General features: G+C 42.4%; 1 protein-coding gene across 1 annotated transcript; it reads right to left on the reverse strand.

Annotated features, from left to right (window-relative positions):
• Positions 1–8,495: 8,495 nt before the first annotated feature.
• Positions 8,496–88,637, reverse strand: RNF217 (ring finger protein 217). Its single transcript, XM_029911054.1, has 6 exons — positions 88,029–88,637; positions 53,326–53,559; positions 45,076–45,240; positions 29,679–29,880; positions 12,878–12,949; positions 8,496–9,696 (listed from the first exon to the last, which is right to left on the reverse strand). Exons 1-6 carry the CDS (start codon positions 88,635–88,637, stop codon positions 9,623–9,625), a joined length of 1,356 nt encoding a protein of 451 aa, XP_029766914.1. The 3' UTR covers positions 8,496–9,622.
• Between the last annotated feature and the right edge of the window lie 55,542 nt (positions 88,638–144,179).

The following is a 144,179-nucleotide window of genomic DNA, read 5'->3' on the forward strand; positions in this document are numbered from 1 at the left end:
ATTTCAGGAGTTGCAACATGGCGCACAGGTTCAAGTGGTATAGCAACCCCGTGAGCCACATCACAATGCCACTCATTCAAATTTGGCCTGGCTGCCCGTCTGTCGTGATGAAAAGGTGACCAGGCCAAACCTAAATAGTGCTCTGATGACCTGTGTGCTAGGTTGTAATACCCAGAGTAGAGAGCTAGGCCCAGCCCTGTGGGTCAGGAGCCACCACTGCCACGTGAGTGCGAGGCAGGCTTGCTTTCCAGCCCGCCCCCATCCCCAAGGCCTCCTTCCTGCACTGCACCAGGATTAGGGTTGTGGTGCCGGGATGGAGGGTGCAGCTGCAGGAGGTAGGTACTCCCTCGGCAGGGCAAAGAGGATGCAGCTGCAGAGAAGGAGTACACCCATCGAACAGGGAATCTCCACAAACGATCCAGTGCCCTCCAAGGTTGTAAAACCTGGCTCCACCACTCTCTCTCTCTCTCTCATCTAAAATTTGGCCTGAAAGGTTGTGTCAAAACCCACAGGTACTTTTATTAGAAGACAAAATGAACACTGACAACACATATTTAGATGCATTTCTGGAAAAGGAGGGGGCGTGAATAGTAGTTTAAAAAACAGAAAGGATTAAGATCAACCAAAATTAAACAGATGATATTACCTTTCTTGTTCCTAAAATGTATTATGTTGAAATATCCCTGTTTCAGAATAAGAGACTTTTGGCCTAAAGATGTCTATATATAGCAATCAACTTGTCAATATTTCCTATATGGCTTTTTTATAAAGGAAAACTCAACTGATTCAAGCAATAAGGCACTAACATAGGTTAATAAAAACATGCTGTCAATACATAATATACTAAATCAAAACTGAAAAGCAAGTGTTAATATTATACCCACTTTTCCAATTTGTAATGGCCTTTACATTTCTCTCTCTTTGTTCACTAGCTAAGAGACGTACTAGAGTCCTATTCATGAGTGCAACTTTTCATTTTAAAATAAATTTGGAGAAACTATTTGATGAATCCAAATTCCCTCTTGCCCCAGCATTCCTATCTACTTCATATAAGGGGAGAAAGATTTGTCACTGATTTTGCTGGAAGTAGGATCAGCACCTATGTTCTGAACCATGTTAGGAGCAGGAGTAATGTTTTTATTTTCTCACCATATAGTGTACTTATCTAGATCACATACAAAAAATAACCTATTTTATTTCAATGATTTAATTGCCACTAAAGATAAGAAATTTGGCCCTGAACATTTCAAGATTGGACAAAAAAAGATTTTGGGCTGTCTAATTTTGGAATTTTTTTAGAAAAATCCCAAAGGAGACATTAGGAGTTTGTTTGTAAATTTTCCCATAGAAAATATAATAGGTCAGATCCTCAGCTTTTATAGATCTGCCTAGCTTCACTAAAGTCTATTGAGTTACATCCATTTATACTAGCCTAAGATCATTCTCTTTTTAGGAGCCATTGCTATTAAACTGAACAATATTATGTAATGATAAAATTCTTATCATACTGTAACCCCAAATGTACCTCCTTGTACTTGCAATTTCTGGGTATGAAGCAGGAGAATGTAGACTGACATGAAAAATTCTTAACTGCAATTTCCATGTTAAAAAAAAAAAAAAAAAAAAGGGACATGGCTCAAGATTGAACCTGCTTGGCTTCCCCTGGAACTTGAATCAGATATGAGCACATTTCTTGACTGCATCAGCAATTTACAAGCAGCAGTGTTCGTATTTAACAGCTTGTTTTGACTGTATGTTTTTCATTTCACCTTTTTTCCTTTGTAAAATGAGGCAGTCGAGGGATCACAGTAACTTTATGCTGACCTTAGCAACAATAAATAAAAAAAAAACAACCTGCTAACAAAGTATCATTTTTCTCTCACTGTTTTCCACGAATTTCCTAATTGCTCATGCCAGGTCTTCTGTAACATTATAGCTGGAAATGCATGGGGCTGGCATGCACTGATGTTTAAAAGGATCTTGCACGTACTTTTTGTTCAATTTTTTTTGTAGTGTAAAGTGGGTATTTCTCTAATAATTTAGAAAGAAACCTCTGCCATTTTGACTTTGATCCTCACAATAATTTCAGATTTACTGTTCAGTTTTTCATATGAGCCAAACAGAAAATGAAAGGTTTTCTGCTGCACTGTATGCAGTATTTTTTTTCCTAATGACCATTGAGAACAGGGCCTTTTAATTTTATATAATAAGACTTGCAATAATTTTTAAGGGGAAAGATGAGACGTATTTAGACATTCAATTTTACTTTTCTAGGAAATAAGTAACTGTACCTTACTTACACACACTCATATCTCAAATACATCATGCATTCTATGATCAAGTTCCTAATCTACCGTAGGTATTGGCAAGTATTTTACTGCCATATTAAAAAGAGCATTAATGATTAAATGCCTTTCACTGCTAATGTTTCCACTTTTTATAGGAAGAGAATATAGATAGCTCTAAATCCTTTACTATCACTTGGAATGACATGGAAGAAGCTAGACCAGGAAAATTACAGTCCTGCGAACAGAAAGTAATTTTGTTGTAGGTGCTGTTTTTAAGGAATCACAATGTGTTATGGGGACAATTTTGCTAAGATCAACTCAATGTATGAAAACTTACAAATACAGTCACATTTTAAACTCACATTCATTCTTTTTATGTATTTTGATTTTTCTTGCCTCTTAACAAGCCAATTACTCCTATGTAAGTGTAGTCAAAATGTTGAATCATGACATCACTGTTTTCCATGTCAGGCTGATTTCTGAATCACAAGACTACTTCACTGCAAAAATATAACAAATGATGAAGCTGGGTTCTGAAAGCGTTTCCTTGATGTAAATATCTCTACTAACAATAGGTAAAATGCCAAAAAATATTAGCAACTCAAACTGCTAATTGTATAGGAGTACTCTTTTTCAAGTTTGTCCCAGTGTGAAAGTCCCTCTTTAAAAACTCTGGATGTTGGCTGATGGCAGTTCCTAAAACTTACTGATGTGGGTCTGCTGAATAAGGCAGGCTTTAAAAAAATGCCTAAATTAACACTATAAACTAAGTGGTTTACTAGTATCCCAAAGAGGAAAAATGGCTAGGTACTATTACAAGTCAACATTCCCTTAGCATGGGACCTTCCAGAGAAAGCAATTTGAGACCAGATCAACTGTTCTTCTACCAGAAAAAAGTCTAGCCTCACTTCCCCGCAAAAAAACCCAACCAAACAAAAACTGGTGCTGTGAAGAAACTGCTAAGAGGTTTTGATAGAAAAAAGATGGGATGCCTTACAAGGGTGGAGAGGAGAGCACCTTTCTGAAAAATTCTGCTCTTACAGAAGATGTAAAATCCTTAAACATAACTTCATGTAACTTGGTCAAAACATTGTGGGCCAAATTTACCATTGGCATAAAAATGGATGCAACTTCAGTGACTCCAATGGAGTTGTGCCTGCAGCAAACACCACGAGCAAATTTGGCCCACTGCAACTAAACGGCTACTGATGAAGAAATCATGAAATTCTCTTTCAAAGTGCTCCTTTAGGATGCTTCCCATCAGCAACATTCAAAGTGATCTAATATAGATTTAAGTTATAATGGCCCATGGTTCACATCCACAACTTAGAACTATACAGCCATAACCATGACCAAGAATTATAAATGGTATAAGATCCACTCCAGAAAGAAATGCCACAAGATTTAAAAGTTCAAAGTCTGTAAAAGTAATCCGTTTGGCCACTGAATTTGAACCAATTTCCCCAGATACACTTGGCAAGAGAAACTATTAAACTCTCTAAGAATCATTTCATCACTACAGATGTAAGCAGAGAATTATCAGTCCTCTACAATAGACAGATATACTGTCCTGCACTTTTTTTTTAATGTCACACCGACTGCTGTGACTCTTTGGAAAAACAGACAGCTCACTGACTAAACAAAATTCATAGTGGCAATGCAAATACTTTCAAGTATTATTGGCAATATTCACCTCACATTAATATTATAGAAAAATTAAAACGTCATGTTGTCCAACCTTCCAAAGGCAAGGTGAACAGATGCAATCAAAAAAACCATCATGTCATCAAGAGCTGTGAAATAAACACCTATTTATATAGTATCTCAAAAAATGAACTATGGGTAGATCCTCAGCCCCTGCTGTCCTAAAGGGAGATCACAGAGGTGATTTGAAAGTGCCTTTTTAATTATTTTAAAGATATGACTATACTGTGCTATAAATAAGTGATAAAAATTGGAAACATTGTAAATATAATTTGTGATACTGAAAAGGAAGTGTTATAGTCAACTGGAGGACAGGATTGCTGTACAGTTATTGACTCATAACTGTAGTCCCACCTGTCAGTTGTGTAATTCATTGCACTCTTATTGGGTAAGGTAATAGGATTTGCACAATAACTAGTTATTTTCCAATCTTACAATATGCAATTCCCTGCATAATCACTGCAGTTACACAAATACCTCCACTGTGAAAGGCTACCACACCTAGAACTCCATAACATGCCTGCCATAAATATGGTTGTCTCCGCTTCTGGTCCCCTTCCCACCCTGTAACCTCACCTAGTTGTATTAAACACAATTTAATTACACTTAGTGAAAGAAGGGAGGGGACTAAGCCTTCCTCAAGGGGCAAAGAGCAGCATGGGAGAGAGAAATATTGGGAAAACTAGAGTTAGATAGATTGGCAGATGGCAGTGTTTGTTGTGAACATATGGATGGAGAGTTCTAGGGCACTAGCCATTCAGAACAGATATATTCAGAATAGCCAGTCAGAGTGCAAGATTAAGAGGATACTTTTCAATATAATATTAATAATTTCAGGGGGCTCTGATAACTCTGTAATAACTATATACTGGGCTAACAACTCCTGAGTTTTTGCCCTCAAATGTTATTTCACACAGGAGGGCTACTACCTTGAAGATAAGTACCTTAAAGTTACAATTTAAGTACACAGGGCCAGATTTCCTCCTCTGATAGGACAATCTGCGAGGGGACAAAGAATGAGGAAGTCTTTGAGATGTCTTGTGGGTGGTAGGTTGTTCCTCTCCATGGAAAAGCAACAAAACTGGCATCCAAAAATCACAGATTCAAGAAGATCAACAGGAGGCCAGAGCCCTCTACACTGAAGTCCTAGACCTCTGCCCAACTTGGTTTTACCAGGTTACACAGTTGGAGCCACTATTATAGGGCTTATACAGATGGCAGCAGATGTTGGGGCCTACTTTTAAGGGAGGCTTCCAATTGCAGAGAGGTGGCTGTAGAAAAGTAATTCAGACTAAGGCTGTATTATCTTTGTACAGGAATCTCTACAGTGGGCAGCAATCATGTCCTCAACTGGCCTGCCCCTCCCCAATTACCCTATAGAATCTCAATCTGAATGTGTCTTTTGGTGTGAAAGAGCTCCTCAAATGAAAAACAACCTTTTACTGTCTACTGTAGCTACTTCCTAGTGCCTACTGAATCCGTGGGTCCAGCATACAGTAACGTGAAACCTGTCTTAAGAATCATTCAAATGGCAAACAACTTAGTGTTTTAATGGAAGTGGTTTACTGATAAAGGTGGAGCAGAACTGTTGTCTAGTAAAGAGTGGTGTAATGTAGGTTTTATTCTATATAAATTTACAAATAGAAATATTTTGTAAGAGGATGAATGAAAAACCATTGATCAATTTCCAAATCATAGTAGCTAAATAAATTCTATTCCAGAAATTTTGGTGTAGTTTGTGTGTATCAGAAATAATTTAGAAAATACTGACTTTTACTTTCAAATCAAATATTAAATTTATTTCCCAGGAAATTAAAAGACTGTTTAGAAGTCAAAATTTTATCAACAAAAATAGTTAAACTTAAGTATTCACATTTGAATAGGTGTCAATTTATGTGTTTACATATTTAAACAACTGGAATATAAAATAGTCTTTTTTAATATAGTGTTCAAATTTTTAAGGTATTTTTATTTAAGAAAAGTGAAGAAAAGAACTACAAAGTAAGCAAGCAATCCAGGACTGAATCTCTCTCCTTTCATACAAGAAAGCACAATCAATTGTTCCTATCATTCTTTTGGAGAGAGAGCATACAAAAGATAAGCATACTCTCATCTTTATAAATTCATTAGGTCAAACTTGCCTAATTTTGTTATATGTACAAACAAAATGGAAAATAATTTCCATTTGATTTTGTCTACCTTGATTAAATTAACGCCCCAGATGACACAGTATTGTAGGAATTGAGAGATGCTATTTTGTATTTTTTTAACCTTAATGGCATGCTTTTTGTGTTTACAAATATTTTTTGGATTATAATAAAAAGTGACTGGATCTATTACCCTACCCACACTGATGGCACTAATGTGGAAATGCATCCTATTCATTCCATTCTCTTATCTTAAGATCTTACTTGCATTCCCATAAGAAAATCTGAGGTTATTACCTCAAACCTCCCATACTGAAAAAGCTACAAAAATAGGTTACACATTGTAAGACTATTTCAAACATTTATAAAGAACCAGGAAGAATAATTGAATCATTCCACTGTGTAACCAACTACAGAAAATCTCAAGTACTAAGATATTCTTAAATGAAATAGTTGATTTGACACTGTTTTATAGACTGCACTGCAAACACCAAAACTCTCTATACATCTCTAAGGTCTGAAACTTTTCTAAATAATACAAATGTATCCCCAGAAAGTTATTTGACTTTCAAAAAAAAAAAAAAAAAAAAAAAAAAAAAAAAAAAAAAAAAAAAAAAGGAATAAAAATCCCTGAGTAATCCAAAAACAACTGATATGTATGACCTCAAAAAACGGACTGTCTTAAAACAGACTAGTTTCAAGGCAGCTGACAACTTTCAGGTACAACCAAAATAAGGGACAGATGTATCATAGCAGATACGGTTTTAAAGCTATATAATATATGTATTTTAATTGGAAATACTATACTTTGAAATTAGGTAATTGCCTCAGTTTTTAATATGAAACTCTTAGAAAAGGTCCTATTTCCACAATTGCAGGGTCAGCATACCTTTAAACTGAAATGGAAGATGAACTGAGAGGTGCTGTTGTAACTATCTTGGCTACTATTATATACTTGTACACAGTGTTTTGGTAAGAAAAAAAGCAAGCTGGCTAATGCCTGTAATAAGCAAACACTAGCCAACTATTGTAAGCTGACATTTGTATTGCCAGGTAAACAAAATCCACTACAATTTCTTCCACTGAGGCTTTGAAGTTGAAGTACACTCTACTGCTACTGTTATATTTATGTTTCAGGTTTTGTTTTGATTTTTTTTAGGATATCAGTGCAAAATATATACTCACAATTGTATGCTGTATTTGGGTGCAATTTACAATACCTTACAGGCTTTCAAGGAGACTAAATAAAATCACAGCATATATAAATACCTGGTTAGATGTGATCAGTTAATATGGCCATTTTAAGCAAACTTATTCCTTTTGTTTCTTAAAGGCCAACTGACACTTTATGGAAAAAAACTGATCTTTTAATTTCCTCCTCCTCCTTTAATGTTTCGATATTCTAGTTACATATACATTTTCATTTCTTCTTCTTCTTCCTAACATTTTTAAAATAAAAACTTTAGTGATATTTGCATGATAGCAAGATAGTGGGATTTTTTTCTTTTTTATTTCTAGTAACTTATTCCTAACTTTTAATTACATTGTTCTGATTGCAATGGACTGTGAAAAAGAAGTCAGTCAGAATAATATGATTTTAAGTTAGGAATAAACAGCAGGACTAGCCGAGCTCTTAAAACAGGGGCGGGCAAACTTTTTGGCCTGAGGGCCGCATCAGGTTTCCAAAATTGTATGGAGGGCCAGTTAGTGGAGGCTGTGCCTCCCCAAACAGCCAGGCATGGCCTGGCCCCACCCCCTATCCGACCCCTCCTGCTTCTTGCCCCCTGATGCCTCCCCCCCGGGACGCTGCCCCTATTCCCTGTCCCCTGACAGCACCCAGAACCCCTGCCCCGACTGCCCCCCGCCACCTCATCCAACCCCCCCTCATTCCTGACTGCCCCCCGGTACCCTTGCCCCCATTCCCCGCCCTCTGACTGCCCCGACTCCTATCCACACCCCTGCCCCCTGACCACCACTCCGAACTCCCCTGCCCTCTATCCAACCCCCCTCCGGCTCCCTGCCCCCTTACCACGCTGCCTGGAGCACCAGTGGCTGGCGGCACTACAACTGCACTGCCCAGAATGCCAGGACAGGAGAGTCGCGCCACCTGGCTGGAGCCAGCTACGCAACCACGCAGCACAGAGCACTGGGTCAGGCCGGGCTTTGCAGCTGTGCTGCGCTGCCCCAGGAGCTCGCAGCGCCGCCTAGAGCATTGCGCCAGAGCAAGCTGAGGCTGCGGGTGAGGGGGAACCGCAGGGGAGGGGCCGGGAGGCTAGCCTCCCGGGGCAGGAGCTGAGGGGCCAGGCAGGTGGGGCCCGCGGGCCGTAGTTTGCCCACCTCTGTCTTAAAATAAAAATACTGTTGTCACCGTACATCACCAAAACCAAGGAAGAGAAAACAAAGTATGGAATACTTGTAGGATTGTTTCTAACTCCTTGCCTCCACTCTGTGCCTGCCCCCACCCATGAGACATTGAGTCTTTTAGGAATTGAGCAGTCTACTTAACAACATAAACGTGTGCTGTTTGGGTAAATAATATTTCATAGATTGAATCTTCATACTGTAGGTAGTTTGTAGTGTATGTGCCAAAATACAACTGAAGATACAAGTTAGTTCTAGCTCCACCATGAAAACAGACTCTCCTACCCATTTCCCCATCTCACTTTCAGTGAGTGCCTGAAGACAGAAAGGGCCAGTAATATTTGTTTCATTAGCTAAGACAAATATTTCTTTTTTGCTGGGAGGGACTGAAATGCTCTACTGTCCTACAGAATTAGTCTCCCCAAAATCATTGCTTATATTCCTAACAATTTAAATACTACAACAAATATCGACTTGGTTCCAATAATTTTACTCCTTACTTCCCTTTGAGGCACTGATATTTTGGCAGTGGCAACCTCTGCCACATAGGTGATTAAACTCCCTAATCCGCTGGTAAAATCGGCAGACAATATAACCAGCCATCATCTTCCAGCATCTGATTTTAGATATTGGTATGTTAGACAGAACACTGTGTGATGAAAAATATTTACAGAATTAGACTCTAAAACCAGACTAGGCTATTCAGTGTACAGTAAAAGTTCAAACACCTTTAGGCATTTCCTCTGAAAGGCCTATACAGAAGCTAAATGGAAAACATGTTACCAATTAAATGCTTTCTTCACAGGACAATCAGTAGAGTTGTGGCTACAATACAGACTTTGATTGTCTACGAAAGAAACTTAGACCTAAACCGTTAAAATTAAAATAAAAAACACATTTAAAAAGCAGCAGTTAGGGGGCCCATCTTGTTTGGAGTGCACCAGAGTAGGAGGCATTCTGGTCAGCAGTAGTGTACTGTGTGGAGGGAATATGGCAGAAAGTTCCCATTCTTTTTCCAAGACTGTGGCTTCAAAGCTGTTAACCAGTACTATATTGCTCTGTCGCACAATTTTTGTGTAGCCCTTACATGACCAGCTCAGTTCAGATGAGTAAGGTCCATTCTTACCAGGGCATACCTGTCCGTGACCTTTTCCTCTGCTTTTTACAAAGGCAATAGATAGGAAACACAAATAAACCTGTCAAAAAACAACACACAAAATTAAAAGAAAATAGTATATCGTTATAAATAGTAAATTGTAATTCCTCAATGTGTGCGCATCTACTGACACACACACACACACACACACACAACCCAGTATCCAAATATTGCTCCACAAATTCCTGTGAAACTTTAAATGGTTAAGACATTTAGACTAGCACGGCAAATACTGAACTGAAATAGTCTCTTTTTGGTAACTACACTAACCTTTCTCTATCTTTCATTAATTTTGGGTTTAAAACTTATATTATACTTCAGAAATTGCATAGTTTAAACTTTCACAATACCTCAAAGGACACAAATAGTACAGAACTGTTGAGCCCTGGCAATCTTAACTCCACATTAATTTTTTTTGCTGTGAAATTATAAATTATCAGGAAGGTTTCTAAAATACTTTCAGATTTATTCAAAGAAACCTTAACCCTCTGATTTTATCTGGCATAAAGATCCTGTGGGTATAAAAGAAGGATGCCATTCAATTTATGGTTTACTTTTAATTTACTTGCATAACTACTGGCTTTATGATAAAACACAGTGTTTATTTTGTAATTTACATGATACAATTCCTGCTAATGCCCCTGTCTCTCAGGAACAAAAATAAATGTCTATTCCGTAGTGTCGATTATACAAGACATGAGAATTCCATCAGAGATTTAAAGAGAATATTTTAAACTTACACACTTTTAAATTCACAACTAAGTTAATAAATCAGTTTTCATACAAATGTAAATCTAAAACCCCCGACACTAAGTTACACTCGTTACTTACTTTCAGTTCAATTTTCTTTTCTATTTGCTCACTTTCCAGAATCCCAATTTCTGACTATAGAAAACCTTGCATGGGTGATATAACCTGAACTACCATGTAACATGAAAGTAATGTCTTGGGCCACAAGGATATTGTGATTTATGTTATACTAAGTGGTTGTATGCAGTGTTCCTATAGCCGTGTTGGTCCTAGGATATTAGAGAGACAAGTTGTGTGAGGTAATATCTTATTGGGCCAACTTCTGTTGGTGAGAGAGAGATTTTCAAGCTCCACAGAGCTCTTCTTCAGGTCTAGGAAAGGTACTCCAAGCGTCACAGCTAAATACAAGGTGCTTTGCACAGATATTAGACTGTTTGTATTGGCTTAGTAAAAAAATCAATTAGTTTTTACCCTCTGCCTACAGCTGTTTTTTCCCCCCGGTCCCTGCCTTTTTTTGATGGAATGTAGATTTCAAGTATTACATGTCTTCCTCTATTAGTAACTTCACTTTCCTGAACATTAGGTGGAGGGATATTTTAACAGAAAACTTATTGATTTGCTTCCTGGTTAATTAAGTTTAATTAAGTTTAAAATATAATGTTTTCATTTTCCCTAGTGAAAAAGTATGGTCTCTAGATCACCAGCTGTCTGCATCAAGACACAATGAGTGTACGAAACATCTGCAGTTCACTGGCTTTCCAGTGACACCATTAATTTGAAAAGTGGAGGAGAAACAGCAACACCTTTCAGCAGAATGAGGGAAATAGTCCTTTCTGTCTTCAAAGGGATGTAGTTCATCAATATTTATAAAGCACTTTGGGTTGGTCAGAGAGAAGGTGCTACGGAAATACAAATATTACTTGGAGTGATTTTCATTCATGCCTTGTCTAGACTAGGATTTAAAAGTGTAGTGTTTGCCTGTGTTATCCAACATGTTCTAACACACTGATATTTTGCCTTAAAACATGCTAAATTGGTCAAGTTAAAGACCAGGTTCCTCTCTCGGATTTAATTCAACCAGTTTAGTATGTGCTGAAGGCAGCATGTCTTATCTTCACATCAGCAAATGTGTGCTAATATGACACCTTTGATCCTAGCCTAAGCAAGATTTGAGTTTATCTTAAAGCCTTTCTGTAAAAAGCAAGCTGTTTAATAAACCTGATTGTGTTTTTTAAGTGAAAAAGAACAGTTTGTTAAAAGAGGTACTTTTCAATCCAAACTGAAAGATTAGTCCATATGGGCCGGTTAGAGAAGATGTGCTTTTCAGAGACTGCAGCTCTATCATACCATAAAGAAAACCTACTGAAGTCATTACTCCTAGCTCAGTATTTAATAATGAACTATCAAAATACAGATGGTGAAATTACTGGTGTAGAGTGGTTTACAACTACCCTATTAAGATTACTTTTACAGCAGTGTTGGTACCAGACGTTGCTATAATTACTTCAATTTCAGAGTTTAACTATATATAATCAACATGTCTTTTCTAAACCGCATACACATTACTCTGCAGGATCATCTCAGTGATCTGATTATAGCTAAGGCCTAGTTTTACACTTAGAAGTTTTGCCATTATACCTATACCAGTATATTGCTATACAAACCCCTCTTAGTGCAGAAAAAGAGCTTTCACCGGTATAGCTTGGTGAGCAAAATAAGCTTTACAGGCAAAAGCATTTTTATGTCAGTATTAATGCACTAGGGCTTTTGCAAGCATAGAAAGGTCACAAAAAAAGTCAAAACAAAAACACCAAGCACCAAAGCACCTCTAGTGTAGGCATGGCCACAGTTATACCAGAATAAAGGTGCCTTACATCAGTACATAGCTTATTTTGCTTTCTGACCCAGGATTAAGATGTATTGATATACGCACTTTCATACTGGCATAGCTACATCCACACTAACAGAGGTTTTGTTAATGTAACTATACTCATATAGTTCAGGTGGCAAAATGTTATAGTGTAGACAAGCCCGAAGTATTGACTCACTGAAAATAATTTGTTCTTTTTAAATAGCTGGTAGGCATCAATCCTGTACAGGAAAAAATATTTATAATGCATTGAGATTCTTATATAGAAAGCATTATTAAGATGCAAAGTGCTTTACAAACATCAGTCACAAAAAACACCCCTGTGAGGTATGTATGTATTTTGCCTCCATTTATCCATCTCTAAAAATGGCATTACTGTGAGACTGAATGAATTGCTCAAGGTCACGTGTCATGTCAGTGGCAAAATCAGGATTAGAACCCAGATCTGCAGCTTCGATTCCCAGTTTTGTGTTAACCCTTCGGTATGATCACTAAGCTTCAACTGAATTATACTATCAGATTCAAGATATACTGACTACTTAGACTTAGAAATTCCTTTTTTTTAGCAGAATAGTCATTATTATACTGCATGAGTTCTTACCTATTACAACAGCTATAGCTCCCAATGCCAGTCCCAATACCAGTATTAAGGGTGCAATGAGTAATTTTCCAGCTGAAAAACAAAAATCATTACAAAATTAAAATTATTTATTTTACTTCATCATCCTGGCTATCCCAAAACACCTTGAAATAATCTAACCTCATAGGTACTTCTGAAATAAAATTGATTTCTGGAAGTTTTACTGGAGTTCCCCTTTGTAATGATATCCTTCAACTCCAGTGAGAAGCCATTAGTGATAAGCCAATCTTCTGCTCTTCCTGCACTCTAACCACTTTCACACGCCACAATCTACCTTCGTGTATCTCAGCTTTCACAGTGAGCTTGCATCTATTACCAGTTCTAATTTTAAGACATTTCAGGATTAGAGCAGAACGATGGGCATATATGCTCAGTACTTTTGGTATCCCCTGGGGAGGCTCTAGGAGTCCTACTACATCCACCCCACTACCATCCCTAGGAAGATGCCCCACCAAAGCATCCATCATTCTGGAGATCTATGGAGTTAGGCCCAGCTCCAAAAACGGGATCTCAGTTAACTGTCAGTAGCAGCAGCTCAAAGAGACATTACCAACTGATAGCTAGCTAATTTAGGGTCTGATCCTTTGCCCTTTGAAGGCAATGATAGTGCTCCCATTGACTTTCATGATGCAAGGCCAATCCCTAAGAGCATCTAAGCCTGTTTCCAATCAATACCTAAAGAAATGCTGTGGCTCTCACAAGACTGGGTGAGAAGAGTTATGCTGAGCAGAAGCCATAGGAGTATAGAAGTTACCCTCTATGGGTTGTTCTTTTTAGGTTTGTATTTTTTAGTTTACAGCAGGGGTAGGCCACCTGTGGCACACAAGCTGATTTTCAATGGCACTCACACTGCCCGGGTCCCGGCCACCAGTCCGGGGGGCTCTACAGTTTAATTTAATTTTAAATGAAGCTTCTTAAACATTTTAAAAACCTTATTTACTTTACATACAACAATAGTTTAGTTATATATTATAGACTTATAGAAAGAGACTTTCTAAAAATGTTAAAATGTATTATGGGCACGCGAAACTTAAATCAGAGTGAATAAATGAAGACTCGGCACACCACTTCTGAAAGGTTGCCGACCCCTGGTTTACAGCTTGTTGAACTGCATGGAAGGATTGAGCAGCCAAAATCTTGCCAAACTGATACCAATTTGGATTAAACTAGAATCCATGCAATACAACTACTTTGTCTTGCTGACACAGACTGAACTCTTGAAACAGGGATAGTTTCTCTCCATGTGTTTGTATAGCATGTAGCACAAAGGGGCTCTGGTCTCATCTGTTTGAAAATGCAAAACGGGAAGTAAATGCCAAGATTTTGTTGTTATTAATGGTCCAGTAGTTCAAATGGAGGAAAATTAAAAATAGATACCCCAGAAATACAGACGGACTTAGATTAGGTTTTAGGGAATGATTTCATCATTCAAGAGAACAATGATGTAAGCTTCTCCAGAACCAGAGCCACTAATTTGAGCAGTTTGAAGGGAAAACAAGATGTTTCACAAACATTTACAACAGTAACTGAACTGGTCCTTTTTACATTTCTGTGTAATTCAAAAAGCCTTAAAAACAGAGTGTGTTGAGTGGGAGAGAAGGGTTCTCAAATTATGATTCATTATTAAAAGAAAAGACTTGGAAAAGTTTATTTGTATTACCATAAAACCTAGACGCCTATCCGTGGACCAGGATGCCACTGTGCTAAGTGCTGTACAAAGAACAAGACAACAGTCTCTGCCCCAAATAGCTTACAATCTAACACAAGAGACAGCCGATGGATGCAAATAGACAGGTGGGGACCACAAGGAAACAAGGCAATCAAGGATAAGCATATAGATAAAAACCATCAATTTTTGTTATTTAAGTACATTTTTTAAAAGTAAAAATATTTAAAATATTTGAAGTTATGACAAGCTATTCTCAGGCTTAAGCTTATGAAATCTATTAAAATAATTACATTTAAAAATACGCAAGCAGTGCATGTTTGCTACTGAAGTTTCAAAGAACGTCAAACCACTGAACTGGTAGAACTTGGAAATCACTGGCTAAGCACCTGGAATCAGAGTTTGTTGTAGTGCTAAAGCACAAGTGGCCACTGCTGCAGGTGCAGAGAGAATATTTTCTTCATTTTAGTTCAATCAACTAGTTCGTTCAAAGGTGAGAAACCAGTTGGGAGTTGAAAAAAAAAAGTAGGAAAGCTTTTTTCCCCTCTTCTAATCTATGAATAAAAACTAGCTGTGAGAGGATGAGATCTAATAGTTCTAAAATCTTGAAGGACGGTGACCAGAAACAATCAGTTCAATTCAGTAACTACATGTAATAATTCCTTTAATACATATTTTGATAAATTTTCTTATTCTGTAACCAGCATAGTTATGGTAGTTTATTAAATAAAAATATTAAAATGCTGTCTGTGCATTTATAATTGAATTCCAATTACCATGCAAATATAGTTTAACACAAGTCACAAGTAAAAAAAAATCAATTTAGTAAAGAAATGTGTCATTCACCATTTTATAATAAAAAATGTAAAAATTAAGAATCTGAATAAATGTACGTTAATCTTTTGTGACAGACTGTACCCTTATGTTCACCACTTTTACAAGACTATGATAAATTTTGTATTAACTGTGCATTGTGAGGTACTGTTTGAAAACTCAAAATGTACTAAATATTATTGTCCTGGTAAAATGTGTGCAGCAACATTGTATGTAAAGTTATAAGATTTTACTGTAGGACATTGCTGAGACATGCTCCAAGTTAGGAAAACAGCCCAAACCAGTTCCTCAGAGACAAAACGTTAGCCGGAACCTCAGCCAGGTGTCAACATAATCAAGTGAACTATTACCAGGTTGAGTAGCCATTCTTTAACAGGAAGAAGGATGTGAGTAAGAAATTTACATTTTGGCAGTGGAACAGCTGGGGGTTTCCACGTAAGCAGACTGGCTGTCACCTGAACCCCAGCTGGAGAGGATTCTCAAAGAGTAAAAGATATAAAAATGAGAAACAGAGGACACAAATCACCTCTTTCCCCTCATCTCCACTCACAGCATCAACAATGTTTGAAAGATAAAGGACGCATCAGTGAACTAAGGGAGTGGTCCTGACTAAAGGAGTTCAGCCAGTGAAAGCATATGGTGAAAAAAAACCTTTGCTTTGAATTCATTTAGCTTCATAAATTAGGGATTAGTTTGCGTTTGCCTTTTATTTCTTTGTAACCATTTTATGCCTCATTACCTGTAATCACTTAAAATCTGTCTTTCTGTAGTTAATAAACTAGTTTTATCTAAACCAGTGTGTGTTTGGATTGAAGGGTCTGGAACCTGAGATAACAGGGTTTGTGCATATCATTTTCTATTAATGAAATGATGGACTTCCTATGAGCTTGTACTGCACGGAAAGAAAAAGAGTTGGGCAGTACAAGACGCACATTTCTGGGGACAAGTCTAGGACTGAGAATGTGCTGGTTTCACTCTGCAATGTAATTCAGGAGTGGCTGGCTAGAAGAACTCAGATAATTCAGCTGGGAGTGATTTTGCATGCTAGAGGCTGTATGTGAACAGGCAAGGAGTGGTTGTTCTCACAGCAAAGCAGTGTGTTGAGAGGACACAGCTGTTCAACTATCCAGATTGTCACATCTATATAGGTACTTTAAATGTGCATAGATGGAGTGTATTCTCCTGGTTAACAAAAAGTAGCAAAGGCTATATTTAGTTGCAAATTAAGATTTCACTGGTTACCAACCTACCAGTATCAACCATTCTTTAGGAAATAACTCAAAGGTACAAATGCAAAACAAGATTAAAATCAGTTATTTAAAATCAGCAAGCAGAAAAATCTTGATTTAAATCAATTTTAATCAAGGTTTCCCATTTGCTGATTTAAATTATAATTAAAATCAGTGATTTAAATCAATCCACTCCAGATGATATTGGTTAGCATGCTTGGCAGCAGTAAAAAAATAACAGTTACTGCTTAACACATCACCATTCATGGGGTTTAACTGAAGAAACTATTTGTATAAAATGTATGAAATATCTAAATTAGAACACTAAAAAAAAGTGAGGGAAAGCAACAGAACACCTGTTTATCAGAATGAATGGAACTCATTAGGGCAAGAAACTTAAGTGATGGGAGGAGGGCAGGAGGAGAATTCTCACCACCAGAGAGAAATACCTAGATTACGGCTTGTAATCAGCCCATCTGTGCCTTCAAATTCAGTTAATAGAGTCACTGAACTTACAGTTGTAAGATTAAGTAGGACAATAAATCCCTTGTCCTGCCAGTGCAGGACTGTCCATTTTCTACTACTAGCTGGTATATTCACCGTCCACTTTAAGCTGAGGAGAAGCAGATACAACATGAGTCTACAACAGAATATTTTTTGATGATGCATAAATTGTAATGAATTCCACTGCTAAAAAGGGGTCTACCATAGCCACCACTAAAGAACTGGTTTATCATTGTAAACAGAATGCACCAATGACACTTTATAGGTATGGCCTCTACATAGAACGCACTGGGCAAGATACACAGCTGGTGTAAACTGGTGTAGATCCATTGCCTTTAGTGGAGCCTCTACCAATTTACACCAGCTGAGAATCTAGTCCAATTAATGCACAAGGATCATGATGCTGTCAGTCGCTATTATAGGAAACATTAAATGCTGAGAAATACTGGAGACTAAGTAAACAACCAAACTTAAAAAGAAAAACTTTTAGAATTCTACACCTTAATTAAGTGGAAGCTAACGGTACGAGATTATCTGACAATAGGAGAATAACTTCAAGCAATTCCAGCTACAGTAGAACCTCAGAGTTAGGAACACCTTGGGAATGGAGGTTGTTCGTAACTCTGAACAAAACATAATGGTTGTTCTTTCAGAAGTTTATAACCAAACATAGACTTAATACAGCTTTAAAACTTTACTATGCAGAAGAAAAATGCTGTTTTTGACCATCTGAATTTAGATGAAACGAGCACAGAAACAGTTTCCTTACCTTGTCAAATCCTTTTTTAAAACATTTTTGTAGTAATTTACATTTAACACAATACTGTACAGCACAGTACTTGTTTGTTTTTTGGGGGAGTTTTTTGATCTCTGCTGCCTGATTGTGTACATCCAGTTTCAAATGAGGTGTGTGGTTGGCTGGCAGTTCGTAACTCTGGTGTTTGTAACACTGAGGTTTTACTGTACCTTTTCATGTTATTTTGGTATATTTCATGATATTTTTCTTCAGGGTGAGAAGTGGTACTCCAAATCCACCTCAAAACACTGCAGATCCTCTGTTTACTCCTTCCAAGAAATCTTTTACTCTACATGTGTTATTAAAATTACACTAAAAAAAACTTTTAAAAAAGCTAGTGTTCTCCTGAGTTATTTGGATATTGAATTCAACCACTAACGTGAAACGGAGTGTTTTGTCCATTTATGCACGAATTTCAATACACACTAACTATGGAGTCACTCCAGTATCTGTATTGAGAATATACATAAACACAAATACCGGCAGATCTAGCTAGTCCGCAAATACTAGTCTCAGTTCCCATCTGGATTTAAAAAAATCAAATACATATATGAGGCCTTATTATCAGGCCAGTAATAAATAAGCCTGGCATCTGCATGCAGATGTCTAACAAAGACTGAACACTGGGGACATATGCCGGTTTCTGCAGAGCATAAATTGTGTATATATCCTGCTGAATCAGGCACTCAGTCTTGAGAAGGAAGGGGGGAGTAGAAGATAGAATAAACAAGCGTAAAAACATACTATTTCTAAATCTTAGAACTAGAGTAAGCTTTTAAACAGTTATTTCTGATATAAAAGCTTCAGTTGTTATAACGGAATCTGTTTTATGGTTGTTGTTTTGCCCTGCTATGTAGCATGTAATCAGTAATGCAGCACATGATTTACCATTTAACGCACTTAATTGGAGTCAGATGATGCTTTTATAAATGTAAACGAGCTGTGTATTTTTCCCCCCTGTTTTCAGTGACCAACGGGATTCACAATCCCTGCCATAATAAACCCAAGTTAGGCTACATCTACGCTACAAGCACTACAGCTGCTGAGACATCACGGTAGCACAGCTGTGTAGACACTTGCTACAGCAATGGAAGGGGGTTTTCCATTGCTGTAGTAAATCCACCTCATTAAGAGGTGGAAGCTAGGTCAATGAAGGAATTCTTCCACTGACCTAGCAACGTCTATACTGAGGCTTAGGGTCAGCTTAACTACACCCCTACATGACATAGCGAGGTCAACCTAAGTTTTAGGTGTAGAGCAGGCCTTAGTCTGATCATCCTGTTTTCTACAACTCAGCCGAACGAAGGCTACACAGGGTAGAGATGAAATTCTGCTAATTTTTTTTTGGACACCAGAGGCTTAGTCTTACTGCTTTCCCTAGAAACAGTGGACAAAATCCCTTTAAAAAAAATCTGCTGGTTGAAGACAGGGTGAAAGATTGTTCCTTTCCTCATTTTGCCTATCACTTCAGCTGTATGTATTCCCCCCCTTTCTCTGATTTCTTTTAATAATTTTTAAATAGACAGTCTGCCTATTATCAGAGACATGTGCAGGTTTTCCTAGCTGAAACATTTGCTTCTAAACAGCAAGTTTGCCAGCCTGCCAAGTCTGCTGCAAAAAACTTTCCCTTTTTATATAAACACTAAAATTGAAATCAGGATTGCATGGTAAAAACCAAATTCAAAACACTTTAAAGCACAGACTTCGTTATTTCTAAAAACAGATTTTTGTTTAAGATAAGCATTTTCCTTCCAAAACAGGAATTAAAATGCTGCTGGAGATATTTCACTTTGATCATATGGCACTCCACTTCCTCACTACATCCCTCCAATTCTTTCATGAGTCCCAGACCTAAATGCCAATTCATTTTGCTATAGGGCTAACAGTCAGGAAATCCCACTTCTCTACACTAAAGGGTTGTTTTAATTTATACTACATATATGCTATTTTCCTACAAGTTACATTATGTTGTCTCCCCTTTATAGCCTTCTTCAATCCTGCTCCAAGTAGTGATTGGCCAAGAACTAGCATTATAAGAATCTCTTCAAAATTTTCTATAGTATAATGAGTTCTGGATTCACAACTACAAGAACCAAACAAACCCTTACAGTTTTAGTTCAAGGCCAGATCCAAAACTGGAATGAAACTATTTTCCAGTTCTGGTTCAGAGATACTTGAAAGTTCCCAAGAACAGACTCTCTGCACAAGATGGTGAAAATCTTACAGGTGTAGCTGATCTCACAAGATTTCCACCATATGGCAGAATTCACAAGCTGAGCTGAAATCTCGTAAATATCAGCTCAATTTCAGCATTGTCCACCTTCCTGAATGAAGGAATTATCAGGAGACAAGCTCCTAAGAAACTGATGCCATTTAATACGTAACATTCCCCTGATTCAGACAACCAAATTATACGCTAAATCTACTCTGCAGCCTAATGTTTTCTCCTCAGCAATCTTGAGTCCTAATTAGATTCAAACCATTCTGGTTTTATTTTTCAATTTTCTGCTCTGAGATTTGTTGGAATTCCATTATATTTTGCTACCCATACATTTTTTGTTTCCACATCTTGTCCTAGAGCAACATAAAAAAAGCCTGTTTCCCTTCTGTAACAGCCTGGAAGACGTTAGGACCATGTATATCAATGCAGAATTCTCTGATTGAGTCATCCTAGGTTCAGGTGCTCAAACCTTACATTAAAATTCCAGGTAATTACTACTGAATTATGCTGGCAGGTGGCTCCAATTAGCTCCATCCATATTTAGGAGCTCAGAGTGTCACAGGGAAGTAGTGAGCTAAAACAGAGGTTGCCCCAGAGAGAAATCCTACAGTAAAATTCAGTGAGTAAACGTAGGCTGAGGTTTTGCATTGTACTACTCCTATAGACTTATCAAGAAAATATAGCCACAAGAGCACGTACAAACGAGGAGATGAAGAGTTAGGGACATCAAATCTTATACAGCCCGAACAGGGAGAAATGTATTGTTATCATAACACAACAAATTTAACTCTGATCCAAGGATTACTGGGGCTGTATGTATTTGTTACCTCCACATCAGTATTTAAACAGTATTTCCTCCAAAAAAAAAAAAATTGTTTTTTTTGTGTGAGTTTTTTTGCTGTAACAATAGAAATAGTTGTTTCTTGCAGATACATAACAATACAATACAAAGTGGTAAAATATTGATTTTATTATAAAATTATGTATATGGACTTGCATTTAGGTCTTACCAATGGGTCTCATTAACACATACATATAAATGTAACCTTTTTCAGTCAGATTTCTGTGTGTGTCGTATATTTAGAGATCACAGATGCATGAGTAGTATTTTAATTTTGGACAGTTGCCTTGTGATAAGCCTGATGAACTATACATGTCTTTGTACTGATAAGAACTAATTATTTGCATTACTGTAGTACTAGTCATGGAATAATAAGTTAATGCTTTAGCATGAAGATAGCATGGAATTTGTAATATCTTTGTGCCACTTAGGTTTTGAAGAGTCAAAACCTGGGTTGGTTCAGATCCAGGTTAAATTTATCCAAACCAAAACCCAGATACAGGGGTTCATTGGGGGGGGAAAAATGTTCTTGTTTTGGCCCATCTCTCCCTTGTAGTTTTAGAAAAAGGCAAAGTCACAGTGTCTGGACACAAACTCGCTTTTTGCAAGTGAAATGATGCAAATCAATTTCCTATTAGAAAGTTTTAAAAAAGAACAAGGATAATTGGAAAATATGCAAAATCATTAATCGCTTTGCTAGGTCCCAAAACTAGCAGGTAAGACTAAGGGTTTAAATTTCTTTGGGAAATGCAAAGATCTCCTCCAGAAGGGCTATATGAACTCCAAATATTCTTACTAATAGTATCCAGGTCAAATGTCATTTGGCAACAAAGGCTAAATTTATACAAACATATTAGGTTATCTATCAAGGAAGACACCATTTCAGATCAATAAGAAAGCTAACAGCTGGAGCTTTCATGATGGATTACCTATATCAGGGGTAGCCAAATTTGCTGACCCTCTGAGCCGCAGACGATAATCTTCAGAAGTTCAAGAGCCACAAGATACACACAATCTGTCCTATGGAGCAGCACCTGCCGCAGCGCGGAGCTAAAGCCCAAAGACCTCCCTCCCGGCAGGGCAGAAACCCCTAGCCCTACCATCCCACCACAGGGCAGAAAGCCCCAAGCTCCCCACTCCCCAATTCTGGTAGGTGGAGAATAGAAAGGAAGTGTGGGGGTCTCCACGAGCCACACTTTAACTGTAAAAGCCACAGTCTGGCCACACCTGGCCTATAGTATCTTTTAATGGAGTCTCTGAATTTGGTTACAATACTTCTGAATATTCCTTCAGATGCAGAGCCCTGAAGAGAGTTGGATGAGAAAGACTTGGAAACATCAAAATCCCCAAAGATGATTGTTCTATGGAGATGTACAAGAGCATGTGCTACCAAGAATATGGTAATGAATGAGGGAACGGGGAGGAAGGACAGAGCGTAGTTGTATCATTTGCTATTGCTTTCCTCTGAAACTGGTCGCCCAAAGATGCCTTTTGGCATTTATGCCATTGGTCAGTCCTAGCTTGCCCGTGATCTGTATTTAACATAGATAATCCAGTAGTTTTCTGGAAGGAATCCAGGTCCTGTACAGCATTTTTCAGAACAGTGAGCTGTCATCTGGAGGAGATCATTTTGAAGCAACAATTGAGCCACTATTTTTATTCAGCTATGGGTAAAGGCTGATATAGAGAAAGCATAATTAAAATAATTGGCAGAACATCGCAAAAGGAAGGAAAGAGCTGAAGGGGAAGAAAGAGATGAGTACCATAAACAGAAACACTTCTCTCCAGCTTCCAGAGAAGTACAGTAGTTTTAAGGTAGGCGATGAGGGAGCAAGCAAGGGAAAGAAAAAAAAAAGGAACGTATACACATTATTCAGTTAAAGTAAAGTTCATTTTCAAACATGAAACCCTGCACTTAGAGGTACGATTTTATTTTATTGTTTTTTTAAGAGAACGTTTTGTAATTTGCTATCTAAGTGTTTGTGTTTACTGGCATTCAACTAACTATTCTTGTTCTACATCCTATAACTTGAATCTTGCAGTACACTAGAAAGCAGTGAACAATATTCTGGATTTATCATCTTTGTCTTGAATCCTCAGTATGAAAGGCTTTCTCCAGTGAAAAACAAGGAGTGCTGTAACATTTAATTTAAAACAAAAGAAAACTAATGTGTCCATACAGCTACTTAAGCCATCACTTGGAAAATGTACTTTTTAGAGTTTAGTTGCCATTAACATGGGTATTGCTATACAGTAACACTGTGTGACATTCTGTACCCCAAAGCAACACCCTGGCACCCCCATATTTACTATGGTGATATGATTACAATATGTTTTGTACAAAGTATGCCTTGTGAGGTATTATTCTAAAATCTTGATCTATTGAATATTAATATCCTGTTGGATTGTATGTGCTGTCATATGTGAAGTTATGAAGTTTTGCTATGTGTGCGAAATATGTTGTGAAGTTGGAAACACACACAACCAGCTTTTCAGGTACCACAATGGAGAAGCCAGACAGCGTTGATAGCCCATTAAGGGGAATACACACACAAAGATTATCCCAGGAACTGTATATAATGGAGGCCTCTCAGAGAGAGCATGTAGACAACGGAGACTGCTTCACTCATAGCAATAGATCTTTCCAGCAAGCTGGAAGAACCTATAAAAGAGGGGAAATGACATCATTTGGCCTCACTCCCCCCACATCTCAACACCTGGAAACACGTCTGGAGAACAAAGACTGAAAAGATTTTACTTTTATATCTTGGGTAACCAACTTTGATCTGTACACTTACTACTTATAATCACTTAAAATCTGTCTTCCTGTAGTTAATAAATCTGTTTCATATCTTACCTCAAATAGTGTGTTTTGCTTGAAGTGCTTGGGGAATCTGCTCAGTGTACAAAAGCTGGTGCACGTCCACTTTCCTTTGTAGAAGTGGTGGACTGGGTAATAAACTTACATTGGTCAGGCTTCTGACCAAAGCAGGATGGTAAAGCCCTGAGATCCTAGACTGGGGAGCAGGGGGAACTGGCTGGAGACTCTCTATTGTTGGTTCATGGGTGGCTGGTAAAAGCAGCTGTGTGTGTCCCTGCCTGTGGATATCTGTTAAGTGCAGGACCTGGAGCATAACAGTGTGAGAGGAGCCCAGGTTGTTGAGACAGAGAGCTCAGCGGTACTCCAGTTCCAGGTTTCACCCCTGGGAACCCATCACACAGTGCCATCAGTTTTTAACAGATGAAAATTAGACAAAAAGGCCAGGTTTCCAGAAATGTGTGAGCAGTCATGCTCGCAAAGTTTGTGCGCACATTTTTGTGAGCCCACATTTCTAAATGTGCCCTCAACAAAATGTTAATTAGAATAGGGCATTTGTCAGAAAAGTTACTTCTGTTTTGTATTACAATTGCTTTGCTGTATTTTAGCACACACAGTATATACCTACACATTTGGAACCTAAAGTCTAGATTTTTCATGACTGCATGTTCTTAGACTGGTTCTTATCAATTGCTTACTTTTAAACCAAAGGACTGCACTTGTAAACCCCCCCCCCCCCCCCAGGTCTTGCTGGGTGTTAAAGATGCTTTTTTGAGTGTAATGAATGAATGGAGTGGAGAGCTGCTGCTACTGTTAGTGATGCTAACACAGAGTACATCTACAAAAGTATATGGACAATTCTTGATTTAGTGCAAAGCGGAACAACAGGATCTGGCCCAAGAGGTAAGTATAGCTGAACCACTTGGTAATAGTAGCCATATGGTAATTAAATTTAACAACCTTGTAGGGGGGTTAAAATACCAAAGAAACCCACCACAGTAGCATTTAACTTCAAAAAGGGGAACTACACAAAAATAAGAAAGCTAATTAAAAGGAACAGTCACAAGGGTGAAATGCCTGCAAAGTACATGGAGAATATTTAAAAACACCATAACAGAGGCTTAAACTAAATATATAGACCACAAAAAAACAGTAAGAGGACCAAAAAATGCCACCATGGCTGAACAGCAGAGTAAAAGAACCAGTTAGAGGTAAAAAAGCATTCTCTAAAAATTGGAAGTCAAATCCTACTGAGGAAAATAGAAAGGAGTATAGAAACTCTAGTAAATCAAGTATAACGAGACAGAACAAGAAAGAATTTGAAAAGTAACTAGTTAAGGACATAAAAACTAACAGCAATTTTTTTTAAGTACATCAGAAGCTTACCAAACAGTCAGTGTGGGCCACTGGACGATCAAGGTGCTAAAGAAACATTTAAAGGAGACCAGGTTGTTGCCGAGTAGCTAAATGAATTCTATGCAGTGGTCTTCACTGCAAAGGATGTTAGGGAGATTCCCACACCTGAGCCATTCTTTTTAGGTGACAAATCTGAGGAATTGTCCCAGATTGAGACGTCAATAGAAGAGGTTTTGGAACAAATTGATAAATTAAACAGTAATAAGTCACCAAGACCAAATGGTATTCACCCAAGAGTTCTAAAGAAACTCAAATATGAAATTGCAGAACTTCTAACTGTGGTATGTAACCCATCAGTTAAATCAACATCTATCAGATGACTGGAGGGTAGTTAAGGTAATGATGATTTTTTTAAAAAGGCTTCAAAGGTGATCCTGGCAATTACAGGCCAGTAAGCCTAACTTCAGTACCAGGCATTTGGTTGAAACTATAGTAAAGAACAAAATTATCACACACATAAATGAACAGGATATATTGGGGAAGAATCAAGATGGCTTCTGTAAAGAGAAATCATGCCTCAATCTATGAGAATTCTTTGAGAGTCAACAAGCATGTGGATAAGGATTATCCTGCTGATAAACTGTACTTGAACTTTCAGAAAACTTTTGACAAGGTCCCTCACCAAAAGCTCTTAAGTAAACTAAGCAGTCATGGGATAAGAGGGAAGGTGTTCTTGTGGATCAGTAACTAGCTAAAAGATAGGAAACAAAGGGTAGGAATAAATGGTCAGTTTTCACAACAGAGAGAAGTAAACAGCAGAGTCCCCTAAGGATCTGTACTGGGACCTGTGCTATTCAACAAATTCATACATGATCTGGGAAAAGGGATGAACAGTGAGGTGGCAAAATTTGCCAACAATACAAAATTACTCAAGATAGTTAAGTCCAAAGCTGACTGAGAAGAGTTACAAAGGGATCTCCCTAAACTGGGTGGCTAGGCCACAAAATGGCAGATGAAATTCAATGCTGGTCAGTATAAGAACATAAGAACGGCCATACTGGGTCAGACCAAAGGTCCATCCAGCCCAGTATCCTGTCTACCGACAATGGCCAATGCCGGGTGCCGCAGAGGAAGTGAACCTAACAGGTAATCATTAAGTGATCTCTCTCCTGCCATCCATCTCCACTCTCTGACAAACAGAGGCTAGGGACACCATTCCTTACCCATCCTGGCTACTAGCCATTAATGGACTTAACCTCCATGAACTTATCTAGTTCTCTTTTAAACCCTGTTATAGTCCTAGCCTTCACAACCTCCTCAGACAAGGAATTCCACAAGTTGACTCTGCTCTGTGTGAAGAACAACTTCCTTTTATTTGTTTTAAACCTGCTGCCCATTAATTTCATTGCCCCTAGTCCTTATATTATGGGAACAAGTAAATAACTTTTCCTTATTCACTTTCTCCACACCACTCATGATTTTATATACCTCTATCATATCCCCCCTTAGTCTCCTCTTTTCCAAGCTGAAAAGTCCTAGCCTCTTTACTCTCTCCTCATATGGGACCCATTCCAAACCCCTATTCATTTTAGTTGCCCTTCTCTGAACCTTTTCTAATGCCAGTATATCTTTTTTGAGATGAGGAGACCACATCTGTACGCAGTATTCAAGATAAAGTATAAAGTAATGCACATTAGAAAACATAATCCCAACTATACATGCAAAATGATGGGGTCTAAATTAGCTGTTACCACTCTGGAGAGAGATCTTGGATTGTGGATAGTTCCCTGAAAACTTCTGCTCATTGTGCAGAGGCAGTCGAAAAAGATCACAGAATGTTAGGAACCATTAGGAAAGGGAGAAGATAACATGGTTTTATATAGTGGCATTATGATATCTAGATCCATGCCTACACCTTGAATACTGAGTGCAGTTCTTCTTGCCTCATCTCCAAAAAGATATATTAGAACTGGAAAAGGTGCAGAGAAGGGCAACAAACAGCTTCTAGAGGAGGAGAGATTAAAAAGACTGACAGTTCATCTTAGAAAAAAGACAACTAAAGAGGGATGTAATAGGAGGTGGAAGTGTTATTTACCCCTTCACATAACACAAGAACTAGGGGTCACCCAAAGAAATTAATAGGCAACAGATTTAAAACAAACAAAAGGAAGCACTTCTTCATACAATGCATAGCTAACCTATGGAACTCAATGCCATGGGATATTGTGAAGGCCAAAATTATAACTGGTTTCTAAAAAGAATTAGATAAATTAATGGAAGATAGGTCCATCAAAGACTATTATCCAAAATGGTAAGGGACACAATCCCATGCTCTGGGTGTCCATAAACTTCCCATTGCCAGAAGCTGGGATTGGAGAACAGGATCACTCAATATTGCCCTGTTCTGTTTATTCCCTCTGAAGCATCTGGCACTGGCCTCTGTCAGAAGACAGGGTACTAGGGTTAGATGGACCACTGGTCTGACCCAGTATGGCCGCTCTTATGGCAAAAGCAAAGAGCACAACAGCTATCAGAAGACCCTAATATGGTTGCAGAGAGAAGGGGACAGGAAGGAAGAAGAGGATAGAGCAAAGGGAAAATAAATGTGTGGCGGGGTAGGGTGGGGGGAGAGAAGGGGCAAAAGGAAGGATGATGAGCTAAACAAAGGGGATCAGAAGCAAGCAGAAAAGAGAAGGGAGGACAACAGTCTTCCCCAAATAAAATGTAGTAACTCTATAAAATATATTTTGAATAGGAGTTAACGATTCACCAGCATCACATGCTAGTTAAACTATGAGTAACAAACGAGAATAATAAGAAAAAAAAATTAGCATTTACAAGAGCATCCTCAAACTGATGCAGAAACACTAAGTAAATAATTTACTCCACCCAACAAACCTACAAGGTAAAGTAATATTATTCCCTTTTTACAGAATTGGCGAAAGAGAGACATTAAAATAACTTGCCCAAGGCCACAAAGAAAGCAGTCAGAAGTCCCCAGATTGTAAGTTAGGAATTCCTCTCACCCAGTCTCATAACTTCCTTCTAGTCCATGTTGACTCTCAAAGGTATTATACTGGTTTTGAAAGTTAAAGTTCAATGAGGTGGCTGGCCATGAATGTGATAGCATTGATGATCAAAAACCAAAATTTTTGTCCTGAGGTACATTTTTGATATTTTAACATTTGCTTTCTACAACTTGTCATCCCAAAGGAGGAAATGTCAGAAATTTACCCAGAACGGGAAGTTTACAAAAATGTAAATCCAGAAGTGTTGAAGTGTTTCATTTTGCTGTTTTCAATTGAAAGTATTTTGATATTCCTGAATCAAAATGTTTCACTGCCGCTTGTTTGAACTGTGTCCACTCAAGCTGCCATGGAATCTCATGTTCCTCATGACCCCATTCTCCTCTCTCGGCCAGACAACATCTTCCATGATGCACCACGGTGGTTCAACGAAAGGGGAGATTGTGATTTAGTCTGGACTGTAGAATAGGACAGGGCAAATGTCAAAACTACAACTCCCATGAAGCCCCATAATAGGCACAGTTCAATGTCAAACTGACATGAAATGAAATGTTTTAATTCAGGATGACCCAACTCAAAAAATTTCATTTAGATAGCAGATCAAAAATAGACTATAACAAATTTTTTGGAGGGGACGGGGGGGGAGAATCAACATTTTTCTGCAGAAAACTGTTTTTTCAATGGAAAAAACATTGGACAGGAAATTCTCAGTCAGCTGTAGATGAGCATTGTTTTGCATTAGTGCTTCAGAGGTCTAAGTCTGGTAGTGAGACAAACAGGAGGGTAACATCACTGGGACAATGCCCTTGCTTACTATATAAGACTACCAATGTGGTTTTCACTGCATTATCCAGAAAGAGCTTTCTGATTCTCCCACTAATCAAAACAGGCAGGGTGTGGGTGTGTGTGGGTGTGTGTGGGGGGTACACAAAAATAATATGGGACCGAATGCAAAAGAGAAATGTAGAATTCCAGTGTTTAAATCTGAGTATTTCATAAAGGATGTTTACCACAGCACCCGTGTTTCTTAGGCTACAACACGGAACAAAGGATTCATTTAAATGCCCTAAGTCACAACAAAAGAATACTTAGAAAATGTAAGCACAGGACAACTAAAAGTTTATCATTCCGGAAGTATATGCTTCAGTTCTCCATTAAAATAGTTTTATGTTGGGATGCAAAGTTTTTTCAATTTGCTTGCTACAGTAACACTCCGATTATGAAAAAGTTCCAATACAAGAGAAGTCCATTAGAAAAGTAAAAGTAAAAAAAAGAGCTTATTCACCCATAACCCATTGATTAAAAATTCCAAATGCTAAATTTGTTTATATTTTTAATGAAGCATCTTGAAACAACCCAACTTCTTTATAAGAAGTCTATGATGCATTTTGGACCAATTGTTAATTAGTTAATACTTTTACCACTCATCACTTCATAATGCAGTTCTCTGCAAGGCACATCATCCACTCACCACAGACAGAGCCTCGCACTAATCTCCTTAAATGCGGTCTCTCAGGGAGGTAGCGATATTTGCATCCAAATATACTGAGGTTTGATGTGTGATCTCCAAAGAAACGGAGCTGGCGGTATCTCTCCCCACAGCGGTAACAGAAATTAGTGTTACATTGTGAACAGGTCATGTGGTCACACCCTTCTGTTCTCTGGATGTGGATCTTTATGAGCACAAGAGGAAGAAAAAGAAAATGTTAATTTAATCAAACAAAAAAAAAAACACCATTAAAGCAGGTTCTACCTAATAATTATCTGGAACAAAGATCAGATGAAGAGTCACAATGAGTTATTCCCAGAGTAACAGTCACCCTGTTACTGTCCCAGCCATTCCATCAGTAATATGATTGACTTCAATAAGTGTACAATGACATTCACACATTTGTTCATAGAGCAGCAAACCTGAATATTTCCCTTAAATTCACTTCTGGAATTCCACTTAAGGATTACCTCCCCAATTATCTCCCCCCCCCCCCCTTTTTTTTTTTTTTTTTTTTTAAAGAGAACAATCTTTTTTGCACCCCAGACAAGATCCCATGGGAGTTCTCCAAATAAACCAAATGTTATTGCAGTTTTAAAAGGATAAGAACTCTGGTGATTATTCAGATACATTATTCAGTACTACAACTATAGTTCAATTAAAAAAGTACTGAAAAACATAACTTAGGAAGGCACCTTTCCCCGCCTGCTGACCTGTCATGACACTCTTCCACCTTGAAAATGGAAGTGAGTTCAAGCCCTCCTTGCCTCAAGCATGTTGGTCCCTACTGCAACAGCTGAACTCCCCTTTTCTCCACCTTGCCATCCTAATGTACAAGTTATGGATGTCTGCATGAGGATTCTGCACACTGTGCTTCATGCACAGGGCCCTGCAAAATGTCAAGCTCAGATCTGGTAAAAGTACTTGTAAATTCTTCATTTTAAAGAGTCAGCTAACTGACTGAGAGACACTCAGAAGCAGCTGGATAGTGCTTTACATGTTCTACCCTTGATACCTTATCTCCTACCACACGTTTATGCCTCTGTCTGTTGCCCCTTATACTTGGAGCCACCTTCTGAAAATGGTCCAGCCTCCACCCTTACATCACTCAAATCACTACTAGAAACCCAACTCTGCACCACTGCCCAGTTCTTGCTTTCCCCACCCTCCGCCCCCAAAGTACAGCAAAAACAAGCAACAAAAACCCACGGAAACAAGATGTGTTCCTATCTTCACTCAAATTTTAAGTTGTATTTTGTCTCTCCCCCACACACATTGCTCTCTTCCAATTATCAGCAGTTTAAGGGAGGGACTGTCTTCCTATGTCTGAGCAGAATCTAGCATACCTTAGACCAGCAGTTCTCAAACTGTGGGTCAGGACCCCAAAGTGGGTCACAACCCCATTTTAATGGTATCGCCAGGGCTGGCATTAGACTGGCTGGGGCCACCCGGGGCTCAGGTTTTGGCTTCAGCCCTGGGCAGCGGGGCTCAGGTTACAGGCCTCCTGTCCAAGGATGAAGCCCTTGGGCTTTGGGCCCCTCTCCCTATGGTGGTGGGGCTCAGGCTTTGGCTCCCCTGCCCAGAGCAGTGGGGCTCGGGCAGGCTCAGGCTTCAGTCCCCCCTCTTGGGGTCGTGTAGTAATTTTTATTGTCAGAAGGGGGTCACAGTGCAATGAAGTATGAGAACCCCCGACGTAGACACTACTATAATATGAACACTAAAAACAACCCCCAACACACTTTTTTAAAATTGAAGAGTAAAGTATTTCTTCTACATCCCCTTCTCTGATATGAGTTCTCCCATATCATCTGTGGCCATTTTACGTCTCTCTTCCTCTACACCTTCAACTTTTTCTTTATCTCAACAAGCAGAGCCATTGGGGCACTTTTCCTCTGAAAAAGACATGGCATCAGCTCAGAGATCCTTGTCAGTGATACTACTACATCAGGGAGCAGAAGATGCTGAAAATCATCATTAGCATCACATTTTCTCTACACCACCACTTTCAACCACCTACACTTCAAAAAAGACCAAAGTATCACTTTTAAAGTGCACCACTTTGCAGAGCCTAGGGTCAAACATGTCTCACACAACAGAATGACGGGTGTTTCTATCACACTACCACCAGATATACCCAATTTGTATATAAAATTGAAAATTGTATAAAAAAATATCTCACAAAAGACAAAACATTTCAAGTTCTGGATCCCAGTTCCTAGTGTCTGCAGTCAGAATAGGCCTCAACCTGAAAACTACTAAAGAGTATCCCAAAAAAATCTTAGCATGCAAGACTAAGGGAATTATCCCTGAAGATTCATTCTCATATCTTTAATATCTTTCTCCAATATTAAACCCACCCTTAAATAAACCACTAAAACACACCCATGCACATACTTAAACTGAGTCACTGCATGATCTTATTACTGTCCTTGTCCGTCTCCATCCTCCTCTTCCATAAATATGCATGGAGCAGCACAGCCCCACAGTCAGGAAGGCAGCTGGTCCGGGGCACCCCCAAAGCTCAGCCCCATCATCCTAGCTGTACTCCCAGTGGTAGTCATGAAGTAGCTGCCAGTATTAGCTAGCAAGTTCTGAAGGTGCATGCATCTTCAAATTGGAAATTTTTGCTACACACCACTGATGTGACTCTTTCCAAAGCAAATATATTTCAACCTTGATTATCCAAAGCACCTTTTATCAGGTATCATGACCCTGCTTTGGATGTCTAAGCTCAGATAAATAGAGGAGCTCTTCGGTGTCATACAGATGCTCAATGCCGAACTTACTATGGCCTCTGCAGATGAGCAACTAGAATATCCTCACTGAGGGGGATCATAGAATTAGAGGGTTAGAAGGGACTGCAAGGGTCATCTAGTCTAACCACCTGCCAAGATGCAGGATTTGGTGCATCTAAATCATCCAAACAGTTGGCTTTCCCACTGCCTCCTTTTGAAAACCTTGAGTGAAGGAGCTTCCACAACCTCCCAAGGCAGTCTGTTCCATTGTCCTACTGTTCTTACAGTTAGGAAATTTTTCCTGAATTTTATTCCAAATCTGCTGTTCTGTAGTTTGAACCCATTGGCTCTTGTCCTGCCCTCTGTGGTAGGAGAGAACAACTTTTCTCCATATATTTTATTGCAGCCTTTCAAGTATTTGAAGACCGCTATCATAATCCCCCCTTAATGCCCTCTTTTCCAGACTAAACATACCCAGTTCCTTCAGCCTTTGTTCATATGGTTGGCATTCCATCCCTCTGATCATCTTTGTCGCTCACCTCTCGATCCTTTCCAGTTTCTCTATATCCTTTCTATACAGTGATGATCAAAATTGGACACAATACTCCAGCTGAGGCCTAACCAACGCCATGTAGAGCAATACTATCACCTCCCATGACTTGCATGCCAGGCCTCTGTTAATGCAACCTAAAATTGCATTTGCTTTTTTTGCAACAGCATCACGTTGCTGACTCACATTGAGGTTGTGATCCACCACCACTCCCTGATCCTTTACAACAGTGCTGCTGCCAAGTGAGTTATCCCCCATTCTGTATTTGTGCATTTGGTTTTTCTTCCCTAAGGGTAGCACCTTACATTTGTCATTGTTGAATTTCATTTTGTTGTCTATAGCCCAGTTCTCCAATTTATTAAGATCCCTCTGAATTTTAGCTCTATCCTCTAAAGCAGAGGTGGGCAAACTATGGCCCACGGGACCGTCCTGCCCAGCCCCTGAACTCCCATCCAGGGAGGCTGCCCCCAGCCCCTCCCCTGCTGTCCCGTCCCCCTGCAGTAACTCCGCAGCGGCGGCGGGGTTGCGAGCTTCTACCGCTCTGAGCAGCATGGTAAGGGGGGGGGGATTGGATAAGGGGCAGGAGGTTACGGGGGGCAGTTAGGGGACAGTTGGATGGGGCGGAGGTTCTGGGGGGGGGCGGTCAGGGGACAAGGAGCAGGAGGGGTTGGATGGGTCGGGGATTCTGAGGGGGGTAGTCAGGGGGCGGGAAGTGGGAGGGAGCAGGGGCCAGGCTGTTTGGGGAGGCACAGCCTTCCCTACCTGGCCCTCCATACAGTTTTGCAACCCCGATGTGGCCCTCAGGCCAAAAAGTTTGCCCACCCATGCTCTAAAGTGTTGGCAACCCCCCACCCCCTTGCTTTGTGGCATCTGCAAATTTGATCAGTATGCTCTCCATTCCTACATCCAAGCCGTTAAATAACACTGGACCCAGAACAGATCCCTGTGGAACCCCACTTGAGACCTCCCTCCAATCTGACATTGTTCAATTAATAGTTACACTCTTTGTTTGTGGTTGTTAAACCAATTATGTATTCACTAAATCGTAGTTCCACTGAGTCCACATTTCTCCAGCTCACTTTTCAGAATGTCATGTGGAGCTGTGTCAAAAGCCTTGCTGAAGTCCAGGTATATTATGTCCACTGCTTTCCCCCTATCCACCAAACCATGTACCCTGTCAAAGAAGAAAATCAAGCTGGTTTGGCATGATTTGTTCTTAGTAAATCTATGCTGGCAGCTAGTGATCACCGATTCAACTTCCAGGTATTTGCAAATTGAATATTTTATACACTGCTCTGATAGTTTCCCAAGTATTGAAGTCAGGCTGACTGGTCTATAGTTCCCTGGCTTCTTCTTATTCCTTTTTAAAAGATAGGCATTACGTTAGCCCTGCTCCAGTGTTTCAGGACCTCTCCTGTCATCCATAAATTTGCAAATATTATTGCCAGTGGTACCAAGATTTCTTCAGCTAATTCCTTCAGTACCTGGGATGAACAGCATCAGGCCCTTCTGACCTGAATTCATTCAAATTGGTCAGAAGATCTCTAACATGTTCTTTATCCCAATCTGCATCCCTTCCCCTTTATTGTCTATAGTAACTTCCGGTCACTTGTTATTTTTTGTAAGAAGACTGAAGCAAAGTAGGCATGTAGCAGCTCTGCCTTCCTAACATCTTCCGTTCCCAGCTCATGTTTTCCATTGAGCAGTGGACCCACACCATTCCTGATCTTCCTTTTTTGTCTGCAGGGATGTTACAACATAAGAAGGAAACTTTCATACTATAACTGTGAGATGTGTTTTCTTATTTCCAGATAAAAGCTAAATATCTCCACATGCAATATATATACTTGTCCCTAATTTCCAAAGAAAACAGTCTGAGAAATGAACTGAGATTCCTCACTGAGGCCAACATGGGATAAACCTGCAGAGGCTAGGGGCAACAATAAAAGAAATTACACAGACCTGAGTGTACATCCCCAAGAATAGGTACACAAATGCCTCTGAAAGCTGTAAATTTGAAGCAACTGGCTTCACTTTTTCTCCAGTGACTGTATTTTCAATTGTAAAATATTTTCTTCAAAATTTACCACTTTACTGTTATTCAGATTAGTTTCAAAAAATTGGCCACACATCTTTAACATTGTTCCTGGAGCTTCATATCACATGCAGAAACTAACAGTGCCAGATGAAGTCTGTATAATTCAGTCAGGATGCTTAGAAAATCAGAAATGACATTTCATTTGATAAACTTCAGCTCTGGTTCAGATGGGTATTTCTCCCTCCCCCCTCTATAATCCTCCTGTGGAGATGGATCATGCAGCTAAAGGTTGGGGAAAAGTGACCGTTAATAGATCAAATGTCATTTGCATGTTTCTACCCTATCGGGCAAAACAGCAGGAGTATGACACGCAATAGACACCACAAGGAATGTGCAGCCCTAGAAATTCACTTTGCTATAATTAGTACATTTCAGTGCTTGATAAACTTCATTTCTTTGATAGAGGAGGACAACACAGAAATGGAGAAAGGAGAATAACCAAACAGAAGACAGTTTGAATCTCTGAAGAATCTATCATTGGCTTAACCGTGCATGGCAACGAGCACCCTTAACTCCCACTGAAGTCAAAGAACATTCTTCATATTACAGGATTAAGCCTACATAGCACTTTTATCCAAGAATCCAACAGTGCTTTACAAAAGGTGGGAAATTATACCCATTTTATAGATGGGCAAATTGCACCATAGAGCTAAATGACTTGGCCAGGATGTCGCATTGAATCAGTGGCAGAGTCTGGAATAGATCTCTAAACATCTACATGGCTATTTTATAACTATGTAATAAACATAAATGACTGCATATTTCTTTACAGTATATATGAGCTGGCTAACAGGGCTGACTCTAGTTGTGGGGAGGAGTTGCCAATCAAAAACGTTTCTGGCACTCCGAACTGCTCTGCTGGCTAAGTGAGAGTTTCTAGTGAACAATATTTTAGAGCAAGTTACTTAATGAGCTATCAGCTGAAAAGTTAAGCTTCTTCCCCCCCATTTGTACCACCATAACTATCTTTCCATCCAATAAACATCCTCTTTAAAGAAAGAAGGGGGGGAGGAATAGCTCAGTGGTTTGAGCATTGGCCTGCTAAACCCAGGGTTGTGAGTTCAATCCTTGAGGGGGCCACTTGGGGATCTGAGGCAAAATCAGTACTTGATCCTGCTAGTGAAGGCAGGGGGCTGGACTTGATGACCTTTCAAGGTCCCTTCCAGTTCTAGGAGATGGGATATCTTTATTAATTATTATATAAAGAGCCCTTAAAAAAAATCCTCCAAACGAACATTTTCAAACAACTTTACTGTATCATAAATGACTAGCTAACCTCTTTGTTAGACTTCTTTCAAAAAGGAAACCCGCTGTACATTTAAATCCTTTCATATATCTGCACTAATTCGCTTCCCTCAATAAAAAGGAGCCCAGAGAGTTCCTTAAAAGATTCAGCTGGAAATACCCAACAATCAACTTTCTGGATTATTTGATGATACTCATGTTAATTTGAATATCTGATCCACAAAAAGAGTAAGTATGTCCTGATTTGCACCAGTTTTCTTGTTCACTTAACTTCCTTCGGCTGTTCAAAGTTCCACAACTGTAACTCACCAGCTTTTTAAAGTTTTCTTCTGTCACCCTAAAATGTGTTTTCTCCTAAAATCCCCGGCAAGTTCACATTTTCTACATACGGCACTTCCTTGTTTTATTGTATAGGAACTACATTTGAGGAAGAAGGGGAATTTTTTGGGGGAGTTTTTAACCATACTATTTCAAGAATTTTCAAAAACTTTTGGTTGAGGAAACGGGTATACTAATTATATTCCTTTTCATCGGATATGTATACAGGAGATTTTATACTGCTCTAGACCTCTCTGACTGAAATAAACCCAGGACTTTTCACCAAGAAGCAGAACTATTCAGAAAGTCACACTGCACTAGGTATCCCAAAACAGAACACACAGGATCAGTTAAAAAAAAAGAGCTAACAAATTATTTAGTCATAAATCATGTAATACAGAATCCAAAGAAACCCCAATCCTGCCATTTTAGTTATCATTTACAAATGTTAAAGGCTAAATATAACATATTGTGTTTTGACAGCACATGTTTTTGCTTGCTTGTGTAAGCATATCCTGTAGGCAGCAGCTACACCTAAATAAATGTTTCAGTCAGACACAGTAAGGTAGTATTCACTTTCAAAAAATATAAGGTGGGATTAAAGTTGTGGCCACCCAATGGTGCCTTCTGCTCTGTTGAAATTCCAAAACACCTACCTCAAAATGTTGGAAAACAAGAAATGCTCTTAGAGATCTCCCCAGATATTCCCCAAGGGAACATTCTTGAAACACTAAAAACACCCACCAACTTAAGAAAATCAGAAAAATGCATAAATAAGGTAACACTTTATTGGTGATATGTTGACTTTACGAAAAGTTGCACCACAACTAACAAATCAGATGTAATGCTCCACAGGGGTACCGAGGGTTGTGAGGTTCCTCACCACCACTTACCCTCAGCATGAGTAAATCTTGTCTGTGCCTGCTGTGGATCAGTTCCCTGAAACCAACAGCCTCTGGCAACACAAGCGCTGCCTTCCAAGCTTCTATGCCTCATTCTCTCTATACAGATAGTGACAGGCACACAGCAACCCCCAAATACTTGGAACATTGCTACAGCATCCAGCCCTTTATCCACTGAACACACTCAGAATGATCAGACCCGCTGGTAAAGGAATGGTACACATCAGCTTGTAAAATTCAACTCAGTACCAGCACTTTGCTTAAAACCACAGCACTCTGATGTATTGAGAATGAAAACAAGAATAAATTTGCTGTCAAAGAACAGAGATTCAAGTAATAGTGAGTAAGAATATTGGAAACAAATGGTTACATATAACCATATAAAGCAAAATCATAACACACTTCCTAAAAATTAAACTTTGACTAACAAGCTACTCACTTGTCTAAAGTTTATCTTACCCAAAGTTCTCCTCAGTGTTTTCAACCAAGGCTGCCTGAAACCCTTTTTTCCTGAAGAAAAATTGCTGTCCTTTTACTTCCTCAGTGAAAGGCGCCCAGCTGTCTTCTCTGCCTCACAAATATAGTCAAGCAAACCTTTAGATAAAGTTCTCTCCCCCCAACTCTTCTTCTCTTCTTGTTGTTAGTTTCGTTCTGAAATTCTGACAATCTTCATTTGCATTTAGTTCAGATTCGTGATAGGAAGACCATTGCGAATGAGACAACACTCAATTTACATATAAACAAATAGATGGATAAATCTCTCATCTGACAGAAATCCTGTTTTTCACCTTTGCCGGTGACCAGTACCAGGATACAGACTTCAAGAACATATTTTCAGTACGTACACAACTCCTTCCACAATATCTGTACATGCACTTCACAATGGAATAATGAACAGTGACACACCAGTTTTCATTTGAGACCTTACATGACATTCTTTGGTGATCTAGAATGCACACACCAGAGTAAGGACATTCCTGTATTCCCGCTACACCTCCTTTGGCAGTTTGCATTAAGAGGTTCTTGGGTCACATCAGCATTCCCCCAATACCTACCTGCTCATACAATGAGGCAGAACTTGTAAGATAGTACCCTTTGGAGGCAACCAATAATTTTACATTATGCCTTCCTGATGAGAATAACCAGCTTGTCTCTTCAGGTACATATACACTGCACTCTTTACTGTGGCGTGTAGAGTACATACAATAAGTGACTCCCTAGCACGAGTGTAAATACCACTACAGAGGGTGAGGCACTGCTTAGGAAGTATAGACAGGCCTGAACCACATGGTATGTATCCAGCACGGCTCTCTACATGCCCAAGCAGTGCCTTCCCAGTCTACAAAGCTATTTTTAGTAGCATAGTGTCCCGCTGCCTCCCTGCTGCTGGAATCTTTCCCTGATGCAAGAAAAGGCTCCAGCACCAGGAAAAGGCTCTGATAGCGGGGAGGCAGCAGGGAAGGGCTCCAGCAGCTTCCCACCGGACACTTTCCCTGCTGCTTCCGCTCAGGCCAGAGCCAAAGCTCCAGCAGCAGGGAGCTGCTGAAGCCTTTCCCCACTGCCTCTTCCCTGCCACAGCCTTTCACTGACACCCATACCTACACCCCGAAGTGTGGATGCAGCCTGCTTTTCACCAATGCATGTAGCTACATGATCCTTATGTGCTACCACCAGTAGTGTGTAGTTTATACATAGCCTATGTTACATCAAAAGAAGTCAAACTTACTGCCCTGCTTTGCTACAGTTTTTAGTTTCTGAACAAATGACAAACTATACTTGAGCTTAAAGCTTTAGGCAAAAATTATACTCTGGGTTTAAAATATATTGCCATAATGAAATACTGAAATTCAAATATTATTAATCATAAATCCATTCAAATGCCATTCCAACATCACTTGCTACAATAAGAAATTACTGTTTAGCTTTTCTTAGTCACAACAGACCTGGTTCCCTCTCTTTCTCAACAGATCAAATATGGAGCGAGAGAGAGAGAGAGAATATATAACTAAATTTAGTTTTGAAGAAGGTTGGCTCAGTCTCTTCGGTAAAGAGCAATTTCTTTAGACACTTCCTAAGGTATATAAAAAAAAAAAAGAACTTCTACACGTATAACTATTTGCAAAGCTATACTAGGTAGGATTCATTTAAAGGATCATCTCTTAGAATCTGTCACAGTTCAGCACAACTACATTTGTATTTCCCCCTCTGGTTCATCCAGGGCACCCACTCTAGCTGTCTAGTTCCCCAGCAGTTGCCTCTTGTGGGTGGAGTCTCGCATCTCTCTGATCTTTCTGCCAATACTGTGATATTTCCAGCAAAAGACAAGCTGGCTAAGAAGGCTTCTTTGGTCTTCTCTTCAGAGATGACACACAATCTAATTGCAACAGTTATAAGTTACCACACAGCTTTTTCTAAGCAAGCACACTTTATTCTTCAAGTAAAAGCATTACAGAGAAAACATTAAAAAACAAGAACTACACACATGCTAATAAACTTACCAGAGATCACCCAAACATGGACTCTGGCAGGTGAGCAGTCCAAAAACCCACAAGAACCCTCACATGACACTCAGAGTCACTCATTTATCCAGTTTGGGCCTTTGAAGAGACTGTGAATAGATAATCAGCCAGACAATGGTTTTCTGCTCAAGGCACAGCTTCAAAAGGATGGATTCGAACCCCAAGTGTTTCCTAGGAGATTCACTTCACACATATTGTCCCCAAAAGTCCTTTGACGCTCATACATAAAACTCCACAGTAGCACATTTGTATGTTTAATACAAGTTCCCAAAAACAACTAACCACGATTCAACAAGGTTTAACTTAATTCCATTAGTTTTGTCCTAGAAATTGGAGGATATTGTCATATCTGTACTGAAGCTACTTGTATGCAATACAAGTAATACTGCATCCTCTTTCACACGCTCCTCTAACATTCTCCTAGGTAACAGAAGTTCTGGTGGGTTTGTTCAGGAAGGATCCATTTCTGAAAGTGAAGTTCCTTTCCTGTATCACCAGTTCCTGAAGCCTCAGTTTATCCTTAAACTGGGATTCAGATCGGTCTTCAGCTTCTTGGAATATCAAAATAAAGTTTGTGTTCCATCACATAACAGTATGCAAATCATTTTACATTGTTTCTTTGGTCCCAATAGAATATTCAGTCAGCATTAACATGTTCATTGTCCTTCCACATAAAACAAAAAAACCAACATGATCTAGTAAGTATTTCACAAAAAAGGCCACACTTTTTTTTTTTTTTTGGACAGCATTTGGATTTTTTTTGCTGGGAAAGGGAGTTGGTGGAAAACACGAAGATGCAAAACACAGCCATTCAAAAAAAAGATCCAACGGAAGTACAGAAAAGTATAGCTGTACTTAAAAATAAATCATAATATGTTCTCAGTTTAACGGATAATACTTCAATCTTGTTTGCTTAAAACAAACAGTAATCCCTGCTCCTTTTAATACTTAAGCTTCACTACTTTTTGTAGTATCCTGGTTTAATGGCTGATTTTGACCTTATCACATTACAAATGCTACTGCTTAAGACTATGCAAGAAAGCTGTTTTAATGAGGTACTTCAAGTGAGAATGCACTGGACCTAGAACAAGTTAGGATAGATCAAATGGAAGAGTACATCAGTTGCAGATTCCTCTTCCCCCCTCCTTTTCTAATTTGCATATGGGATTTCCATCTGCTTCAAAATATCCCACTACTTCATATACGAAAAAAAAATTGTTGTAAAAGTTACAACTGCTATTTCATGGTGCAGCTCACCTTTCCTGAGATCTTTCTATGTGCTTTGAGACCTACAAATGAAAAGTGGTAAGACTCGGTGGTGGTGTACTTTGTGCTACAACTGTTGAGAAATAGCAGAAACACAGCAACCTTGCAATCCTTCTAAGCAGTTATTTTGTTATTACTTGCCAGTTGCACAGATTTGATCTTGCTTAAACAAATAATATTTTGATACAAACTGGTCAGACTGCGTAAGCTTAGAGAACTCTGTTCTCCTCCAAAGATGAATGCTGAACAACCAGAATTCCCTCTCAGATACTAATGCCGCTTTGGTTTAATATTATGTAGTTAGAGGAGAAAGTCACTACCAAAATGAATTAACAAGAGTGACCTACATGAAAGACAGTACAGCCTCAAGAATTCACTTTCAAATCAGAACACAAAACATTCAACTTTGAAGACCTGCCACATCCATCCTCTGGCACAGTGGGGGAAAAAACTGTATAAACAACAGTCACACTTCTTCATACACAGATTACAACTCAACAGAAATACCGAATTACTAAACAAACCTCATTGAACTGCAGAAGGGCTTTTATTAACAAAGGTACTTTTCCACACATTGGGCTTGTCTACATTTCAAATGCTACAGCAGCACAGCTACACTTCAGTGTAGACACTACTTATGACGACGTGAGGGGGTTCTCCCATTGGCATAGATAATCCACCTCCCTGAGAAGTGGTAGCTAGGACAATGGAATAACTCTTCTGTTGACCTGGTGCTGTCTACAGTGGGGGTTAGGTAGGCTTAACTACGTTACTCGGGGGTGGATTTTTCACACCCAAGTGATGTAGTTGGGTCGACCTAACTTTTTTGCATGGACCAGGCCTTTTGTTTCATAGCCCAGCCCACCAAATGCAGTAGACTGAGGAGTGCAAGATTATTCTTATTTCCTAAACATGGACCCTGAACTCTTTGGCAAAGTTTTTCCATAAACAGGAGCCCTTACTTTAGGCTCCCAGATAAGTGGCCTGATTTTCAGAAGTTCTGAGCATCCAACACTTCCTATGAAAGTCAATGAGAGATGCCGGGTGCCCAGCACACTTGAAAATAAGCTTCTTTATTTAGATGCCGAATATAGATTTAGGCAACTAACTTTAGGCTTCTATTTCTAAAAAAATCTTGGGCTCTATGTCCAGATGCTCAGATATTATGGTGATGTTGGCCACATAATTACCTAGATATATTGAAAGATATCGATAAGCAGAGACTCATAGCTGGTCAAAAACAAGTATAAGAGCTTGCAAACAATGTTTTGAAATATTTTACTTTTTTTTGGAAATTTTTCAAAGTTTTGACCAGCTCTGAGAGACGATCATATCACATACTTGAATTTAAAAAAACAGAGAATTTAACAAGTTCACATGCTTTAACTTTTGTTAATGGCTCCCTTTACTACATACAAAAGATACCATGAAAATCAAAGAGAAAGCAGCAAAAGTTCTGAGAAGTGGAATTGTCTTTCCCCACTACACATGAACCCATCCACTGAAAAATATGACATCATGGGCATTTCCTTCCCCATAATCAGAACAAACTCAAGTGTATACTGATAAACATCCTCTTCTTATTAAAATACTGTGCAGTTTTCTAGCCAAAGATTTGAATACTTGCCAAAAAAATTGCTTTGTTGAACTGGAAGATTTTACTTTAAAGTTGATGATCATTGCATAATATGACACTAATGGATGGTGATGTCGATATCAGAGAGAACTTGAAAAATTTTACCAAAATCAATGTGAGAAGAGATTTTAAAAACCTCAAGGAGGCCAAACTGGCACTACTGGCAAAAATCTGGGGTCTCATACGGATTTAAGAAGGCTGGTAAATAAAGCTCAGTTTTCACAGTTACTTTAAATACATTTCTGATTATTATCAATTCCACAACAAAAATGTCAAGGTGGAGTTACAGTTGAAACTCCATTAGTCATTTAGAGCAACACACATTAGAAATGCTGTAATTATCCCAAAACTAAGCATTATAAGCCCAGGAAATTCAGAGTTAAGATTAACTTTAAAATAAATCCAAACATGTTAAGGTATGGAGATACTCAGCTGGGGGCTCCAAACCACCTTAACTCTGTGTTTGTAGTGACATCATGTGAGAAAACAGACAAAATGTTTGTCTTTAAACATAAAATTAATCTAATCTGGGGCCCTGAACACTAAAATGCCTTCATTTTAATCATCATGTTATTGCTTGGTATCACTACAGGGCAGAGTTAAGGTTGTTAGGATGCCCTATCTGTGCATTTTCCATTACTTTAAAAGAAACCCAAACATGTTAAGGTAAGGTTAACTCTAAATTTCAAGCTTTATAAACCCAGAGTTTAGGGACAGTTACAATATCCATATGATGAATTTTACTTTAAGGAAGTGTACTTTGTGAATTGCCCTTTCTTAATTATTAAATTTCATACATGAACAGTAAACAAGAAACCCAATGAAAAAGTTATCATAATATTTTTCTAATCATTTGAAAATATGAGGTATCAACTTTAATTATTTTTTTATTTCACACTTTTGTGGCCAGACTACACAGTATGCTGTATCTACTTTACCCCACCTTAGAACACCACAAAAAGGCACCACTATATTGGCTAGTTGAACTGGGTTTACGGTTGCTTCGCATTGCGGCTGGAGTGTATGTTATAATTTTACCCTTCCTTCCGCCCTGTCAAATCCCTGAGTGCACTTCTTGCCCTTGCCTTATCAGTATCCCCCTTCCTCCTGTCCCCAACATACCTGTACATTCCCGCACCAGATTTCCCCCCTCCTTCCTGCACACTTCCCCATGCACAAGGTTTCCCCATCTTAGACTCCCTGGTGAGCAGATCTGTTGTCATGGGAATGCTTTTTTTAAAACTGAAATATTTAGGATAAGTGGTAATTATTGCTGCTATTTTTCTTAACTGAAAGTTATGATGACAGAGACTTGTGCATAAAATCTTTGAATTTCTCCAAAGAACTGCCTACTTTCATAGTGCCAGCCATCACCCCTACAATAATCAAGGGCTGCCCTTAGGTAGGATGTCCTCTTTCAAAATAACCCCCACTTCCCATTGTTTATAAATAGAGTAAAACCACCCTGCCCTAAGGAAAGGTCATGGCCTCCCATGCTGCTGGAAGTAGGAGAAGAGCAATATAAAATTCAGGTGAATGAAAATCTTTGCTAAGAACAGCCTGTGGCCTCGATCTCATCTGAACAGTGGGAAAAGGTGGCCATTTTGAAAGAGGAAAATTAATGAAATTTGCTTAAGTAGAACATTCTTCTTAACTGAAAGCTTCTTCTTCAGCAGAGACTGAAAAAGATTATGAAAAAGTGACCATTAATCCTAAAAAACACTTCAACCACGAGAGAGAGTTTTAACTACAAGGGAAATATGAAGAGGGGTACTAAATTTCTTAAAGGACCTATTTTTAGAATAATGTTTACTTCATATTTACTTGTAAATTCCCAGAAATTTCATTCTCAACTCAGAGAATAAAGCAATATAATTTTGTAGAAAATACACTCTTTATACATAAATCAGGGATTCAACCTTTTTGTTAAATTCAAAGCTCAATCTTATTTATGCAGCTGGAGCCCAGCACCTCCTTAATATGCATCCATTCCATTATATATTTGCTGAAGTAACATTAAACAAACAGAAGCCTCAGTTTGGATAATTATTTAGATTATTCAAATGCAATTCCGAAAGCTTATGTTGTGCCCTAATAGAGGATAGCTTACCTTGCATTTTGGACATTTCTGAGCATTTCTTTGCCCATGTTCAATCTCACTGGCCCAGTGACGCAACAGCTTGTCTCCCTTTTTGTATTCTTTACAGTTAACACCTTCATGCCAGGGAGAGTGGCACTTAAAACACCAGACAAATTGGCAAGTTGGACACTGGATCTGCATAAACAAAAGTGAAACAAGAAAATACCAGACAAATTCGCAAGTTGGGCATTGAATGTCTGTGGAAAAATCACCACCACTATTATAAACACCTTTATAATTAATTTTAATTAAGATCTCAATTTCATATGACAGCTAAGGTCAAACAAACCTAAAAGACTGATAATCTTTAAAAAAGTATACAAGAAAGTACCAATTTAATTTATAATTCTATATGTAAGAAACTATATTAAGAAAACGTTAAAGCTTCACAATTAATTACTCAAGATCAGAAGATGTCAAAGGCCCCAATCCTTAAACAGGGGCTTAACTTTAAGCACATGAGCAATCCCACTGAATTCAATGGAATTATTCAAATGCTAAGTGTTTTGTTAGATTGGGCTAAAGTTAGTGTTGAATGCACAATTCTGCACTCTGCCCTTTTGTGAATAAGCAGTTTGGTACAAACCTTCGTTATCTGATAGATAATGTGTTTTCAGGTAATATCATAGCTTTTTCTACAAACTTTAATACAATTTAAATGCTTTAAATTAGATGTGTAACATTTAGTATTTTTCCTTCACTATTCTGATTCGCACAATGGTGCATTCACATTTTAAAGATTTACAAGACCGCATTTTCAATACCCTGTACCTAGTGTAGTAATTTACATCTGCACAGAGCAAATAGTTTTTGTACTGAGGTAGTACCTAGAGGCCCCAGACCTATTGTGCTAGGCCCTGTACAAACACAAAGGTCTGGTCTGCACAAAGTTGCACCTGTTTAATGTGAGCTAGGATTCTAAATCAATTTAACTAAACCATTGCAACTTGGTATTCTGACAAAGGTTTATCTCGCCCCTATAAGTTTACAGAGGCAAGTTCAACTAATTCAATCAGATTTAAATGTATACAACAGTGTACCCAAGGGGTAACACAACCACTCTAAAATGTGTGTGTAGACCAGCCCCCCCAAAAAAGCCCTGAAGGGCTTACACTGTCTTCCTACTGCTCTCATTTAATGGTGTTTTCATCCACTTTGCACAGGTACAAATGAAAACCACAAAGCAAAGAGGTAGAGAATCAGTGCCAGAATTCTGATGCAGGTTCTCCTCTGTAAACTATGAATTTTAGTATTTTAGGCTGCCATGCATTACATACTCTCTCTCTAACAAGTACAGCCTTCCTTATGTGCAATTCAAAGGATGAGACAGTTAACTTTGCTCTTAAGTTAGATGGCCTATATGATACCACAATATGAAGTAACTTAAATTTTGCTTTCTGTAGGTTGTGTAAATGTCATTTACTTAGTACTTTCAACACAATATTTTCCAGTCTTTGAACTCAGTAGTGCTACACAGTACTACAAGATGCTGCATATACACATACAGCATTGTAAAAACAAAATATATTGCACTTGACAAGAGGTAGGTGATCATGTAATTAAAGGACTATTGTAGTCTTCAAGGAAGGCAGCACAAAGATTGTGGAAAAGAGTTAATATATTAATAGGAATGTTTCCATGATTATTTAGGAAAAAAATGAAAGCTTGTTTGCATTTAAGTACTTCTCTGCAGCATTTGTAATTCAAATATTGCAGATTGTGACAGGTTTCAGAGTAGCAGCCGTGTTAGTCTGTATCCGCAAAAAGAACAGGAGTACTTGTGGCACCTTAGAGACTAACAAATTTATTTGAGCATAAGCTTTCGTGCGTGACAGTGCATCAGAACATGAAAGTCAAACTGACTGATCTTCAATGTCCAAGATAAATACAAAAAGTAAATAAAAGCAGAAGAGTATATTTAAAAAAAATTCTGCTAGGAATTTGATGTGCTATAAGTAACTAAATTTTTGTTTCTTTAACCTCCTGGCCCTAGGTAAAATTTCTAAAGTACTTACATGACAGAGGAGCTTAAGTCCCATTTTTCAAAGAGACTTTGGCACTTAGTTATGGTATCGCTACACTTAAAACACTAGTGACACAGCTGCACTGCTCTGATGCTTCAATGTAGACTCACTGCAGAAACGGGAGGGGTTCTACTATCACTGTAGTTAATTGACCTCCCGGAGAGGTAGTAGCTAGCGCAATGGAAATCTATCATCCTCGTGCTGTCTACAATGGTGGTTAGGTTGGCATAGCTATGTCTCAGAGGGGTGTGGATTTTTCACATCCCTCAGAGATGTAACTATGCCGATGTACGTTTTCATTGTAGACCAGCCCTCGGTCTCACTGAAAGTCAATGGATCTTTGGTTCTTCTGTCACTTAGGCACTTTTGATGATGATAATGTAATGCATAATGGAGATAGTAATGCCATAGTGATAAGATTAGAACTGAATGTAAAATTGGGTTTTTTTGGTTCAGTGAATAGTGGACTTTCCAACCTGGAACTTGTGTTTTATGTTGTAAAATAAATCTAGTTAAGTTTCTAAACAAAAACACAAAACATTTTGTTTAGAAAATATAAAAAAACAACACAGTTACTAACCTTCCGTAACTGTTTTTCTTCAAGATGTGTTGCTCATATCCATTTCATGCTAGGTGCGCATAGGTCAGCCCCCACAGAGGGGAAAAATCTCCAGGAACTGTGCACGTGGTATGCACACACCTAGCATAGAATCGACATGAGCAAGCACTCAAAGAAGAGCAGAATACCAAAACCACATTTTTCAGCAAATAAATGGTCTGAAAAATTTCACTGAGCTCTAAATAAGACCCCTTTAAAAATAACATTAAATATCCCTATGGGAAAAGTAATACCATATAAGACTGTTTCTGCAAGTACAGAAGCAACTCCAAACAGTCACTTCCAACCCTGTCATTTCATGATTCATCTTTGACAACCCACTTAGAGAGCACTTCCTGCCCTAAAATATTACAAAATTTTAAGAGTCAGGTGAAACCCTATCATATTTATTTGAAAGCTTGTGAAATACATTCTCCAGAGTTACAACTTCATAGACTAGCCAGGTCGTGAACATAGGTATGCAGGGATACAAATATGTCCTATTTTAAAAAGGGACGACAAAATTGACAGGCCCCTGTATCTCCCCTATGTTGAAAGTTGCATTTAAAGATTACATTAATCCTTCCCCTTCCAGCTATGCTCATCTCTTCCCAATAGAAACATTCCCCGGATAAAATTCTACAAAATTAAAAACATTGATGCCTCTGCTGGGTTTCTTGTTGGAGTCAGTCTCATGGTGCCTGGTTTTTAAACAAGCATGCATACTTCCTATTGCTCTGCCTGTCAGAAGCATTCCTGTCACCAGACTGCTTTTTAAAGATATGGAAGCTGTTCAAAGAGCTTGCAGAGTAGGATGCTTATTATTTCCACGAAAGCTTATGCTCTAATAAATTTGTTAGTCTCTAAGGTGCCACAAGTACTCCTGTTCTTTTTGCGGATACAGACTAACACGGCTGCTACTCTGAAACCTATTATTTTCAGTATCCTACCTTCTCCGAAGACTGATATAGGTTTGCATACATCCCTAGAGGTCAACACACAGAGCTTGTAGCTTTAATTACTGGTCTACCAGCCTAGACAATGTCCTCCAAACTTGTTTTAAAGTCCTTAAAAACTTTCACTTATCACTGCTAATAGAAGTAGTAACCTATGCTGAGCTGGTATTCTACAGTAGATAATGACACATTGTGCTACATTTGTGATTTTTCAGTTTGTGATCTCCACTCCAAAATGAATATGTAGCCATAGTTACCTCTTCTAAAAACTGAAGACCTTCAGCAGTTGTAATAGTTATAAGGCCTTCCAAGGTTGACCAACTGCTGCCGAGTGTTTCTCAGTCTATCTGTAATGCAGTAACTTGTAACCCCCCTAACCAATCAATTCCAAAATTTAAAGGAAACATTCTAGCCACCAGTGACCAGAACTCTATTGATTCTGGGAAAAATCAGTTAACACTTTTTACTCCCAGCCCACTGACTGAATGGGTAATTAGGCCCACACCACAAAATGAGTTTGAAACCCCTGAATTAAATTCTAAACTTCAGGGCAGCGAGTGTCCCTTAACTCTATGTTCATAGAGTGCTTACTACAATGGGGCCCTGATCTTGATTGATGCCTCTAATAATCATTACTAGAATACAATCAACAACAACTGATCTTTAGGTTTTAGTTTGTAAAAGACTCATCTGCAGCAAGGAAAACAAACAATGCTGAGATCAGTATGAATTTAGGTTTTAGAAGGTATGTGAATAATTTGTAATAATTGTTTTCAAACTGAATTAATAATTTTGAGTATGTGAGTATGCTATTTTTTTTTTTTTTTTATATATATAAAAAGTGTTTTTTTGTTTTTAAAAAAAAAAAACCCCCCCCCCCCAAATTACTATTCAGAGTAAAAATGAACTACTGATACAGTATTTCTAGACTTCAGTCCCACTGCTGATGTTCTGTAAGCCTCACATATGTAAGCTGGTTCTTCTGAAGGCAATATATTTCCTGTAACTTATTCAATGGTGAATAGGAAGAATTTCCTCTGGTGTAATTTACAGATGGAGTGAGGAGCAGGGAAAAGAGGCATTCAGCACAGTAACAGCAGCCCAGGAGGGTAATCTTTGTGGGCACAGCAGCAGTGACTGGAGAGCTCTATACGTCACACATTTTATTGGTGAGAGAGATAAATAATTCCAGAAAATCTGATGAGCAGTGATCACATTAACTGCAAACAGAGCAGCTACTCTGATATGCACCGAGACTGATGACCAGACCTGCAACCAGCCATTTCTTTCAAATGTAACTAGTAGAAACAAAAGCAGGTGACCTGAATAGTTCATGTGAGCAAGCTGTCCAAAGGCTGCCATTTTCAAGTATTTCCATCTGGAGGACTCTGTCACAGAAAGATTACTGCTTTTTACCAAATTACACAAATGTAGGATAGCCTCAAATGAACTCGGTTCCACAAGGGCAAGTGGAAAGGCATGATTTTCAGTCACTCTGAGGGAACACAATCTAGCAAGTCCAGACTTACCAAATGGATCTTAGACCAAGTCTACAAAAAAAGGGGAAGAACACTTATAAAGCTACAGTAGAACTTCAGAGTTACGGACACCTCGGGAACGGAGGTTGTCCGTAACTCTGAACAAGAGGTTACGGACTTCAGCGCGGGGGGGGGGGGGGGGGGGGGGGGGGGGGCAGGCGTTGGGGCTGCAGGGGGGGGGTGAGGGGGAGTGGTGTCAGGGCTCCGGGCAGTGGGGGATCATGGCTTCTGACCCTCAGGAGCACCAGGGCTCAGGGCTTTAGATCTGGGGGGAGCGCTGGAGCTTGGACTTCAGCCCTGTGGCTCTGTTCCCGGCCTCTGGCCGGGGGGGGGAGGGGGGGGGAGGGGAAGGGGAGTGCCGGGGCTCCCCATGGCTCTGCTCCTGGTTTCAGTGTGTGTGTGTGGGGGGAGGAGGGAGCGCGCGTGCATGCTGGGGCTCGGACCCAGTGCTCCATTTGTAGCTAAAAGGCGAGCCCCAGTGTCCCCTCACAGGGCTGAAACCCTGAGCCTCAGCGTGTCCCCCCCCACACACACACACACACATCTAAAGCCCTGAACCTGGTGCTCCCAAGGTAATAAAGTATTTATGTGCGTGCGTGTCTCTCTCTCTCTCTCCCCACGCTGCTGCCTGATTACGTCCGGTTGCAGAGGGTGACTGGTTGACCGGTAAATCCGGAACTCTGGTGTTCATATCTTTGAGGTTCTACTGTAAATGCTGTGGTCTATCCAACAAGGATAAATGTAACAAAAGAACTAATGTTACCATGAAGCTTTATTTCACACAGTCATATTTAATTCTACATTCCTTGGGGAAACGCCTACAGTTTCAAAAAAATATATATTAGGCCTCATTCTCCAGTCTGCTCTGGCAGCCCTAGACTGAGCTTAATAGGCCACTTAGAGACTCTCCCTGTCTAGGACGAGACTAGAAGTGTAAGCACTGTGATCAGTGTGTCCTTCTACCTCAGCGATATTCAGCTGCTGAATTGTCCCTTGGGGACATGGACAGATAGTATAAAATACAACTGTTGTAAGGCTGCTCTAATTTATGCTCTGAAGAAGCCTGATGGCTGGACTGCCTGAGGATTTTGAGAGGGAGGGGTAAAGATGACAAATACCTTTACACTACTCCTAACTAAGCTGATAAGCACAGCTTGGTCACAGCCCAGGAAGCTGTCATTGTGAATTCAGCTTCCCTTGAGCATGTGTCTATACTGCAGCTGGGAGCGAGCTTCCCAGGGCAGGTGGACAGACCCAAGCTAATGGGGCTCGAGCTATCACGCTAAAAATAGCAGTATGGACGTTGCGACTCAGGCTGTAAAGCCCACCCGACCCCGTAGGCTTGAGAGCTCAAGCTCCAGCCCGAGCCACAATGTCATACTGATATGTTTATCACTATAGCTAGTGCCCTGTTAGCATGAGTCTGTCCAAGTAGGCAAGGAGGCTCATTCCTGGCCACAGTGTAGACACACCCTGAGTGACCTGAAACCCAACGAGACACCAGCATATTCCACAGACTGGAAAATTTGTATTATTGTCATTAAAGCAAGAAGCAAAAACAGTGATTGTGACAGGCAAGTTACAATATTCTTAATCATGAGCTGGTAGTTTTCTTTCATTTACTAACAAATGTTTCCTAAATTAACTGATAAAATACTCAGAAGACAAAGGATGATATCTTGAGTGTCATGCCCAGAATCATGTCGCCCTTTGAAATAACTCTGCCATTTGTCACCAGAGGGCTTTCTAGCACAGATGGTGGTGACTCAAGGCACAGAATATGCTACACATCTTTGCAGCTTATTTAGAGGTTACCAATAATATGTAAATTGCAGTAAGTAGGCTCCAATAAAATAAACTAATAAAAATGTGGCTCTACTATATAAAAAAGTGCTGTCATCTTTAGTATTTTACCATAAAGTCATGGAAAGGGAGAGTGAAGAAAGAGGAAATGAGTAAAATAGTTGTGAAAAATGTGTAATATAACTGCCATCCTACTTGTTGCTTCCTCAAAATGGTGACAAAAAAAAAAAAAAAAAAAAGTATCTGAAGCAACAAGATTTAAATTAAGTAAAAAAAATTAAAAGGGGGTGGGGAGAGCAGTGTTAAAGACTAAACTAACACTATTCCTCAGATATGGATTTTTTTTCTCCCCAAAAATATTTAATGCCCACTGTTGTAAACACATGTTTAAAACTTAATCACTTATCATACACATACACTTGCTCTCAGAATGTTAAGCAACTTTGAGAAAATCTAGTACAAGTGACTAGTACAAGCGACTGGACAGTAGTTACCTATTACTAGTCATTTTTGCATTATGCATGTGAGTTTCAGTCAAACTGTAGGCACAGTGGATAGCACTTTGCTTTTTTGGCTATGAGCATATGTACCGTCATCATCTTAATATCCAGTAAATCCCCTCTCAGAGTATTATGCTCTGGCATGACAGAAGGACAGATAAATATTTGATACATCTTTTTCACCTCTACCTTCCTTGACACTCCGGTATCATACCTTCCTCAATAGGGTAATGGAGAATTCTAAGCAACTGATAATCAGATTACCTTTTGGGAATTTTAAAACACTTATCCATTAAAAAAATAAAAAGTTGCACCTATAAGCAAATGATCACAGAGCAACATAGCATTCCCCAACACATAGGGCTTTATACTTGTACCTAAACATTTTTAATAATTGTGAGAAGTTGACTGGAGTTGTGTGGCTAAAAACTCTGGTTAATTATGAAAGTCAATCTTAGAGCCCCCACCTCTTTTCTGACCAAACTGATGTTCAGTTAGTGCACAGAGGAAAGTGAAGGGCTCAGTCACCTTTCAAGGTACCATGAAAATTTAATGGCCAAAACTGTTCTTCTACCACCACAAGAAATAAATGATAACAAGAAAGTTCAAATAGACAACTGAACTGTTACATGACTTGACCAGTTATTCAGAGGTATCATACTATAGATTCATATTCTAAATCACAGCTTACATTAGGCTCTAGTAATGGAGGAAAGCCCATTTAATGCCCACCACATGCTGTCCTACTTTTGCTGCTCACAGCTGTGTCATCTAATCCATAGGTTTGGTGAGCATGCTCACTTTGTATTTGTTCTCCAATTTCGTTGGGGTTGGAATGTGACCTCTCCTCCTGAAAGTGGTAAAGTGTTTGCATTGAGGGCATGGCTTGGTGCTGGAGTCAATACGGCTGAGTTCCAGGAAGTATTTATACTTGATGATGTCATCATGTGGCAGGTTGTAGAGGACAGTTGTTTCATCCAGGTATTCACTGCACTCTGTGATTGGACAGTTTATATCTGCCTGTCCCAGCTGCACCTGCACGTAAATAGAAGGGTAAAAAATTACCAGGTAAGAGATCAGATAGCTGTGGAGCAAGTATTCCATGTCTACTATGCAAAAAGTAAAGCATTTCCAAAACATCTTGTGAACTGCACAAGAAAATGCATTTGTTCTGAATTCTAACTATCTGTACACTAACAAAACATGCCATTTTATTTTAAGTTTATTTTGAACACATTCTGGAAAATATTAAGTTTTGCTTTTCTGTCACATCCACATCAGTTACATCACATGCACAAAGCATATGTATGTGTGCCAGTGAGGCTATATTCTAACATTTATCTTTTATATTGGCTACCGAGAGAGACAGTCTAGCTGTTCCTCATTTTACATCTTACTAAGATATGCAATACAAGCAGGCTAAGGTAGTATTTTTGATTTCATACAGAAAGGATAAAAACATGTACCAAAAGAGAGAGCCCAGTTTTTACCAGGGAAAATAGATTACATTTGCTCCAGAAGCCTCTGGCTGCCTTTGCTAGCTCAATGCTCTTGTATGTGCTTCTTACTATAAGTTGGCATGGGGAAAGCAAATTCTATCTGCTCCTTGAAGAGCAAAGAATAAGCTGTTGCCTTCTTATTCTACATCACTCTCAATCAAATGGAAGATAGCCATGATGGTCAGTAACACAACTGCTTGCTCTGGGTATCCCTAAACCAATGACTGGCTGTGACGTTATGAGTGTAATATAATATTTCATTGGAAGGTGACAGGGCCAGAAAGAGTTAATTAACTCAGACTGACCTGACCCATGGCTGGGAAGGAAGACTGGCTAGGAAGATAGGTAAATGAATAGAGCTTTGAAATGCAAGTCTGCATTGTTAGAGATCTCAAGGGTAGATGTTTGCTCAGGTCTTGTGATGTAAGCAAACAAGTCTTGTCTATTGCTATAACTTTAATTCAAAGATCAAAAAAGGAATATTAACATTTGTGATGATACTTGAGTGAAATAGTATTATTGTCTATGTGTCTCTTTGAAGGTTGTGGTAACTTGTATCTGAACTGTTTAATGGATAAATTACCCTGTGCTAATTGCCAGGATGTTTGGAAGGAGAGTTAAGCCTATTGTTTTCTCAGGCCGAAAGGCTGCTGGAAATGTATAAGAACCCTGGGACATGATCCTACTTCATCTCAGATCTGCTTTGGGTTTCAAGAGGGAGAAACCTTAAGCCACAAGGATTGAAATCCCCAGTCATTGACTGGAGCCACCCTGAATATGGACATTGGACTATTTCTAAAAGGACTTTTGGCAACTATAAGCTCACCTCTGCTGTGTATCTGGACCTCAAGAATTGAATTCAAGTCTGTATGTATATTGATCTTTTAACCAACACTCACTCTTTTTTCTAATAAATTTTAGTTTAGCTAATAAGAATTGGCTATAGTGTGTATTTTGGGTAAGATCTAAGTTATAATTGAACCTGGGTATGTGGCTGATCCTTTGGGACTGGAAGAACCTTTTCTTTTATATGATGAGATAAGAGTCTCAGTAATCATCATCATATCGGACGTGTGTGTCTGGACGGAGGCCTGAGGCTGGGTACTTTAAGGGAACTGCGTGGTTTGGACTTCTAAGTGGCAGTAAGGTACTATAGAAGCTGTTTTGTGCTGGCTTGGTAAATCTAAGTATTGGAATATCCACCAGCGTTTGGGGTTTGTCTGCCCGTTTTGTTTGCAGTTCACCTTAATTGACTGACCTCAGCAGTCTCCCACGGGCAGCACCGTCACACTGGCAGAAGCTGGGACTGGAGGACAGGATGGATCATTTGATAATTGCCCTCTTCTGTTCACTCCCTCTGAAGCATCTGGCACTGGCCACTGTCAGAAGACAGGATGCTGGGCTAGATGGACCACTGGTCTGACCCACTATGGCCATTCTTATCTTCTTAAATACAAATACTTGTTTTAAACAGAGAGTGCTTATAGTAGATATAAATATATTTCATAGATAAAAATTCTACACGCCACTTATATCATGCATTAACTGACTATGCAGTGCATAGAGTCTTGTGCAGACAACTCCACAGTGGGGAGAATTTCACTCATACTGAAAGAATAAGAGTACTATCACTACAAAAGGTAGCAAGAGCTGCAAGGAATGGGAAGGCAGTACTTTTAAATCTAGAAAGGTTAAAGTTTTGAAGCCACCTCTTCTGTTTGGAGGTTTACCATATAATGGTGCTGCATCTCAGTATGCAACCTACTCTACTCTCATAAACTGAGTATATAAATGCAAATTTTATGTACAGGAATTTCTATGGTATTCAATTACTGCAGTTATTACTCTAGAACCACACAGTGAATTAAATCTCACAATTCCTCATTTTACAGAGGAAAAAGGCAGAGAGGTTAAAGCCACAATTTTCAAAGAAGGGGACCCGGTGTTAAGCACCAAAATGGCCTCATTTTCCACTCAGACATATCAGTTTCAAAATCACAGCCTGAATGATTTGCCTAAGGTGGCCAACATGACTATCTAAAAATGACACCTTCTTACTGAGAAAGTTTGCTGTGTATTCTGAGACTCATGTGCTAACTTCACTGACTAAAATAACCATTTACTGCCTTTTGCTACTATTAGGACTGCAGACAGACATGGAAAAGAGAGCAGGATTACATCTAGACTCTCCCATTAGGGGAATAATTTAATTCCTACCACAGGGCCAAATTCTGTCCTCTGATACACGTGCATAAGCCATTTAAGGGGTTACTGAGGAAGAAGTACTGTGGGATTGCACAAATGCAAGTGAAGGGAAAATTCTGGCCTGCAGAACTTTTAATATTGTTGAATATGGAGCTGGACGAAATAAGTTACCTTCAATTTTTTCTTATTTTTTCTAGTGTCCCTCATGAATAAAACCCCTCTTAAATTGTGAATCCTCCGCTCACTATAAGATTGATAATCCAAAACTAAAAGATTGAAAAAAATGCCTTTATTTTCCATTATATATTTCCCACTATTGCCAACCTCAGAAGATCAAAAAATCATTAGTCAGACCTCCAGAAACATGAGGTTTTATTTTCTTTTAAAGACTATATATTGTGCTTTTTTGGTCTGTCTTAATTTTTTAATTCCCCCTGTCCATCGTGGGTGAGAGAGAAAAAGAAATGTGACTTTGGCCTCAATGAAAGAGTTCTCACCTGCACATCTGCCTGTCCCCCCCCCAGCAGATAATTTATCCCCCCCCCCCCCAGCTCCCCTCCCCCCCCGTCAGCTCAGTCCACCAAGCTGCCCCCAGTTCTGCACTCACTCATACAGCCTCACCTCTGCTTCTCCTGAGGTTCCTCACCCCTCACTGCCATGGCTTCCAGACACTCTCTCCTCCTATGAGAATGGCTTTGGGTTGCTATGGGGTTGGCGGGGCGGGGAGAGACACAGTTCTGTCTGCAGCAGCTCTGATCAGTTATTCTGCCCCAAGAGGCAGGGCAAGTGGGGCAGACAGCCAATTTGCAGGCTCAAATTCACTACATGGGCACAAGTCACAACCAAAATCACATCACTCCCCCAGAATTGTGAGAGTTAGCACCACTAACATTTCTTATATAACTTTTAGATTTATTTGGGTAGCTCTCAAAGGCCTCAGGATCCCACCACACCAGGTACTGTGCTAACACTATCCAAGTAGACATGAAGGAACAGGTGATAAACCAGAGGAGAAAGACAGAAGACAATGGTACTATAAGAAATTGTACAATTATTTAAATTTTGTATGTGCAACTTGTGATTCAACAGTAGAAACAGTGATTTTTATAGAATTTAGCCTCTGATACAATTCCCCCCCACCACACATACTTGTACCTAAAATACTTGTCCATCTCCCATTTCTTTATAAACTATATTCCTTTGTTACGTTTCATTTTCACTTTTCCTTTATTCATTCTTTTCCATAGTAGATACATTAAGTTCCTTTCCCAATCTCTGCACCAGATTGCTTTTTCCTACCAACAATATCCTATAGCCTTCTTACCAGAGTCATCATGCTCCTTCCTCTCAAGAGGAAAATCTGTCCTAAGAAAATATGGGGAATGCATTCCTGGCAGAGTTTCAGGAACTGAAGATTTCTCCACACACAAGCTTGCACTGCAGTAACTAAATCAGTTCTAATTTAGATCTTATTTTAAAATGTGTTCTATTTTGCTTATGTATGTAAAAATTCAGTGTATGCTAAATCAGAACAGGACACTTACTCTTACCTAAGAGCATCCACAGAGACTTTCCCTAACACCCCTCTCCTCCCCCCAGAAGATATCAACTAGAACAGGTTTAATTACTGCAGTGCAAGTTTGTATGTAGATCGACCTTGAGAGGGTTCAAGTCATGCTGCTGCATCTCTATGAGCAAAGTCTCTCATTTCCCCTCCCAAGCTCAGACTATGCCTCTGGAAGGAATTCCAGCCCCATGTGATCCTGGAGTGGGGTGAAATAACCTAAGCCAAGTGCCTTTCTCACTCCAGGCCTCCAGGGGTGGCAGGCAGCTTTATAAGTATGTAAATATGCACTATTCATTGTCCTCAGACACTTCTTTGTTGATAAAAAATAAAAAGGCATAAAATCACACAAAAATCCTGTTGAGGCACTTGGAGAACAGGATTCTTGAACATTTTAGTATATAGTCTGCTTACAGCAAGGAGTGGGGAGGCAAGTAAAGAAGAAAGTGCTACATATACACCTATAATGCAAACACCTCTGATACAAAAGTTTGACCTTTTGGACCTAACAGCATGTTTTAAATATTTTATAATGCACATTTAAGTGCACTCATCAGTTTAAATTCCCAAACCTCATCTAGTTTTTATACCTTTATTTATAGTTTGAAATTTAAAATGTTAACCCAACATGCCTTTCCTACCACTGGTTATAGCTCCCAAAGGAAAGAGTTGCCGGTACAGAGTTCAGTAGGACCAAAGAAAGCATTGTTAGTACACAGGGTACTGCAGCTTGAGACCAAGTCTAAGAGTGGGAGAATCATGACTCCAGCTGGTAAAAAGAGTTGTGCAGGTTTTATGGCCCATTATAACAATTTGCAACACATCCTGCTACCTACTAACCCTCCACTGTCCTATGACTGCAAGGGCATTAACGGTCCACTTCCTTTTAAGTGGTCTCCTACAACATTGTGCTTGATCTGTCCCACCTTGTATTTAGCCTGGACACTCTGGTTACCTTCTCTAGATTTGACAAAGAGCTCTGTGAAGCTCATAAGCTTGTCCCTTCCACCAACAGAAGCTGGACCCATCGTGTCTCCTTCATACCCTGGGACCAACAAAGCTACAACACTGCATACAAATGTATTGCTGGCATTTTTTCTGATGATCTTCTCTTCACATTTCTGCCTCAGTTTTTCTTTGGATTTGAGTCACAAAGCCATGATAAAGCAAGAAAAGGGGAATGGGTGCACTGATAATGTTATAAATTACTTTTAAAAATTTAATTTTTTAAAATGTTTGTGTGTATATGTAGATCAAACTGCTGATGTGTAGGTTGTGGTTCATATTCTACATGCACAAAATTCAGACAGTTCAGTTATGATTTCCACAGAATCCCTAAACTGGACCCCTAAAAAGTGTGTGCTACAGAACTTTGCACTGATGCATCACAGGATTCAAGGTGGCTTGAATACTTGAGAATTTAGCTCCAGTAAGCTTCAGAACACTTAGGCCTGGTCTACACTAGGAGGTTATGTCGAATTTAGCAGCGTTAAATCGAATTAACCCTGCACCCGTCCACACAACGAAGCTATTTAGTTCGACATAGAAGTCTTTTAAATTCGATTTCTGTACTCCTCCCCGAAGAGGGGAGTAGCGCTAAATTCGACATGGCCATGTCGAATTAGGGTAGGTGTGGATGGAATTCGACGCTAATAGCTCCCGGAGCTATCCCACAGCGCACCACTCTGTTGACGCTCTGGACAGCAGTCCGAGCTCGGATGCTCTGACCAGCCACACAGGAAATGCCCCGGGAAAATTTGAATTCCTTTTCCTGTCTGGCCAGTTTGAATCTCATTTCCTGTTTGGACATCGTGGCGAGCTCAGCAGCACTGGCAACGATGCAGAGCTCTCCAGCAGAGGTGACCATGCAATCTCAGAATAGAAAGAGGGCCCCAGCATGGACTGATCAGGAAGTCTTGGATCTGATCGCTGTGTGGGGCGATGAGTCCGTGCTTTCCGAGCTGCGATCGAAAAGACGGAATGCAAAGATCTACGAGAAGATCTCAAAAGCCATGACAGAGCAAGGATACAGCCGGGATGCAACGCAGTGCCGCGTGAAAATCAAGGAGCTGAGACAAGAGTACCAGAAGACCAAAGAGGCAAACGGACGCTCCAGATCCCAGCCCCAGACATGAGGCACTGCATTCCATTCTAGGTGCAGCCGCCACCACTACCCCACCACTGACCGTGGACTCTGAGGATGGGATATTGTCGACGGCCGCTTCCTCGGAGTTGTTAGTGGACGGGGAAGATGAGGAAGGAGATGAGGAGGACGAGGCAGTCGACAGCGCTTACAACGCTGATTTCCCCGACAGCCAGGATCTCTTCATCACCCTCACAGAGATCCCCTACCAACCATCCCCAGGCGTTAACCCGGACCCAGAATCAGGGGAAGGATCAGTCGGTAAGTGTATTAAACATGTAAACATTTATTTTGAACAGAACAGGAATATTAACAATGGGTTTTTCATGATTAGTTTGCCCTAGGCGCTCTACTTTTTAGTCCTTGCCAGTGCAGCTACTGGAAAATAAGGTCTATATGTCCGGGGATAGAGCTGAAATCCTCATGGGACATCTCCACGAAGCTCTCCTGGAGGTAATTGGAAAGCCTTTGCATGAGGTTCCTGGGGAGAGCGGCCTTATTGTGTCCTCCGTGGTAGGAAACTTTTCCGCGCCATGCTATCATCAAGTACTCTGGGAGCATTGCCTTGCACAGCATGGCGGCATACGGCCCTGGTTTTTGCTGGCTTTCACGCAGCATGCGTTCTTTCTCTGTCTCAGAAATTCTCAGCAGAGTGATGTCGCTCATGGTGACCTGCTTAGAATTAAGGGAATGTTACTATTGGGACTGATTGCCTGTTCCTTTACAGAACTGTAACTGGCGGTTTACAGCCACGCGGTGGAGGCGGGAGAGGGGCAGCAAACAGGGATCTTTCCCGGGGACAGCCGCGAGGGGATGGGACAGGGGCAGAGTTCATGCTTGCCGGATTGCCGGCAGCAGGAACTGGCCAACGCTAGGAGCATTGCTTTGAACGTGAAAGGAGGGCACTGCTATAATTTAAGTTTTAAGCAGCCAAAAGTCTACGGCTTACCATGTCAGCCTGCTACCCAAATTCCACTGTTCTGCCCCACTTGTCTGATCTCCACTGCAAGACCCCAGGCACTGAATGCGAAGGCCGAAAATTCGACCTTGTCCTGAGTGTGCATGTGATAGGTGCTGTGCATGGTCTTGTTCACAGAGAAAGACTATGTTCATTGTTCACAAAAAATTATCTTTTTGAGGAATTCACTCCCTTTTTCCCATCCCACAGCTGCAACTGTCTCCCGACCTACCCTGGCATCCCCCTCCCAGAGGCTGGTGCAGATTAGGCGGAGAAAGAAAAGGACACGGGATGACATGTTCTCAGAACTTATGGGCTGCTCCCGAGCCGAGGCGGCCCAGCAGGCCCAGTGGAGGGAGAACATGTCGCAATACCATCGATCACACATTGAACGGGAGGAGAGGTGGCGGCAGGAAGACCAGCAGGCGACTCAAACGCTGCTTGGACTAATGAGGGAGCAAACGGACACGCTCCGGGCGCCTTGTTGATGTTCTGCAGGATCGGAGGCAGGAGGACAGAGCCCCGCTGCAGTCTCTCTCTAACCGCCCTCCCCCGCCACAAAGTCCCATACCCCCCTCACCCAAAGTCCCAAGAAGGAGGGGCGGCAGAGGCCGTGAAAACTGTCACTCCACCCCTGCAGACTGCTCAAGTACCAGACGGCTCTCATTCCCAAAGTTTTGATAAGTCCTTTCCTTCACTCCAAAAGCACCTCACCCAAGCCCCAGTCCCAGTGTCATCCCCTAACTGTGTAGTTGCTAATAAAAAATACGTTTCTGTTAATTACTGTTTCCGTCATGTTCTTTTAGAGGAGAGTGTGTTTGAAGGGGGTTGGTAATTGGAGAGGACAGTTACCTTTACCAGGGTACAGACATGGGGGCAGGTTCAGCAGAAGGTCACACACACACTGCAGTCACTAGGCACCCTGGTCAGTCTGGGAGGTGGTTTTCATGTTCCGGGGGGGGGGGGGAAGCTATGTGACTTTGTGGCGGGGGAGGGTGGTTAGAGATCTTATGCAGCGGTCCTTAGCCTGGATCACAGAGCCACGCAGCAGGGGATATGTAACCGTCCTCCCCCGCCAAAAAGTCACATAGCCCCCACACACAGAGTCCCGAAAAGTAATAAAGAAAACGGTGTTCATTAACAAAGTTCCATTTATTTTCTTTTTAAACGTGTGTTGGAAGGGAGGGAACAGGGTGAACGGGGTATGTAACTAGAGAGGATAGTCAACATTAACTGGGGTAAAGAAACGGCAGCAGGTTCAGCTTCTGTTTAAACAAACTTAATAGTCACAGGTTACCCTGCTCACTCTGGAACCTAGCTTTCAAAGCCTCCCGGATGCACAGCACATCCCGCTGTGCTCTTCTAATCGCACGGCTGTCTGGCTGGGCGTAATCAGCAGCCAGGCTATTTGCCTCAATCTCCCACCCCGCCATAAAGGTCTCCCCCTTGCTCTGACAGAGATTGTGGAACACACAGCAAGCTGCAATAACAATGGGGATATTGGTTTCGCTGAGATCAGAGCGAGTCAGTAAGCTTCTCCATCTCCCCTTCAGACGTCCAAAAGCACACTCCACCACCATTCTGCACTTGCTCAGACAGTAGTTGAAGAGTTCTTTTTCAGTGTCCAGGGCGCCTGTATAGGCCTTCATGAGCCAGGGCATTAGCGGGTAGGCTGGGTCCCCGAGGATCACTATAGGCATCTCCACATCCCCAACAGTTATTTTGTGGTCCGGGAAGTAAACACCTTCCTGCAGCCGTCTAAACAGACCAGAGTTCCTGAAAACGTGAGCGTCATGAACCTTGCCCGGCCATCCGATGTTGATGTTTGTAAAACGTCCCCTATGGTCCACCAGTGCTTGCAGCACCATTGAAAAGTAGCCCTTTCGGTCAATGTACTGGCTGGCCTGGTGGTCCGGTCCCAGGATAGGGATGTGAGTTCCATCTATAGCCCCACCGCAGTTTGGGAATCCCATTGCGGCAAAGCCATCTATGATCACTTGCACGTTTCCAAGGGTCACAACCTTTGACAGCAGTAGCTCAACGATTGAGTTGGCTACTTGCATCACAGCAACCCCCACGGTAGATTTGCCCACGCCAAAGTGGTTCGCAACTGACCAGTAGCTGTCTGGCGTTGCAAGCTTCCAGAGGGCTATGGCCACTCGCTTCTGGACAGTCAGGGCTGCTCACATCCGGGTGTCCTTGCGCTTCAGGGCAGGGGACAGCAACTCACAAAGTTCCAGGAAAGTTCCCTTCCGCATCCGAAAGTTTCGCAGCCACTGTGATTCATCCCAGACCTGCAGCACTATGCGGTCCCACCAGTCTGTGCTTGTTTCCCGGGCCCAGAATCGCCGTTCCACAATATCCACATTACCCATTGCCACCATGATGTCCACAGCGCGGGGTCCCGTGCTTTGTGAGAGGTCTGTGCCCCTCTCAGACTTAATGTCCTCACCGCGCTGCCGTAGCCTCCTCGCCCGATTTCTCAGCATCTGCCTCTGGAAAAGCTAGATAATAAGGTGCGAGGTGTTGACAACGGCCATAACTGCAGCGATGGTCGCAGCAGGCTCCATGCTCGCAGTGCTGTGGCGTCCGCGCTGTCAATCACCAGAAAAGTGCGCGAACTGATTTCCTGCCGGCGCTTTCAGGGAGGGAGGGCGGGAGTGAGGGTTGAATGACGACAGTTACCCAAAAGCACCCTCGACACATTTTTTGCCCCAGCAGGCACTGGGGGCTCGACCCAGAATTCCAATGGGCAGCGGGGACTGCGGAAACTGTGGGATAGCTGCCCACAGTGCACCGCTTCCAATGTCGACGATTGCCCCGTTAGTGTAGACTCACAAAGTCGAATTACTGTCCTTAGTGTGGATACACACGTTCGACTTTGTAATATCGGTTCCACAAATTCGCTTTAACTAAAATCGAACTACTCTCATAGTGTAGACATACCCTTAGAGCATGGAACTGAAATTGACAAGCTCCAGAGACGGGTAGTAGAGAAACAATTTAGGAGAAGCATGGAGAGCCCCTGTTCTATGAACTATAAGCGTCTCAGAGCAGGATTCCTAATGTGCTTCGGAGTAGAAGTCCCTACTACATGCCTTAAGTGTCTTTTGTTAATTAACCCCTTTATGCTCTAAAACATACGAGTTTGCAGGGAGGGGGGGTTTCAAATCTCAGAGTGACTCTTTTCCACAGACTCTGTCAAATCCAAGTCCAAAACTACTACCAAAGCGGATATGTTCTTCACACTCCATTTAGAAATCTTTGACTAGTTACAGGATCAACTCAGTCTTCTTGAAGGTTAGAATCAAGTCCCTGTTTAAATCTGAAAATGATCATCTCTTCATTTACAGGGCACTGTAACCTAGTTCAATTCTTTTTATACTATTTAATTTCCAAAGGCAGCATTCATAAATTGTTAGCATACTTTTGCTGCCTAGCACGATGGGATCCTCCTGCTCCAAGACTAGGATTCTTAGGTGCTGTGGTAATACAAATAAACACATCACATCCATATATCATTAAAAATAGTGTGAATAATAAAGGCAGATTGTAACAGAATTCTTTTAAACATAAGAAACTACATGCTAATAGTGCTCAAAGCAACGTGTATCGCACACTGCCCTTGTTATCAACTAGAATATTAAAATGGTTCAAATTTAAACATTTGAATCAATTTAATTTAGGCCAGACAAACAAGACCTACTGCCCCTCTATAATACACCATTTAGAAATCTTCACAACTCCAGTGCAGTTCTGTAGCTCAAAACTGTCAATTTTAGCAGTCCACATATGAAACTGCGCTTACTGGTCATAAAACTATGTTTCTCCCTTTGGCCAGGGAAGAAGTTATCAGTTGAGGAGTCTGAGTTGATAGTTCTTATATTTAAATGTTTAGGGGCAAGTGGCATGACATTCCTATTACATGGCTCTTAACTCTGGAATTTACTTCCTCTTTTTGATCCAACATAAGCTAAATTTAACCCTCAAAGTATGGTTCAAGCTTAGGCTTTTACCTGCGATAACGTGGTGGGGCAGGGTGTTGATTCTGAATGTGCTCCTTATTGGGACAGTTATGCAATGGGGGAATATCTTTGGCTGCATAAAACATGAAATTTATGGTCTTTAAAAATGCAATTTTCTGAGTAAAGTAACTGTTAAAAGAATAGGGGTTTTGGTGTGCATCGTCTCAGTGAACTGCTCTGTTAAAAAGCCACCACTTTGTTTCATCTGTAAACTGCCGCGCTTGTGAACTCAGCCTGGAATCTCGGAACTCAGGCTGTCTTCTTTCTGGTTCACACATAGTTGCCAGGAATAATAAAGATTCTCCAGGTCAAATTCCACTCTCAGTTGCACATATGCAACCCCACTATCTTTGTATTGGGTTGCACAGGTATAAATTGGGGCAGAATATGTTCTTGATGTTGAAAATTAATAAATCTATTGGTGAATAAGAATATAATACAGCAAACTCTCAGCACCTCAGACTCGTCACAGACAACAGGACTAAATAGTAGTCTTTTTTAACTATTACCTTTCGTAACTGTTGTTCTTCGAGATGTGTTGATGTTAATTCCGTTGTAGGTGTGTGTGTGTGTGCTCGGCACATGCACCGATGCCGGAAGTTTTCCCCTCAGTGGTATCCGTGGGGGACTGGCTCTGGCACCCTCTGGAGTGGCGCATATATGTGCCGGTATAAGGGGTGCCACCGGCTTCGCCCTCCCTCAGTTCCTTCTTGCCAGAACTCCAACAGAGGGGAAGGAGGGTGGGTCATGGAATAGACATGAGCAACACATCTCGAAGAACAACAGTTACGAAAGGTAACCATCTTTTCTTCTTTGACTGCTTGCTCGTGTGCATTCCATTGTAGTGACTCCCAAGCAGTATCATCGGAGGCAGGTGGTAGTTCATGGACGTGTCGATTGCAACACAGCTTTGCCAAATACAGTGTCATCTCTGGCTTGCTGGGTGATGGCGTAATGCGTCGTGAACGTGTGTACCGAAGACCACGTCACGACCCTGCAGATGTCCTGGATAGGAACATGCACCAGGAGGGCTGCCAAAGATGCCTGAGCCATAGTCGAGTGAGCCTTCTCTATCGGTGGAGGCACAGCCTGTGCCAACTCATAACAAGTGCTGATGCAGGTGGTGATCCAATTCGAAATACTCTGAGAGGACACCAGAAGGCACTTCATCCTGTCAGTTGTCGCGATAAAGAGCTGGGTCAATCTGCGGAAGAGCTTGGTGCTCTCCAGGTAGAAAGCCAGGATGCGCCTGACATGTACAGTGTGCAACCGCCTCTCCTCATTGGTCATGGGAGGCTTTGGACAGAACACCGGGAGGAAGATATCCTGGTTGATATGGAAGTGTGACACCACCTTTGGCAGGAAGGCCGGATGGGGCCCCAGCTAGACCTTGTCCTTGTAGAATACTGTGTATATGGGGGTTCCAAAGTGAGGGCTTTCAACTCAGAGACACGTCTTGCTGAGGTAATAGCTACAAGGAACGAAACCTTCCACAACAAGTGGGAAAGGGAACAAGAAGTCACAGTCTCAAAGAGTGGACTCATGAGCCTGGAGAGGACCAGGTTGAGGTCCCATTGAGGAATCTGGTCCCAGATCGGCAGAAAGAGTCTTCCAAGGCCTTTCACGAACCTGATCAACACCTCATGCGCGAACACCGATCTACGCTGGATGCGAGGATGGAAGGCCGATATGGCTGCCAGGTGCACCTTGACTGAAGAAGTGAGAGATCTTGGTGCTTTAAGTGAAGCAGGTAATCCAAGATGGACTGCAGAGATGACTGGGTTGATCAGATATTCCGCTCCGACGCCCAGCAGGAGAAACACTTCCACTTTGACAGGTAAGTTGCTCTGGCTTTCTGCTCTCCAAGAGAACCTGCTGTACCTGACTAGAGCAAGCTTGTTCCTCTGGATTCAGCCAAGCAGCATCCAAGCTGTGAGGTGGAGAGAGGCAAGGTTTGGGTGCAGGAGTCGACCGTGATCCTGCAAGAGTAGGTCTGGGCGGCTAGGAAGTGGCCACAGCGCTGGTACGGCCAGGTCCATGAACATGCCAAACCAATGCTGGTGAAGCCATGCTGGGGTGATCCTGATGACCTGTCCCTTGTCTCTCTTGAATTTTGAGAGGACTTTTCTGATGAGCAGAATTGGCAGGAAGGTGTACATCAGGTCTCCTGACCACGACAGGAGAAAGGCATCAGACAGTGAGCCTCTGCTGAAGCCTTGAAAGAACAAAACTGATGCACTTTCCGTTCTGTCTGGTGGTGAACAGGTCCACTAGGGGAACTCCCCACTTCTGGAAGAGCATTTTGACTTGTGATGAGAGAAGAACCACCTGCTGAGACGATCCGCCAGTGTGTTCCGGACGCCGGGGAGGTGCAAGGCTTCCAGGTGGATTGCATGCTGAATGCAGAAGTCCCACAGACAGAAGGCCTCCTGGCACAGAGCCGACGATCAAGCTGTTGACATAGAACATGGAGGCCGTGTTGTCTGTCAACACCTGCACCACCCAGCCGGACAGTTGGGGAAGGAAGACACCGCAAGCCAGACGGATGGCTCTGAACTCCCTGATGTTTATATGCAACACAAGTGCCTTTCGAGACCATAACCCTGGAGTCCGCAGCGTACCAAGAAGTGCTCCCCAACCAAGGTCAGACACATCCGAAATCAGGGAGACCGTGGGTCATGGGCTCTCGAATGGCACACCTTCCAACACCAGGATGGGGTTGGACCACCACTGCAAAGAGGTAAGTGCCTGCGGAGGGATCGTGATGACCTTGTCTAGTTGATGTCTGGCCGGGGAGTAGACCAATGCCAGCCACATCTAGAAGGGACGCAGCCTGAGTCTCGCATGGTGGACAACGTGCATACATGCTGCCATGTGCCCCAGACCCAGGCCGTAGTGAGCAGATGAGCAATGACGCTGGCAATCAGATCTGACATTGCTCTGAACATGGCCTCTGGCAGAAATTCTCTGGCTTGGGCAGTGTCGAGTACCACTCCAATAAACTGTATCCATTGGACCGGAATCAACGTTGATTTTTGTTTGTCAACAGGCCCAGAGCTTGACAAGTGGCTTGCAAAGTCTCGACACTGTGCTGGACCTGGACCCTGGAGCGGCCCTTGAAGAACCAGTTGTCGAGGTATGGATAAATCTGGATACCCTGACATCTGAGGTAGGCTGCCACCACCAACATGCATTTCATAAACACCCCTGATGCCGTTGCTAGACCAAAAGGGAACACTGCATTGGTAGTAGGCAGTCACAGTTATGAAACGTAGGAACTGTCTGTGTCCGTGAAATATCGATGTGTGAAAGTAAGTGTCTTTCAGGTTGAGTGTGACATACCAGTCTCTTGGATCCAGGGAAGGAATGATGCAGGCCAAGGAGACCATGTGGAACTTCAACTTCTTTAGATAGTTGTTGAGGCTCCGCTGGTCAAGGAACGGGCGTAGACCCCCCTGAGCTTAGGGGATCAAAAAAATAGCAGGAGTAAAACCCTTTCTCCCTTAAATGCAGGGAGACTTCCTCCACGGCTCCCACCCGCAGAAGGCCCTGCACCTCCTGAGCGAGCAGATGCTCATGAGAAGGGTCTCTGAAGAGGGACAGGGAAGGAGGGTGGGGACAGAAATAAACTGGAGGGTATATCCCCCTGCTACTGTGTTGAGGACCCACTGGTCCGATGTTATAGAGGTCCAGGCAGGGAAGAAGGGGGACAAATGGTTGGAAAATAACAGGGGTGCTGGATCCAGGACACAGGCTCGAGAAAGCCTCGAGCATACCCTCAAAATGCCTGATAAATTCAAGATTTTATTAATGAGTTTAATTTAATATGAAAATAAAAACAAACAACAAAATCATGGATTTTTTCCCCATATGCGCTGCCTCCAGATTTTCATTGTTTAGTATGCTGCAAGATTTTGAATTAATGCATAAAACCTGCAGGTTTCTGTCAAGGTGGGGCTTTTGGCAACTTGGAAGGGGTAATAGATGGCTTGGGTTTTTTTTACACCATGAGGCTAGTTAAGATTTTTGGTACTTGGGAAAGTATGCATCTCCTCCTTCTGTTCCCCTTGTGAGCAGAGACCACACGCGCCTGATTTTTTTCCAGGGGAGATGAAGGAAAACCATGGGAAGTGGGCAAGATTTTTGACTCCTTTCCTTGCCCCAGCAATCCAGGTCAACAGCCAGATGTTCTGTTGTGGCCCCCTCTATTTCTCCACCACTACAGCTAACAAGTGATGGATAAAAAACATTAGCTGGACAGTCTGCAATACTACCAGCAGTGAAATAAGTTAACAAGACCTTTAAAATTGCATGAGTGAATTTCAGACTAACATCTTATTAGGGTGAACAGGAGCAAGTCATACTACTCTAAAAGCTTTCCTTTCATGCTGTCTGCACAGTAAAGCACACTACATCAATTCACATTTAGGTAGTTATCTTCACAACCATAAAGAGCTAAAATCAATGTTAAAAGAATAAATAAAATTAGATGTGGCAGCCAAATCCTGCTTCTAGGTGACATTCTATAGCCAATTCCATAACAGGGAGGAAATCATGGGACCCTGAAAATAAATATATATCACACACACAAATGTGTATATATATATATATATATATACATATACATATACATATACATACACACACACACACACACACACACAGAGTCTACTTCTGGGTCACTCAATTAGTAAATGACAAACATTACAAAGCCACAAGATTACTTTTTAAACCCACAAGCCATTCCCTGCCAAGCAACATTAAAATGCTCTTAACTTTTCCCTTGGTGCTGCTTATGGAATCATTTAGATTTAATAGAACATTTTATTAAAACAAAATTGATCCTTTGTTGTATTCTGGTGCATGGTGTACCCTAATTATAAATCTGTTTTTAATAATAAAATCTCTGAAGTCTACTTTCCACCTCCACTGAAATCCATTTTATAGAAGTGTACTAAACATGCAAGTGTGCTAAATACTACCACAGACAGTTGGAGAAAGTATGTGCTGTATAATTCTACTCTAACTGGGGAACAAAATAGTCCTACTCTTACAAGTCAATTGGAAACTCACAGACTTTCACATATATATTATATATGGCTTTTGTTTCAAGTTTTGCACATTGAACTATGGAATACATGAGGAAAAACTTAATCTAATTTTAAAAGATTATACCTATAATAGCCACACCACTTCAGCTAGCTTCCAGTCATATCACTTGCTTTGTACATTGAAGCCCAAATCCTGCAAACAAACAGTTACACCAATGCTTACCTTTACACATGAGAACAGTTCCACTTACTTGTCATTCGCAGGATTGGGGCCTTAGTCAAAAAGCAGGTCACCAAACATGGATATCATTCTTAGTAATTTTTGTTAACTGCTACGTGTACTCCTTAAAATCAGGACAGATTACCATAGTTTATATGTACTTTTTTTGAATAATAAAGTCTTAGATAATGCTCTAATGTGTGGGGGGGGGGGGGAGAGGGGGGAGATGTTTTTAAAAAGTTACATACCACATGAGTTAAAGGCAACAGATTTTCTAGGATTCTACCCCATATAAGAGTATAAGGGCTTCCCCCAATCACTACACACTGCATTCACTTACATTAAGTGTGTAAAAATAAATAATATTCTAGAGATGCTGGGCCAGATTCTCTGGTCCAGCAGAACTGAACTTTAAGCAATCTTTACACTCTCTTCTTCCTTGGACCAGCCAGCTGTATAAGTTACAGCATTCTCCAAAAGTTGGCTCTTGTGTCCAGGAGCTAATGGTCCCATTCCAGAAGCTAAGGATCAGCTTGACATGTGTTTGCGCCCAGGGGAAGGGAACGGAGGAGCTGACATCATCACCTGCACTGGAGAGGATGTAGCAAAGGCACTGCTACAGCAGACCTACACCCTGTGGTGATTCCCTTACATAGGTGGAATCTTTAGGTAGTCAGTGAAGATGGGCTTCTGGCTGCTCAAGACAAGCAGAGGAGACTACTTTGTGAGACATGGCATACTACATAATCTATTACTATTTTACACACACACACACACACACACACACCTTGTTAGAATGCTAAAGTTACAAAGTCAAGCACTCAAAAATTATGGAATGCCAGAATTAACATTGCTTGTGCAGACTTAATTTAGCTCCCTTGTGTGTACACATAATGATGCAGTCTCTAATTATATCATCACATTTTCCCACAGGATCCCTGCCTCATTCAGTGCTCATGATGAACCTGTTTTGGGGATCACTCAGGGCTGTGTAATAAGAGAGACTTTTGTCTGTAGGATCCCTGCCTCATTTGCTGCACAGTTGGGAAGATGTGCAATGAATGAGGCAGGCAACTCCAAGAAGAGAAAGAACAGTCTCATGGTCATGGCACCTGAAGGCTGCCCTGGAAGATTGAGAACTCTGAAGTAGAAGCAGGAATAGAATCCATGTGATGCTAATCAATTCACTTAAACCAAATATTTCACAGGTGGTCACTGACTAAATGTTCCTCATTTTATGGATGCTCAACTTGAGCACTCACAGCTGCAACTGAAGTAACTGGGAGCTGTGCTATATGATGGTAAGTATTCTGAAAAAACAGATCAGACCCTGGGACATCTCAAATTGGACACTCAAAATTAGCAGACAGTTTTGACCTCTCTCTTCTTTGGTTCCCCCATCTACACATCTGGAAAACCACCACCTCAGAGGAATGTTGTGAAAATAAATTCATGAATGTTCATATTCATAACATATGTTCATAGTGATTAGTGCCATGGAGGAAGTCAATTCTGTCTTCAGAGCTGAGTTTGAATAGAATGCAGTAAATAAGGCATGGGGCCACACAGTGAACAATAATGATAAAAATACCAACTAGTGGCTTGTTCAGTGAGCACCATCCATCTTGTAAACTGAATGAGGCAGCAGTTATGTGGAGAAAATGTGACCATGTAATTAAAGACTTATCATAATGTATACACACAAGTGGGATGAATCAGGGTTGTTAGGCAATCTCAATTCTGGCATTTCCTAACTTTTCATGCTTCACTTTCCAATCTTAATGTTATTTTAACAGTTTTCCACATGTAAGACCCTTGTTTAAAAAAAAAAAAAAAAAAAAAACATGAAACCCAAAAATGTCATCACATGAAGAAATACTGACTCCCACACGCTTCATCGGCAGAGCTGTAACTTTTACATCCACAGCACAAAACTCTGCCACTTGAGCTAACGGAGTAACTAGAAACAGCAGTAAGTTGTCATCCTCTATGTGGACCAGCCATTAGAGGAGGCTGGAGACAGTAGAAGAATGGTGAGACTGGACTGAAATTTAATGTGGATAAATGTAAAGTAATGCACATTGGAAAAAATAACCCCAATTATACATACAATATGATGGGGGCTAATTTAGCTACAACTAATCAGAAAAGAGATCTTGGAGTCATCGTGGATAGCTCTCTGAAGACGTCCACGCAGTGTGCAGTGGCAGTCAAAAAAGCAAACAGGATGTTAGGAATCATTAAAAAAGGGATAGAGAATAAGACGGAGAATATCTTATTGCCCTTATATAAATCCATGGTACACCCACATCTTGAATATTGCGTACAGATGTGGTCTCCTCATCTCAAAAAAGATGTACTGGCATTAGAAAAGATTCAGAGAAGGACAACTAAAATGATTAGGGGTTTGGAACGGTCCCGTATGAGGGGAGATTAAAGAGGCTAGGACTTTTCAGCTTGGAAAAGAGGAGACTAAGGGGGGATATGATAGAGGTATATAAAATCATGAGTGGTGTGGAGAAAGTGAATAAGGAAAAGTTATTTACTTGTTCCCATAATATAAGATCTAGGGGCCACCAAATGAAATTAATGGGCAGCAGGTTTAAAACAAATAAAAGGAAGTTCTTCTTCACACAGCGCACAGTCAACCTGTGGAACTCCTTGCCTGAGGAGGTTGTGAAGACTAAGACTATAACAGGGTTTAAAAGAGAACTAGATAAATTTATGGAGGTTAAGTCCATTAATGGCTAGTAGCCAGGATGGGTAAGGAATGGTGTCCCTAGCCTCTGTTTGTCAGAGGGTGGAGATGGATGGCAGGAGAGAGAGCACTTGATGATTACCTGTTAGGTTCACTCCCTCTGGGGCACCCGGCATTGGCCACTGTCAGTAGACAGGATACTGGGCTGGATGGACCTTTGGTCTGACCCAGTATGGCCATTCTTATGTTATGTTCTTACGGGTTTATTTGTAGGTTCTGGAGAGGAGTGGGCACAGACCTTTCTGCTCCTTCCCCCCTTCCCCCACCAAACCCTCTGCACAAGCCTGACCCCTTCTGCCCATTTCACCTCCAGCCTATCCCTGTGCCAGCCCTCTCCCTCCAGCCCCATCCCACCTCCTCATCCTAGATTCCTCGTCCTATTCCCAGCCTCCTTGTCCATCAAGTTCCCCATCCCCATTCAGTTTTTGTCCCCTCTTCATTTCAATCAGGCCACTCTTCCTCCTCCTCACTACCTGGAAGCCAGCAGGGGAATTATTTAGAGCACAGGAAATCCATGTCTCTCTTGTTCTCTGTTCCAGTACCGGATACCACAGCAGCCCAGATCAGCAATTGAAATGAGTCCTGCTCTATCCCTGTAGCCCTGGGCTGAAGCATACTCCATGTAGATTGAATCCTTGGAGAATTTAGCTGCCAAACTAACAAGTCTCTGAGGGTGTGCTAAGTGCAATTTTCCAAAGGTTTATAAACTGGTCAAGTTTGGGTGGTTTTTCAAGAGGGAAGGTAAAAGGAACATCCCTGACACAAAGGCAACCCACTACCAAATTTCAAATCCCTGCTCCAAGGCAGGGAGGCACAAAGTGCTTCTCAACCAAATTATCAGAGTTGTTTAAAAAACACATGGGCAAAAAAATCTGTTTCCCATAATCCTGTTCTCAGAAATGGCTAATCCATTTTTTGCTAAAATTTCCTCCCAAAAATTCAGTCTAAAGAAGACACCCAGCCTGGAAAATTTCAGCTCGAATGGTGAAGCTTGCCAAAGCTATAAGCAACTGAAATAAAGGTCTAATAATAGGAAGTGTCGAACAACCTTAAGTATAGGCTGTGCTGCCAGCGCAGACTACACTGAAGGATCTTTTGCTTACAATGAAGCAAATATGCTTCAATTTTCCTCTGTGACAACAGCTGATGGCTCCATTGAGACAGAAGGTGGCTGATTTTTGTCCTCTGTAACTTGAACGGTTAAGAGCAGATGTGTGGTAAAGAATTAATACCACAGAGCAGCAACAGTTTTTTTTTTTTTTTTTTTTTAAAAGACACCTGACATCAACCTGACTCTGAGTCTAAATATCCTTATAGGCAGCAAATGGTAGTGCAGTACAGTGAAGTCAATTTAACACTCTGCACTAGCAACCATTCTTTTCAGGGGATCTAAATGTAGAAGAGAATATAAGAAATACACTGAACATGAGAGAGAGAGTGAACATAAAACAACTATACAGATAGGAAGATTCACAGTTTTTACGTACTAAACTTCCACAGGAAAGGGAATCATAATTAATTTTTCATTAATCTATAGCTGCCCTAACTACAAAAAAAAATTGAGAGAAACTGTGAAACAGCTGTTTTAACAGAAGATATAAAAATGATTATGAGCAGGATGAATGAAATGTGCCCAAGATTTATATATTTTCCTCTTCAGGGAAAGTCCTGCAATACTATAATTTAGTTCTATTATAAAGCTCTGCTCATGGTTCCACAAATTTTAGATTTGCACTTATATTCAGCCACTTTATACTTAAAGAATACAACATATCCTGCCCAAAATTACAGCATTTGCTTTTTGAGCACAAAATGAATTTTCTAAGATTTTAGAAATTTACAATTGGCTAGAGTTAACATTTAAAAATCAGTCCTTTAAGAAATATTCCCTTCATGGTGCTAGAAGAAAAACAAAAATCGAATGTCTTTAAGAGTCAAATTAATCTAATCTATAGCCAAAACATTACCTTAATTGTAATATGATTTTTTTCATAGTGTCACTTTAGGACAGAGTTACGGTTGTTTGGGTGCCCTAACTCTATTTCCATAACTTAACATGTTTGAATTTCTTTTAAATTTAATCTTAACTCTGAATTTCTTGCTTTTTAACAGTTGGTATTGGTATAATTACAGCATCTCTGGGTTTTGGGTTTTTTTTTTTTTTAAAACCCTTAATTATGGATATGTATGTGTTGTTTCATTCCATATTCTTTATGAAAATATGCTTGCAATCTGAATATGACATAACAGATGTAATTTATGCAAGATGGTCTTGTAAGATATCATTGGAAAGGTTATAATTTACTGAATGAGATTATTATGCAATGTGTATGCCTGTATCATTTCTGTATCTGAAGTTAGGAATATTGACTATGTATCTGTATTTCAACTATGCTACTTTGGATGACGCCCACTGGTAACACTTCAGATACAAAAATGCAAAAGCCAGACACGGCTGATGGCCAATCAGCGAGGACAATGGACTGTGAAAAGGCTTGGCTTTCTTGGGGACACTCCATACTGCCACTGACTCATGGATGCTGTGATACTACAGAGTCAGGTGGGTCTTATCACCTGATACTAAACATTACCTGGGACTTCTTGTAACTCTCCACTGGATGGAAAGGGGGGTCAAGTTTGGGAAACAAAGGATTCCCACCTTATGTAAATTCTATTTAAGGGTGGGGAGGAAGGCAAACAAAACTCCTCCTCTCCATGGCCTGTCTGCCCAAGAAGAAAGACTGCTAAAGCCACCTGAAGGGAAGGCAAGGGAGCTGAGACAGGGGTCCAGTCTGAAAAGGAATATAACCGGAACTCTGAACCACAGAAACTTTGCAACCTGTCTAAAATAACATTTAGGGTAAGAAATTACATTGTGTAACCTGTTTCTTAAATATATTGAGCTTAGCTTGTGTACTTTGGTTTATTTGCTCAGTAATCTGCTTTGTTCTGTCTGTTATCTCTTATATTCACTTAAAATTCACCTTTTTTAGTTAATAAACTTATTTCTTGTTTATAATATAACCCAGTTTATGTAATGTCCAGGGTGGATAAAAATCAATGATTTAAAAAAAAAAAAATTTTTTTTAAATCTGAATTTTTTTTTTATTTAAATCAGTTTTTTGATAAAATGCTTTTTGAGGAAAAAACCTATCTAAAGATAGCTTTGATTAAGATGCATTATAGCGCAAATATATCTCATCATGGAATAAGGATTATAAATTCTATAGTATGAAACAATATATTCGTGTAATGTTTAAGAAAAGTTTTGTAAATGAGTTCCAATAGTTTTTGGATTAGGAACCCAATTTTATCGGGTTCCAGGGGCTTCTGTATAGATTATTTAGGTTAATCTTTCTATCTACCCAATGGAACACAGTGCTCAGTCTAGAAGATAACATCAGAGATGCTTAGTTTTGCAGTTCTCAAACTGTGGATTTGTATCTCCAGAGATAACATGCTTCTTAACAGCAAAAATGTTTTTAAATAAATAAATAAATAAATAAATAGAGAGAGAGAGGTGAGAAATAACAGACCTCAATCCTACTGTCCCTCTGCAAATTTGTGTACACAGAGTCAATCTCTTACCTGTCTCTAAAAGTGCAAAGTTTCAAAAAGTTCAATGAATAGAAGATAGTTGGGGGCGGAATAGATCTGGACAAGGAGAAGAAGTCTGGAGATAAATGTGAGAAGGGAGGGACAGGCAGTAGAAACAAAAGTGAAACTGTTTGAGCAGCATATTCCAGAAGTCTTGAGGTCTTTCTGAGTGTAGCCTTCACTGATTTGAGATCTACCATACCTTTCTCTCACTAGAAGGGAAAACCTATAATGGCAGCAGGCTGTAAAAGAAACTCAGTTTTGGAATATTTTAATGAAGTTCTCTACCTGTGGGAAGACAGGCATGCGTGCAAAATGCAAACAGTGCAACAAAGAAATGCAAGGCCTGGTTGCCTGAATGAAACATCATGAGAAGTTTTCCTTCTCAGGAGGAAGCTGCGTTGAAGATGATGAAAGGAACATGTCTGAACAAGCAGGAACTTCAGGTTGGTAAATTTTTTTATTTCATATTTCTTTCTTAAGGACTGCCTGTCTTCCTTCTGGACTATTCTTAAATTCTCATGTTTGAGCCATGTTTGAGCAAAAAATATAGTTGTTACTCTATGGTACTATCATTTTAGATGCAGTTGTGATAAAAAAATAAATAGCTGAAATAGGCAGATCTTCCTTTTACAATTTCACCTTTAAAGTAGCACTGAGTGTCAGTGAATGCAATGTGTAATACCACATGAGCAGTATGGTAATAATAATTAAATAACTGCATTGACTTTTGTTTAGGAGAATCCATCCTCAACATACAGGATTCTGAAGACTATCCACCTTCAAGATCACCATCATTTTCTACAGTTTCTGATTTATCTGCCAATGATAGTGTTTCAGTCACATCATGTATGTCACATAGCCACAGTATATCACCTGTAGCCAAAAGAAAAAAAAATCTCCATCATGCAGAAACAACCATAGATAAGTTTGTGATAAGAAACATCAGATTACAAAAAGAGGTAATTGATGAAAAAATTGCCCAGTTTGTTTATGCAACAAACTCTCCTTTCTGTATGATTGAGAACCCACACTTCATTAACATGGTTCAGTCATTAAGACCAGGATACAGTCCATCCAACAGAGCAGATGCCGCAGGCAAATTGCTGGATAAAGTGTATGAAAGAGAAATTGAGCAGTGTGTTAAAGGTCTAGAGGGTGAAATTGTTAACCTGAGTCCTAATGGGTGGAGCAATGTGGCTATGTGACATACATGATGTGACTGAAACACTGTCATTGGCAGATAAATCAGAAACTGTAGAAAATGATGGTGATCTTGAAGGTGGATAGTCTTCAGAATCCTGTATGTTGTTTAAGGCTGAATCTTTCCAGAGCGGATGGATCTCTGTCTCTCTGTGCAGCTGGGTGTGGCCCTGCCTGTGTGCTTGGCTGGAAGAGGCTTGTGAGCCTCGACTAACAAGGCCAAGTAAAGGGGACCCAGGCTGGCAGAATAGACTGACTCAGTGGCATCCCAGCACATCAGGTGACGCCCCAAAGGGCCCACACCCATTACAGTGTATTATCAATCTTAACTTCTATTTAATGTTGTTTTTGTCTAGAAATAAAAATAAGAGCTTAGAACAGTGGTGTAATACACAACGCAGTACTTCCTAGTATTATTTGATATGTTCTCCCCATGCAGCTGTCAGTCTCAGGCTCACAGGATTGCTAGTCATTCATTTGCCCTGTCCTTCTCAAACTTTCCTCCTGCTGTGTCCTAAGTACACCCCCATCTGCCGTACCCTATTGGTCACTGAATACTTTGTAACCTAGATAATCTCCCCCCACCTCAAATCAAACTTTATCAACATCAGAATATACATTTATGGAACCTACAGCATTCTATCTGAGCATGCTTGCCAAATTCCATGAGAATGTGGAGTATGAAACAGCATTCCACGTAGCATGGGCCAAATGATTTATAAGGGAGCTAGATTGCCAAACCGGATTATAATTCAGACTCACCAATATTTTCTGTTAGTATTTATGGGAATTAATGCATTCATTAGGGCAATTACATACAGAGTTCTATTAACATCTTCTGTTTTTATATGCGCATAACTTTCAGAAACATTCTCCTTTGGGGTCAACATTTTCCAAGCCTAATCCCAAACCAGTTATTTCTCCCTCTAAAAATAAAAAAGTTTGTGGAAAAATCTCTTTACATATCTGAGAGTGCTATAAAAATACTCAACATTTGGCTTTATTTTGCACACCATTTGACTTTCAAGTTCTTGGATTTAATCCTCAACCATGTCCAATAAGCACTGGGAACATCTACTGGAAGGACAGCAACAGATCTCTTTGTGGGTTCCCAACCTTGGGATCTATTCTAAACCATCCCCAAGGCCAACATAGTTTAGAGCAGTTTCAAGACTGCTAAAACGGCTCCTAACAGCCCCCAGGACTGTTATGCCAGCCAGCAGCCACTGAAGCACAGCACAGTCTGGACACATACTCTCCGGCTCCATATACGGATGGGGGAGGGGCTATGCGGATTAGATCTGGATATGCCAGCTGTACACCTGCTGATGATTTTCCCACACCAGCGTAATTCTCAGCTGTTCATACTGGGTAGCTCTGCATCCACTTTATACCACCAGAGAAGCATAAATTGGATTTAGCACATAAGGAGTCAGATCTAGCTCATGCAAGCACAACAGAGGCAGCTTTAAAATCTAGTCAGTTTTAAAGATCAAGGTAGTCAATACACCTGCTCCCACCAACCCGCATGGTTTTACAGTCATGTTTTCAGTTTTTTTTCCTCCAGTTGTGTGAAAGACCCACATAAACAGGGGACAGACTGACTCCAGAGAGGATAAAATGAAACAAAAAGTATTTTCCTCCATTTTCTTTCACTTACAGCATCTTTAAGGGGTCAACTTACTATATAAAAATATTCAGAACATAGTATGCCACTTAAGTTGACCTGACAACGTTCCTTTAACATAGGAATGAATACTGCAAGCAAACAAAGTAAAACACATCACTAACAAATGGGGGACCAAAACCTAACTCTCAAAACTTGATGATGTACAAGTAAACAAAGCAATAAAAACAGCAAACGTCTTGTACCACAAGATTTACTTGGTTCATTTATGAGGAAAATGATAGCATAGATTTTAATTATAATACTTCACATATTTACTAATGTACTGTACTACAATTTATAGAAATAATGAAATCTCACTAATATGAGTTAGTCATTTTAATATTTGCTGAAAATTGGGCAATAAGACTACCAGTTTTGCGTGGTAGTTATCAAGTTTACAGATTAATGAAGTGAGAAAAAAGTTACTGTAAGTGTAATTCTTCACCTCAGTTTTGTCCAGTTCATCCATCCAGAACAAATTTAGCCAAGATTTTGTTTTATGAATAGCTGAAGTTATTCATAATCTTTGTACCAAATGCTTTCACTATGTCTGGTTTTGTTTTTAGAGGGAATTCTCAAATAAACAAATACCAAATATTCACTCTGACTCAGATTTACAAACCACTAATAGAGAAGAGGAAGTGAATCATTCATCTATCAGGCTTGTGTGTACACACAGCTTCTAAAATAAAGAAAGCTGAATGCCATGTAAGAGCAGCAGAATGAATACAATATTAAGGTTGAGAAGTCAAGTACATTACTCTCTCCCTTTTCTTCTTAGTTTATACACTACGCAGAACAAACTTTACAGCCCAAGGGAAGGGTTGCTAACCTAGCTTTCAGCCACCTTTTGCCTCCTGGTCCTGGGGAGCAGCCCTAGGGGTAATTTAATCAGCACTAAGGAGGCTACCCATAGATGGTGCTGCCCAGAAACAGCACTGCAGTTCCACTCCCTCACTCTCCAGTCCCACCCCAACATGCTACCTATGCTGAGGTTTGCAAGTGACTGTCTTCTTCAGCTCCCATGCCACGGAATTCCTATGGCCAGATCCATGCTTTCTAGGGTCACCCCCACCTGGCACACAGGCATTGGAATCTTACTCCAATCATCTCCTTCCCACAGCCCCAATGGCTCTGTTTAAAGGCAGTAAACCTAATGATACAGGGAACAGAAGCATTTTCTCAGGCAACCAGTTCCTAATCAACCCTAAAGGACTCCCTGAGAGGTCGGTTAAATATCATGCCCAAGTTTTGGATTGGTAAATTGAGGCAGAGAACAGGTATGTGACTTACCAAAGGTCACATACAGTAAGTCAATATCAGGACCATTATTAGAACTCTGGTCTCATCTGCTAAACTTCTAACAACTAATTTACTGGGGGTGGGGTGGGGACTGATTTAATCTCAGCTTTTGGTTTTTACATCTGTAAAACAGAGAATACTCTGCAGTTGCAGAGTAATTTTTCCATCTGCAGAAAGTGCTCTGCCACACTGCTTAAGCATTAGGTGGCACATTCCACAGACAGATTTAGGTGGAATTTGATGTATATGTGGGAAGGGGTGGCTGTGATTCTTAAGTCTTGTCCTATGCTAGCAAAATTAAAACAGAAAACAGTCATTGGCAATGAACCAGTGAACACCATTTAACTGCAATTGTAGGAGAGAAAAAAAAAAAAAAAAAAAAAAAAAAACATGTTCAGCACCATTTCAGAAGCCATGATTAAAAACTGCTGAAAATCTGTCACTACAGGCCCCACACTTGCTCAATAGGAAAATGACGCAGAAACTTTAATGCAATTCTGAAGTCTTTAGGCTTTGATATTTCTGCTAATATGTTCTATCACCTTACAACTTCAAAGACCAGGATTTTTCCACCGGTTGTCCAGACAAGGACTTACTCAGAGGCAATCAGTATCTTCTGAAGAGAAAAGCAGATTTTACCATCAGAGACTGTTTGTCATCGCCAGTGGTTCAGCTCCTACAACAACTGGACCAAAATACTACATTTCACAGGTCTATTGTATTCTATTCTGTGTAGGTTCTTAAACTCATGGTAGTTATGAATGCCTGATGATGTCTGTTGAGAGGTTCAAACCAAACTTGATTGTAGACATTTTCCCTTCTTGCCAGCTGCCTTTCCTTTTCCCTTGCTACATGGAGAAGTTAAAAGGAGGTTACACTATTTGAACTAATTTCCAAGACCTATTTCCACTCCATCCTGCCTTCTCTTCTTTCCCAGGAATTCCTCTCACAAGAAAGTGCTATAGAGACAAATCTTTTTTCTATTCCAGAGAGAGTCTTAGGAGAGGTCCTTTAACAGTATATGGAGAAGGAGTACTACTTCTTGTTATTTCCGGAGTCCCAAAAGAGGGAGCTGCATCTCACTATATTTGAGACTTTTGAACAAATTTATCAAGCAGATGAAATTCTATATGGTGATGTAGGCATTTGTGATAACATCCTTGTATCCAGAAGACTAGTCTGAGAGTCCTGATTTGAAGATAGCAACTTCTTCAGCGGAGCAACACAATCGGGGGAGGAGAGGTGTCTGCCATTTGGACTCTGTATAGTCATCCCCAAGACCCATCACAGAGCATACAGCAGTAATAGCAGCCCTAAGGAAGCTTGTGTATGTCCATTTCTTAATGACTAGTCAATACTAGACCTCACACCTCAAAGGGCTGCACACTAGGTTCCTAAGATAATTAGCTGTTCTATTTCTTAGGCCTAAGAACCATCCCTCAAAAGTCCACCCTCCTGCAGATGGAGTAGTTAACAGGGACAGCTTCAGACTCCAGATAATGCACCTCCCACTAGACTAGTTACAGGCTATGTTCAAAGTTGCTTTAGCTCAGGACAAATCCTCAGACAACTGAGATTCTGCATCAGACTCCTCAGTCTGAAGGCTTCTTGCTCCTATAATCAAACTCTAGTTGAGATCAATGCAGGATTAGCTAAAAACAGTTCAACCACCTCAATTTGTAGACAATCGTGACAAGCACTGTGCACCCTGCAACTTGAATCTCTGTGGTTGTGGATAAAAGCACTGCATGCTTGCTGAGGAGTTCCCTTCAACCCAGCCCATCATCAACAGTATTAGTAATAGACACATCAGGTTTAGATTGCAGAGCTCAGCTGAACCATCTCATAATACAAGGTCTCTAGTTTTAGGAAGAGTCCAGCTGTCATGTTCTTGATAGCTTGTCATGCTGTCTAGTCTGCCTGGCATTTTTATCCTGCCTCAAAGTGTTCCTTTTCACAACTTTTAGTGAGTAATACTATTGCTGTGTGCCAAGTCAACTATCAGGGTGGGGCTCAGCACAACTACCACATCAGGAAGCTATGAAGAACTGGAAATTTCCACATTAAAGGCAAAGATAACATTCTGACAGATGACCTCAGCTCCAAGTACAGTATCCAGCACAAGTGGCCACTGAAGAGTGCACTGGCAAACCCATGCTCTCAGATAGAAAACTTCTTCAGGTGGACCTATTTCCCATAGAACTCAATGCAAAATGAAATCCGTTCTATTCTGAGGATAGTAAGTACCAAGGATCCTTATTGGATACATTTCTCTTGGACTGGAAACAAACATACCTGTATGTGCCCCCTTCAAATTCTTCTCATCCTATCAGATGCAACAATGTGGAGTTTATTACCATCTGAACAAAACTTCACCATTCCATAAGACATTCCAGGTTTGTCTTGATTTCGGGTTTTGTTTTTCAAATGTCATCTAGCACATTCCAACACTAGCACAGACAAAGCAACCTGTACTTTGGCACACACATTAGCTGGCCGAGTTAAAACCTAGGAGGAAGCCTATGTTTCAACTCAACCAGCTAGAACATGAAAAAGTTTAAGTTGCCTTTTCTGTGTTAGAGTAAGAACACGCTAGTTAATAAGTTCTAAAAAACAAAAACAAAAAAACCCAAACAATTACCCTATCCGAGACAATCTCTAGACTTTTAATAGCATGGAGGGACAGTTCTAGTTGTCAGTAAACTTCCACAAACTGATATGCCATATGAACCAGCAAGGATTCCAGTACCAACAGGTGTTAAAAGTTCCTATTACATATCTCAGATGTTCCCATTATAGAACTACATAAACCCAATAACTGGAGTTTTATCCATACCTTTACACTGCATTACTCCCTGGATTTAGTGAGTGTCTATACTAAGGTATCAAGTATCAGAGGGGTAGCTGTGTTAGTCTGGATCTGTAAAAGCAGCCAGCAAAGAGTCCTGTGGCACCTTATAGACTAACGGACGTATTGGAGCATGAGCTTTCGTGGGTGAATACCCGCTTCGTCAGATGCATGCATGCACCCACGAAAGCTCATGCTCCAATACGTCTGTTAGTCTATAAGGCGCCAAAGGACTCTTTGCTGCTTGTACTGAGGTAGACTGCATCAGTGCATGTCACAGTTTACACCACTGTCTATACTAAGGGTACGTCTACACTTACCTCCGGGTCCGACGGCAGGCAATCGATGTTCTGGGATCGATTTACCGCATCTTGTCTAGACGCGATACATCGATCCCGGAAGTGCTCGCCGTCGACGCCGGTACTCCAGGTCAGCAAGAGGAGTACGCGGCATCGACGGGGGAGCCTGCCTGCAGCGTCTGGACCCGCGGTAAGTTCGGACTAAGGTACTTCGAATTCAGCTACGTTATTAACGTAGCTGAATTTGTGTACCTTAGTCCGAAGTGGGGGGGGTAGTGTGGACCAGGCCTAAGAGTTTGCGTTGGTGCAGCTACACCACAGGCTAAAAACTGCGTTGTAGACAATACCTTAACCTCTAAATCAGATGCTCTCAGACTGATCGGAATAGCAGTGTCACTGTTAAATTGAGACACCTCAACATCTCCTGTGATTATTTTTTAATCACAGTGTGTATCCTAAGTACTTGCTATTTACCCAGGGCAAGAATTTTATGTTTTAAAAAAGGGGAACATTTGGTTCTTCACAATGACTGACTGCATGGATCTACACTCCCCGCCTTCCTTATCAGCATTATTTTAGTCTTACAATTGGTTTTTATTAGGGCTATCAAGCAATTAAACAGATTAACTGCACGATTAAACAATAATAGAATACCATTTATTTAAATATTTTTTGTTTTCAACATTTTCAAATATATTGATTTCAATTATAACAGAATACAAAGTGTACAGTGCTCACTTTACAGTGCAAATACTTGTAATAAAAAAAACAAAAGAAATTGTATTTTTCAATTCACCTCATAAAAGTACTGTAGTGCAATCTCTTTATCATGAAAGTTGAACTTACAAATGTAGAATTATGTACAAAAAACTGCATTCAAAAATAAAACAATGTAAAATTTTAGAGCCTGCGAGTCCATTCAGTCCTACTTCTTATTCAGCCAATCGCTCAGTCAAACAAGTTTGCAGGAGATAATGCTGCCCGCTTCTTTTTCACAATGTCACCTGAAAGTGAAAACAAGTGTCCACATGGCACTGTTGAAGCCGGCGTTGCAAAATATTTACATGCCAGATGCGCTAAAGATTCACATGTCCCTTCATGCTTCAACCACAGAGGATGTGCGCCCATGCTGATGATGGGTTCTGCTCACTAACTATCCAAAGCAGTGCGGACCAGCGCATGTTCGTTTTCATCATCTGAGTCAGATGCCACCAGCAGAACGTTGATTTTCTTTTTTGGTGGTTCAGGTTCTGTAGTTTCCGCCTCAGAGTGATGCTCTTTTAAGACTTCTGAAAGCATGCTCCACACCTCATCCCTCTCAGATTTTGGAAGGCACTTCAGATTCTTAAATCTTGGGTTGAGTGCTGTAGCTATCTTTAGAAATGTTACATTGGTACCTTCTTTGCGTTTTGTCAAATCTGCAGCTAAAGTGTTCTTAAAATGAACATGTGCTGAGTCATCATCTGAGACTACTATAACATGAAATATATGGCAGAATGCAGGTAAAATAGAGCCAGAGACATACAATTCTCCCCTAATGAGTTCAGTCACAAATTTAATTAACGCATTATTTTTTAACGAGCGTCATCAGCATGGAAGCATATCCTCTGGAATGGTAGTCGAAGCATGAAGGGGCATACAAATGTTTAGCATAGCTAGCATGTAAATATCTTGCAATTAGGAATGTAAAATATTAACTGGTTAACTAGTAAGCATTAGTCTTACTGGTTAATCTGCCTTAACCACTAACCTCATGGCTGGCTTGCCCGCCGACCCCAATGGCACTGCGCCGACCAAAGCAGCCCCAGCCACGCCACCCGGAGCAGTGCTGCTCGACCGGAGCAGCCCCAGCCACGCCAGCAGGCCCTTTAATCGGTTAACCGTTTAAACAAAATATTTTTTAATCGTTTAAATGATTAACTTTTTAAACAGTATTTACATCCTTACTTGCAATGCGGACTACTAAAGTCTCATGCAAATGCCTGTTCTCACTTTCCGGTGACATTGTAAATTAGAGGTGGGCAGCATTATCTCCCGTAAATGTAAGCAAACTTGTTTGTCTTAGTGATTGGCTGAACGAAAAGTAGGACTGAGTGGACTTGTAGGCTCTAAAGTTTTGCATTGTTCTGTTTTTGAGTGCAGTTATGTAACAAAACAAAAATAAAAATCTACATTTGTAAGTTGCACTTTCACAATAGAGATTGTACTACAGTACTTGTAAGAGGTGAATTGAAAAATACTGTTTCTTTTGTTTATCATTTTTACAGTGCAAATATTTGTAATAAAAAATAATAATATAAAGTGAGCAGTGTACACTTTGTATTCTGTGTTGTAATTGAAATCAATATATTTGAAAATATAGAAAAACATCCAAAATATTTAATAAATTTCACTTAGTATTCTATTGTTTAACAATGCAATTAAAACTGATCACAATTTTTAATCACAATTAATTTTTGAGTTACTTGCACGAGTTAACTACGATTAACTGACAGCCCTAATTTTTATTTAATAGAAGGAATTGTGCTGTAGTTTGTGTTATAAACACTTTTATATCCACTAATGGGAGTGCACAAACAGGACTATACACGCACCCTACTACCCAAAAGGGTCTTTGATCCTGAAAACACAGATGCACACAGTGCTGTTGACTTTGCAAGTATGTAAGGTTCTGCAGGATGAGGACCGAAGTTCATAACTCATGCCTCACCCAGAGTATGTCTGTCAGGCAGTCATCTCAAAGAAAAAACCTTATAGTTACTAAGCTAGTTAGCAATTCTGTTAGTTTTAAGGAAAAGTGTTGGGGTAGATTAAGTCAATCATGTCACAGTAAGCAATTTAAATTATAAAATAACATACTTTTTTTTAATTCAGACTGAGGCAACAATATGAAAATGCAAAAACAGAGATAAAGATGGTGTAAGTTCATTAAAACGTGAAGCATGATAAAGCATGTGGTTGTGCATGATACTTTAGCATTTAAGTAATAAACAGTTACTAAAATAAGCCTCAGATATTAATTAAAAAATCATCAAATTTGGAAGCAGTTTGGTAAATACTTTTGTTTGAACAAGGTGATACAAAGTCTTTCTACACTGGGCTATAAGGCTTCACCTTAGTTTTAAGTAACTTACTGAAAAATCAACCCTGGTGTGCAATTCAACAGTTGTTTGCAGTATGCTGTACCAAATAAACCTGATAAATCTATTAGTACTGCTGATACATACAGACTAGTTTTAAATCCAGCTATGGAGATTCTTATTGACATTAGATTAGGATAGGAAAACAGTTTTAAATTATATTTTGATCTAAGAACATAAGAATGGCCATACTGGGTCAGACCAAGGGTCCATCCAGCCCAGCATCCTGTCTGCGGACAGTGGCCAATGCCAGGTGCCCCAGAGGGAGTGAACCTAATAGGCAATGATCAAGTGATTTCTCTCCTGCCATTCATCTCCATCTAAGTGAGATTGGCAGAGTGAGATGGTTCCTTTCCCATTTAAGCCTAGCCCAGTTCCACTAGTCACTGAAAAAAGTCATAGGGTCCATACAAAATGACTGATGTGCTAGCCAGTGCCGAGTGGAAAGTTTTAATTGGCCTCTGGCAACAGCAAGGGGGGGGGGGGGGGGATCAGTCTCGTTCATGTTTTACTGACCTGCTGATGTTATCAGGCTGGGATAATTCAAGAGAAATTTAAAGAAAATGAGTTTAAACTTTAGAGCATCTTCAACCTACACACACAAATCCTTCAGCCACTGAGGGGAAGAGTGTGTACACCTCCATAATGTCCAGCTCCAGTGAACAGCAAGTCCTTCTGCTACACCTGAGAGAGGGAGCAGCCCTGTAACCAGTCACTTCAGAGAAAAATACTAAGTTTTAACTATGTTTGGGGTCTAAGAAATGGGATAGGAATAGGGGCATGAAGCCTGCCCTAATGGCAGGGCTCTCTCAACTAGGCTGATAGCTTGGATGCTCAGGAGGACAAGGAAATGTACCTGGGAGCCAAGATGGGATGGGGCAGGGCCATCCATCGAAAGGGTGAGGAGAGCCGAAGTATTTACCTGGGTGCTGGATGGGATGGGTCAGGGCTCTCCACAAAGGGGGCGAGGAGGGCCGGGGCATTTATCTCCACAGAGGGGGTGAGAAGGACCGGGGCATTTACCTGGGCGCTCAGGTAGCGCTTCAGGCACTCCTCGCACACCGCCTTCTTGCAGCAGGGTAGGGGCTTGATGGGCTTCTCCTCCAGGCACACCCGGCAGCAGAGCACCAGCAGGGGCCCGAAGTAGGGCTCGGGCAGCAGGTAAAAGTCCACCTCGAAGCTGCCCCCCGAGGTCAAGGGGTCTCCGACGGGGGCGCGATGGGCGGACAGGGCCCCGGGGGCTGTGGCGGGCGGGTGTCCCGTCCCGGCCCCAGCCCGGTCGTTCTCCACGCAGTACACGGTGCAGTACACGTGCCGCCGCGGGGGGATGCGGCAGCGGCTGCTGCCCCAGTCCCGCCCCGGCCCCCCCTCGGTGGGCACCCCGGGCTCCCCGCCGGTCCCCGGCTCCTCGGCGGGAGGCTCAGGGGGCGGCGGCGACTCCTCGCTGCGCTCCGGACTCCCCGGGGCCCCGGCGGGAAGCGGCTCCTGCTCCCTGCTCCGCCGCCTGCTACCGGGCTCCGGCTCCCCCGGCTCGGCCGCCTCCTGCCCCGGCTCCCGGGCCCCGCCGGCCGGGAACGGCGCCCCGGCGGCGGCCGCCCGCAGGGTGCTCAGCGAGCTCTGCTGCTCCCCCATCCCCGCCGCTTCCCATCCAGCCGCCTCCGGCCCCGCTTCTGCTTCCGGGTCCCGGGCCCCGCCGCTCCGCGACCCAGCGGGGAACCGCTGCTGCCTCCCCGGGGCCAGCGGCTGCCGCCGCTCGCCGCCGGGGCTGCGCAGGTCAACGCCGCCCGGGGGCTCCACCGGGCCCCGCTCCCATCCCGCAGCCCCTGTGGCCCCCGGAGAGTGACAGAGCTGGGCTCGGACTGCCCTGCCCAGCCTCAGCGCAGCCCCCCAGGAGCCGCACCGGCTCCGGCCCCCCTCTCACATGTATCCAGTCCGGGCCACTCTCCGCCCCTTCCTGGCTACACGAGGGACCCACCCACCCTCAGTCCTGCCCCTCACGTACACACAACCTCATCCACCTCTTAACCCTGCCCCTTTCTCACACTTCCCTCTGGGTCTTTGCCTGCTCCTCCCTTACACACACCTCTGCCCTCCCACCCCTAAATGCTGCTCCTCTCTCACCCACCCACCCACCAACCAACCGCTCTTCCTCGCCTGCATTAATTAGGGTCACTAGATAGTAAGTATGAAATATCAGAACTTTTTTTTTTGAGGGGGGGGCAGGGTATAGTTGCATATATAAGACAACGCCTCTAATATCAGGAAGGTCCTGATAATATTGGGATGTCAGGTCACCCTACTTTACACACACCCCTATCTACTCACCCACCTTTCACCTCTGCTCCTCACAAACACCCCCTTCTCTCTTACATATCTCTACTTACCCCTTTTTCCTGCCACACTCTCACACACCCAAACTCCTACCTACCACTTAATCCTGCCCCTCTTTCACACACACACCCCACCCCTTAACATTGCCTCTCTCTCATACCTACCCTCTTAACTCTGCCCCCCCCAACACACACACACACACCCATTAAAACTACCCCTCTCATTCACTCACACATACAATCACACTAGCTTCCCTGGCTCCCCACCACATACCCAAAGTATAGCAGGAGCAGGCTATAAGGACTTTAAACAATCTTTGACACGAACGTTGAGATTTCTTCAGAGTAGTTTCAGCTTTAAAATAAAAAGGAAGTGCTCCTTTTGTGTATTTACAGTTTTGTCCACTAATTCTTCACAAGAGAGAGTTTGTCATTAAGGTTCTTCACAAGATAGTATTTCCATATTCTTACTCCAGCATACCTGTGTAAATCTAAGTTACAGAAAAATCAGATGACCACCTCCACACCTTTCCATTAAAAAAGGCTCATTTTAGCCAGATGTGATGATCTGTCCTCACTCTAAAAAGCAATAGTCACCTATGCACTAGTACACACACACCCCCAGGTTAACGGATACATTGATAGAGAAAGTTATTACACTCATTAGGAAGCAAACACCCTTTTTAATTTCAAAGGGTCTTTGTACTTTGAATGTGATATATTTTGAATAAAAATCCAACGTCCAATTAAAAATTACTCCCAAAGAAAACAAACAGTAAAAAATAGAGACATCATCTTTATCCTCTTAGTATCATAGGTATTTAGGTTTATGATTGGCACACCAAATCTGAACAATACTATGACATCTGCAAAAGTGATTTAAATCAGACAAATTGATAAATACACATCCAATGTGTCTGGTCATTTGCAAGTAAGAGGATTGAAGAAAAAATGCCTGTGCATGCTGTTTAGAAAGCCTGTCCAAAAGCAAGGAAAAATAACTTTCAGAACTCGACATCAACATAGATACAGCAGATAACATAAAGCCCATTCTAGGACAGCTGCAGTGTTGGTAGTGGCAAGTACAGCAGGCATTTAATAAAAGGTGCTTATTCTTCCTCTTATATCTTGTCTAGGCTAGCGGTTTTGGTCCATTGCCCCAGATGGCTCCTAACTTTCTATTGAAATCAATGGAAGTTAGGAGCCTAAATACCTTTGAGGATCTGGGCCACTGTAATTTCAATTAATTGATTTTGCAATCAACTCAAATTAACTAAGAGAGCTAATACAGTATTGCCATCTGATAATCTTTTAGAGATGTCTACACAAAAATTGGTAGAAGGGTGTGATGCAGGGGCAATGGATACTTCCTAAAAGTGGGGGGGCCCACACTCCGAACCCTTTGGCCCCAGCCCGGAGTCCCCTCCTGCATCCCAAACCCTTCATCTCCAGCCCTCCGCCCCAAAGCCTGCACCCCCAGTCAGAGCCCTCGCCCCCTCTCGCACCCCAAGCCCCTGCCTCAGCCTGGTGAAAATGAGCGAGTGAGCAAGGGTTGGGGAGATCAAGCAATGGAGGGAGCGGGCCTGGAGTGAGCAGGGCCGGGGCCTCAGAGAAGGGGCAGGGCCATGGGGAGGGGGGTGGGGCAAGGGTGTTTGGTTTTCTATGATTAGAAAGTTGGCAACCCTAGCGAAAGACACACCCAGGCAGCTGTGAGGAGCTGCGGACCCTCCACACCCCAGGCCGCTCTTACCTGGGCCAAGCTCCAGCTTCCAAGCTGGCCAGGATTGGGGCATTGGAGGGAACAGGAGGGGCAGGGGGCCAGGCCCATGGCGAAAAGTGGACGGGCCTGGCCCATCCACTTTCAAAAATGGGAGGGCCATGGTGCGTTGGCCCTCCCTGTTCTGGGGTCTCTAATGTGACAGGATCCCCAGGGTACAACCTGGAACTGTGGGAACACTGTGCCACCTTAATGCTCCAGCCTGGGTTGTCTCACACAATGCTACGCCAGTGACAAGTAGCAAAACCACTCTAGGCGCTGTGATCACTCAGCCACCAGCATATAGAGCCCCACACCCACCTAAATTGCATGAATGCTTCCCAAGCCACTCATGAATCATACAGAAAGAGGCACCAGCCAATCACCCCAACCCCCAGCCTTGCACCCCAGAAATATACCATCTTACACTGCTCAAGACTCCCTTGGAAAGTGCAAGTTCATCAATTAGATCACCACTTCTTCAAAGGAAAGTGGACATGCATCAGCCTTTAGGCTGGTCTACACTGGGGGGGGGGATCGATCCAAGATACGCAACTTCAGCTATGCAAATAGCGTAGCTGAAGTCGAAGTATCTTGGATCGAATTACCTGGGGTCCACACGGCGCGGGATCGACGGCCGTGGCTCCCCCGTTGACTGCACTACTGCCGCTCGCTCTGGTGGAGTTCCGGAGTCGACGGTGAGCGCGTCTTAACGACACGTGATATATCGATCCCGGATAAATCGATTGCTACCCGCTGATACGGCGGGTAGTGAAGACGTACCCTTTGTAATCTGAGCTAAGATTCCCCAAGCACTTCAACCAAATATAAAACAGATTTATTAACTACAGAAAGATTTTAAGTGATTATAAGTAGCAGGTATAGAGATCAAAATTGGTTACTTAAGAAATAAAAATAGAAACAATCTAAATTCTAACTTTAACAGATTAAGCAGGATTTGAATCAAGCTGTCTCTCACCATAGTACATGTTACTGGCAGTTCATAGTTCTCAGTACAAAGACTGGACTCCCTTCCAGCTTGGACCAATCTCCCAAGTCAAAGTCTTTGTCTTCCAAGCGAGTTTCCAGGTGTTGAGATAGGGGGTGTGGAGGAGAGAGAGGCCAAGTGATAATGTCACTGTTCCTCTTTTTTATACTTTCTTCCAGCTGCTAGAAAGATCCTTGATGTGATGTGGGGGTCAGGCACTCCCCACTGGTACATGCCCTCTGTGTAGGGTGACCAGATCACTGACAGGAAATATCGGGTGGCTGGGGGGGAAAGAAAAAAAAAAAAAAGTTAAAAAAAAATGCTGTTTTGCAGGTGCCGGGGGAATTAGCAGGCCCCACCCGCGCTGTGGCCGCTGCCGCCCCCTCCAGGGTCCCAGGCACATGTGGCACGTCCCGCCGCCCCGCGGGGAAGGAGCCGCTGGAGCGAGAGGCTCCGGACCCCAGCAGCGGCGGGGGAGAGCGGCTCAGGGCCGCGCGAGTGGGCACGTAAAGTTTATCGGCTGGGGTGGGGGACCCCGGCCGGCTCCTCGCCCTGCTGTGTTTACCCATAGGGTGTAGAACTCACTTCAGCTGAGATTCTCTCTACTTCCAGTGATTTTAGTCTTTATACTGAAAATAAATGGGTGATAAAGTAGATAAAACAAATAATTAAATTGTGAAATACTTCACAGAATACTAATTATTTTGTGCAGTAGCCTTCATTGAATGTTTGTTTCTTGGTTTTTGAAATAGAAACTGTAAAACTGGTTTTGATTTGTCACCATAGAGGAATAACTTTTTCCATATGATTTATCATACAAACACCACACACAAAAGCACACAGTATTTCTTATCCACACTTGAGTTATACTCTCACTTTTCACTATCACTACTTTGCATCAGAGCAAATATATTCAACAGCCAAGACACTTTCAACATAGAATCATAGAATCATAGACTATCAGGGGTGGAAGGGACCTCAGGAGGTCATCTAGTCCAACCCCCTGCTCAAAGCAGAACCAATCCCCAACTAAATCATCCCAGCCAGGGCTTTGTCAAGCTTGACCTTAAAAACCTCTAAGGAAGGAGATTCCACCACCTCCCTAGGTAACCCATTCCAGTGCTTCACCACCCTCCAAGTGAAAAAGGTTTTCCTAATATCCAACCTAAACCTCCCCCACTGCAACTTGAGACCATTACTCCTTGTTCTGTCATCTGGTACCACTGAGAACAGTCTAGATCCATCCTCTTTGGAACCCCCTTTCAGGTAGTTGAAAGCAGCTATCAAATCCTCCCTCATTCTTCTCTTCTGCAGACTAAACAATCCCAGTTCCCTCAGCCTCTCCTCATAAATTATGTGCTCCAGCCTCCTAATCATTTTTGTCGACCTCCGCTGGACTCTCTCCAATCTTTCCACATCCTTCTTGTAGTGTGGGGCCCAAAACTGGACACAGTACTCCAGATGAGGCCTCACCAATGTCGAATAGAGGGGAATGATCATGTCCCTCGATCTGCTGGCAATGCCCCTACTTATACAGCCCAAATGCCGTTAGCCTTCTTGGCAACAAGGGCACACTGCTGACTCATATCCAGCTTCTCATCCACTGTAACCCCTAGGTCCTTTTCTGCAGACCTACTGCCTAGCCATTTGGTCCCTAATCTGTAGCAGTGCATGGGATTCTTCCGTCCTAAGTGCAGGACTCTGCACTTGTCCTTGTTGAACCTCATCAGATTTCTTTTGGCCCAACCCTCTAATTTGTCTAGCTCCCTCTGTATCCTATCCCTACCCTCCAGCATATCTACCACTCCTCCCAGTTTGGTGTCATCTGCAAACTTGCTGAGGGTGCAGTCCACGCCATCTTCCAGATCATTAATGAAGATATTGAACAAAACTGACCCCAGGACCGACCCTTGGGGCACTCCGCTTGATACCGGCTGCCAACTAGACATGGAGCCATTGATCACTACCCGTTGAGCCCGATGATCTAGCCAGCTTTCTATCCATCTTATAGTCCATTCATCCAGCCCATACTTCTTTCACTTGCTGGCAAGAATACTGTGGAAGACCGTGTCAAACGCTTTGCTAAAGTCAAGGAATAACACGTCCACTGCTTTCCCCTCATCCACAGAGCCAGTTATTTCATCATAGAAGGCAATTAGGTTAGTCAGGCATGACTTGCCCTTGGTGAATCCATGCTGAATGTTCCTGATCACTTTCTTCTCCTCTAAGTGCTTCAGAATTGATTCCTTGAGGACCTGGTCCATGATTTTTCCAGGGATTGAGGTGAGGCTGACTAGCCTGTAGTTCCCTGGATCCTCCTCCTTCGCTTTTTAAAAGATGGGCACTACATTAGCCTTTTTCCAGTCATCTGGGACCTCCCCCGATCGCCATGAGTTTTCAACGATAATGGCCAATGGCTCTGCAATCACATCCGCCAACTCCTTTAGGACCCTCGGATGTAGCGCATCTGGCCCCATGGACTTGTGCTCGTCCAGCTTTTCTAAATAGTCCTGAACCACTTCTTTCTCCACAGAGGACTGGTTCACCTCCTCTCCATGCTGTGCTGCCCAGTGCAGTAGTCTGGGAGCTGTACAAAGTGTAAGCTGGTCTCCATATTGGAAGAGAAGGTTCAAGGTCTGGAGAAACAAGTATCAACCCTGCATTGCATAAGAGAAAATGAAGATTTCCTGGACAGATGTCAGGATATGCTTCTACGGGCACAACATTCTGAAGAATCAGAGCAGGCTGCGCAACGGGGACAGAAGGATGGTGAAGAAATTTGGCAGCATGTGACCTCCAGAAGAAGAAAGAGGAGCGTCCATGTACCAGCAATGCAGATACAGGTGAGCAACCATTTTCATGTTCTCTCCACAGGTACTAATGCGGAGAGTGGACTAGATGATACATCTGAGGGAAGGGAGCAAAAGGAGACTCCACCGATTGGAAGGCGTGAGATGCACTGTCCTAGAGATGGAGGTTCCATGACCACTGCTCCCAAGAGAAGGAGGCGGGTGGTGGTGGTCGTGGGCTCCCTCCTTAGGGGGACTGAGTCATCTATGTGCCGTCCCAACCGGGAAAACCGAGAAGTGTGCTGCTTGCCAGGAACTAGGATTCACGATGTGATGGAGAGACTGCTGAGACTCATCAAGCCCTTGGATCGCTACCCCTTCCTGCTTCTCCACATGGGCACCAATGACACTACCAAGAATGACCTTGAGCGGATCACTGCAGACTACGTGGCTCTGGGAAGAATGATAAAGGACTTTGAGGCGCAAGTGGTGTTCTTGTCCATCCTCCCCGTGGAAGGAAAAGGCCTGGGTAGAGACCGTCGAATCGTGGAAGTCAACGAATGGCTATGCAAGTGGTGTTGGAGAGAAGGCTTTTGATTTTTTGATCATGGGATGGTGTTCCAAGAAGGAGGAGTGCTAGGCAGAGATGGGCTTCACCTAATGAAGAGAGGGAAGAGCATCTTCACAAGCAGGCTGGCTAACCTAGTGAGGAGGGCTTTAAACTAGGTTAACCGGGGGAAGGAGACCAAAGCCCTGAGGTAAGTGGGGAAGTGGGATACCGGGAGGAAGCACAAGCAGGAGAGCGCAAGAGGGGAGGACTCCTGCCTCATACTGAGAAAGCAGGACGATCAGCGATCTATTTTAAGTGCCGATACACAAATGCAAGTGCCTGGGAAACAAGCAGGGAGAGCTGGAAGTCCTGGCACAGTCAAGGAATTATGATGTGATTGGAATAACAGAGACTTGGTGGGATAACTCACATGACTGGAGTACTGTCATGGATGGATATAAACTGTTCAGGAAGGATAGGCAGGGCAGAAAAGGTGGGGGAGTTGCACTGTATGTAAGAGAGCAGTATGACTGCTCAGAGCTCTGGTATGAAACTGCAGAAAAACCTGAGTCTCTCCATAATACTCTGTCTCACATTTTCTATGTGTTGTTCAGAAAGAAGAATATGCTTCATTGATAGCACATAAATCTTTGGGCACAGTCTTATTTTTCAGATGTTATGAACTGACTCCACAGTGAATTTTTTCCTGCAATGATTTATTACTTCATCACACAATTTGATAGTTTTCAGCAAGAGAATATTAATATTCTTCTGTGAGGAAAACTCACAGTGATAATACTGTCATGATCGCCTGGGATCATCCAATGAGAACAGAACTCTTAAAAGCTGTTCTTCTTCTACATTCATGAGTTTGGATGGATTGGATATTGTTTATTTTATGAAAGATAAAAAAGAGTTTAAATAAAGCCTTTAGTGAATTTAGTCATACCTCATTTCTTCATAACTTCATTTGACAAGAAAATTCTCATGGCATTTAAATTAGAGTAGGTTAAAAAGTATTCTTAACAGTACACGGCATTAAAGATAACATGATATACATTTGCAGCTGGAAGTTAGTTTCTTGCAGGCTCAATTCTTTGAATTTCTGTTGTTTCCTTTCAAGAGGCGAAGGAACAACATTAATGCCACATGAGATGTGGAATAAGAAAAACAAGTATAAATTAGAGTAATTTCTTATGATAATCTCTTAATACAGTGCCCTTTTAAATTAATCAGGGATGATGAATGGATGTCTAGTTTAATTGTTACAGAAATTATTTTGACCCTACACTATAACAATATTTCTATCTATTAAACCAGTCTTCAAAATGCATCATTTTGACCTGAATCCTAAAAAGATCTCAACCAATGCCACAGAGCACCATCTTTTTAGCTTCTAGTAGTCTCCATGCAGGTGCCATCATCGATACTTCCCTGAAATTACAAGGTAACTCTAATGATATTAGTGCAATGTCATTGAGAACCAAGCATGGCCCAAATCAGTGAAAATGCTGGATCCTACATGTTTACAAACCATACATAGGATTGTGGGATGAAATATTCTTCTGAAAAATTTGGATGACCCTTCTTAATCTATCTCCCCAGGATCTACCCCTCTCGACTCCACTGAAAACAGCTTTCATTGAGATCTCTACTTATTTCTTTATGGCCAAATCTCAGAGCCTATACTTAATATTCATCCTCTTTAACACTTCTGATTTTGATATGGTCAATCATAATTACCTTCTCAAAATCTTGTCCTCCCTTAATTTTTGTGACATCAACCTCTCCTGGTTCTCCACCTAACCCTCTGTGTATTTCTTCAGTATCTCTTTCTATGGGTCCTCCTCCCATTTCCTCCTCTTCATGATAGTACCACAAGACTCCATCCTTGGCTTGCACTTGCAAACATAGCTGCGGCTATCATCTTTACACTAATGGCTCACAAATTTATTTTTCCATTCTTGACCTGCTTTGCTCAATCTAATCCCATTTTTCAGCCATTCTCTCTGGCATCTCCTAATGTCTCACCATGAGCTTAACATAATGAAAACTCTATACTTTTTTTCTACTCTAACCCTCTCCACTCTCCCCGTCTCTCTCATTTGGGCACCATTACCATCCTTCTAATCATTGGGGCCCATAGTTTAAGAGTTAACTCCACCACATACACAGAATAGTTTGATTGAATTAAGCTCTGTAGACATTCAGCTCATTGTAGGGTTCCAGTTTGCCCAATAGTGCTGCCGTGTACAATTCTATGATTTTTGGAGTTTAAACTCAGAGTTGGGGATTAAAACTCAGCTAAAGATAGTTGTGTTTAAAGAGCTTGACCAAACATATCCCTATCAGCTTCAAGGTTATGTATTAAAGAGACGATCAAATATGCAACTCGATCCTGAGACTGTGACAAAAAATGCACTGAAAAAAACATCCCATACCACCCTAAAATAAAGTCTCTTTTCTAATAGAAACTCTAAGGGTATGTCTACACTACGAGAGTAGTTCGAATTTACTTAAAGCGAATTTGTGGAACCGATATTACAAAGTCGAACGTGTGTATCCACACTAAGGACAGTAATTCGACTTTGTGAGTCCACACTAACGGGGAAAGCGTCGACATTGGAAGCGGTGCACTGTGGGCAGCTATCCCACAGTTCCCGCAGTCCCTGCTGCCCATTGGAATTCTGGGTCGAGCCCCCAATGCCTGCTGGGGCAAAAAATGTGTCGAGGGTGCTTTTGGGTAACTGTCGTCATTCAACCCTCACTCCCACCCTCCCTCCGTGAAGGCGCCGGCGGGCAATCAGTTCGCGCACTTTTCTGGTGATTGACAGCGCGGACGCCACAGCACTGCGAGCATGGAGCCCACTGCGATCATCGCTGCAGTTATGGCCGTTGTCAATACCTCGCACCTTATCATCCACCTTTTTCAGAGGCAGATGCTGAGAAATCGGGCGAGGAGGCTATGGCAGCGCGGTGAGGACATTAAGTCTGAGAGGGGCACAGACCTCTCACAAAGCACGGGACCCCGCACCGTGAACATCATGGTGGCAATGGGTCATGTTGATGCTGTGGAACGGAGATTCTGGGCCCAGGAAACAAGCACGGACTGGTGGGACCTCATAGTGCTGCAGGTCTGGGATGAATCACAGTGGCTGCGAAACTTTTGGATGCGTAAGGGAACTTTCCTGGAACTTTGTGAGTTGCTGTCCCTTGCCCTGAAGCGCAAGGACACCCGGATGCGAGCAGCCCTGACTGTCCAGAAGCCAGTGGCTATAGCCCTCTGGAAGCTTGCAACGCCAGACAGCTACCGGTCAGTCGCGAACCAATTTGGAGTGGGCAAATCTACCGTGGGGGTTGCTGTGATGCAAGTAGCCAACGCAATCGTTGAGCTACTGCTCTCAAAGGTAGTGACCCTAGGAAATGTGCAGGTGATCATAGATGGCTTCGCTGCGATGGGATTCCCAAACTGCGGTGGGGCTATAGATGGAACTCACATCCCTATCCTGGGACCGGACCACCAGGCCAGCCAGTACATTAACCGAAAGGGCTACTTTTCAATGGTGCTGCAAGCATGGGTGGACCATAGGGGACATTTTACCAACATCAACGTCAGATGGCCGGGCAAGGTTCATGACGCTCGCGTTTTCAGGAACTCTGGTCTGTTTAGGCGGCTGCAGGAAGGTATTTACTTCCCAGACCACAAAATAACTGTTGGGGATGTGGAGATGCCTATAGTGATCCTCGGGGACCCAGCCTACCCGCTAATGCCCTGGCTCATGAAGCCGTATACAGGCACCCTGAACAGTGAAAAAGAACTCTTCAACTACCGGCTGAGCAAGTGCAGAATGGTGGTGGAGTGTGCTTTTGGACGTCTGAAGGGGAGATGGAGAAGCTTACTGACTCGCTCTGATCTCAGTGAAACCAATATCCCCATTGTTATTGCAGCTTGCTGTGTGCTCCACAATCTCTGTGAGAGCAAGGGGGAGACGTTTATGGCAGGGTGGGAGGTTGAGGCAAATCGCCTAGCTACTGATTACGCCCAGCCAGACAGCCGGGTGATTAGAGGAGCCCAGTGGGACGCGCTGTGCATCTGGGAAGCTTTGAAAGCTAGGTTCCAGAGTGAGCAGGGTAACCTGTGACTATTAAGTTTGTTTAAACAGAAGCTGAACCTGCCCCCGTTTCTTTACCCAGTTAATGTTGACTATCCTCTCCAGTTACCAATCCCGTTCCCCCCCTTCCAACACACCTTTAAAAATAAAATAAATGAAACTTTGTTCATTAACACCGTTTTCTTTATTTAGGATTTCGTGGTAAAGTGTTGAAACTGGGACGCAGACTGTGGTGGGGAGCGGGTGTAGTGATGGAAAAGACACTTCTAAACTCGAGGAATAACAGGCTCCTGCTCCTAGAGCGGTCCGCACTGGTGGACTGGTCGTTTCAACGGAGCCTGCCACCCCTCCTTTTTGGGAATCTGTGTGTGGGGGCTATGTGACTTTGTGGCGGGGGAGGGCGGTTACAGATCCCCTGCTGTGTGGCTCTGTCATCCAGGCTAAGGACCGCTGCATAAGATCTGTAACTGCCCTCCCCCGCCACAAACTCACATAGCCCCCCCATACAGAACATGAAAACCACCTCCCAGACTGACCAGGGTGCCTAGTGACTGCAATGTGTGTGTGACCTTCCGCTGAACCTGCCCCTGTGTCTGTACCCTGGTAAAGGTGACTGTCCTCTCCAATTACCAACCCCCTTCCCCCCCTTCAAACACACTCTCCTCTAAAAGAACATGACGGAAACAGTAATTAACAGAAACGTATTTTTTATTAACAACTACACAGTTAGGGGATGAAACTGGGACGGGGGCTTGGGTGAGGTGCATTTGGAGGGAAGGAAAGGACGTATCAAATCTTTGGGAATGAGAGCCTTCTGCAATTTGAGCAGTCTGCAGGGGTGGAGTGACTGTTTTCATGGCCCCTGCCGCCCCTCCTTCTTGGGACTTTGGGTTAGGGGGGCATGGGACTTTGTGGCAGGGGAGGGCGGTTAGAGATAGAATGCAGCGGGGCTCTGTCCTCCTGCCTCCGGTCCTGCAGAACATCTACAAGGTGCCGGAGCGTGTCCGTTTGCTCCCTCATTAGTCCAAGCAGCGTTTGAGTCGCCTGCTGGTCTTCCTGCCGCCACCTGTCCTCCCGTTCTCTGTGTGATCGCTGGTATTGCGACATGCTCTCCCTCCACTGGGTCTGCTGTGCCGCCTCGGCTCGGGAGCAGCCCATAAGTTCTGAGAACATCTCGTCCCGTGTCCTTCTATTTCGTCGCCTCATTTGCGCCAGCCTCTGGGAGGGGGATGCCGGGGTAGCTCGGGAGACACTCGCAGCTGTGGGATGGGAAAAAGGGAGTGAATTCCTCACAAAGATACAGTTTTCGAACAATGAATATAGTCTCTGTGAACAAGACCATGCACAGCACCTATCACATGCGCACTCAGTACAAGGTCGAATTTTCGGCCTTCCCATTGAGTGCCTGGGGTCTTGCTGTACGGATCACACAAGTGGGGCTGGACAACGAAATTCGACTAGCAGGCGGACATGGTAAGCCGTAGACTTTTGGCTGTTTAAAGCTTAATTTATAGCAGTGCCCTCCTTTCACGTTCCAAGCAATGCTCCTAGCGTTGGCCAGTTCCTGCTGCCGGCAATCCGGCCAGCATGAACTCTGCCCCTGTCCCACCCCCCTTGCGGCTGTCCCTGGGAAAGATCCCTGCATGCTGCCCCATCACGCCTCCACCGCGTGGCTGTAAACGGCCGGTTACAGTTATGTAAAGGAACAGGCAAACAGTCCCAATACTAACATTCCCCTAATTCAAAGCAGGTCACCATGAGTGATATCACTCTGATGAGGATTTCGGAGACAGAAAAAGACCGCATGCTGTGTGAATGCCAGCAAGCACCAGGGCCATATGCCGCCATGCTTTGCGAGGCAATGATCCCGGAGTACTTGCTGCTAGCCTGGCGCGGAAAAGTTTCCTACCATGGAGGACGCAATAAGGCCGCTCTCCCCAGGAACCTGATGCAAAGGCTTTCACAATACCTCCAGGAGACCTTCGTGGAGATGTCCCAGGAGGATTTCTGCTCTATCCCCGGACATATTGACAGAATTTTCCAGTAGCTGCACTGGCAAGGACTAAAAACTAAAGCGCCTAGAGCAAACTAATCATGAAAAACCCATTGTTAAGATACCATTCCTATTCTGTTCAAAATAAATGTTTACATGATTAACACTTACCTACTGATCCTTCCCCTGATTCACGGTCCGGGTTACCGCCTTGGGGGGGTTGGTAGGGGATCTCCGTGAGGGTGATGAAGAGATCCTGGCTGTCGGGGAAATCAGCGTTGAAAGTGCTGTCGACTGCCTCGTCCTCCTCATCTCCTTCCTCATCTTTCCCATCCGTGAACATCTCCGAGGAAGCGGCCGTCGACAATACCCCATCGTCAGAGTCCACGGACAGTGGTGGGGTAGTGGTGACGGCCGCACCTAGAATGCAATGCAGTGCCTCGTAGAAACGGCATGTCTGGGGCTGGGATCCGGAGCGTCCGTTTGACTCTTTGGTCTTCTGGTACCCTTGTCTCAGCTCCTTGATTTTCACGCGGCACTGCGTTGCATCCTGGCTGTATCCTCTCTCCGTCATGGCTTTTGAGATCTTCTCGTAGATCTTTGCATTCCGTTTTTTCGATCTCAGCTCCGAAAGCACGGACTCATCGCCCCAGACATCGATCAGATCCAAGACTTCCCAATCAGTCCATGCTGGGGCCCTCTTTCTATTCTGCGATTGCATGGTCACCTCTGCTGGAGAGCTCTGCATCGTTGCCAGTGCTGCTGAGCTCGCCACGATGTCCAAACAGGAAATGAGATTCAAACTGGCCAGACAGGAAAAGGAATTAAAATTTTCCCGGGGCTTTTCCTGTGTGGCTGGTCAGAGCATCCGAGCTCGGACTGCTGTCCAGAGCGTCAACAGAGTGGTGCACTGTGGGATAGCTCCCGGAGCTATTAGCGTCGAATTCCATCCACACCTACCCTAATTCGACATGGCCATGTCGAATTTAGCGCTACTCCCCTCGTCGGGGAGGAGTACAGAAATCGATTTAAAGAGACCTCTATGTCGAAATAAATAGCTTCGTTGTGTGGACGGGTGCAGGGTTAATTCGATTTAACGCTGCTAAATTCGACATAACCTCCTAGTGTAGACCAGGCCTAAGAATTAAATGTTTTTAGGCATTGATTTTGTTCTCTATAATTTCTGTTGGTCTCTGAGTTAGCTTTTTATTTTATAACTGCTAAACTGGAGATTCTCCAGTTGCTAAAAAGTATGGATTGTGCCTCTTGCTCCCAGCTCCTCACACTCCCACCATAAACTGAAGTGAGCTCCTTTTTAAAACCCAGGTGCCCTGATTAGCCTGCCTTAATTGATTCTAGCAGCTTCTTCTTAATTGGCTCCAGGTGTCCTAATTAGCCTGCCTGCCTTAATTGGTTCTAGCAGGTTCCTGATTACTCTAGTGCAGCCCCTGCTCTGGTCACTCAGGGAACAGAAAACTACTCATCCAGTGACCAGTATATTTGCCCTCTACCAGACTCCTGTACCCCACTGGTCTGGGTCTGTCACAATTGCTTCTTTTAGTTTTTCTAACTGCTATTCAATCCAGTCACACATTCATCTAAACAACTGATTTTAGTGGATAAAATAGATTCAGTGTTTCCTAATGCAAAACTGCAGTAAGTGTTTGGCTCTTCAGGGGATCACAGACCAGATTTTTAAAGATCAATTTTTAAATTGAAATAAATGAGTAGGTTAGTTTTGAAAATCGCCTTAGGCTCCTATCTGCATCTTTAGGCACATAAATACCTTTACAAATCTGGCCCCACAAGGCTAACCCCATCCATCACTACAACTTTATGCTGAGGGCACATGCATATTCCAAGCAATGGGAATTACACAGATAACCCTACTCCAAGGAGCACAGTTATTGTTATTTCAAGATCCTTTTGACAATCCGTAATCCATAACAAAATCAAGGGATGTTTCCTGCATCCAAAAATGATTAGTTTCCCATGTAATCATTCAAAAGGAAATGCATACCTATATAATTTTGCTAATGAATGTTAATCATGAATGGAATGCCTATATCCACAACATGTTTTTTGGTAGATTCTCTTTTGGGAATCTGAAGTTATGATCCATTGAAAATAACTGTTATAGAAGTATGAGAACATTCTAAACCTTACCACTATTTCTAGATGCTCCCAAAGAGGGAATCCCTCATTTTTATGTCATTGCTGGTAACATTGCTGCTCTTGAACTGATCTTTAAAATAAAAGCTCTCCATAGAATTACCTGACAAATAGTCCGGTACAAATAAATTGTGCTAAGGAGCAAATACATTTTTACAGCGATTATTACATTAATCAGCTATTCCTAGTAATACACAAATAGACTGTTTTGTCAAAGTAAGACTAAGCAGCTATATATTCAAAAATATAACATGTAATTCTCTGATGTGTAAATACCTATTGCTATCTTTCCATTCCTCTCTGGAAACTTGAAAAGCAGCTGAACATTTGTTAAAACAATTGTCTACCCATATTACAGGATTATCAAATTATACTTTTATAATTTGGTGCTTGAGGGTTGTTACAATGTTAATAATTTAGAAGGATTTTCGAATATAATTAAATTATGTACTTAACTTGACCAGACGGTGGAAATACATAAAGCCACTCAAATTAGCTGCTTAATTATAGTTCTTTATTTCTTAAAGGAAAATTTCAGAATGATTTTGGAGACTTCTTATGCTCATGTCTGTCACTGAACTAAATCTGCTGTCAGGAACAAAAGCTCATTTTACTTGATGATTGACCCCACTGAGATTTATTATTTCTGCAAAGGGCCACTATATTACTTTAACAAGTATATTAGAGATAGGTAGTGTAGCCTACTGGATAGGGCACGTGACTGGGAGTTGGGTGACCTGGTTTCTAATCTCAGCCTAATGATGACTTGCTCTGTGACCTTGGACAAGTCACTCTACCTCTCTGTGACTCTGTTTCCCCTCTTACTCTTTGCTTGTCTTCTCTATTTGTACTGTAAGCTATTTGGGGACAGAGATTGTTTATACACATACAGCTCTTAGTACAATGAGGCCCTGATCTTGGCTGAGATCTCTAGATACTACTGGAATACAAATAATATATAACCACTACCACCTCAGGACATAATGCTACTACGGTGCCTAAAAGAAATTAGATAATTAATAATGGTTAGGTTGAGGGAGAGATGGACATAGCCCTCTTTATAATTTCATATAAATTTACTTTTATTATACATATGTTTCCACACATCCCACACCCTTACCTTGTTAATTTCACTGGGCATGGGACAGTCTGGAAAACCTCTCAGTTGGTCCCAGACCACTACTAAATAATAATGGTGCATGTTGTAAGGAATTAAACCATACTCTAGGGTATCTAGCATAAAAACATGAAAGTCAACCAACCCTCAAACCCCACCCCCCTCCCCCAGTCCTCGTACAGAAGGCGGAAACGCAACATTTTCACTTGCCTATGTAACACTTCTACTTGTCAGACTTCTGAGCAATAGAATTTTTCACAGCCTGCTAAGAGCAGAATTGGGCCAATAAAATAATTTAATTTACAATTGAATTGCTGCTGCACAAGACAGATTATAATCCAGCTCACTTTCCCATAACTATGTTCGCTTTCCAGGGCTACCGGTAACAAGTAAAATGTCATAATCCACCTCCCCCCCACACACACCTTATATCAGTCACTGAAGTAAAAACTCGTGACTGACTATATACAAGAAATCATTCTGCTGAGTAAGAGGATGTGAGAGACAAGGTGGATGAGGTAATATATTTTATTGGACTAGCTTCTGTTGGGGAAAGAGACAAGTTTTTGAGCTACACCGTGCTCTTCTTCAGGGACCAACATAGCTATAACAACACTGTAAACAATGAGTAAGAGGATGACAGTTTTACATGGTCGCTCTTCAGAGAAGACCTTTGTAGGCTTTGGCACTGCAATGTGTGAGATGATTAGGACTCTTGTACAGTTCTGCAGTGTTTCTCAAACTGAGAGAGAGGCTTTACTGGAGAGGCACGACATTTTTCCAAGAGAGTCTCAGAAAACCAATGGTAAATGAAGAAAAACGCAAACAAACAAACAAAACCAACCCCCCCCCCCAAAGGAATTTCTTTCAGTCTTAATAATTTGTGACTCGGCAACTGTTTATTGATTATTCTATAGATAGTTCTGCTTTTGATGGAGCCTAGCAGAAATCAAGAACAATTAGTAAGCAGGAACAGGAAGCAAATGGTCCTGACCACATGTTTAACAGTTTGTCTGATGCATTACGTATCCAGCATATGATGCAAAATGCACACAATGACAGATGGTACATCTCTTGTAAGTGCTGCTAAGACTTTAAATAATGACACACTCTGTCATTGCACATGACAACAACCATCAACAGGGAACAAAGTTAAAATAAATTACTAAAAAGCAATTTTTTTTCTTAAGCAAGATGATGCAGTGTTTTGTCAGCAGTTGAAAGTCTGGTTCTCAAATGGTCAGGTGCTAAAGTCCAAACAAAAATCTATGTGCAAATTACACCCAGTTTGTGTGTGTAGCTCCTGTAATTGCACATACAAATCAGACATTTATGCATATGAAAATGGGGAGTTAAACAACTGTCCATTTGTACTTGCAACAGCGATAATTATGCATGTCAGCTGCTCATGCATTTTTGCATACAGCCCTGGCCATCCTTTACAAAAAAATCATTCCAATAAAGTATTTTTCCAATACTTACTGAATGAAAATATCCTGTATTAATAGAGAACAAAAATTTTAAGTACTAAAAAGTGACCCAGACAGCCTGCAACATGTGGAATCCAAGCACAAGACTCAAATGTTGGCTTTCGATCGTAGGGATAGGGATAGTGAGCAAAGCGATTAATGTAGATGGGGAGAGATTGTACTGCAAGGACAGTAGTGATTTCTGTAGTCATTTTGACAGTAACATTAATGTAAAACTCTTCCAGAGAAACAGTTGTTCAGTTTCCACAATGTTAGGGCATTGATGGAATCTGAAGAGGAAAAATAAAAAAAGAACAAGAGATATTGAAGATATATGCTTGCACTTCTGAAAGTGCCCAGTAGATCCCTTGCCCTAGGGAAAAAATAGGGAGCAGTAGAACAAAGAAAGAATACAGAATATAGCAAATGAGAAACGCACAATCATGTGTTTGTAATCAGATTTATCTTTTGTTTTAAATTCTTATTGTCTATGCACTTTTCACACCTAAAAAGATTTAATGGTGGGAATGTGCTGGCTAAGTATTTCAGATGTGATACAACTGTATGCTACTATGTGCTGACACTGCTAACCAGGCCATTAATTCACTGAGTAGCACTGGGAACTTTTTTTTTTTTAAACTAAGAACAGATTTATCTAGGGTTCTCTCAAAAATAAACTAGATGTTCTTCGACGATTAGGTCTCACCGCCTCCTGTATGAGTCCATGTCTCGCCTATGATGCAAAAACATCTCTGCACTGAGACAGAGTTCAGGATCTATCAAACCTGTGTACTACCTATATTGCTATATGGTCAGAAACCCGAACCTTCTTACAGGCAGAAGTGGAAAACCCAGAGGCATTCCATATATGCTGTCAGCACCAAATCCTGAGCATAAGGTGGTTTGACTTTGTGAATCTTGCACAGATCTGGCCTTCCTTCAATCACTATTATATTCTCAAGCAGAGTTGCATGCTCTTTGATCACATTCCCAGGATAGCCAAAAACACCCCAGCACACTGTGCTCTCAAACTCTCCATCAACGTGTGAAGGGGTACGTGCCCTGACCCTGGCACTGCCCCTGGATTCGCAGGGCTGAGCCAGATCTGGGAACTTCACTGTACAATGCCTGGTCCGATGCCATCAGCTGTAGTCACTTTGGCTGGCGGGACCGGCCCTATGTGTGTTTGATGATGATGCCTCATAATAAAAATATAGGGTTATGGTTATATTTAAGTAAGGGCTTATCTATACACAGAAGTTGCACTGATTTAACTAAAGGTATGATGCTAATTCCGTTTAGTTAAACTGATGCAACTTTGTGTTAGTGCCAGTTAAATCAATATAAACTAGGTTTAAATCTCTGTAAGAGTGTCCACAAACAAAGTTGCCATAGTTTAACATCACATGTACCTACTCACTATTGTTCCTCCAGTGCAATCTCTCCACACCTACATTAAATCACATTGCTCCCTGCTCCTACCAACTTAGGCTCAAAAAACCACATACACATTTATAGATATAATAGACTTTCCTAAGACATAGAACTGCATGACATTCTGATTAAAAAATTAGCACTATATAATATCAATAAAGCACATACTACATGGATTATGAACTAGCTAATTGATAGCTTTCAAGAAGTAGCTGTCAATGGGGAATCATTGAATGGAGGTGTTTCTCGTAGGGTTCCCCAGGGATTAGTACGAGGCGCAACACTTCAACATTTTCATTGCTGATCTGGAAGTAAATATAAAACCACTAATGATAAAATTTGCAGATGACACAAAGATAGGCAGAATGATAAATGGGCAGTCAAAGAGTGACCTGGATCACTTGGTAGGCTGAGCACATACACACAAAATGTGTTTTAATACTGCCAAATGCAAAGTTATACATCTAGGAACAAGGGATGCAGGCCATACCTACAGAATGAGGGACTGTATCCTGGAAAGCAGTGACTCTGAAAAGGTTTTAGGGGTCACAGTAGTAGATAAGCAACTCAACATGAGCTCCCAGTATAATGCTATGGCGAAAAGGCCTAATACAATCCTTGGATGAAAATACCAGGAGAATAGTGAGGAGGTGAAAGGAGGAAATTTTAACCCTGTATACAACATTGGTGAGACCACTACTGGAATACTGCATCCAGTTCTGGTGTCCACATTTTAAAGAGGATGTTGCAAAATTGGAGAGGGGCCATCCCAGAGCCACAAAAGTGATTCAGTGGCTGGAAAAAATATCTTACAGTGAGAGACTTACAGAACTCAATATGGTTAACTTACCCAAAAGACCACTGAGAGGTGACTTGTTTACAGTGTATAAGTACCTTCATGGGAGGAAAATATCAGGTACTAGTAAATTAACGGCTCTTTAATCTAGCAGAGGAAGGTGTAGCAAAAACCAGTGGCTGGGAGCTGAAGCCAAAAAAATTCACATTAGAAATAAGGCACACATTTTTAACAGTGAGGATAATTAACCATTAGAACAAACTCCCAATGGAAGTGGTGGATTCTCTACCTGTTGGTGTCTTCATATCAAGACTGGATGCCTCCCTGGAAGATATGTTTTAGTCAGACACAAGTTATGCTTTAGTGAAACACATGTTATTGGGTTCAAGACAGGTGTAAATGGGTGGAATGTATTGGCTTATGATGTACAGGAGGTCAGATTAGATCAGGGGTCGGCAACCTTTCAGAAGTGGTGTGCCGAGTCTTCATTTATTCACTCTAGTTTAAGGTTTTGCGTGCCAGTAATACATTTTAACCTTTTTAGAAGGTCTCTTTCTATAAGTCTATAATATATAACTAAACTATTGTTGTATGTAAAGTAAATAAGGTTTTGTAAATGTTTAAGAAGCTTCATTTAAAATTAAATTAAATTAAATTGCAGAGCCCCCCGGACCGGTGGCCAGGACCTGGGCAGCGTGAGTGCCACTGAAAATCAGCTTGTGTGCCGCCTTTGGCATGCATGCCATAGGTTGCCTACCCCTGGATTAGATGATCCAATAGTCCCTTCTGGCATTAAACTCTGTGAAATCACACCTTTAGTTAAATCAGTGCAACTTGTATGTTTATGCCAGGCCTAAGAAAAACAGTTAAGTTGGTTCAACTTGTATGTTTAGACAAGGTCCTAGTGAAAGGAAACTAGGCATTTTTTTTGAGAGTGTAATTAGCATGGGCAGTAGCCACAGCTCTGCCAATGCACTGAGTGACAAATTAAAGCTGTGGGGGAGAATCAGAGGTACTTCTGCAAGTAGCCCGTTAACAGCTAGTCAGAGAGAAATGATCAAATCTTGGTCTACATACAAATTTTGTACCAGCATAACTATATTGGTTAGGGGAGTTTTTAACCAAACTGTTTATACCAGTACAATGCCTAATGTGGGATGTAATTATACCAGTAGAAAAGTGGCATATAGCCTATTCCCCTCCCATACAGGAATAAGCTACACTGCTATAAGCATATATAGTTAAAGCAGTACAACTTGTGTGTATAGACAAGGCTCAAGTCTCCGTAGACTGCTGAAAATGAAGAATACACTCAGCAGTGGGCTGAAAAGATGAAAGAGTCTCTGACAATAGTGAAGTTCAGAAAGATATAGTTGACCAAAGCCTTGTCTACACACAAAAATTGCACTGCTTTAACTATACCACTATGTATGTATGTACCACTAACCCCTTAGTATGGAAGCACTTCTAACAGCCTTATGTTAGTATAGCTATTCTCATAGGGAAGAGGAATAAGCTTTATGGTAATAAAGTACCTTTATACTGGTATAACACTGTCTACTAAAGGGTTGTACCAATTTAGCTATTTTGATAGAAAAACAATAAACACCCCTAGCTGAAGAAGTTAAACGATACAAGCACTGTATGTAGACTAGGTCTGAAAGTTTGAAAAGTAATAAAAAATAGATTGGATTTCTAAAACTTTCTTTAAAAAAATTAACTTACCCCATGATGGTAGTAACTCCATGATTGCAATATGCAACTACATTGGAGGAGCCAATGGCAACAGGACATAAGAACCAGACACTCTGTCAAGGGAAAGAACAGTTGGAGGGCAAATAAAAAGAAAACTTCACCTCGGCTTTGTATGGGATATGTATACTGTATGTGTGCAGGCCTATATTTCACACGACCATCTAGTCTAAGCAGCCCTATCCGCTTCCCACTAGGCTACCATCCCCACATTATTCAGTGTGTGGGAGTGGGCGTGTGAGAGAAAAAGATTTCTCACTTCATCTTCCTGCCAAGGTGGCTGCCATCTCAGATAGTGGGACTGAAGGAAGTATTTTTGGATGTGATGGTGGAAGAGTCTGTCTGTTTGGAGACTGATACAGAAGTTACTGTGCATGGCCTGGTGGATCCTGAAGTGCTGTCAGCTGATGTTCTGAGCCCTATTCCTGTGGTGCTGCTGGGGGTTGTGCCCTGTAACAGGGCAGGCTCCACTCCTCTCTTGAGATCCCACCCAAACAGCCTTGGATGCTTTCTGTTTGTTAGCACCTCCATGTGTTTTATTTATATTACCTCCCCCAAACAACCATCAAAATGCCATGCAGAAATTCTATTTATAGTTTTCTCTAGTCCTCAGCTCTTTCTTGAGGAAGAGATCTTACCACCCTGAGATCTTATTTCCTCTAGACTTCCTTCCAGTGCTATTTAACTTCCCTCTCAGCTAATGGGATAATTAACTTCTTAGCTCATCAGCCTCCCCGCACAGGTCTTATTATTTAACTAAGTTATCCACTCCTTCATCAGGCCTTTTTTTCTGGGGGAACATATTAATGCTTAAGTGATCCGAGCACTAGATCAGCCTGGGGGAAGGGTCTTCAGATGTGGGTGGGCTTGCACCCCCTCATCTCTCAGAACTCAATAGGTACTGGCTCTCAGCACTCTGTCATGTGCCTCCTGGCTGAAAGTAGCTGTGGGAGAGCTGACTTGGGAACTGTGCGTGGGGGAGGATTTGGGGGAGAAGGCACAGAAAATCGGAGTACATATTGAAAAGGAAAAAGAGTTTGCTTTGTGGCCTCCTGCTGTTGGGGAGCAGCTGCCAGAAGGAGACCAGGGTATGGAGGGGGTGGAACTCATAAACTTTAAAGGTCAGAAGGTACCATCATGATCATCTAGTTTGACCTCCTGCACATTGCGGGCCACAGAACCTTCCCCACCCATTCCTGAAATAGGCCCCTAACCTCTGGCTTAGTTACTGAAGTCTTCAAATCATGATTTAAAGATGTCAGGTTACAGAGAATTCATCATTTACACTAGTTTAAACCTGCATGTGACCCATGCTCCTGTTTCATAGGAAGGCAACCCTCCCCTACCCCCACCCCAGGGTGGGAAATTCCTTCCTGACTCCAAATATGTCAATCAGTTAGACCCTGAGCATGTGGGCAAGACCCACCAGCTAGACACCTGGGAAATAATTATCTGGAGAAACTCAGAGCCTCCCCATCTAGTGTCCCATCACTGACTGTTGGAGATATTTGCTTTTAGCAGTTACAGAACTAAGTCCCTTTACTCTGGGAAATGGAATGTAGAGCATGTCCTCCATTTCAAGCTATGCATATGGTCTCGAGGAGTTTTACCACAGTCAGGCTGTATCAGAAATGTAGAGTTAAAGGGCTGTTTAGCTGCCACAACTGCAGCTTCCCTTTCCCCTGTGAGTGGAGAGGGGAGTAGTACTGGGTTCTTCCTAGGTGCCGACTCTGTGGGTGCTCCAGGGCTGGAGCACCCCCCAGCAGCCCCCCTATCAGTGCCTCCCCCTCCCTCTCCCCCTAGCACCTCCCACCTGCCGGCGGCCCCACTGGTCAGTGCCTCCCTCTCTCCACCAGCTCCTCCCGCCAGCCACAATCAGCTGTTCCAAGGCTTGCAGGAGGCACTGGTGGGAGGAGCGAGGGCCAGATGTGCTTGGAGGAGGGGACGGAATAGGGTTGGAAGAGGCAGGGCTGAGGTGGAGCAGGGATGGGGCCTGGGGCAGAGCTAGGGGGGGCACCCCTGGCACATTAGAAACTTGGCGCATATGTGTAGTAACTCCATTTGCTTTATTCCCTTCAGGGGATTATTAAGGGTATTGTTGACCAGAGGGAAAAGTAGCCCTTAAGAATCTGAAATGGGGTCTTTTGTTTTTCTTGACCCTGAGACTCCCAGGAACACAAAGGGAAGCCTCAGTACTGAGCAGGGAACACATGAGGGAAACTGAGGAACAGTGAAAATAAGGAAGGCACTGAGGTATCTGCTTCCAGCCATGAGTCCCTGATGAGCTGTGTAGGGAGATACTATGCAGCAGTCACAGCTGGCCAGGATCAGGCTTCTGGGCAAGACTCCTCATAATGGAAGCATTTCCTAGATTTGACTGCACTACATGGAGAACATGGACAAATGTCCCACAATGGACTTTTTTGTTGGTGGTGTGCTCTTGTTAAAATCTTTTGGATTCTTTCCTGTATAATTGAAACCTGTGATACATCCATTGGGCAGCAGAGAATTCGATGTTAACATTTACTCTCATTGGTGAGGTAGAATTTTTCTGGGGGCAGCTTGGAATTAGGAAGAGGACTAAGACTGGGATGAAACCATAGCTATTTCTTTGTTCCAACTGCCCTTAAGACAGTGACTATTTTCTTACAAAATGAAAACATACCGGAAGTGGATGTTCTGCATTGTGTTCCACGTTACGCTAAAGAGTTGCAGCATCCAGTTAAAGTTTATGATTGATTTAGGGTTTGAAATGGTGAAATTAAAGGTACCATTGAACTTTTCCAATAATATGTCCTCAATATATTTTATTTAGGTTCTGAGCAGGGTTACTGTCGTTATCCAGAGTAGCCATGCACTTGTTTGCTCTGTGGCTCTACAGAGCATTTTAGTCTGGGCTGTGGTGTGAGGAAGTATATGTGCTTTGTTTCTTTTACTCACAAAACTGAAGTTGGTAGGGACAGTGGTCATGTTTATAGGCAGTGCCTGGTGGCACAATAGGAATGTAATACCCAGCCTCTCAAGGACCCTTCCTCTTTCCCTGACGCAGAGGGTCAGAGGATTCCGAGGAGTCCTGCAAAGATTTATGAAAGCCTATTTTGAGTGGCAATGTTGCTCTACTTTTGGGCGAAGGAGTGGGAATCATTGAGAGCCAGGATGACACAGATGTGGACATGAGCCCTAGTAATGTGGGGGAGACTATCAGAGATGGTTAGGGGGCAGGGAAAGAAACAGGGTAAGGAACATCTGCAAGTGCAGTTGGTTATGCAGGAATCCCAGTCCCCAGGGAGGGATTGGCCAGCAATGCGTTTGGCAGACCCTATAGTTGGGGAGTAGGTTTTGATGTGCTCAACTTCAGGAGCAGAGGAATTTCTTGAATTCAGACAGGGAAAGAGAGGATCCAATGAAACTGCTGGAGTTATGGTAACTGAGGGTGGCCTACAACTGTCCGAACCACACAGCATTTTCACAGTTGAAATGGATAACAGATTTTCCGCGTTAAGCACTTTTGGAAACAAGGGAGAGAAGAGAAAGGAGCCTGTGGATGCACTGCAAGCACATTAATTGGGGGGAAAGGAATTCAGGGTTAGTGGGTCTGAGCAACTTCAGAAAGAACTATCAGAGTTGGGATTAGGAGCTGGGGATTTAGGAAAACCAAGAGCATAATGGACCAGCCAACAAGGAAAAAATGGTTAAAGAAAAGGAGTGAGCAAGAGATGGTAAGTCAGAGAAGTTTAGTAGCAGTGAGAAAGCTGACAACTAGGTGTGGAGTGCATGTATCTGTCACGACTTGGACCTGTCACGACTATAGATGATACTGAAAATTGCAACTTGGAATGTGTGCTCCATCCTGAGCGTGTGCCAAAGGCAGATGATCTTTCAGTTTTTGGAGGGGCAGGATTTGGATCTAGCCCGGAAACAAAACTATGTTCTAGGCATGATGTTTTCGAAGCTTGAAGGGTCCCATCTTTTTGGTCTACAGTACCTGATTCTTACGATGAAGTAGGGTACTGTTTTATACTTTTGATTTTTTCAGTGGAGAGAGTGGTAGAACTGGAGCTGGGAAGGGGTTTGTCAGTTGATTTCTGTTATTTGGGTGTGAGCTATCATCAGTGATTCAGTAGGTGAGTTGAATTTGGAGAAACGGTTTGCCTTGTGCCAGGTTAAGGTGATGAGCTGGAAGAGATGACAGAAAGGGTGATGTTAATTAAAACATCCCTGTTACCCCTTTGTATTTATGTGGCATATGTGTATCCTCTCCCAGTAAAACTGTGCATCAGATTGACAAAATTATTTTTTTCAGATGCTCTGGGGCAATAAATATAACGTGGTAAATAGAAGCATGATCTGCCTGCCAGTTAAAGAAGGGGGTTTGGGGATGGTATGTGCTGAAGCTTTCTAACTGGTGGTGTTTTTTTTTTTTTAATTTTCATAGGATTCACACAACTGGGGGCAGAGGGTGGCCACTCATTTTCCAGTATTACTGGGAAATGTCACAGAGGAAGACATGGAGTAACTAGTAGGAAAAAGCCCCTAAAAAGGATTCCCCCCGCCCCTGCAACAGCCAGGCAGACTCCTTCTTACATATACCGTAAGTTGTTGTAAGATGGCAGATTCATGCAACAGCATCCCAGCACAGTGACTCACAGGTTAGGAGAGTGCTATACCAGAGGGTGCTTAAGGAATATTCTTTCAGAACACCATTTAGCCATACAGAAGATTGTCTCAGGGAGGCTTTGTTGTACCTTTGAAATAATAGAGTTCCCTGTAAGTATAGCGCTATTTGGTGGTGGGTATTTCATAGTAAATTGCATGTTAGAACATAGGCTATGAAGGAAGTACACTGAAGATAAAGGCTGTCCTTGAGAAGCCTAGTCTGGATCAGGGGAGACAATGGAGCACTTTTTATTATTCTGCTCCCTTAATGTCTGCATTTGGGATTTGTTGGCTTCAAAACTGAGAGTCCCACTGTTCCATTGCCACACTTATGCAAGACAATTGCCTTTTGGACTCTTTCAGACACCAGAGGACTCAGCATCTGCATTGATAAGGAAAGACAGACATTTGCCGCATATTTTCCTTGAGACTGGTAGTTGTTAACATATTGGGTTTTATATTGCCTATGGCAGAGTTGCTGTTTGGCCTGTCTTCAGGCACAGAACAATGTATCTGAAACTCTAGTTCAAACTATTTGTGCAGTGGGTAACTGGCAATGGTGGAGGGGAAAAAAAGAATGAGGTCAGTGGAATGGGAGAAGGGGACAAAGAGTTTGGAGGGTGGGATGTTTTCTTTTTGTATCTGTGATTCATCCAGATTTAGACTGTAATTTCTTGGTTTTGTTTTGAAGATTTTATTTAAAAAAACAAGAACAGAGAGGGAAATGGAGGGTGGGGAACGCCTGTAGGACTGTCTCAGGGTAGTTGTCCCTTTTTTAAGACCTTTTTTCTTTTTCCATGTTTTTGTTTTGTTCTGAGAGTGGGAACAATTGGGCCCATAATCTTTTATATACCTTGAGTGGGCAAACTCAGAAAGGGAACTTTTTTATATCAATCTACAGGTAGATACTGAATTTCTACTTACTAGCTTGATACACGGACATTTTGAGATATGTTGTTAATTTCTGCATTGCGCATCAATTACAAATGTAAAATAAAGGTGTTTTTTTAAATTTACAAATCCCTATGATTCGGGGGGGGGGGGGGGGGGAGGAGTGTGTGTGCGATAGAAGAGGATTACAGAGCAGCAACAACATTTTCTCCATAATCTTTTTCCTTTTCCTGAGTCAGTGCTATCTGCTGATTCAAATCCCCAAGATCCTGACCTCTCTTTTGGCTTCCCTTCCCTGTAAGCATTAGAGAGGAAATGATTCCTGCCACTGAGCCAAAGGGGCCATATTTACATGGCTCCACATGATGTGAGAAGGAAATCCTGTTGTAGAGAATTCAGAGGGAAAACAAGTACTGTATGTTGTCTATTCATTTATTTTTTTAGACTCCCTGCCCTCACCCCTCAACATACCTACTTCCTGAATCACCATTTCTGTGATGGGAGGTGTCAATACAGATGTCTTTGTTTCTGAATTTTCCTCTTCTGTTCTTGAAAGCAGAGATTCCAGGGACATTATTCTCATTCCTGACTCCATACAATATATTACTTAATGATGTTGTGGTCTGCGGCACATTCTTGCTTTGTAAATTTCACTTGTGGTGGCCACACTCTTCCTGCTCTCCAGCTGATTGTCTTTAAGCTCTGCATCAAAATAAAGAAGTGACATGAGCTTTTTGATCCCTGTTCAGGAGAGAGGGAGCAGGAGGCTTCACTGCAGAGAAGAGGGTACTGCCATTTCAGATCCTAAAGCAACTTGAGCAGCTTCAGCAGCTGCCTTAGGAAAACAAAACAAAAGGGAGTATGGGGCTCCCTTTCAGGATACATCTATGCTACACACCACAGGCGGCAGTGTGTAGGGTATGTGCAAGCTGAACCAATGCTTCAGTATGTAGCTAATGTCTCAGTGAAAGGCTCTGGCAGTACGGAGGCAGGGGGGAGAAAGGCTCTCTGTGCTGGGGAAAGATTCTGTCAGGGGGAAGCTGTTGGAGCCTTTCCCTGCTGCCTCCGCATTGCCAGGGCCTTTCCCTGCTTCAGGAGAGGCACTGCTTGGGTGTTGTAGAGAGCCATGTATGATACATACCACGAGGTTCAGGCCTGTCTTTAGTCTACTCACCAAAGCAGCACCTCACTATCTACACTGCTATTTATACCAGTTCTAGGGGGGTATGTAATGTATGCACTCAACACATTGCCCTAGGATTAGTGCGGTGTTGCTGTACCTTTAGACTTGCTTGGTATGTATAGTACTGGGGCTGATCATTCCTACATTATATTAGCTACAATATATTAAAAGCCAGTTTTGAGTCTAACAGTGCCCATTCCCCTCCCAGTGAATTTTCCTACCTACAAGTCTCCACCCACCAGATCTAATTCCCTTCCCCAGAGTTGATAACTTTGTCACTCCAGGCTGAGGTCTCAACTGAAAAGTGTGGTAGTGAACATGTCAGTCAATTAGGGACCAAAATCTCACACACACATGGAATTTTTCTGTCCAGTGATAAGCAAGTCCAGATCTGGATTCAAACTTATGGCTCAGGTCTATCTTTAGTTTATGTGATGGACAAGAAATAGTCATATTGAAATAAACTCCCCTCTTCAGGAAGAGGGAAATCTCCTCTCCCACACAGAGACACCACCCTCATCTCAACACCCCCCTCAAAGCCCATCCACATAGTTTTATTTCCTAAGCAGACTCACATGTGCCTGTGCTTTTGTTTGAGGCCTTTATTGTTTCTTACGTTTATCTCAAATGAAAGGCAACTGATACACTCACCAGTTTCAATGATGCTACATCCAACCTACAATATTGTGTTAGCACCTAGAAATCAACCAGGTCAGGGCTCATTGTGCTAGGCACTGTACAAACATACAGAAAATAACCATCTTTGCCTTAAGAAGCTTACAATCCAAAAGAGAAAACATAACAAGTAGATGAGACAAACAAATGATTCAGGGCAAGGTGTAGGAGAAGCACGGTAGCAAAACTAATAAGTTGTGGGCAATTCTGAGGAGCAGTAATCACAACTTGCTATCCTAGTTTGTGTTGGCTGTGCTCTCAGTTAGAGGACAAGATGAAAAATCAAGAGCAACAACCAGTGCATATGAATGATTCCCAATGAAGTCTGGGAGAGCTGTTCATATACACTGACTGCATGTTCAGGCCCCAAATACATGACTGTTACGAGCAAAATATTCATAAGGATATAATGTAGCTATTGATATTTTTTGTCTGTGTGTTGAACCTTTATCTAAAGAAAAGACACCCTCCCTACTGCAAACTCAGCTGCCATTTTGTGTTGAGCTGCTGCAGCCAGTAGAGAGGAAATATGCTGTGTGTTCTCTGATGGAGAATTCACTTTTGATTTTTCCTTGCTTTGTTACAATAAAGTAAATATGAAAGCGGATGGTTGCTCCCTCCTTCTACTTTGTCACCAAAACTCAAGCCCTTCCTCCAGAAAAGATCTACGTATCTAATTTGTTTTGTGTTCTCCAGAGAACTGGTCAAAAATGGTAGAATATGTCAAGAAAAAAATAAAACCATTTTCATTTCTCTCACACTTCTCTTTTTTCTTTCTCCCCACTCCGTATTAGAGTGGAAAATGGCAAAAAGAAAGAGAGAATAAAATGGGGAAAGGAGAAAAAAATACCAAAAACAAAACCCAAAACCCAAGTCTTTTGAATTTTCATTTTTTGTTGAAAAACAGAAAATTTTAATATACCAAAAAATTCCTGCCAAAAATTATTTTAATAAAAACACCATTTGTTGCAGAAGTTGGAAGGTGTATACTGAATGAGACTGGGGAGTGCAAGAAGACAGGAGAATTTGGTTCTATTATTGCCTTTTCCACATTCTTCCTATATGGTGCTAATCAAGTCACTTAAACCAAACTTTTCACTGGTGGTCACTAATTGTTTGGTTTTCATTTTCTGAATGCCCAGCATGAGAGACGTGTGGGGGTACCAGGAGGTTCCAGTCAGAAAGGGCCCAGCCCGGCTTTTTCCCTTTCTTTCTACTCCCAGTACAGCTGCTCTAGCAGCAACTGGGCTGTCTCATTTGGGTTTCCGGTTAAGTGTGTGGGTTGCAGCTGTGGTGTTGGCAATGTGGGCCTAGCTCTTAACATGAACTTTCTACAGTTATTATTTTGATACAATATCCAACGTTTGCTGTCAACACGCTTGATGGATGGGAATGGCTATATCAACAGTTTACAACTCAGCTAAACCTGAACGGAATTGCATGGTATGAAGAAGCAGCACATCTCTGGGCTTTCTGAAATCAATAGAGGTATTAGAACACAAGAACATTTTTTTTGCAAGAATCTTTTATAATGAAAAGTGTTAAGTAACCGAAATGTAGCAGGTCTCTACCAGCTCTTCCTAAAATTGTGAGCATCTGTCCTGATTTATATTCTTCACACATAGTATCCTCTTTACTCCGTTACATCTTTTCTAGGCAATTACATCCCCTTGCGTAGGGTCAGACTAGTCCAGAGGGGTACAGGGAAATCTTTCAGGGAGCCCCTCACTGCCAAGAAAGGGTAGCTTTAAAAACAAACTAAAAATGGCGTGTGTGTGTGTGTGTATTGTTCATGAGAGACCTAGATCTTTGAAAATGACAAAGTGATTATTCTTTTTTTCTCTTTCCCCCTGGCCCCACCCAAGCGACCTATAGGTGCATATATTGAAAGCCAGAGGCCACCTCACTTTCATAGTGCTGGCACTGTAGAATACACCCCCCAGAATGCCCTGTGGATGCCAGAACCATCAAAAGGAAGCAAATGTCAGTGCATCCCCCTTGCTCTGTTCCAAAAGTAGCAGGGGTAGTCTCTTGGAAAGCATGTCAATCCCTCCTCCACCCAGCACTGCAGGAAAGAGTAGGATCAGTTCTGTAGCACAACCAGAAATATGTTCAGTCCCCAGCACCCACCGTTCCCATCCAGCTGCTGTCCAGCTTATGTTTCTATGTAACATATTAAACACTACAGTGATCACGTAGTGGTACCATACAAAATTAAGGCACACAAGCTTGAAAACAAAAGGTGTTTTTCCTGTGCAGAATCCTCTAAGGCAGCATTTCTTAACCAGGGGGTTGCAACCCCTTGGGGGGGGGGGTCACAAAAGACAATCAGCTTTTCCAGGCATTGAAAATGTTATTACAATATTACAGCAAAGAAAATAAAATTTCTATTTTAACTTTGGGGTGGCCCAAAGCTTCAAAGTTTGTGAGGTCAAATTCAGTAGTTGTGATATACACTTTTTACTCTTCCCTAAAGTAAGGACATCATGAAAGTGTTTGACTTTGAATAAAGGACTGCCCAGCTGAAAGGGTAGAAAAACACAACTCTCAGGCCCAGTACACTGACTTTACACCTGGCAGTTCTTCGACATACTGCTGGATCATGGAAGCAATGGCTCCCCTGTCTGGAACATGAGCAGCAGCTGGGCCCCTGCCTGCCTGCCAACACCACTGGTCCTGCATTTAGCATTGCTACTGCAGCAGCAGGAGGAGGGTTCCTGGCTAGCTCACAGCACACAGATTCACAGAGTTTAAGCCAGAAGGGACCATTAAATCATCTAGTTTGACCTCCCATATATCACAGGCCATTAACATCAGAGGAGGTATTATATAGAGGAGGTTCTCAACTAAAGCGAGCAAAGAATACTTTACATGCTTTCCGAAAGTTACATTTCTGTGTAGGAAATTGCTGTAGTTGGCACAGGGATGTTATGTCATGGCGAATGGTAAGCCATGTGGTCCAGGGAAAATGTTTGTATTAAAATGTGGTTCACACTGTGAAAAACTTTGAAAGCCTCTATTATACAGCATTATAGTTTATATACACAGGTACACCCTCAGGTTTTAGATAAAGCTTTTAAATGATATATAACAGTTACAAGGTGGGTGAGGTAATATCTTTTATACAATATATAACAGAGTTGACTTTTTCTACATCAAACTGCTTTAGTGGCGAACTGCACCACTGTAGTGCTTCAGTGTAGACACTACCTATGCTGACAGGAGGGGTGCTCCCATTGGCTTACGTAATCCACCTGCCCAAGAGACAGTAGCTAGGTCAATGGAAGAATTCTTCCGTCAACCAAGAACTGTCTACACAGGGGTTAGGTTAGCATAGCTACATCTCTCAGGTGTGTGATTTTTTCCACAGTCCTGAGAGACACAGCTATGCTGCTGTAAGTTCCCAGTATAGACCAGCCCTTAGAAACCACACACTTGTTTTTCTTGAATGGAAACTGTGAAAGTTTAGGATAAACCTTAGCCACAAGAATTGAAATGACGGAATTGATTACCAAACAGAAGGCTTCAGCACACCTACATGAGGATGTGATTTTGGGACACACAGAGAGCAGAAGGTGATGAGTCAATTTAAACTAGAAAAGTTTACAGAAATTCTTCCCTAAACAGTAGGTAACTATTACTGGATTAGCTTCCATTTGCAGGCTACAAAGCCTATATCTTAGAGTGAGAGAACTGGGAGCACCTAGGATTACAGGCTTAAAGTTACATAGATTTTTCTTTTAAATATATACTCAGAGAAACTGTTAAATATAATTTTCACATCTTTTACTGCTTCTTTGTGGGACCATCAATTTTTTAAGAGAGTTTCGTGCAGTCTTGATCCAGCAACCCTAGTGGTTAGATAAGTACTATCTAATATTAAGAGGGAAATAAAATAAAGTAGAAATAATGTAATAAGATAACAATAAAGAAATCCTTAAGGACATTGTGTCAGCCTAGTGAGGATTTTGGATTTCAATTTCTACTGAGGGAAAGGAAGGGGGGGTCCTCTAAAATTCCAACATAGAACATCCTGGCCTCCATCACTCTTCACTGGCTTAAATTATTATGTTGTTTTGCCCCATATTATTGGAAATTATTCCTGCCTTGACTCTAGATACCATCAATGGGACAGTGAAATGGTTTAAGGTCCCTATGCAGGAAAGTGTTCATATTCATAAAAGCACTTAAGCATGTGGTTACCTTTACACACATGCTTAAATCATATTCAAACAATGGGCTTTAAATATATGCTGTTGAGTTCAATGGGACGTATACATTTCTCTTGAATTAAGCATGTACTAAAGTGCTTTCCTGAAGTGGTTCAGTGCATAAGGCCCTTTGCAGGCTCAGGGCACAAAGTCTATAAGCTCTTGGCTAGAAACTCTTGTTATCCTAGTCCGACACGATTCCTGTGGTACAGCAACAAGCACTGAACACAGTTCCTTAGGCTTTGTCTACACTACAGAGTTATGCTGACTTAAGTTACGTTGACATACAGCCACCTCTGTAATTAAACCACTGTTGCATGTCCACACTATGCTCCTTATGTCGGCAGAGTGTGTCCACAGTAGCAGTTCTTACATCAACACGGAGGGCAGTGCATTCTGCATAGCTATCCCACGGTGCAACTCGCCACCATCTACTGCGGGGTGTTTGGGGAAGGTTTTGCATTGCCTCATGGGGGCAGGTTGAGCATCCCGTGTTGTAGTTTTCCCCGTCACATCATTCAATGAGCATCCTAATACATTTTGTGCTACTTTTCAATAGCCCCTGTAACCTGCACATCTGCCATCTCTGTCAACAAGCATGGATCCTGGACTGCTCTCCACTATTGTGAAGAGTGTTATGAACACAACGCACCTTATCCTGCAGTATTTCATGAGCTGCAACTCTGATGACAATGCCTTGGTATCTGCCTTGCTGCATGCCACGGAAAGAACCAAGTCAAGATTGCTGTTGGCATTCACGGTCAGCTGCACATGGTGGACCATCAGTTCTGGGCTCGAGAAAGAAGCACTGAGTGGTGGGATTGCATCATTATGCAGGTACAGGATGATGAGCAGTGGCTGCAGAACTTTCAGATGTGCAAGGCCACCTTCCTGGAACTTTGTGCGGATCTCACCCCAATCTTAAAGCGCAGAGACACTAAAATGAGAACTGCATTGGCAGTGGAGAAGTGAGAGGCGATCGCTGTGTGGAAGCTTGCAATGCCAGACTGTTACTGATCAATTGCAAATCAGTTTGGAGTTGGGAAATCCACCATGGGGGTTGCTGTGATGCAAATGTGTAGGGCCATTAATTGCCTCCTGCTGTGAAGGACTGTGACTCTGGGCAATGTGCGTGTCACAGTGGATGGTTTTGGAGCAATGGCATTCCCTAATTGTGGTGGGGGACAGGATGGCACACATATCCCTATTTTGTCGCCAGACCACCTTGCCATAGAGTACATCAACAGAAAGGGCTACTTTTCTATGGTATTGCAAGCGCTGGTGGATCACTGGGGTCTTGACTTTCACCAACATCACCCTGGGCTGCTAAGGGAAGGTTCCTGATACACGCATCTTTAGGAACACAAGCCTGAACAGAAAGATGCAAGCAAGGACTTTCTTTCCCGACCAGAGGATTACCATTGAGGGGTTTAGAAATGCCAATAGTGAACCTAGGAAACCCAATCCACCCCTTGCTCCCATGGATAATGAAGCTGCTAAAGAAACAATGGACAGAGGTTCCATTGTCAGGGCACTTACACTCCTTGAGCCAAATTACAAGCACAACTTTTTCACTTTCCTTTGGGAGACATAGAGCAGGGTGGTAGCCCCAGTGAGTACGGCCCGTAGGGGGAGGGGGGAGATGGGACAATAAGAGGGAGTAACCCTGGTGTATCAGTACAAGTGGATAGGACTATTGTACTGAATACTTGCACCATTTTCCACAAGTGGGAGTGACTGTAGCGGATATCTTACTCCATGGGTAACCGAGGCTGCAAGGGAGCAGCTCTTGCCTGTGTCTGGCTGCAGACCAGGTCTGCATGTTGCTCGCCCGAATGGTGCCTGCTGAACATATTGCTGGCATGGGAAAGTGTCCTACTGCCAGGGAAGAAACAAGGCACCCCTCCCAAGAAACCTTTGGCAGAGGATTAAAGATTACCCCTAGGAAAGTTTCCTAGAGATCTCTATGGAGGATTCATGGGACATCCTGATGTGTCCCCTGTGCCTAGCTGTACAGGGGAATAAGGAGCAGATAGCAACTGTACCTGCATTAGTTATTTCACTACCTTTTCTAGCCTGATTAATAAAGTAATACATGAGCAGATATGATGTCCATGCAGTATTGAAGCAAAATGAGCACTTACCAGAGGTTCCCTCTCCTGCATCAGGCTCAGCACAGCTGAACTGCTGGGAGTGGTTAGAAGCTCAGGAGTAAAAAAGAGGTCCTGGCTCACCATGCCACTGGATCTCCCTGTTGCCTGTCCCCCATGTGCTTTCTCCTACACTTCCTCATCCAGCACGTCATCCTCAGGATTCACTCTGGTGCCCTGTGACTCCATCTTGCCCCAAGTATCCATGGGGCACTTAACAGTGGAGGTGGGGCTGCTGCTGAGGATGGCATGGAGCTCCTTGTAGAAGCTGCATGTCTGCGGCTCTGCACCAGAGTGACTACTTGCCTCTCTTGCCTTCTGGTACACCTGCTGCAGCTCCTTGATTTTTACACAGCACTGCTGTGTCCCCCTGTTGTAGCCCTTCTCCACCATGCCCCTGCAGATGTCAAAGTTCCTGCTGCTGGAACAGAGCTGTAGCTGCACAGTCTCCTCTCCCCATAGACCCAGGAGATCCACCACCTCTGGTGCACCTCAGGCAGGAGCATGTTTGCTGCGTGGAGCTGGCACAGTTAACTGGGCAGTAGTTATGTTAGCTCTTCATGCTGGGCAAACAGGAAGAACAATTTCAAAACTTCCTGGGGCTTTAAAAGGGAAGGGGCACATACCTATGTAACTAGCTGCAGGGCAGTGACATTCAAAATGGTGACCAGAGTGGTCACGCTGGGCATTGTGGTACACCGCCTGGAAGCCACTTAATCGACGTAAGCAATTCAGTGTCTACACTGGCACTGCATTGACCTAAGCGCCACGTCTCTCACCGAGGTGGTTTTATTATGTCGGCGTAGCAGGCAAGTTACAGAGGCGGGAGGATCATTGTAGTGTGTACACCTCCGTAGTTAGAGCGACATAAGGTGCCTTATGTCGACTAAACTTAGTACTGTAGACAAGGCCTTAGTGTCTCCCTCTGCTAACGAAACATAAGTGACTTGTTTGCCTGTGGCTTTGCACTGGGCTGGTGGGTTCAATCATTTTTTTCCAGCTAGAGCATTTGTAATATAATTTACTTCACCGTATGTTTTTTAAAGGAGAATTCAGCAAGATGGAGTTCTTGATAGTCTGATATTTTGATGGGCTTCAATTCTTCTTCTTCAATTCTTCTTCACCCTTAATCATTTTCCTGCACTCTTGATTTTCTATTTACATATTCAATTTAGTATCCTCCAAAGCATACCCAAGTGTAAAGTCTTAATGACTCTTGTTGCAGTGGTTTTAAAAGATTTCTCTTTTTTGAAAGCAGCAGCTGCCTCCAGGGATAAAGTAAACAATTCCATTTGGTATAACTGGTTGAGTAACATTCCAAGAGTATTAACGTCATTGGGAGTCCCCAGTGACTTTAAAACTTCAAAAAGGTTGGCTCCCTCTAAAGTTTATTCAATGACACAGAATGTAGAGATTGAGGAAGAAATAGCTGGTTTTGCCAAAACCATTGGCAGAGACTCTGATGAATGTAGTTTGAATTTTCTACTATAAAGCATATATTTGATTTCTTGTTCAGTGTGAATGCTGTCTCTGGTATTAACATAGTATGTACAGTGACACTGATCTGTATCTCATTTAAAAAGGAATTCTAAACAGAGAATAAGTGGAATAATCCAGTTCGCAATGAAAATACCTGGATGTGTGCCAAGTATATGGTATACGGGGAGAGAGTGCATTGCTGTTTACCTTTTATTTTTCATCATTGCCAGGTAAAAAATGTTCTAGTCTGATATCTATCAAGGAAGGAACATAATGTTCAGAATAGGAACATTTCAGAGAAACGTTGTTTACCCACTACAATTATAACAGTAAAATAATCTAGATCGATAATGGATTCCAAGATCTAAAATCATCCCAGATTAAAAGTAGTAATGGAGTTATATCAGGGATGAATTTGGCCCCAGACATAATAGTTTTTGCTTAAATATACAGTATAAAATGTTTTACAAATTGTTTTGTAATCCAAAAGTTGTACCAACTATTTGACTATGCAGTAGAACCTCAGAGTTACGTACACCTCAGGAATGAAGGTTGTTCATAACTCTGAAATGTTCATAACTCTGAACAAAATGTTATGGTGGTTGTTTCAAAAGTTTACAACTGAACATTGACTTATACAGCTTTGAAAGTTTAGTATGCAGAAGAAAAATGCTGCTTTTAACTATCTGAGTTTAAATGAAACAAGCACAGAAACAGTTTCTTTACCTTGCCTTTAGTTTTGCAAAGGAGCAACAAGGTATCCATCCCTCTCAGTATATACCAAAAAACCTCACTCTGATGGTGAAAGCCTAAAAGATTTTTAGGAATGAATTTACATTTCTGCACAGCCCTCAACATCTTGCTACTATAGAAATCAAAGGAACATAAACCATGAAGGGGCAGTATTAAAGCTACTGAGTAACATTTATGGACAAGACATTTTCACCTTTTTTTCTGATTTAATGTTAGTGGGATGTCAAAGAAATTCTATACACTAAAAATGAACACTGTCAGTTTTCAAAAAATAGATCTGGGTGCTATGGATCTAAGAGATAAAGAAATCAAACTGGCTTAATGTAATAGAAATACAGCAATATTGTGGAGCATGGCCCCCTGGACCGGAAACCTGGGACACCGCCCATGAAAACTTAGTGTAGTTGAACAAACTGTACCTAAGTAAAACAGAGTACACAGCATAGGAAAAATAAAATGCCAGTGTAACCCCGCAAGGGTTACACTATGCCACCCCACATGACACTCCAGGCTTTCCAGAAAGACACCATAATTGTCACTATGAAACGTTGCTGACAAGTTTAGTATTGGCAGTTAGACGACAACCCGATCTTGTAATAAGAAGATAGTCACTGACTTTGCATAAAGGGCCTGATCCTGTTTCTACTGAAGTCAATGGCAAAATGCCTTATGATTTACATGGGAGTAGATCCTTAATTTTGTAAGGTTATCAACACTGAAAATGTAGCTTCTCTCTAATAGTTAGATGCCTCTGCCACTGAGTGTTTGCATGTTTCTTCATGATAATGACCTAAACTGGTGAATTTGAAATGCAGCTAAAAGTGGGTCAGGTCTACACTAAAAAGTTAGGCTGAACCAACTATGCTGGTCAGGGGTGTGAAAAATCCACACCCCCTGACTGTGGTAGTTAAGCCAACCTAACCCCTGGTATAGACAGTGGAAAGAACTCTTCCATCAGTCTAGCTACCACCTCTCAGGAATTAAGGTGGATTAACAACAGTGACAGGAGAACCCCTCCTGTCAGCATAGATAGTGTCTACACTGAAGTGCTAAAGTGCCACTGTAGCATTTTAAGTGTAGACATAGCCATTAGACAATCATTTAAATCAAATTTCCTGAGAGCATCTCAGTTTACTGCCCAAGGCCCCAGACAAGCAATGCACCAGGCCAGAGGTAAACACTTTACTTCAGTAGTTCTCAACCTATTTACCATTGTGGCTGCATACGCAACTCTGTGTGTGTTACATGGGCTGCATTCACACAATATATATACACTACCTCTCTGCAGGGCTGGATTAACCTTTTGTGGGCCTGGTACCAAACATATTTGTGGGCCCCCATGTAGTCGTTATGAGCCCCGGCCTAGTGTGGGCCCGGCGCAATAGCACCATTGGTGCCATAGTAAACCCGGTACTGCTGGGATGGGGATGAAAACATTTATTCAAAAACAAAATAAGATATTTGAAGCCACACTTGACTGAGACCTCCACTTAGCCCATAGAGAACAAACTGGGCTACCATCAATATATTCAGAATACTCCTGAATTTGGTTTACTTGTGTGGGAAAGGGTTGTTAGTTTTGTCTTTTTTGTTTAAACACTCAGGACCTGCTTGGGGACCTGAACACAAGTGCCTAATTGGCACATTTATGGGCCATATTAAGCCCGGATGTGGCAATCAGTGGCGTTGCACCTGCATCTCCCCACCACCTCCTCCTCCACCCAAAGTAATGTTTTGTAAATACATTTTTTTGAAAGCTGGATTTTCTATTTTGGTACAATCATGTTTAAAAATCTTTTTTTTTTTTAAGTTAGTTTCTTTAGCCTATTTCTCCCTTTGCCTCACCACCCCTCATGACTTCAAGTGAAACAGAAAAGTTACTGGGGTGAAGTGTAGGGAGGAAAATTGTTGGTGCCTGTCTTTTGCAGGGAGAAAGGGCCACTGAGACACACATGCACACACACTTTACCACCACAATCCAGCCTCAAACCCATCCCCCAATCTTCACACCTGGGCTCTTCCCCTCCCCCGTCCCACCTTCTGTCCTCCGCCACACAATTAACCCCCACCTTCACATAAGGGCTCTCCTCAATTGCCCTGCTATTGCCCACCCTCCATTTTCACCCCAGAGCTGTCACCTCCCACCCCTCTCTTCTACTGCTGCCCTCCCCACAGAGCCAATCCCCACCTTCAACCCAGACTCCCCTCCCTCCCTCTGTCCCCCCCCCCCCCCCCCCCCCCCCCCCCCCCCCCCGCTTCTCCCCCCCCCCCCCCCCCCCACACACAGAGTCACTGTTAGTTCCCCTGTTGCACCTGGACTTGCCCCACAACTGCCCCTTCCCCCCAAACCGCGCTCTAACCCTTCCCCTCCCCAGAGTGTGTGTGTGAGTTTCTGGGCATTCCCACTGGTGGGGGGGGGAGAGGGTGGCAGCCAGCCCCACTGTCACCACGTGTCCTGCCCTGGCCATGAGGCCTACATACAACCAGCCTCCCCTGCGCTGCCCCCGATGGCAGCCAAGGGGAGACACACACACACACCCCAGCGCGATGCTACAGAGCCAACATGGTGCTCAGGAGCCCGTGGCCAGGCATCAGGGTCGCCGGGAGGCCGCACACCGGGAGTCACAGCACTGCTGCTGCCCCAGGAGAGCGGGGAGACTTGGGGGCAGAGGGGCACTGCTTTACTCATTCAAGCATCTCCAACACAGAAAAACAACAACAATAGGTGTCTCTCTTATACCATCAGACATTATTTAATCCAGCAGGTTTATGAAATATGGTCCAGGAATATGCCAGGAACACTCTCTATTGCTACAACAGTAAACAAGCTGGTCAGTCCCTTGCTTCAGGATGGTCCTTCAGGAAGTCCCAGGTCATCATGGGAGTGAATGGTCAGTCAGTCTTTGGCTTGTACAGGGAAAAGTAGGGCTAAGAATCTAAACATCAAGACAAAGAATAAAGTCAGCTGCATTGGATTATTTTCTTAGTTCTTTCACTCTTGAAGTAGCAGCCTTTGATTTTCCTAGATAACCCAAACCTTCTTCCTGCTTCAAGTCCTGTGAAGTAGTATGCATCCCTTTTAGAAAAATACTCTGACATAAATTAGACTAATTTTTATTTCCTTTTTATAGCCATCTACAGATAGAAGGGCTTCCCCTCCAACATTTGTAGTTTGGGTAATTTGTTGTTTTAGGTAGATTTTTCCCTCATTGGTCCCAGTCTTTTAACCTGTTTGGTGTGGGATGTGTATGTCCTATCGCAGGAACAGTTCATTGTAGCCAATTTTTATGAAGACAGAATGGATTCATAGAAGTGTTATATAGAATTGATAAATACTCACATGTGACCCAAATTAGCTAGGAGTCTAATCAAGTAATCAAACCACAATAACCAGTTCAGTGATACCTATCCAAAAGTCATGGGGAGGAAATAACCTCTGCCGCTGCATGATTTACAAATTAAGTTAAAAATTTAAAGAGAAGCAACTTGTACAGGCCCACGTACATGTCAAAGTTATGGTAACAGAAGAACTAAGTGAGGGAAATTCTCTTACTTGTAAACTAAGTTTCAGTATTCAATGAGTTTAAGGTTCTACTGAATGCTCTCCAATTCCCATTCTTTCATTCTGACCTGTCCCATCTGTTCCTGGACCCTTATTCTCCATTGTCTTACCACTTTGGTAGTTATTGACACCTGTGCAAAGATAGTGTAAAACAAAGCCATTCGGATCTGGCAACATTTGCCTCCATCTTACAATGTTGCATCAATTTCACTGCAAGGTAGCAGAGACTCTTAATACACCACTAAAAAAATTAAAATGAAGTATTTCTGAAATTGTGATACCCCATTGATAAACCAGAGAGTGCATTGACCAGTATGACCCTACTGCCCTCTGTGTGATTTGTTTTCATTTATAGCAAACTGATGCTATGTGAACAGTACCTAAAAGTATTAGCTGACAAGTTTTTTTTTTTTGTTCTGTTTGCCTTTGTTTATCCAAGTATTCCATTTTTCCAGATCTGGTCCATCAATACAGTTTATTAATTGAAAAATCATGCTGGTCTTAGAGCTCCCTCTTCTGTTTATGTATTGTAAGCACAAGAAATTCAAGAACCAGCTCAGCTCCATAATATTCGTTAATTGCAGTTGCTTAAATGACTATCACTGTTAGATCTGAGCATCTCATAGGCATGAATGAGTTTATCCTCATCACTATTTTGTTTTACAGATATGGAGATGAGGCACAGGGGACCAATTTTTCAAAAGAATTTAGGCTCCTAAAGATGCAGATAGGTGCACAGTGGAATTTCCAAAAGGACCTAAGTAGGTTGGGTGCCTAACTCCCAATGGTAGTGCTTTTGGAAAAAAGTAAAAATCACACTAGACACCTATCTGCATCATTAAATTCTTTTGAAAATCTGGCTCTGAGAGGCTACAGGGGAGAGACAGACTGTACTGAAGTCAATGGGAATTTTGCTATTGACTTCAATAGAGCTAGGATTTCACTCTAAGGCCTGGTCCACACTACCCCCCCACTTCGGACTAAGGTACGCAAATTCAGCTACGTTAATAATGTAGCTGAATTCGAAGTACCTTAGTCCGAACTTACCGCGGGTCCAGACGCGGCAGGGAGGCTCCCCCGTCGATGCCGCGTACTCCTCTCGGCGAGCTGGAGTACCGGCGTCGACGGCGAGCACTTCCGGGATCGATCCTGGATCGATTTATCGCGTCTAAACCAGACGAGATAAATCGATCCCAGAACATCGATTGCCTGCCGCCGGACCCTCCGGTAAGTGTAGACGTACCCTAAGTATCTTGCCCAAGATCACACAGGAAGTGCATGGTAGATCCAGGAACTGACAGAAGTTCTCAAGTTCCAGTCCAGTACCTTAACCACAAAACCATCCTTTCTTGGGTGGAAGTTGAAGATAACCTAGTGACTACATTTATGGTGATTAAAACTCCATGAAACATTCAGCTTGTTGTTGAGGGAAAAGAGAGAGCGTGAGCAAGTACCTGTATACACTGAGAATCTGAAGCATAAGAAGAGCATGCTGGGCAGCAGTAATGTTCAGGAAAAACACGTGAGTTAGAAAATATACTATCCTTTACAGGGTGTCCTAGCCAGCATGGAGTTTATTTCAAAGTTTATCTCCTTTGACAGTTGTCAGATACAGAGTTATTTCACCATCTAGGGTAATAACATTTGAATAAGAGGTCAGATCAAAGGCTCAGTTACAAACTCTGGGGATGTTCAGGTCCAGATGTTCAGGTCCAAAGGTGGCACGCAAGCGGATTTTCAGTGATACTCACACTGCCCGGGTCCTGGCCACCGGTCCGGGGGGCTCTGCATTTTAATTTAATTTTAAATGAAGCTTCTTAAACATTTTTAAAACCTTATTTACTTTACATACAATAGCTTAGTAATATAATATAGACTTACATTTTAACACTTTTAGAAGGTCTCTTTCTGTATTACTGGCACGCGAAACCTTAAATTAGAGTCAATAAATGAAGACTTGGCACACCACTTCTGAAAGGTTGCCGACCCCTGCTGTAGGGGGTCAGATTTCCAGAGGTACCAATGGCAGTTAGTTAAACTGTCTCAATCCATAAGTGAGCTGCTTTTCAATATTTCTTTTTTTCTCCTCAGTCAATGTGTGGCCCCAGACACAACATTCAAAACCTGCTTTGAATACAGAATTATCAGTGTCCTCATTGGTTTTTCTATGGTGCTTTCACCATAGTATCTGAGTGCTTCACAAACAGTAATGAAATAATCTTCACACCTGAGAATAGGGGGGTACAGTTATCCCCATTTTACAGCTGGGGGACAGAGGCACTTGGAGATTAAGGCCAAAAGTATCCACTAATTTTCAGTGCTCCATTTGAGACACCCAGAGCTTATTTTTCCAGAGTACTGTAATTAGCATTTATTAGCACTTTGTATGTTCAAAGCACAGCTCCAATCTGCTGTTGGGAGCACTCAGCACTTCTGCAAATCTGACCCCCCGTTGTCTCACGTTTGGTATCCAGAAAATGGCACCCACCATTAATAGTCATTTTGAACATTTTGGTTTAAATGACTTGTCCAGCATCACACAGAAACTCTGTGGCGGAGGCAAGGATCAAAGCCAGTTCTCCAAGGCAGCCTTCAACTGCCTTAACCATGAGACAATCCTTCCTCTTCCTGCAATCTCCTGCCTCCTTCATTACACACCTTCCAACTTCCATGACAAATATACACACTAGGGACTCCTAGGCTCAATTCCAGGGTCTGTAGGAGAGTGTGCTCTAAAGACTATAAACCTTTCTGTCTCTCTCTGTTCCTTTCCCCCCTCCACCAGCTCCTCTCCCCACTCCCTCTGTTCCTTTCCAACTGCTCATTCATCCCTGGCTCCTGCCCCACCTTCTCCCCTCAACCACCCCCTCAGCCTTCAACCCCAGTCCTCATCCCCCTTTGCTTCCCCCACCCTTCTGGCACCTGCAGCTCTCTCTTCCCCTGTCCCTCTCCCACATTTCTCAGCCCTCTGCATACATAGAATATCAGGGCTGGAAGGGACCTCAGGAGGTCATCTAGTCCAACCCCCTGCTCAAAGCAGGACCAACACCAACTAAATCATTCCAGCCAGGACTTTGTCAAGCCTGACCTTAAAAACCTCTAAGGAAGGAGATTCCACCACCTCCCTAGGTAACCCATTCCAGTGCTTCGCCACCCTCCTAGTGAAACAGATTTTCCTAATATCCAACCTAAACCTCCCTCACTGCAACTTGTTCTGTCATGCAGCTTGAGACCATTACTCCTTGTTATGCAAGTCAGCTGTTTCCTCCTTCTCCTCAATGCAGAGGCACCAGCAGGAGAAGAGGGGGACATTGAGAGCAGAGGAGAGAGTGAGTCTTCCTGCTCTCAGTCTCGTGCCTGGTGCCACAGTGGCCCCTCCAGCTATTGGGACAAGCAGTTGCAAAGGAAGTCCTGTTTTAGCTGCTGGATAGAACATACTCAGTCACAAGTGGGGATGGTGCATGCACAGTCGGGTCACATGTAGGAGCTGGAGGAGGGGACAGCATGTCCAGTACAAAAAAAATCTTCAGAAAATGTAGCTGCCAAACTCCAAACACACTTGAGCATGTGAGAACCAAGCTTTTTCAGAGGCTTAAAATGTAGTGAAATTTGAGCTAATTTCACAGGGACAGCAAAAGGCAGCTCCCCAACACCAGATCATTGCCCTTGCCCAGTTTCAAATCCCTGATCCAAAGGCAGTGCTGGAGCTTCTCAGTGAAATGGTTGGAAGAATTTTTCTAACACTGACAAAACATATTTCCCCCTAATTTTGTATGAGCCATTTTTGCTGAAACTTTAGACCCCACCCCAAAAATTTCTATATAATATGGTTCCAGGAATGTCACCTGTCTGTGTCACTCTGAAACCTAGAATGTCTGTTGAGTCAGTGTGAAGTCATGGAAACAGCTACAAGCCTGGTTGAAAGCTCTATTTGTTCAGTAGATCACAAGGTTGATTTGTTACTGGGTTTTGCAATCTGTTAATGTCCAGTTTTCAAGTTCTTGACCATTTTGACTTTACAAGTCATACCGATATGATGCACAGTTACAGTAAGTCATATATCTTTGCCACACCAAGATTCGTAGACCATTGTGATATCAGAGATAACTCAACCAATCACCACCCAAATTCTACAGCTAATTTGCATGCAAAACTTTCATTGGTTATATGCAGGAGATTGCACTGATGATGGATTACTTGACCCAATTGCCACACCCGTGAGACAGCATGGGCTTTCATCTACTAGTAAATAAATAAAATTCAGCCTGAGGCAGACACCCAGAATGGAAAATTTTAAGCCATAAAATTAAAGTTTGGCAAAGACAAGCAATTGAAAACAGAATTTTTGTAATGGTGTGTGTTGGGCAATCTTAATACATCGTGCTACCAGCTCCACCTATAATACTTTACTAATCAACCAACAAACTGTATCAACTGAGTTGCAAACTTTTATTTATAGATTACTGAATATAATATATTTTCCAAAATGAACTGAAGACTGTTGATCAAGCTGTATGAGTGCTAACGCAAGTACATATTTTTACTGCACATTTCCTCCAGAACAGCATGTACTGGAGAGAGATTCTTGTATTAAAATACTAGGTTTCCTCTTGTAGGTCAGATTACACACTTTGTAATTCAAATAACCCGGACTTTTGTGAGCAGCTCTGAGTAACACATTGAGACTGTATAACCCCATTTGTATTAGAATTTAGAACAGGTCAACCAGAAACTTGTTCATATACAATTCTTGCTAGAAATGTCTTTTTTAAACTGAAAAACTAGGCCTACATGCTGCCTTTGGCTGCCAACCCCTAGTTCAGAGGCTGGGTAGTGGTTTTCTGGGGCACAGTCAGAGGTGTGGCTACTAGATTTGTGGCTGTATTCATTAACAGACTATAAACCCCCATGTACGGTGTGTAACTCTTCTGCAAGGTGTAGGTGGCAGTGACAAGGGCTGGGTGCAATATCTAGGGGTTCCTATTAACCATACAAAACAGAACCCGCTCAAGTCCCCACCCAATAATTTGGGAAAATTAACCACCACCCCAGGAGCCTCTAAGGCCTGGTCTACACTAACACCCCAATTCGATCTAAGGTACGCAACTTCAGCTACGTGAATAACGTAGCTGAAGTCGACATACCTTAGTTCGAATTTACCGCGGTTCAGACGCGGTCCACACACGGCAGGCAGGCTCCCCCGTCGACTCCGCGGTACTCCTCTCGCTGACGTGGAGTACCGCAGTTGACGGCGAGCACTTCCTGGTTCGAATTATCGCGTCCACACCAGACGCGATAAATCGAACCTGGAAGTTCGATTGCCAGCCGTCGAACTACCGCGGTAGTGTAGACAAGCCCTTAGAGGCAATACTTTCCCTCACAAGGAGTGAGTCTGTGTATAGAAAAGAAAGCTTGTAATAAAGAGGGAAAAGGAACCAAGCATTAATTTTGGAAAACACACAACCACAATTAGAAAGCATATGCCCATGAGCAAACACCCACCACAGAATATGTTGGGCAGTGTCCTTTGACTCAGGTTATCACCTTCCAATGTGAAAGTCTAACAAATGTTCCTTTAACGCACCACTCCCCTCTCCCTCCACTGCATCCCACTCACAGTTGCTGTCCTTGGTCAGTGAGGACCAGAGTTCAGAGATGTGTTCATGTGAGATCACCTCCCATCCTGGGGAAAGGGGGTAAGGCATCAAGCAATGCCTCAATTGCTGCAGCTGGGTCACAATTGATGTTATTCACTCTGCTACTGCTGCCTCCATTACTCTGCTACCAGTGTGTCTCCACTATGACATGTTCTAAGGTTCTACCACTTAATCCAGCTTGTGGTGATTTCAGCAGGTAGTGGGAAACCTCACTGCCAATGCAGGCTGTAGAGTCTTTCACTGCATGACTATCCCACACCAGGTTTAAGGTTCAGCAGCTGGTTATAAATGATTTCAGTGTTAATGATTACAGAACAAAACAAGGACTTTCAATTGAGTCTAATCAGCTCTGTCTTTAAAGAAAAGAGGATCAAATGGTGTCTATGACTCCTTAAAGAGCACCTACACCCCAACATTAGAGTACCTCTCTCCCCTTCATGGGGATTTGGCATACCTATTCCCCACCCCAGGGAGTGAGGTTCAGTTTAGGGTGACCCCCCTCAATCAGGGCAGGCTAAGTACAGGTCTGCTGCCCTTGACTAATATAATAAACATAACATTCTATTACCCCTGCACTCAATACCAAAATGATTTGTAACCCAACCCCAGTCAAAATTGACCACTTTGGCAAAGCAGCTCTATCATGCTGCACAGCTGGGCAGAGTAGGTGTATTTATGCAGATACAGTTTGTTCCTGAAGTCCTTCTCCCCCAGCTCACCACTAGATGTCAGGGGAGAGCTCAGTCAGACCCTTCTTACAGGTGCATAGGTGCTGTGATGACTATAGCAAACCAAGACATAGGTAGTGGCCAATGAGCAGCACTGCTAGTGATACATGACATGATAGGGGTTTAGGATTCTGTTCTCTATGGAACTCCAATGCTAAGCCCATTTACGCAGACATGTTGCTGGTCTGAATAGATTAGACAGGAGGAACACAGGAGCAGATCAGAATAGTGTAATAACTAGAATAAGGAAATGTTTTTTGCAATTAAAATTTTTTCCAAATTCTCATTTTGCACGTTTCAATAACCAGTGATTTGTCATTTAATCAAAAATTTTCATGAACATTTTTCAGTTTTGAAAATTTGTTTATTTCTATTTCCTCCTCTTTGTTTGTTTTCATTCTCTCTTTTCCTTTCCCCCCAGCTTTTTGCATTTTGTGACTGAAAAGTGGGGAGAAGGGGGAAGGAACAAGTGGGGAAAGGAAAACAAAAATAATAAATCAAAGGACACTTTTTCCCCCAATTGCATTGAAAAGCCTGAAAATTTTGAAAACAAGTTCACACACATACACACACACACAAAAGATCCATTTCCCATATTTTTTTCCCACTAAGTCTAATACTAACTCATGAGTATAAAGGATAATGCTTCTGTTTACACATAAATATCCTGGTTAATATTAATACAGAGGAAAGAAGTGCATAGCAATTAAATGAGGCTTTAGTAAAAATGTGTATTTTCCCCCTCATGTATGCGATGTTGCTATAGCCGTGATGGTCCCAGGTTATTATAGAGAAAAGGTGGGGGAGGTAATAACTTTATTGGATTGACTTCTGTTGGTAAGAGAGACAAGCTTTTGAGCTCCACAGAGCTCTTCTTCACATCTTGAAAAGTGTCACAACTAAGACTATGTCTCCACTGCACTTTTGTCGGTAAAACTTTTGATGCTCTCCCACCAACAAAGCTACTGTCCCTCATTGCGGGTGGTTTTATTTTGTCGGCAGGAAAGCTCTCTCTCGCTGACAAAGAGCAGCTACACTGCGTACCTTACAGCGATGTCTGTAGTAGCACAGCAGTGCTGCTGTCAGATAGGCAGTGTAGACATAGTTTAGCATAAGTAGTTAGCACATATCCTAAGGGATGATTCAAGGTGAAGTAGCCTGTTAAAACCCCTGTAGTCATAGGACAAAAAGTGGTGAGTGGGTTACAGATTGTTGTAATAAGTAGGGCCCTACCAAATTCACAGTCCATTTTTGTCAATTTCATGGTCATAGGATTTTTAAAATTGTAAATGTCATGATTTTAGCTATTTAAATCTGAAATTTCACGGTATTGTACTTGTAGGGATTCTGACCCAAAAAGGAGTTGGGGGGAAGGATTGTCACAAGGTTATTGTAGGGGGGGTTGTGGTATTGCTACTCAAAATTCTGTGCTGCTGGTGGTGGAGGTGCTGTCTTCAGAGCCGGGCAGCTGGAGAGGAGTGGCTGCTGTCTGGGAGTTCATCTCTGAAGGTAGAACCGCCGCCAGTAGCAGCACAGAAGTAAGGATGGCATGGTATGGTATTGCCACCTTTACTTCTGCACTGCTGCCTGCAGAGCTGGGCCCTCAGTCAGCAGCCGCTACTCTCCGGCCACCCAGCTCTGAAGGCAGCAGTGCAGAAGTAAAGGTGGCATGGTATGGTATTGCCTCTCTTACTTCTGTGCTAATGCTGGTGGGGTGCTGCCTTCAGAGCTGGGTGCCCAGCCCACCACTGCCGCTCTCCGGCTGCCCAACTCTGAAGGCAGTGCAGAAGTAAGTGTGGCAATACTGTACCCCCCTAAAATAACCTTGCGACCCCCCTGCAACTCCCTTTTGGGTCAGGATCCCCAGTTTGAGAAACACTGGTCTCCCCCATGATATCTGTATAGTATAGGGTAAAAGCAACAAAAGACCAGATATCATGGGGGGAGACCAGATTTCACGGTCTGTGATGTGTTTTTCATGGCCATGAATTTGGTAGTGCCCTAGTAATAAGCCATAAATCCAGTGTCTTTATTAAGACAATGATTTTTAGTATCTAGAAAAATTATGAATTTAAGCTCCCAGGCTCATCTTTTGAAAGTGTTGTGCAGGTTTCCATTGAGGATAAGGAAGGATAGGTCAGATATAGAGTGATCACTTTGTGAAAATTGTTCACCCACAGGTGATATGGTGTTTACTCCTTAGGGAATTCTCCGCCAAAAAAATTAAAAATTCTGCACACAATATTTTAAAATTCTTCAAATTTTATTTGTCAATAAATACATGTGGAGGCTCCAGCATGGCAGTGGGGAGCACAGGCCACTGTCTGCATGGATGTGGGAGATCACCCTCCAGCTCCCAACACCCCCAAGACAGGGACTCGGTGGTGAAGCTGCACCCGACCCTGACATAGCACAAGGGCCGGGCCTGCCCCAGAAACACCCTGGGGCCCTCCCCCCTCCATGCCAGGCACACCAGGTGTGGACAGGCAGGCTCAGCCCAGGAAGATCCAAGTGTGGAGGAGCGTAGTGTGGGAGGATCCAAGTGTGGGATGAGAGGGTTCTGTATGGGGCAATCTGGGTATGGGCAGCTCAGTGGGGGATCTGGATGTACAGGGGCCCATTGCGGGGTTCCGGGTGCAGGGGCAATGGGACTCTCCAGGGTGCTGATGTAACAGTGATTCCAGAATCACCTTATAAGAGAATGCACACTTCCAGAAGAAAATATCACAGCTCCTTTCTAAATCCTCAGATACTCATCTTGCCCAACTAGCACACCAGTCAATACCTCTGGTAAATGGCTTCAGCCCTGCAGAACTGTTGATGGGAAGAAGCTACGGTCCACTCACCCGACTATCCCTTCCCAACTAAACCCTTGTTGGCTTGACTTCAAGGAAGACCAATTGTACCGGGGGGAGGACTCACCGGCATGACGCCTCCTGCTGGTCACCCTGGGAATTAGCTCTCCAGCTCCAGAGCAGCCTCTGCTGGCCAATGTCCTGCTTGCCTCGGCCCCCGTGTCCCTCCTGGACCCCAGTGCCCCTTACCTCAGGAGTCTGCCCTCTGCAGTACCCCCCCTGTGTCTGGGTCTCCCCTCCCTGGGGAACCCCCAACCCTCTATACCCACCTTGCCTCAGTGGCTACTGCCAGTCATCATCTAGTCCCCGCTCACTGGGGCAGACTACAGTCTATAAACCACTCATAATTGGCAAGGGGGGTTTGAACCTGCTGCCTTTCCTAATCCTGGGCTGCACCTCTGCAACCCCAGTACCTGCCTGGGGAATTGCCAGGCTGGAGCTCCTTTGCCTGTCTCCAGCCCTGCTCTACCTCAGGCATGCTGCTCAGCTCCCAGGCAGCCAAATCCTTCTCTCTCCACAGCTAGAGAGAGACTGCCTCAGCTGCTGACTCACAGCCCTTTTATAGGGCCAGCTGTGGCCTGATTGGGGCATGGCCCTAGTTGTGGCTGTTTCCCCAATTAGCCTAGCCTTTTTCTCAGCTCCAGCCCTCTCCAGGGCTGCTTTTAACCCCTCTTAGCCAGGGAGCGGGGTGACTGGCCCGCTACACCAATATAAAACTAACCAGAAGAGGAACTTTGACAGGTGACATAAAGTCGCATCCTTGAGAGTATTGAATCCAGATCACATTTGGCTGAAAGAGTCTCAACAAAAGGGGACAGTGCAGGGATGTGCAGAACCTCTCAATCCCACTTTAGTAGTGTGCCAGCAGGAATCATCTGCTGGAACCAGTGTCATCTTGTGGTGTCACCCCAGGAATCTTTGATACACTCTCATCCCTACCCCAAAACAGAACCTGTGAATATAGAACTGCCAGCATGATCTTCAGAACCTTTCCCTGCAAGGAGGTATCCAGCTAGAGAAAGATGCCTTCTGCATGCCTGGAGGATTACTTATGATCTTGAAAAGCCAAGAAAGTCAGAGGACTAATAGCCAAATGTCATAAAAGTCCAGAATAAATCCCTGACCCAAGGCTGAAAATTTGGGTGGTCTACCCTGTCCTTCCTAGAGCTGTTTATTTTTGTTAGCATTGACATTTTATTTAGTTCTATGTTGCTGTTTAATGAAAAGTTTGCATAAAGGTTTATCACTATAGGTGCTGACTTTTGGCTTTCCCAGCAGGTGCCCCACATGGTTCTGTTCCCTCCCCTGAGGCCCCAACCTCACTCTGCCCGCAAGACCCCACCCCCACTTCGTGTGTCTCTGCTCCCCCTCCTGGTGGCTATGTTTAGTGGCCACCCCCACCCACTCACTGAAAGCAGCACAGAAGGTTTCCCCTCTTCAGGGTAGGAAGGGTTGCCTAGTGGTTATGGCACAGGCCTGGGGTTCTGGGTTAGATTCTCTGCTTAGCCTCAGAAAAGTCAGTTCACCTCTGGGTGCCCTAGATCCCACCTTCCAAATGGGGCTAATACTTCCCTGCCTCCTACTCTAAATCCATTCATGCCTGTGTGGTGCTAGTGGCAATGGAGGTATTAAGGTTTTAGCCTTCACAACATCCCCTGGCAATGAATTCCACAGATTGACTATGCGTTGTGTGAAGAAATACTTCCTTTTGTTTGTTTCCTATCAGCTCTAAGACACCTGAGTATTTCCAGTAGATACAAATGTTATCACCTTTTCCTATGGCAGTGTGCTTTCTTTTCCTATTAAGTTACTCAGTAAGTAGAAATAAAATCTTAAATATTGTAATCTATTTATACAATGCATTTGATATTTTGCCATCATAAATTAAAACACACTCCAGTTCAAGGTATTAAAGGTGTAAAGATTCAAAACATATAATCAAATTTAAAAATTGAACTTGCATTTACAAATGACTCATCTAAAAGCCTGTTTTAGCTCTGGAAACAGTTCAGTTTTATAATGTAATATAGAAATCCTGAGTATGTATCTACAGCAGGGGTTCCCAAACTTGGTTCGTGGCTTGTTCAGGGTAAGCCCCTGGTGAGCCACGAGACGCTTTGTTTACCTGAGTGTATGCAGGTACGGCTGCTCGCAGCTCCCAGTGGCTGCGGTTCGCCGTTCCCGGACAATGGAAGCTGTGGGAAGCGGTGGCCTGGGGCCCGCGCCACTTCCCGCAGCTCCCATTGGCCAGGAACGGCGAACCATGGCCATTGGGAACTGCAAGCAGCTGTACCTGCGGACGGTCAGGTAAACAAAGCGTCTCGCGGCTTGCCAGGGGCTTACCCTCAACAAGCCACAAACCAAGTTTGGGAACCCCTATTCTACAGTGACTCAACTGGATGATTCTTAACTGTGCCTTACTGAAAAGGCAATATGACACTGTACGTCTTAAATGTTAAGAAAATTTGCCCTCTATATGATGTCATTTTCAAGGGCATATTCAAATATTAAGTAAGTTAGTAAAGAGACCTGTTCTAAGGCTATAACAACCAGGTAGAATTAAGAGAACTCCAGTTGTTAAAAAAGTCCCCAAGATCCATAGATTAATTCAAGAAAGAAAACATTTTTATTTTCTGATAGAGGAAGTTATTGTACATAGCTCTGCTTCTCAGATTTCCATCAAGAGCAACTGAAATGTCGAAGGGCAGCACTGAAAATAAAACCGATCAGCTTTGTAGGAGAGACTTAAGGAGACCAGCACTCATCAGGTACCTTCTCTGGGCCAAGGCTAGCCAGAACCTGCTCTCTCCTGAGTCTCATCCTATCAGCTGGGTGGGAGCTATTTACCAACATGAAGTGCTTTGAGTGCCCCTCTGGTCCCAGGGCTGCTAGCACTGCTTCTGGCAGGGGGGTTTCTAAGGTGCACAGGCTCTCAGCAGTCCAGCCTGAGGGGGCATTTGAGAACCTCATTAAAGACTCCCTCTGTGTGCGAAGGGGTGGGGGCGGACAGAGCAATGCAGACAGCTTTCCTGCTCCCAGCCATGGAGCAGCAGCTGCCCGCACAGTGTGGAATTTACATTTCCCAGAGCCCAGAGCCGAGGGGGACGGAGGAGCTGCTGATCCAGCTCCTCTGGGAAGAGCCATATTAACTTCTTGCTCAGCTCACAGCTAAGAGCTTCGGGTACCGCTGGTGACAGCAGGGAGCAGCAGTTCATTTTCCTGTTTGCACTCTGTGATAGGAAACTCAGGGAGGAGCAGACGCCCCCTCTGCCCTCCCTAAATGGCATTCTGCTCCCTCTGCCCTGGAAAGGGACCACTTTTACCAGCAGTGGGAGCCGGGCTAGGAACTGCAGCCACATGCGGCAAAAGCTCATCCGCCCGCTCCCTGCCAAGACAGTTGATAGGCGGCTGTGCGCTACAGCTGATTGGTTGGAAACAGCTAATCCAGCCACCAGGGCCGGCTCTGGCTTTTTTGCTGCCCCAGGCAAAAAAGCCTCCGGCCGCCCCCCCCCCAGCGGGGGGGAGGGCGGCCGGAGCCCTGGGAGGAGGGCGGCGAGTCCCGGCCGGGGCTCCGCTCTCCCCCCCGGCGGCTAGAGCACAGGGGGCAGGGCGGCGAGAGGGCGGCGAGCCCCGGCGGCCGGCGGGAGGGCGCCGGGGGGGAGGGCGCCGGAGGGGAGGGCGGCCAGAGCGCCGGGGGGAGGGCGGCGAGCCCGGCCGTGGCCCCGCTCTCCCCGGCGGCCGGAGCGCCGTGCCGCCCCCCTCCAGGTGCCGCCCCAAGCACAAGCTTGGTGGGCTGGTGCCTGGAGCCGGCCCTGCCGGCCACCTGCCAAAGGTTGATGGAGCCCCACATGCACAAGAGCTGATTTGCAGCTGCCACACCTGATTATCCTGGTGGGTGCTGAGCACCCACTATTTTTTTCCCATGGGTGCTCCAGCCCTGGAGCACCCACAGAGTCTGTGCCTATGTTTATCACCTTTCTTCAGAAGGGGGAATGTAGTGTTAGTTGTGAAAAGACAGAGCCTCTAGGGGGCATACAGCAGGGTGGTATAAGCCTGTGTTAGCAGGAAATAAGTCAGTCTTGGATTTACTTCCACCATGATGTCCTGGGTCTCTAGACTCCTCATATGCAAATTAAGAGGACATCATTACCTGGTCATAGTGGACTATTTTTCCAGATATATAGAAATACTTAAAAGACATAGCATGTTGCAATGTGATTGAGAAACTGAAGTGCACTTTTGCTCATTTAATATATCAGAACAACTAGTGATGGACGATGGACAACAATTCACGGCAGCAGAATCTGAGTTATTCTGAATGACACGTGATTTTGATCATATTACTAGATTTTGATCATATTACTAGCAGCCCACATTACTCACAAGCGAATGGAGTAATGTGTCTGAAAGAGTTGTACAGACAGCCAAGAACATTCTACACCAATAGCAGCTACTCCTGTCCAGTGCAACTCAGAAAAGTACCTAACTCCAAAGTGGCCAGACAAGAAGAGAGTAGCCAAAACAGAAAAAAAAAAAAAAGCTTACAAACACTTTTACAAGAGATGTTAGTGATCTTCTGGGTCTAGAACTTGGGGACCATGTGTCTCAAACTGGATGGAGAAAAAGGATGGACATAAAGCTGTCAGACAGAAAAAAGAATTCAGCACCCAAATCCTATGTGATTGAGACTGACAGTGGAAACTTCAACAGAAACTGTCAACATTCTACAGTTTGTTCCTCAGAATGTTTCTGGGACTTTGCTCTTGCACACCCTGCTAAAATGGTTCAACTTGCCACATTCCTTTCAATGCTGTCGTAGTGCAGGGCACTTCTCCTTTACCTGCTCATGCTGTCCCCCACACTAAATGCATCACACTGTGGGGAGAGAAACTTGGCCATTTTCTTTTGTCTCACTGCATGTATATCTAGGGGTGCTGTGCTTCCTAGAGTTTTCAGCCTCTGTCTTGAGGCTTCCACTGCACACCCTATGTCTCAGCATCTGTCTAACAAGAGATCACCTTCCCAGAGCAGCCACTCCTGCAGGTGATGACCCCAATGTTGCAGACTATTTTATCATGAATCAAGTCCCCAAAATTGTATGTAGCAGCCAGTGTGC

This window comes from Terrapene carolina, unplaced genomic scaffold (assembly GCF_002925995.2).
Source record: "Terrapene carolina triunguis isolate 2854851 unplaced genomic scaffold, T_m_triunguis-2.0 Scaffold85, whole genome shotgun sequence".
NCBI lineage: Eukaryota > Metazoa > Chordata > Testudines > Emydidae > Terrapene > Terrapene triunguis.

Excerpts from the sequence above, each read along its gene's own strand:
- RNF217 (XM_029911054.1), bottom strand. The coding sequence starts at position 88,637 with ATGGGGGAGCAGCAGAGCTCGCTGAGCACCCTGCGGGCGGCCGCCGCC. Across the intron at positions 45,241-53,325 it reads AATTGGAGAACAAATACAAA|ATCCAGTGTCCAACTTGCCA; the intron begins GTGAGCATGCTC and ends TTGTTTATGCAG. Across the intron at positions 9,697-12,877 it reads AGCTATAGCTGTTGTAATAG|GTTTATTTGTGTTTCCTATC; the intron begins GTAAGAACTCAT and ends GTTTTTTGACAG.